This window comes from Talpa europaea, assembly GCF_964194135.1.
Source record: "Talpa europaea genome assembly, chromosome: 7".
In the NCBI taxonomy this organism is placed as follows: domain Eukaryota; kingdom Metazoa; phylum Chordata; class Mammalia; order Eulipotyphla; family Talpidae; genus Talpa; species Talpa europaea.
This window is the reverse complement of record NC_140074.1, coordinates 10,656,282-10,785,766: the sequence shown is the minus strand read 5'-3', so window position 1 is coordinate 10,785,766 and position 129,485 is coordinate 10,656,282. Positions and strand designations below refer to the sequence as shown.

General features: G+C 40.4%; 1 protein-coding gene across 1 annotated transcript; it reads left to right on the top strand.

The window, feature by feature from the left end:
* Window positions 1–21,263: 21,263 nt before the first annotated feature.
* LOC311172832 (protein unc-13 homolog B-like) lies at window positions 21,264–126,419 on the top strand (the record flags this gene model as incomplete). Its single annotated transcript, XM_084236359.1, has 11 exons — window positions 21,264–21,285; window positions 49,682–49,711; window positions 52,720–52,819; window positions 58,066–58,183; window positions 59,362–59,485; window positions 66,794–66,867; window positions 77,144–77,201; window positions 105,328–105,363; window positions 109,709–109,943; window positions 123,297–123,611; window positions 125,894–126,419. The coding sequence occupies 11 exons, from the start codon at window positions 21,264–21,266 to the stop codon at window positions 126,003–126,005; spliced, it is 1,224 nt and encodes a 407-aa protein (XP_084092485.1). The 3' UTR covers window positions 126,006–126,419.
* Between the last annotated feature and the right edge of the window lie 3,066 nt (window positions 126,420–129,485).

Genomic DNA, 129,485 nt, shown 5'->3' with positions numbered 1-129,485 from the left:
GGAAAAAGGGAAGGTATGCACCCAGGGACTGAAAAGCTCTCCTATACCAAGTTCCCATCACTGTACAGCACACTATCCTATTTCACCAAATTCTTGTTAGAACTGGGATCCCTAAGAAAATTCTGGTTTCCTGTGGTGGGTGGGGTGGCTGGAAAGGCCAGCATGCCAGTGGCAGTGCTGTCAGGGTACAACGTGTACTCCTTTCCACCCCTTCTTTCTTCTGCCCAAACCATACAGATTCAGGAAGGGCCTTTTCCATGCAGGTCATCCCAATGGCTTCTTGAACCCTTGCCCTGGGGAGAAGCCAGGTGATGACATGATGCCCTACTTGACCCCAGCGTGCCTGGCATCTGCTCATTATCCCAGAGCCCTCTCAGTCCCGCCCTGTCAACGAAAAGCTCTAAGCTTCACTCCCTGCCACCCAGCCAGTCTGGCTCTAGACCATGGCTTCAAGCTGACTCATGGGGCAGGACTGCAGTGGGGGGGGGCAGGGAGGACAGGCCAAACCTCTCTCTGTATAGGGGTGGGCAGCAGCTGGTGTCAAACAGCTGTGCCAGACTGTGACTGGCAAGGACTACAGCTCCCAACATGCCAAGGGAGCAAGACCAGCAAAAACAACAAGTCCCAGTATACCACGGGGTCTGTACCCTCAGACACCTGCTAGGCCTGGGAGGTGGGTGTTGATATAGGTACAAGCTCCCGGGCTCTGCTTCCCTTCAGTATTAAAGATATCCATTTCTATCCTGATCAAGGAGGGTGGTGGCAAGAAGGAGACTTCCTCTCCATGTGCTTTCCACCCTCATCCTGTTTAGAGAGAACTGCTGCCAGTTGCTGCTGTACATTATATTCCTACACACATCCACACAGGCTGTGCCCATGGACCACCACAGTAAGTAGGAAGGTCAATCTCTGCTCTCTCACCAACTCCTTGGCTGATGGCCCAGATCCTCCACCTTCAGGGGAGAGGGAGCAGATCTCCGCACCACCCCCAAGCTGATCCTGGCAGACTCATCCCAGCTCCCAAACTCGTGTCCTGGGGGATCCCCTCACCCCCTGCTTAGCCACCCAGGTCCTCTCTCATTCCTTCCCTCCCCACAGCCCGGGACAGGCCCCATTCCCTCCTGGAGCTTCCGAGATAGGCTCTTTTCCCCTAGCACACACTCACCCCGCTCCCAAATTGGCTCTGCCGCGGCGGCCGCTGCTCCGGGCCCTTCCGTCCCGTCCCCTTCCCTCGAATTACCAGTCCCCCCTGCCACGGGCCCCCAACCCAGACAAAGGGTGGCTCAGGCTGAGCCCTGCTCTGCTACGCTCTTCTCTGTTCAGCTTCGTGTGCAACACTAGCGGGCCCTGGAGCCCGCAGCCCCCCGGTCGCTGCCGCGCCCCTCCCCGCGACTGTCCCTCCCCGTGGCCGCCCAGGCTCCGCGCTGCCGACTCGGCTGCCCCTCTGACTCACAGGCCATTTCCTACCAGCTGATGGGGCTGCCCGCCCCGCCCAGCGCCCCACTACCCCCACCGCCTCGGCGGCGGCTGCCACGCCCCCCTGAGGCCACGCCCCCGAGGACAACGACCATGCTCATTGGCCCACAAGAGGCCAGCCTCCCCAAGACTTCAAGAGTTGGGCACGCCCTTCCAGGAGACGCACGCCCATTGGTCCGAGGAGGGGCAGGCCTACCCAGGCTCGCCCCGCCCATCTCCTTTAACTCCTCATCTGCCAGAGTCCAAAACAGCCCTCTGCCCTGCCATTTAACCCTTTCAAAAGAGCAAGCCTCCTCCTTCTCACCCCTGCCCTTCCACTTCCGAGGCTGGTTAATAGGACGCCCGAGGGCTTTCATAGACAGGGTTTGACAGCCTTCAAAGTCATCCTGCTTATTCCCACACCAGACCCCAAATATCCCCACTCCTATTCACCTGCCTTGCAAACCACAGCTCCAGAGACCAGAGAACTGTTGGGGTTCAGGAAGCTTCCTTCGTGCTAGAGCAGATGGAAATGTCCTGAAGTGAAATCTTATCTCCTACCACTGAGAGGTGGTATTCTTCTTTTTCTTATTCTGTATTGATATTCTTTTTACTTCACTTAAGGGACCCCAAGGGCTCCTGAGATAGGGATACATTTTAATTCAGGGAACTAAGCATCATTCTTTGTCTCTGAAGTTCCATTCTGAGGTTAGGCTGCTTCATCTCTTCTACCTGTGCTCTTTCTATTCATAGGCCCCTGCTCCAGGAGACAGAGCACCTAGGGCAAGTGGGATAGGAAGGCTTCTGCCTAGAGTGGGGAAAATGTGCCCAACTCTTGTGATAGAGCTCACCCCCATGACTCACAGCTCCCTCGAAACTCCCCACCCACCCCCTGAGTCACCAGGCCCCAGGCCCAGCCCAGACCCAGTCAAATTAAATGGCAGCAGAACCAGCATTCCTAATTCTATTTACCAGGGTGGAAATCTTTGCAAGGATTAGGTATTAAAAGACACTTTTTAGAGGGGCTGTTCTAGGGGCAAACTAAGAAAATAGATAGCTCTGTCTACTTGTCCCTCTGCATTTGTGACATATCAGACAATTTAGAGCGCAGGAGGCATTTCTCCCAGTCTTCCACAGAAACAAGAAGCAAACACCAGAGCTGAAAGAGGGAAGACTCAAACTGAGGTCCTGGATCATATTCCTGGCTGTGCCTCCAGAAGAAGGATGTGTGTGTATGCCCATTCTTCTATGGTTCAGCGACCACAGAAGGCCCACAGTCCCTGTTTTTACCTTGCCTGTGCTGTGGGCCCTGAGGTTGTCATTGGATAGTAAAAAGGAGGCTCCCTTCCCCCTACTTCCTCCTGTGCCCTAGACTTAAGAAGGACAAGCAAGTAACATTTAGTTCCTCTAGGCTACCTTCTCCTTACCTCAGAACAGGGGGGAAACCCTTAGAAAGAACCCATTGTGTGTACTGACTTCCTTGCTGGTTCCCTAAAGCTAAGGGATAGAATTAAAGACATTTTTAACACCCTTAACAAGTAGCAGACATAAGAGCCCACTTGCCTTTAGTAAATACCTACTGGGAAGAAAGGTAGACACATAACACTGTATGAAAAAAACAATCCCTTGTTCTATCTTATTGTCTCTATCTATGCAATCAGAGGGCAATAGTTTAGGGATAAGGATCAAAGATGTTCCAGGCCTTAGTGGGCCCTGAGAAAGCAGCACAATATAATCAAGGGACCTTACCTAGCTCTTACTCTGCTTAATTTTTCATAGCAGTTATCACCAGATTTCTCTCTCTCTCACACACTCACACACACACACACACACACACACACACACACACTTCTCTCTCCCACTATTAGAATGGAAGCTCCATGAGAACAGCAACATTATTTTGTTGATGTTGGTATTCCTAGAATCATCATCATTGCCTGTCACATAATAGGTGCTCAATAAACATTCACTGAAAGAAACAGTGAGCTCTGGACTGAGTGAACAGCAACCAGGAGACCAGGAGAAAAATCAGTCTTTTTGACCATGAATTTGAGTTTGTATAAACGGCAACTGAAGGCCTCTCAACTCTGATTTTATACTGTTGTAATCCCAACGGTTGCTGTTCAAACATATCCATTTTCAGAAGATGAGCCCAAGCATCTGACTGCCCTACTGCTAGTACTGAAGAAGAAAGGATATATACTCCAGCCAAAGCAAGGCAAACTGATGCCCATTCTCTCCAAACCCCACCCACTCACACAAATGCCTCAGTCCAGAGGAAGCTGGAGTGAGTCTGCCCTAGGCCTGCCTCTCAGAGAGTCTGAGAGAGACAGTAAGGGAAGCTATGTTACCATAGCAATCAGCTCCTCCTCAAAAGGCTTCAGGCTGCCCTCCTTTACCCCACCCCACCCCATGGCTTTGTCTGGCCTCACCTCCCCCCAACCCCCCCATCCCCAGCCAGTCTCAGTCTCATCTAGAGGAGGCTGGCTTGGGGGCCCCTTTCAACAACTCTGTCACACTCATTCAACCACAGTGTGCAAGGGAGGCCTTTCCCACCCTCTCCCAGCAGGCCCAGGAGTAAAAAGAACTCTGGCTTTACATTAAATCCCCTCAGGGAACCCAATCCCCCTAAAATAGATAACTAGCCCCGAGTCATAGTTCTGACAATCAGTTTCCAAGTCTGGATGTAGAGTCATTCCCCCTTCCTCCCCTAGTTGAGACTGGAAACACACCCTTTTTGGAGTTTGGCCTATAATAGTGGCCCACCTCTCAAAACATAGATCAAAGATCCTCAATACTTCTCACTATTTCCCCCCTGTCATACAGAAGCTCAGAATATTTGAGGACCCTAGGGTTTCCCTTTCAGAAAAAAGGTGAGGGTAATCATTTTGTGGCAAGAGGTGAAAATGTGGTTACTAGTTGGAAGACCTTGTTAGTAGTATGGGTGGGGTCTGGGCCTTGCTGTGGGTTTCTAGGGTCTCTGGCCATTGAGTACAAAGTCCCAGGCAGGGCACAGCTCCTAGCCGGGCAAGGACCAGGCCAGGCCCCAGGGCGAGGAAGGAAGTGGGAAATGAGCACACCCAGAGCATAAGGGCAGGGCAAAGGGGGGTGGGGGCGGGGGTGGGGGAAGACAGGGACCAAGGCAAGCTCTGGGAGGAACAGGAACTGGGGTGGGGGGGGTTCGGCTAACAGGAACCGAATGGGGGAAGGGTCCTCAGGGACATCAGCTGTGGAAAGAAACCACAGTCTCAGACAGACAGATCCAAAGCAGACACAGTAGAGTCACACGTACCCTGGTGGCCAGCAGGACCTGAGTCCTCTCTAAGAGTACTCAGGCCGGAAGGTGGAGTTAGGAATTGCAGAGCCAGGTGCACTACAGACTGACTTCTTCACCCTATTAATTCCTTCACTCTCACTCCTAGAGCACAGGACACAAACAACTTCCCGCAATCTCCACCAGGCCCCCAGATTATTAGTTTCCCAAAGCACTAAGGGTTATGCCCCTTCAGCTGGGGCTTACAGCCCATTCCCCTATGCAGCACCGAAGCCCCATCCCTTCTTCCTCCACAGCCCCTTCGCTCCCCCACACCGTAGCCTCCCAGGCCCTCTCCATCACACAACACCCCCTTCCCCCAAAGCGCCTTCAGATCCCCTCCCCCTCAAGTATCGCCTCCAACCCTACACGTAGAAACCGACCTCGCCCCCTCACTATTTACCTCCTACTCCCACAAAGCCCTCCCGCCCCTCCCCCACAAGGGCCCCGGGAGAGTGCACCCTCCAGCCCACACAGCGAGCCCCCAACTCCTCCCCCAACTAGGTCTCCCTCTCCCCTCCCCCGCCCCGTCTCCAGATCCTCTCCTCCCCTAACGTGCCCCCACCTCCTCCTGTCTGCTCCAGCGCACCCCTGTCCTTGTCCCTTCTTTCACGCGCACCCTGCCCCACCTGTAGTTCCGCCAGTCCCGTTGCACCTGGGGAGGTAGTGGATTGGGGCAGCGACTCGAGAGGCCCTAACAGCAGCCTCGGCCTGCAAACCTCGCCCCTTTGGCCCGAGCCCCGCCCCCCCCAACGCCCGGGTCCGCCCACTCCCTTGTCCCACCTCCTACTTTGCCCCCGGTTCGTCCCCTTCCCTAGTTTCTGTAATTCTTCGGGCTCCACCCCTATTATCGAGGCCCCGCCCCCTCTGGCTCCCCCCCTCGGCCCCCCCCCAGGAGTCCCCACTAGTCCTTGGCCCCATCCCCGACCCCCTCCCCCTGCTGATGTCCCCGCCTCGCCCTGTCCCACCCCCTCGGCTTCCAGCCTGGCAGAGCCGGTGCCAGGGCCGCTTCCACCACGAGCCCCCTCCCCGCTCGGAGCCTCCCCTGCCCCTTCCCCGGCTCCCCGGCGGCCTCACCCGGCCCGGCGCGCCCGCCCGGCCCCGCTGGCTTTGATTGGCGGCGGCGGCCCCAATGGATGGCGGCGGGGACAAAGTGAGGCTGCAGGTCGCCCGAGGGCCCACCCCGGCCACGTGCGGCTTCTGTGATGACAGGTCCGCAGGGCGGGGCCGAGGCCGGCCTCGGCCCACCGGGACGGACCGGGCCGCGCGCCGCGGGGGAGCCCATGTCTGGCCCAGAGCGCTGGCCCCAGGGCTGCGAACCGGACCTGGCCCTCCCCCGGGCGCCGCGCGCTGCGAGCCTCCCCGGAGGGGCTTCCAGGGCAGCCGCGCGCCGCCCCAGGAGGCAGGTCCAGTGCAAGGAGTGTCCGCGGTCCGCGAAGGGGACGGGGCGGGGGCATCGGGCCGGCAGGAGCGCACGGTTTGGAGGTGGAGCGGGTCCTGCAGCGTCCTGAGCGCGAGACTCGGGTTTTGCAAGACGAGCAGGAGAAGTCAGGTTCGTACCTGTGCAGGTGGGTCCACGAGAAGTCTGCACGTCACGAGACCCGGGGCCGGCGTGGAAGCAGGAGGCCCGGGGCACCGCAGAGGGTCTTCGCCCTGGGCGCGCGTGGAGGGACCTGCGTGGCTGTTTCGCGTGTTAGGAAGTTTCATGATCGCTGGAGTCTCCGCACCAGCCCCGCGAGCTCCCGCACACCCCGCCGCCCCCGGGCCCCGGAGGCTCCCGAGAAACCACCCGGGCAGGCCGCGACTCCCCGCCGCCGGGAGATGGCAGCACAGGACCCTGCAGAACCGGGTGACTGGTTCTGGGCCCGGCCGCTCCCCAGGAGCCGCGAGGGAGCAGGGTGTAAGGTGGGTGAGGACCTGATCAGGGTCCCTGAAGGGCTCAGATTCTTCAGGTCTGTGATTTTTTTTTTTTTTGTGTGTGTGACTATTTAACTAAACCTGGTTTACCGAACACCAGGAATGTGCGCTAGACGAAAAGAAAAAGGAAATTTCCTGCTCTTAAGGAACTTGTCTAGTCACACATTAATACTGGGGAGAGTAAAGTTGGAAGGATGTCTTGTAGTGGAAAAAGCGCAGGACTTGAAGTCGTTTGGGTTGGTCTCGGCACTTTGAGTATTGGTATTTACTAGCTGTACAAATTTGGGTCAATTACTTGACTTTTAAAAATAATCTTTTAATTTTAGAACAACTTTAAACCTATGGAAATTTTTGTGAAGATAGCACAGTTTCCATATAGCCCACACCTAATTTCTCCTATTATTAACATCTATAACAAATTTGTTGTAAGAATGAACCAATATGTTGTCATTAGAGTACACAGATTTATTCAGATTTCCTTAGTTTTTATCTTATGTCCTTCTGTTCTGGGATTCCTTCCAGGGTAGTACACTTGTTGTAGAGCAACCCCGATACAAAACGGGGTGCCTGACTGTGATTTCTCACCCGCACACTTAAAAGGACTTATCAATGCTCTACTGTAGGCACACGCGAAAGGTTAATAAAAGGTTTATTTACAAGGGAAGGGGAAATGAGGAAATGTACAGCTCTGGGAGAAAAGTGGGAGACAAAGTTTTAAATGAGTCCTACCTGATCCGCCGATCAGGAATCCCAAAATGGCGCTCTCAGAGTTGGCCGCCAGCCAGGAGCGGTGAAGCCAGGAGGCGAGCGATCACGAGCCAGAGAGCCCCCAAGGCCCACGTGTTTATACCCAACCTGGCTGCCCAACTCCACCCTCAGGTCCCAGCCACCCTCCCTTGGTGGTGATGGGATTTGTCTTTCCCAATGTCTTGATGGCTTTAGTCTGGAGTGGGGGTGGAGTCCACAAAGCCTGTATGGGATTAACTCAGGACATCATTTCCCCCTAACACACTTAGTTGTCTAGTTACACTTAGTTGTCTTGTCTCCTTAAGCCCCTCTTGGCTCTGACAATTTCTTGGTTTTCTTTATTTTAAATGACCTTGACAGTTTTTTTTTTTAAAGACTTATTTTTTATGCATACAAGAACTGGGGTACAGGCCAGAGGTGTAGGGGATGAGAGGATTCACCAGAGACAGAGTGGGAAACAGAACAGGCAAACTGACCGAAGTACACTGCTGAGGGGAGCAGCAGGTGAGACAGGAGAGGTCTGCTGCGCCTTGGGGTACCTCCCTGGCCGGGGATCGGACTCCTGCTGTGAGTCTGCAGACAGCTTCATAGGTTGCATCTTAACCACTTGCGCCAACAGGGAGGCCCATTAAGCCCTAGTTTTGACAAAGTCTTTGGAACCTTTGGCTTACATGTAAAGAAAAAAAAAAAAAGGCATTTTATATAGTTTCTTTGCAGCTTGTTCCATTTAGGTAAGACATTGTGTAAACTTTTGTCTGCACAGGGCCCACCAAATAGCCTTCCTGCTTTCTACGTAGAACCCCAGAGATAAAACAAGCTATCTGCGTTTCATTAAAAACAGATGTCAGTTGTTGGGCCTCCCCGGTGGCGCAGCGGTTGAGCACTGGGTTGCGAAGCCTCTGCGGCCTCTGCGGCGCCGGTTCGATCCCCGGCTGCTCCCCGGCCACCAGAGGAGGGTCCCACATGGCGCGCAGACCCCCCGCTGCTCCCCTCAGCAGTGTACTTCGGTCCTTCTGCCTGCTCTGCTCCCCGCTCTGGCTCTGGTGAATTTTCTCACCCTCCCGCCCTTCTGACTGTACCCAGTGCATGTATAAACAAACAAATAAATAAATAAATATTCATGCATCTAAAAAAAAAAAAAAAGAAACAGATGTCAGTTGCGGGGGTCAGCTTTCCATTTGAGATTAAATAAAATTTTATCTAGCCCTTTACCCCACATTCAATGGGAAGTTCAGTGCCATCCCAGAGCCTTCTAGGCTTGGGGAGGTGCTTGATTTATCCTGAGTCCCTAGCCTTTGCTGAATTTGCAGTTCACTGGTATTTCACTTCCTTCAACTGTTTTTGTTTTTTTTTTTTCCTAACTTAGACGTGAAATTGTTTATCCTTCCTCAAAACATCTCATAGGAGGCATTTGTTTGCTTTTGTTTTTATCTTATTTTATTCTTTCTTTATTCAGGGGTGGCATTTGAATGGCAGGCTTTATTGAAGCTCTGGGGTTAATGAAAGGGGTAGAAATGAAACTACACAAACAGCTTAAAGTTGAAAATTTGAGCATCCCAGTTCTTTACATATCCTAAAGTCTTCAGCTATCCCATAATCTTTTCTGACCCTCTCTCGTGATTCCCACCCCTATCTCTCTGTTCTCAAAACTTAATGCTGTCAAGCAATTTCTCCACACCCATCTCCCTACGGCAGTTATTTTGCATATCAAAGGCTCATTGTCATAGAAATAGAGGACAAAACCCTTAAAGAAAAGCTTTTTATGGGTCCCTAAATCCTCTGACCCCAGTCCTGAAGGGATGTGTCCTTTTGTGATAAGGAAAATAAATTAGCAGATTATTGGAGTATTATTTATTTTTGAAAACACCTTTAAAATCTGTGTGCATCCTTTCCAAGAAAACTGAATGCATATTGAAATAAGGAAAAAGAACATGTGACAGTTAATTGCTAAAAGTCCTTTGTTTTGAAATAATGCTAACATACTCTATCTTTCTGTTAAAGAATAGCATCTCAAATGCAGTGGGAGAATTATAAAAATGCTTTACAAAGGAACTTCAATTTTTCCTCAGGAGAGGCTGTAAAAGGTCTGTCATCTTTCCTCTTGCTGTCTTTCCCACTTGGAAATTACATGTTACTTGCCTCCAGGGACCAGGCTATAGGCATACTCTTTTATTTATTTATTTTTTAAAATTTGGTTTTACTTATTTATGCATATAAGAACTGGAATGTAGGCCAGAGGTGCAGGGGGTAAGAGGACTCACCAGAGACAGAGTGGGGAAGCAGAACAGGCAGATCTACTGAAATACACTGCTCAGGGGAGCAGCAGGCGAGTCAGGAGAGGTCTGCTGTGCCATGTGGGTAGCTCCCTGGCTGGGGATTGAACTCATGCCACAGTGGCTGGCAATAGCTTGATATTGCTGAGACTTTAACCCCTGTGCCACCAGGGAGGCCCCTAGGCATACTTTTTCAGAGGCCATTTGTCAAAGTGAGAATTAATATACAGAAACATTATTAATATACAGAAATGTTATTTAAATGAGGTTAGGAGGGTAAAAAGTTTATTATAGGGCAGCCCCTATAATATTATAGGGCACCCAGGCAGCCCCTGGATGAAGTGGGGGTACCTGGGTGTGAGTCCTCACTCATATGCTTAAGAGTTCAAGTCAAGACCCAAAAGCAGACACTCAGAATTTTTTTGAAAAAGGTTTATTTACCAGGGGAATTAGAAAAAGGTGGGGCGGGGACAGGGAGTGGAGCAGAGAGAGAGTGATTGGCTCATCCTACCAGTAATACCCTCTAAACTTAGACACCTGAATTCTGCTCAGTGAAATAAGCCAGAAGGAAAAAGAAAAATATCGGATGGTTTCACTTATAGCAGGAATATAGGGGAACCAAATAAGACATCAGTGTAAAAAAATAGTAACAGTACAAAACACAACAAAGCAAAAATGGACAATTATAAATCAGAGACATCCTGCAGGGGAGGAGGAGGGAGAGGGATCAGAGGGAGGGAGGGAGGAGCACAGGGGACTGAGGTGATGGTGCACGGGCGTATTGGGGAAGGAAATTCTATGGGGACTATACCTGAGGGGGGATGCAAATATTGTTTAAGAATAAACAGTGATGTAAAAAAATATAAAAAAATTAATATAAAATAAATAAACTAATTAATTAAACTAAACTAAACTGAGACACCAGGCTGCAAGTGAAAAGCCAAAAGCCAGAGAGCCCAGAGTCCACATGTATTCAATTATAAACCCAAGCATCGCTGCTTAACTCCACCCCTAGTTCCCAGTAATCCCCCATTTAGGAAGTCAGATTCATGGCACGCTGGGATTTATAATCTTCTATGCCTGAGATATCTCCAGCATGAAGGTGGTGGTGGAGTCCATGTCAGGGGTGGAGTTTATTGAGAATGTCATTTATGGGTTCAGAATTGGCTCCTTATTCCAACAAGTTATCACTGGTGTGTACAATCAGCAAGTTACAGGACCCAATGTGTCTTTCTTCAAGAAAGTGTTACTTCTTCACCTCAGTGGAAGGTAGAAGTTGGTTCCTCTTTGCCCAGCAATAGCTCAGTCAGTGGGAGAATACCGTAAAACAATGAATGAAAAACCACTAGCCATTAAACTCCCAGTTTCTTTCAACAGCTCTTTGGTTACAATAATCCCTCTAAAATCTATACAAGTTGGTCTAGGCTTTTGTTCTAGGAAGGTGTGTGTATCTCTCCTATGAGATTGTACTTTCCAAATTGTTTTTTGTTTTGTTGTTGTTTCTGACTTAACCCATCCTGTTGGTGAAATAATTGGTTGCTTTTTGTTTGAGGTCAGCAAAGGTCTAGCGGTCTCCAAATGCAAGGAAACATTTGTGTAGGGCCCAGAATGGTTGGGGTAATTAAAGAACCCTTAGTGTTTCTTAGTACTCCTGGGTGTACCATGTAAAGGAATTTTGATTGTAGCATTTGAAGAAACGTGTCCAAAGGGGAAAAAAAAATTGTATAAGACTATTTGCCTTGGCCCTCCCTGGTGGCGCAGGGATTAAAGACTGCACTATCAAGCTTTTGCCAGTCATTGCTGCACGAGTTTAACCCCGGGCAGGCCGGGGAGCAACCCACATGGCGCAGCAGACCTCTCCTGGCTCACCCGCTGCTCCCCTCAGCAGTGTATTTCAATCAGTCTGCCTGTTCTGCTCCCTACTCTCCCTGGTAAATCCTCTCACCCCCTGCATCTCTGGCTTGCACCCCAGTTCTTGCATGTAAAAATAAATCTTTTTTTTAAATGTATGGGAGATTGTCAAGAGATACAGCCCTCTGTCTCTTGAGGAGATAATGCTTTTCCTTCTGCATTTCTGTATAAATTATGTGAGATTTTGTCCTAACTCTGCAGTCATTTTCAGTTTAACTTATATGCATATAATTTATTGGTGCTTGCTCAATAATAAATTATGTTGTCTTATCCTGTACTGCAAGAGAGGGGTCTTTTTAGCTGGTGAGATTGTTTTATTTCCCCAGCAAGAACAATGTGACAGTTAAAAAAATAAAGCAAATTCTTTCTCTTTTAAAATTATATTTATTTATTTTTACATTGTATTTATTTTTGTATGTTTCACTTCTCCCCTCAGGTGTAATGCCCATAAAATTCCCACCACTAAATCATCCTTGAGCCATCACCATAGTCTCTTGTGTTCTTTCCTCCCCTTTTGACCCATCCCTGGAGTATTTCTCAGTTCTATAGTTTGCCTGCTAGTTTTGTCTTTTTTTTTCTGACCCTTTGTTCCGATTTCCCATATTCCTCCTATAAGTGAAACCATCCAATATTTGTCTTTTTTCTTCTGATTTATTTCATTGCACTTAATCCCTTCCAGCTCCATCCATGTTACTGTGAATGGCATGAATTTATCTCTTTTGATTGCTGAGTAATATTCCATTGTGTGTATATACCACATCTTCTTGATCCAGTCATCTGTTTGGGGGCATGTAGGTTGTTTCCATATCTTAGCTATTGTAAATAGTGGTGCAATGAACATAGGAGTGCAGGTTTCCTTTCAAATTAATGTTTTTGTGTCCTTTGGGTAGATTCCTAGGAGTGGAATTGCTGGTTCATATATCAATCCATTTTTAGTAATTTGAGAGTTCTCTACACAAAAGCAAATTATTTCAAGCATTGTCCTTGGCTTTTGTTGACTCCATGTTACCAGTACTGTTTATTGGTGTTTATTTGACAAGTCAATGCTGAATTCAAAGTGACTGAAGAACCAGACTTTTTGAATAGTCTGTGTGAAATGATTCCACATAAAAATGTTTTCAAGGAAGTTGAGAAAACACAAATTCAGTACAACGTGAAGTGGAATCTGCTAAGGTGTGTTACAACCAATGGTGGCAAAAATATCTGTGGAGCAGATAAAAGTGTTAGTTTGTAAGTGTTTTACAAGATTTAGGAAAATGTAATGTGTTTAAAGTGTATGGTTATCATTCATTGCAGAAAATACTTTGCAGAAATATTTGAATTTATCATTAAATGGTGGCCCCAAAATTCTGATTACTTACAGATGTCCTAACCATCATATAGTCATAGTGTTTTACACCAGTGGCAGCTTCATACATTTTTTTAAAGATTTATTTATTTATGCATATAAGAACTGGGATACAGGCCAGAGGTGTGGGGGTGTGTGTGAAAGGATTTGCCAGAGACAGAGTGGGGAACAGAACAGGCAGAGTGACTGAAATATACTGCTGAGGAGAGCAGCCGGCAAGACAGGAGAGGTCTGCTGCGCCATGTGTGTAGCTCCCTGGCAGGCCCAGGATCGAACTCGTGCTGCAGAGGCTGCGGATAGCTTCACAGGTTGCCTCTTAACCCATTGCTTATTATATTTTAAAATTAAATCTGTCAGTCATTTACACGGCTATTTAACATTGGGATTACATTTAGAAGCTTGCTATTTTTCCTTGCCTACCACACCAGAAATTTGATGGCTTTGTAGTGATAAAGTTTTATTAGGATTTTTTGAGCAAATATCAAGAGCAGAATCTAAAATAATTTATATAAATGCTTTCCAAGCTATAAATATGCTCTGTTGAATCACATGCTGATGGATTGATCTCAGTATTTGGCAGTGTCCATCTGAGTGAAAGGACAGATGAGACACATACATCTCATCACAGGTCAGCATTAACATATGAACATTTACAATGTATTTGATGATATTCTGAACTCCACCTAAGCAAAATCTATAGTCCCCAAAAGAATGTCCTCCTCATTAGTAGATCTATATTGCCAAAAAATTATCAATTATTATCTTATTTTTAGTGTCACCTATTACAAATTGTAAAAAATTAATTTTCTTTTTTGTTACATAAGTACTTAGATATTAACCTCAATTTTGCTTTTTTCATCACACAGAATCTCACGTCTGTCTGCTGCATCTACCAAGAGGCCTTGCCCCAATTCCAAAGATAATCTATCTTGTTTGAAAAGGGTTTTACCTTTCATGCTTTCACATCTGCTGCCTTTTTTTCACTTACAGTGGCCCTGTGATGGAGGCCACATAACTGAGGTAACTGAAACTTAGATGCTGACTTTTGCAGTTAATCCTTTTCTAGTTACTGTCACTCTCTATTTCCTTTTTAAAAACATTTTTTATTAATGGTTATAAAAATATCCAAAAATGTTCTATTAAGAAATTTCTTTCAATGCATTGTTTTTCTTCACAATGGCCTGGCCTTCAAATCACAGGAGGAAGAGATTCAGTACAATTTCCTCTTCTTTTATTATACGCTGCAGAATATCTGAATCAGATACAACCCTCAGTCCTCTCATTTATAAAACAAATTCATTTCCAATCCATTGTTTAGATGGAGTTTATTTTTTTCTATTCCATAAAGAGGACCTTTTTACCCCTGCCCCAATGCATCATAATATAGTAGAGTCAGTTTCTCCCTTTGTCAGTTTTTCTTAGTGTTGAAGCAGTAACCTGTCCCAGCTTTACTTGGCATTTTCACCAGAATGATTTTTTTTTAAAGATTTATTTATGCATTCAAGAGCTGGGGTATAGGCCAGAGGTGTGGGCGTGGGGGGTGGTGAGAGGATTCACCAGAGACAGAGTGGGGAACAGAGCAGGCAGATTGACTGAAATACACTGCTGAGGGGAGCAGCAGGTGAGCCAGGAGAGGTCTGCTGCGCCATGTGCATTGCTCCCTGGCCGGGATTGAACTTGTGCTGCAATGTCTGCGGTTAGCTTCATAGGTTGCGTCTTAACCCCTTGCACCACCAGGGAGGCCTGATTAGTCTTTTTTAAAATAGATTTATTTTTTTATGCATACAAGACTGGGGTACAGGCCAGTGGTGCAGGGGGTGAGAGGATTCACCAGAGATAGAATGGGGAACAGAAGAGGCAGACTAACTGAAATACACTGCTGAGGGGAAAAGCAGGCGAGACAGGAGAGGTCTGCTGAGCCATGTGGGTTAGTTCCCTGTCCAAGGCTCAAACTTATGCCACAGTGGCTGATAATAACTTGATAGTGCTGAGACTTAATCACTGCACCACCAGGGAGGCCCTGTGTACTAAGTTTTATCACTGTTAGTTCCTTAATACTGTGGAAGTGTTGTCCCTTTCCTTCCCACTCAGTTCCATATTTACAGCCCTAGTTTGGTCCTTCTCATTATCTGTCACTGATTTTTTTTAATGACTTTATAAACTATTTACAGATAGGAACTGTGCTTTGTTTACTTTTATATCCTCTCACTATGCCTTATCTAAAAGATATTTAATAAATATCTGTTGAATTGAGTTCATAGTATTACATTTTTCTGTGGCAACATTGGGAGACAGTCCCCCAAAGATAAGGAACTTGCAAGAAGGGTAAGCTTCTCATGGCCCTAGAGGGTAGCTTAAAGATAGTCATAACATCACTTGAGGGTTTCCTTGCCATGGTGTTAATATTGCATTACCACCTCCTGCCGATGGGTTCCCAGAGTGACAGCAACAGTGCCAACCCTAGGTATTTTGGTCTTATCCTCTTGAAATTTTTTTAATATGTATTTATTTTGCATAGAAGAACTGGGGTGTAGGCCAGAGGTGCCAAGGAGGGAGGGGATTCACCAGAGACAGTGGGGAGCAGAATATGTGGATTCACTGAAATACACTGCTAAGTGGAGCAGGGGGTGAGGCAGGAGAGGTCTGCTGCTCCATGTGGCTTAGCTCCCTGGCTGGGGATTGAACTCAGGCAGTACTGATAGCACTGAGACTTAGCCTCTAGGCCACCAGGGAAGGCCCGCTTGAGATTTTTAACTACTCTTCATCGTCTGCTTTCTTTGATACCTCTCTCTCCTCCTCATTTGCTGAATCTCAGAAAAAGTCCTAGCTCTCAGCTCCTGCCAGCTAGTCTGATGAATATGTTACAGCAAAACTGAGGGAATGCAACTTATTTGATTAGGGTACCAAAGACTGACTTTTACGTAGATAACAGACTCTTTTCTTCTCAATTTGCATTTTTTGTTTTTATTGTAAAATAAAATATTGATGGTAACATAATTTACTCCCAATCAGAGATATTACAAACTTTAGGGCCTCTGAGATATGCAGGATCCTTGATGTAACTGGCATAAACCCCATTATTTGAGCTCTCTTAATTGCTTTTGTGATTTCTTTTTTTTCCTTCCCACTAAGACCTTTTATGCGCCTTCTGTAAATGCATCTGGTAAATGGAGAAATAAACTGGGATAAAAGCTGTAAATATTTATAATCTACACATCTTATACACTTTTTAAAAATAATTTTTTTTTTTTTAGAGGTTCACTTTAAGGATTTTCTGGTGGAATGGGCAGATCATCCTTTCTGGTTACCCGTTGATATGGTAATAACCTCTCCACAGCACTCCTGAGTCCCAGGATCTGTGAGGTAGACTCATCTGTTATGAAGTACATCAACTTTTTCTTCCCTAGACCACAGCAAACAACAAGCATAGAACGATGTATGCTTCCTCATTCCTACTTTTACTTCTCAAGTTGCATGCCTTGATGAAGCAAGTTGCCATGTTGGAAAGGTCCAACATCACAGGAAACTGAGACCTGCCAACAGCCAATGAGTAGCTCAGGGCAACAGCCTAGGAGGAATTGAGCCCTGCCAACAATCACATGAGTGAGCTTAGAAGTGGATCCTTTCACTGTCAAGCTGGCACTTTGAATGCAGTCTGTAAGTAACCTTGAATTAGAGGACTCAATTAAGCCATATCCAGATTCTTGACCCACAGAAACTGAGATAATAAATGCTAAGTTTTGTGATAATTTGTTACATGACAAGAGATTATACACCAGGTGAATCTGTTTGATTCCAAATCTCATGTTCTTCACAGTTTTTTGGGGGGGTAGTTCCCACTACTTTATATTGTTTCCAAGTGCCGGGTAACCTTCTATCTCTCATTATGATCTCTGCATCCCCCAGGACAACCCTGGTATGATAAGAGCTTTATTTTATTTATTTATTTATTTAAGATTTATTTATTTTTATACAAGAGCTGGGGTACAGGCCAGATGCGCGGGAGGGTGAGAGAATCCACCAGAGACAGATAAGGGAACAGAACAGGCAGACTGATGAAATACACTGCTGAGGGGAGCAGTGGGTGCGACAGGAGAGGTCTGCTGCCATGCCATGTGGGAATCTCCCTGGCCGGCTGGGAACTGAACCTGCACTGCAGAGAATGCGGACAGCTTCACAGTGCTGCACTCAACCTGCTGCGCCACCGGGGAGGCCCTTATTATTTTTTTTTTTTAAAGATTTATTTATACAAGAGCCAGGGTACAGGCCAGATGCGCTGGAGGGTGAGAGGATCCACCAGAGACAGAACGGGGACCAATACAGGCAGACTGATGAAATACACTGCTGAGGGGAGCAGCGGGCGAGACAGGAGAGGTCTGCCGCACCATGTGGAACCCTGGCGACTGGCTGGGATTGAACCGGTGCTGCAGAGGCTGTGGACAGCTTCACAGTGCTGTGCTCAACCACCTGCGCCACCAGGGGAGGCCTGATAAGAGCTCTGTTTGTTATTTTGTTTATTTTCAGTCAGTGGCAGAATCCAAAAGCTCAATAACTTTTTAGTCCCTTGTTCTTGTGGTTTAGGACAACTGGGTTAAACAACCAGGGATTCTAGCCTCCCACAGCCCAGAGACTGTCCATTGTCTTTAGGATCATTCATCTCTGTTGACAAGGCTGGCTGAGTGTCCTGCTCAAAATCTTTTTTGGGATATTGCTCCAAATTTGCATAAACACTGGAAAGATCAAGTCTTCCATTTTCCTTCTCCAAGCTCTTGGACATAGCATTTGGAGTGTCACTCTCTCTTAGCACAATTCCAGTGAAAGGAAGTGATCCAGAGCAGCAAGGACACACTGCCCAAATAGTTTACCGGTCACTATCTGACTTTTCACCCACGCACAATTGCAGGACTACTCAGGCTCAGAGAACAACAACAATGGGATTTGTTTAACAAACCAGGGAAAACCAAAGAGTTACGGAGGCCAAAAATGGCCATTTACCTCACCCAAAGCAGTGTTCAGTGTTTTAAAGTCCTAAACAAAAAGCATCTAAGATGGTGTCTTCCCACCACTGAGGACACAGAAGTCCTCTCCCAAACAATAGACCACGCTCCCAAGATGGCGTCTTCCTGCCACTGTGGACCTGGAGCACCTGTAGGCCAGACTGTAGGCCAAGTTTCAACTCACGAAGACAACAGAAGACACAACAGGATGTGCTCCAGGAGCTGCCAAGATGCCCCAACACAGCACCAGACAAGTGACACTCAAGATAGCAATTGCAGCAGCAGTCAAAGGACCTGACAGAAGGCCATACTCACACAGCTCAGTGAGGTGCTTGGCTCCAGGTCTTTGCCTTCTCTGCTAGGTTGTGATCGCAGCAAAACTGTGAACAGTTTCAGTCACTTGGCTACTTGCAAAGCCTCCAACTGAGGTTGCCTGCTGGAGGCTCTCCACATCCTTCAGAGGCTCACACCAGCCTTTTGGAACATTGGTGCTGTGGTGGCCAAAATCGCTGACCCTGGAATTGCTGAAGATATGAAAACTCTGACTCCTCAAAGCTGAATCCCTAATGCTGAATGCTCAAATACTGAATCCCGAACACTGAATCCTGGGGACTGCTTCTGTAGCCCCCTTATATTTCTTATCAGTCTCCATCCCCAAATGCAATACTTATTAGCATTTTCCTTGCGGCTATCTATCCTCACCAGCACCCCCCCTTCAGGGAGCATCACCTGTAACAGTCTTTGGCTTCAGCCATTGCTTACAGAATCCTATGGTAGCTAGGTTTACTATTTTGGAGCAAAGATTCTGTTAGATTGACACACCCTTCCTGGGTCTGGCTGAATTCTATGGGGCCACTAGCTTGCAAACGCTGGAAGTGAGCCTGGCTATTGAAGCCTTAGGAATCACCTGTTGGTGTTTGACTCTGGCATCACATTAGAATCATCTGGGCAGCTGTTAAAAAAAGATGTGTGACTCCACCAAAATTTTTGGGCAGAGAACTCTTTAATTTGTACATCATACTATGTGTCTTCCTGATTTCTGCTCAGGTCTTTTTCAGTTCCTCACAAGTGCAGACATCATTATGCCAGAAGCTCTCTGTTTAAAATGCTTGTCTCCTCTCTATCCTTCAGTCAGTAAATACTGACTCGCTACTACAAATGAGGTACTATTTCTGACATTGAAGATATAAAAGGTCTAGATAAGAACTGAGATTTCCAGACATTTTACTTTATGCTAACTCAGTCTCCCCCCTCTTTGCTAGTTGAAAATTACTTGATGATAAAAAATTACTTGATGATGTAAAATTATTACAGGTAAGTACACTGTCAGCTAGAAGGCTAGACTGTTTAAAGAATTCCAGAGGAAATTGTTCGATGAAAATAATCTTTCTTGAAATAAAAATGGAAATACCATATGAACTAGGAATACCATTTCTAGGTATTTGCCCAAAGAATATGAAAACACTGATACAAAAAGACTAATGGGTCCCTGGGTTCACAATAGTATTATTCTAAGATATGTGTCAGGTAAGGTAAAAAGTATCAGGCTTTTCTGCCCTCCTGCCATTAGGATAGGTGATGGAACCCTGCAGTCCTGAATGTGTGCCTGATGGTGGGCACCTGGAATAGGGTGTGGGCATAGGTAGATGGATTCACCTGGGCTAAGACTGGGCTTTTAAGGGCGGTGTCACGGGGACACCAGCAGAAGCAGAAGCGGAAAGAAAGAAGCAGAATGAAAGAAGCAGAGAAGTAGGAGAGCAGCAGAGTTCACCAGAGAACCCAGACAGAGTGAAGATTTGCTGGGGGCTGGGAGGACTGCTAGCCTCTCCGCCCCCCAGCACCCCTGCCTGCCGTATGCCTGGTAAATCCCAATAAAAGTCTGCAAAAGCCACTGAGGGCTCCAGACTCCTCCTTTACCCGGTCTGCTGAATCACAAAACCTGCACTGTGTCCTTCCTGTCCTTACAATATGGAATTACCTAAAAGTCCATTGACAGATGACTGGATAAAAAAAGATACTGTGGGCCTCCCTGGTGGCACAATGGGTTAAGCACCAGGCTATTAAGCAATTCGCAGCCTCTGCAGCAGGAATTCGATCCCCAGCCGGCCAGGGAGCAACCCACATGGCGCAGCAGACCTCTCATCTCTCACCTGCTGCTCCCCTCATCAGTGTATTTCAGTCAATCCGCCTGTTCTGTTCCCTACTTTGTCTCTGGTGAATCCTCTCACCCCCCACACCTTTGGCCTGTACCCCAGCTCTTTCATGCATAAATAAATAAATAAATCATTTTTTAAAAAAGATACTGTGCTCTATATACTCGATGGAATGCTATTCAGCTATTTTTAAAAGATGAAATAGTGCCTTTTGGGAGAAAATAGATGGATCTTGAGGTGATTTTGCTAACAAAAATATGCCAGAAAGTGAAAGACAATCACCAGATGGTTTCACTCATTCGTGGAATCGAAATAACCAAAGAAAACGATCTGGCAAGGCCCAACAACATCCACCTCAGGCTCTTGAAAACATAGCGGCTACCAGCGCAGGTGAGGACTGTCGGAGGGGACAGTAACCGCCTATGGCACTGGAGCTTTGATGCCGGGTGAGTGAAGCAGGGCGCATGCTGAGGTGTGAGTTTTACTCCTTAATTTATATAGTTTTATAAACGAATGGCCAATCAGTATCTGATTAAAAAAAAAAACCTGCTCTCGAGGGGGGGCGTCGCCCGCGTGAGCGAAGCAGAGGGCGTCTACGCCGGCCTCGCACAGGTGAGGCGAAGCCCCGCCCCTCTCCGCCTCAAGCCCTGCTAGTGGGCGGCGCGGCCTTCATTCTAGCACGTAGGGAAAACGAGGGCACCGCCCCCCGCGCGCCGGCGGGGGCGGGGCCGGGGACTGGGCGTGAGCTGATTGGCCGGAGGGCGGGGCCGGGGGGACTGGGCGTGAGCTGATTGGCCGGGGGGCGGGGCGGCGGGCTCGGGCCGGCGCCGGCAGGAGTCCGGGGCGGGGTGACGGAGGGAGTCCTCTCAGCTCCTGCCTCCCCGCGATGGCGCCGCGGGGCCGCGCCCAGTCCCTCAGCCGCCGGCCGGCGCTCCCGACTCCCCGGGGCCCGTCCGCACGGTGAGCGCTGAGGCAGGTCCGAGGGAGCGGCGGGCCGCTGCCGGCGACGGGGGCCATGAGGAGCGGCCAGCCCCGCGGGGCCGAGCGCAGGAGCGGCCGCGGCACCTGCTGAGGGGCGCGGGCGCGGGAGCGGCCGGGCGCGCGGCGCGGCGCGGCGGGGCGCGGCGGAGGCTCGCGGGCGGCTCGGCCATGTCGCTGCTCTGCGTGCGCGGTGAGTCCCAGGGCCGGGATAAGGAGCCGGGGGTGGGGTGGGGGGCGAGGGCGCCCCCCTCGCGGGCGGCGGGGTACCACCTGCGCCAAACTTCGCTGCCCGCGCGTGCGTCGGCGCCCGAGAAACTCTCCTCTGGCCTCGGTTGTCATCGTTGGAAGAGTTCTTTGCACTCTCCTTTCCCCCGCTCGCCCCTGGTGGGGACTGTTACCTCTCCATTCCGGTGGCCATGTGACTGGCTGGCTGGCAGGCCCGGATCCTATTGAAGTGTGGCCGGCGCTGTCCTCCAGGGGCGGGGACGGACTGGGAGACCCAGCACGGTTGGAGACTCGCACTGAGCAGCCTCCCATTCTTTCCTTTCTTCTCCCTGCACCGTGAAACTAGCTCAGTAGCAGGTGGTTTTTATCATTCTTGGAACCCGTGTTGGTCCAGCTAGCCTAGCTTTTCTTGCAGTGTATTTCTTGACCTGCACCCCGGTATTGCCCGGCTGGTCCTCTGCCCCTTTTTTTGTAGTTTAGGCTAAGATTATTTTCTTACTAGATTTGGAAAAGTGTGTTGGCATTTTTTTCTTTTAGAAGCAGAGCATAAGTATGATTGATTCATTTGGCTTCAGTCGTGTAGCTACAGGTGAATGGCCTTTATTGCTTTTCCACTGAGGACACTTGACCCATTTGAGAAGATATGTGAAGGCAAAGAGCTTTGGGATTTCACATGAGGCAGGTGTGTGCACTGAGCTGCATGAGGTTAGATACTGTTTCTTGCTGGTTTTTGTATTCCCAGGGCCGATATAGGAGAAGCTCAATTCTGGTTTTGAATGAATGTAAGGACTGTGATTTTAGAGATTATCTGTTCAGCAAAAGCAGGGTTTGGATTACCCATTGAATTTGGTCTTGGGAAATTCAAGTTACAGGCCATCTTATCTGTGTTGAACAAGATGGAATAAGGTGACTTCTTTGTGAACAGGGGAGAGAATTTATCCATAATAGCCTTTTCCTGGCACCTTTTGCTGGATACTTAGAGTTCAAGTTTCCTTTGGCTCTAAGGATTAGAAGCCTTGTTTGTGATCTCTTTGATAACAGTATTTCCCCCACTGCTGGCAAACTGAACTGCTTTGCTCTGTTCTCTTCCACTATTTCGTTAAATCTGCATTAACCCAAAATGGATTTGGCTATTTCTGGGATTATGAGACAGAGAATTTTTCTTCTCACAGGGTTGGTCTCCCATTAATGAAAGATTAAAATTCATCAAGAATTTTCCTTTGCCTTTAGTAGGACATTTTGTCTCAGCAGCTGGGAATCTTATTTCTTTAGATCCCTGCTGTTGAGTAGCAGGATTTGGGGAGAGGTTGGGTTTTGCAATGTCTCTTGGATAGTTTGTATCTCTGTTACAGAGGTAGCCCTTATGAAAGTGAAAGAGTGTGTGTGTGTGTGTGTGTGTGTTTTAAGGCAGGCACACTTTTAAACCAGAAATTCCTATTTAATTGAATTTAAATAACTTCAGAGATGGACCTGCCGCTGTTAGCATTTGTTCTATTTCATTGTGTAGAAATTGTGCCTTTTAGCTGACTTCTTACCCTTTCAATGCTACAGTAATCATATTTCTCTTATGTTGAAACTCAGGGCTTGGAGATCAGCAGGTGATTGTCTTTTGATAGGAGATCTTGAAAATTACTAATTACTGAAACAAGCAGCTATATAGTATAGCAGTAGTCATATTAAATGGCAAAATATTCAACCTGGGGGCTCTTCCAGAAATGGATCAAAATAAATCTTTCTTAAATGACATTCCTGAGCCTCTGGGTGGTGCAAGGGGTTAAGACGCAGCACTATGAAGCTATCCACAGCCACTGTATCACGAGTTTGATCCCCAGACAGGGAACTGACCCACATGGTACAGCAGACCTCTCCTGTCTCACCTGCTGCTCCCCTCAGCAGTGTATTTCAGTCAATCCGCCTGTTCTGCTCCCACTCTGTTTCTGGTGAATCCTCTCACCCCCTACCCCACCTCTGGCCTTTACCCCAGTTCTTGTATATATAAACAAACAAACAAACAAACAAACAAATAAATCTTAAAAAAATAAAAGACATTCCTTACATTATAATTTGGCAGTAAGAAATGTTATTTAAATTCTGAAAGAAGTCTATGTAATGATATTGTATGACAACTCAGTTTCAGTTAATCTTGGAGTAGAATTAAACTATAAACTTTCCCCAAGTGTTAGTCAAGGTTCAAATGCTAGTTAACATGGTGTAGAAATTGGCTGTCTAGTATTGACTTAATCATCTCCAAACACCTCTATCAAGAAGTCAGATTCGGGGCCTCCCTGGTGGCGCAAGGGGTTAAGCACAGCACTATGAAGCTATCCACAGCCTCTACAGCATTAGTTCGATCCCCAGCGCCATGGCCAGGGTGCCACCCACAAGGTGCAGCAGACCTCTCCTGACTCACCCGCTGCTCCCCTCAGCAGTGTATTTCAGTCTGCTTATTCTGTTCCCCACTCTGTCTTTGGTGAATCCTCTCACCCCCCACACCTCTGGCTTGCACTCCAGTTCTGATATGCATAAATAAATAAATCTTAAAAAAAGAAGGCAGTTTCTAGATCTAACCATTCAATTATGACTTACTGCCTGTAGGTTAAGGGCTTTCAATATTTTGACTCCCGCCCTCCTTTTTGGCCCAATATTCTTGCCTGTCTTTATTCAGGTAATTTAGCACTAATTTTGTTCATTCTGATTCTATACAGTTTTGCATTTGTGCCCCCTGAAATATTATGTACCTGTGCTCCCTGAAATAGTCTTTCTATATTTTTTGCTTATCAAAAATGTTTTCTTTTTTTTATAAATAAATAAATTTTTTAAATAAATCTTTTTTTTTAAGTGATTATTTTTTAAATTTTTTTTTTTTAAAGATTTATTTATTTATACAAGCACTGGGTACAGTCAGAAGTGCGGGAGGGTGAGAGAATTCACCAGAGCCAGAGCGGGGAGCAGAGCAGGCAGAAGGACCGAGGTACACTGCTGAGGGGAGCAGCGGGCGGCAGGAGAGGTCTGTCGCGCCATGTGGGACCCTCCTCTGATGGCTGGGAGTGGCCGGGGATCGAACCGGCATCGCAGAGGCTGCGGGCAGCTTTGCAACCCAGCGCTCAACCGCTGTGCCACCGGGGAGGCCCTAAATAAATAAATCTTAAAAAAAAAAAGCAAAAAACAAACTCCCAGACATTAAAAAAAAAAATGTTTTCTTACCTGCCAGCTTACAGTATGTTCTTTTTTGTCAAAAACTTCAATTCCTCATTCCACAGTGATTTTTCTCCTTTAAACTCTTTTTTTTTTTTTTTAAAGATTTCTTTATTTATACAAACACTGGGTACAGTCAGAGGCGCGGGAGGGTGAGAGAATTCACCAGAACCAGAACAGGGAACAGAATAGGCAGACTGACAAAATACACTGCTGAGGGGAGCAGCGGGCGCGGCAGGAGAGGTCTGCATGCCATGTGGGACCCTCGCCAGTGGCCAGGGATCGAACCCGTGCTGCAGAGGCTGCAGGCAACTTTGCAGCCCAGTGCCCAACCGCTGCGCCACCAGGGGAGGCCCCCCTCCTTTGAACTCTTAAACTCATTTAAACATAAATTATTTATGGCTTGAAGAGTGGCACTAATTTGGCAATGACTTGTGTACTTCCTGGCAATTAGCCTGTATTTTTCTCATGGTGACCAGACAAGGAGGTAATAGCAGTGGTCAGGTCAGAGCTGGGATTTTGTGTTCATTTGAGGTGTTTCAAGCTAAGAAGGCACATTGAAAAACTAGAATATTTTCAGAGGAGAATGATTGGAGTAATGAAGAGTAGAAAACATTTGAAGAACATGAGCAGTTTAATGAGAACTTTGAGAAGATTTAAGAGGAAGAGAATCATAGTAGTAGATGAAAATTGTTTAAAAACTGTTGTTCCAGAGGACAGAACTGGGACACTTTTACCGATGATTGGAAATTAGATTGTAGCTTCATGTAAGGTAGAATTTTAACATTCGAGTTGTTCTTTGAGAAATGAAATGGACTACTAATGAGGTGGTTTCTTTTTTTGGATATAGGACACTAAGCAGAGATTGAAGAGTAATAAAGGTATTCTAAAATGGATGTTGAAGTTGAGTGGTAATTTAGCACTAATTTTGTTCATTCTGATCGAACCGGCGCTGCAGGGGCTGGGAGTTAGCTTTGGGACATCCTTTTCCCCCTAACGGGAGCAGCCTCCGGCTCCGGGGAGGCCCAGAATATTCAGTTTCAACTTAATGAAATATTTTCCTATCAGCATAATAATGGGCATTCAGTTTTTTCTTTTCAGCTGTTACAAACAACGCTACATAATAATGGGCATTCAGTTTTTTCTTTTCAGCTGTTACAAACAACGCTACAGTGAAGATCCTTGCATATGGTTTTTGTTATGTGTTTGGAGATCTCTAGTCAGCTTCCCATTTAGACTTTTGTGTAGCTCATTGCTGTTTTCTGGCTTAGTAAATACACTCAGCTGGATCCATTAGCAAAATCAAATGCCTCAAACATCTCTGAGATCAGAGTTCTCTATTAAAGACAGGTAATATTCTATGCTTATCAAAAAGACCAAAGATGTCTGTTCTGTTAAGTTTGACCTATTATTTCTATGTATTTTTCTTTTTTATCTTGTTTTGTATTATTGAAAAACTTTTCCATATGAATGTGTACAAACCACAAAATCCTGTATTTTACATGTACAAACCAGAATCACCTGTATTTTAAAACTAGGACAAAAGTGTCACTAGGAATGAGAACTGGGCCAAGTTGATTTATAATATGATGTGACTTGCCCTTAGAAAAGCTTATAATTTGTCATCACTTATCATTCATATCATTCACTAAAAGGACAGCTGGGAAACCCTTCAAAGGTGAACTCTGATGGACACACAGGACATATGTTGTGTGCGCTCTAGCTTGGGGAGACACCCGTATTGGTGTTGAATATTGGTTTTCAGCCATGTGTAAAGTAGGAACAATAATGATTTTAGAGTTTTCAGGCAAAGAACAGGCAAACATCTTATTTTTTCCTCAGTGTTATTGCCTCAGCTAATTCCTTACTAGTAGGCTTCCGTCATGTCATGTTTGGAATAGCCCCTGCCCTGACAAGCAGAGTTGCTGCTGGGTTCCTTTTGCTTAGCAATGGCATCAGGAAGTTGATTGTGACTTGTCTGAGCCAGGCAGCAGCGAAGGGGAAAAGGACCAATTTCCCCTGCCATAGATAATTCTTGGCATAAACAGCTCTCTTCCTTATAAGCAGCACGTTCTGTAACTTGGTTTCTGGAAGTTGTGCTCGTTAGGAAAAAAATACAGCCTACTGGCCCATTTTACTTATGCTGTGTATTTCAGTCTTTGCTGTATGAGCCTGTTTGAAGTTTGGGCTGTGTCATTAGTAATATTTGCTGAGTATCTTCTCTGTGCCTCTTTATGATTCAAATCTATGCAATAGGTAGGAGCCTAAGGATCTAGGTAGATTTTATTTTTTCAAAAATTTATGTATTTATGCATACAAGAACTGGGGTGCAGGCCAGAGATGCAGGGGGTGAGAGGACTCACCAGAGCGGGAGACAGAGACAGAGCGGGAACAGAACAGGCGGATTGACTGAAATACACCGCTGAGAGGAGCAGCGGGTGAGTCAGGAGAGGTCTGCTGCATCACGTGTGTTGCTCCCTGGCCGGGGATCGAACTCGTGCTGCAGTGGCTGTGGACAGCTTCCTAGGTTGTGTCTTAACCCCTTGCGCCACCAGGGAGGCCCCTATACAATATTTCTTTTGGGCTAACATCTTGGGCTTAACATGCTTGTCAGATGCTTCCACTCGATGAATATAGCAGTAATTCATTGCTATGTAATATCTCATGACTATATCACAATTTGTTTGCCTTTGCCGAACCTTTTATTTTCCATGTAACTTTTATAATATCACTCCAAGTGTTGTATTTGTTTTTGCATCTTTTTGTTCTATCTTGTATTTCTTTCTGATGGGTATGCATATAGCTGGGATTACAATTTCTCAGTCATTGGTGATGTATATATTTCAATTAAAGTTGATAATGCAAAAAACAGTTTCTCAAATTCTACCAATTTACTCTTAGTAACTGTATTCTTAATACTCACTTTTAGAAAGGATATTGAATATCTGTTATTTTTCAGCATGTCATAAGCATTAATATATATTTTTTATCTGTAAATATTTCAGTATGTATCTTCAAAGACAAGGATTAAAAAAAACTCACAAAGGGCCTCCCTGGTGGCGCAGGTGGTTGACCGCAGCCTCTGCAGCACACTTTCGATCCCAGCCGGCCGGGGAGATACCCACATGGTGCAGCAGACCATTCCTGTCTCACCCACTGCTCCCCTCAGCAGTGTATTTCTGTTCCCCACTCTGTCTCTGGTGAATCCTCTCACCCTCTGGCACATCTGGCCTGTACCCTGGTTCTTTTATGCATGAATAAATAAATCTTTTTAAAAAAACTCACAAAATAATATCACATTTTAGAAAATTCTTAATTCCATTAAATATCCAGTTTTGAATTTCTGATTCAGTCTTTTTTTTTTTTTTAATATTTATTTATTTATTTATACAAGCACTGGGCATAGTCAGAGGGAGGGTGAGAGAATTCACCAGAGCCAGAGCAGGAAGCAGAGCAGGCAGAAGGACCGAAGTACACTGCTGAGGGGAGCAGCGGGCGGCAGGAGAGGTCTGCGTGCCATGTGGGACCCTCCTCTGGTGGCTGGGGAGCAGCCGGGTATCGAACTGGCGCTGCAGAGGCTGCGGGCAGCTTCGCAACCCAGTGCTCAACCGCTGTGCCACCGGGGAGGCCCTGATTCAGTCTTAAATGGTAGTTTGTTTTTACTTTAAATAGTAAATCCTGCAGTCTTGATAAAGTCCTGTTATCTTAAAAGACCTGAAAAGATCTGTTGTGTTCAAAAATGATTTTTTACATTTAAGAATAAAATTTATGGCCATCATTTTATTCAAAGAAATACTGAGTTTGTGTGTACGATGTTGAACTAAGATAATAGCCTGAACCTAGTGTCATTACATTCTTTTAAAAAGGAATACCATTTTCCTAAAAAAAAAAAAAAAAAAAAGGCTATCAATTCATTTAATGTTTACCAACTTTATATGTCAGGCACCTGACATATGTGAGGCACACTGAGAATATAGAGGTGAACAAGACAGATGTGGTCTCTGTCTTCACAGTTTATAGTCAGCGGTACAAACCTTATGAAGACAACTTGAATTATGGGAAGTTGCTAAGGTAAAACGAAGGACAAAACCCAAGAACCACTAAAAATATCATCTCTCAATACTACTGTTAATATTTTGTGTTTTAAACTTTTTTATTATGGAGAATTAAAACAAATGTATGTGAACCTACTGTTTCCTGTCACCCAGCTTCAACATTTATCAGCTCTTTTTTCCTTATTAACCCCATGTAGTGTCCCCTCTTTCTGTCTCAGAGCAAATCCACACACCAGAGTACTTCATCTGTAAATCCTTCGGTATGTATCTTCAAAAGATAAGGCTTAAAAAAAAAAAACAAAACCCACAAAACCAGCATCAGGACCAAAATAAGATCCACATATTGCTGCTGGATGATAGTATTTTATGTCTTTTTTAAAAATCTGTTTCCACTCTAGCTCACTCACTTTTTTTTTGGTAATTTATTTGTTGAAGAGACTGGATCATTTGTTTTCTAGTCTGGATTTTGCTAACTGTGGCATAGTTTAACATGTCCTTGAGTCATATAGTTCCTGTAAAGTTGATTTTTCAGACTTAGAGACTTGGTTAGTCTTTCTCTCCTTTTGTTCGTTCGTTCATTCCTTAGCTCATACCTTATTTCGGTTCATTCATACCTTATTCTAGCCATTTCATTTCTTTCACTGAAGGCTATTTATAGGCTGGGTTCTTCATCAGGAGGCTTGGGATATCTGGTTGTTTCTCTCATTATTTTATTGTTATATTAGCGCTTGTTGATGCTTAATGTCTAGTCTACCAATTCATTAGGGACCACAGAATGATTTGTTTCACCCCTTCATTTAATTTAATCATCCCTTTCATTAATTAGCTGAATTAGTTCAATAAACAAATTCAGTTTCCTATATTTACTGTTCAGCTACTAAGTGGGTTTCTATAGGAAAGTCAGGATAAATGTTTTAGTGTTTTTATCACCAGTTTTCAAAATAGTGATGTAAAAACACTACTTTAGTGTACTTGTTAATCTGGTAATAAGCGCTGTGTAGATTGGATTAAGAGGGAGAGAAATTAAAGACACTCTTTTCAATAGCAAGGGTAATTTAGATTGAACATACATTAATATTTCTTTTTTTTTAAAATTTTTTTTTATAGAGGCATGTTTTTATTTATTTATTTATTTGTTTGTTTGTTTGCTTGTTTATACATGCACTGGGTACAGTCAGAAGCGCGGGAGGGTGAGAGAATTCACCAGAGCCAGAGCGAGGAGCAGAGCAGGCAGAAGCGAAGTACACTGCTGAGGGGAGCAGCGGGCGGCAGGAGAGGTCTGCGCACCATGCGGGACCCTCCTCTGTTGGCCAGGGAGCAACCGGGGATTGAACCGGCGCTGCAGAGGCCGCGGGCAGCTTCACAACCCAGCGCTCAACCGCTGCGCCACCGGGGAGGCCCACATTAATATTTCTTGATAAGGTTTGACCCAGCACAGAAAAGCAGTGAAATCCATTTCCTAGGTCTCTTTAAAAACAAACACAATTTCCTTTTGTGTGGAATATTTAGTGTTGTTGCTCTGAATGAGGAATGTTAGATAACCAGCTTTTCACTTCCTGCTTTGTTGTGATCCTGTCTGTGATTACCAAGAAATGTAAACATGATAGAATTTTCTGTTCGACTTCATAAAGGAATCTATTTCATTCTTTGTTGTTTTCAATAAAAATGATATATTCATTCTCAAGTGTAATCTCCAAAAGCAACTACTCCCTGAATATGTGAGAGAGCCCCAGAACATCCAAGGAAATAGTCAGGAGGGCTGTTTTTTTGTGCTAGTAAACCCCAGTGATATAATACGTGGTACAGATATGACAGAACAATTGTGCTAGGTTTTTATGTATACAAACTGTTTTCTCCTTAACAATCACTTAATAGGGAAAAGCAATTCTTAGTCATAGGAAATAGAAATTTCTGAAAACTTCCCCACCATTGCTGTTTCTGCTTCTATTTCTAGTTTACAACAGATTTGTAGTCTTTATCTGTGAAAGGATAAAGTAAATCTACCTGCTATGGAGAGGGAGATAACTGATACAGATCTAAACTTTTTACCTAATTTCTGTCATTCATACTCATCACCTTGTCACAGAATATATCATTCCTGGGAATGGTGTTCTGCTTCTGTAATCTTAACCTTCATCTAATCATACTCCAGTCCATCTTACTAGTTTTTACTCTCATTGTGCTTTTATTACTATATTATAGGATGACTGTTAAAAGCTTTGGTTTTAGACAGATCTGAATTAGTGAAAATATCAGCTCCCCCATTTAGGAGTTGTGTACTCTTACACATATGTTACTTTACCTCATTGAACCTTAATTTCCACATCTTCAACATGCATATATCCGTTTAAAAGTATTTATGAAGCTCCTATTCTTTTTTTCTTTTTTAGAGATTATTTATGCGTAGAAGAACTGGGGTGCAGGCCAGAGGTGTGAGGGGTGAGAGAATTCACCAGAGACAGAGTGGGGAACAGAACAGGCAGACTGACTGAACCACACTGCTGAGGGGAGCAGCGGGTGAGACAGGAGAAGTCTGCTGTGCCATGTGGGTTGCTCCCTGCTTCACAGTGCTGTGCTTAACTCCCTGTGCCACCAGGGAGGCTGGAAGCTCCTATTCTTAATGGAGTTTGCTTCTATGAAAGGAAGATACAGAAATCAGTTAAACAATATAATTTCAGACAAGTACAGGATTGAGATAATCTGAGTCAATTTAAAATATTAAAAACATCTGAGAAGACCTCACTGAGGTGACATTTGAACTGAGACCTAAATGATGAGAAAGAGGTATCAATCAGAAATGTGAGGGAAGTTTTCCAGGCAAGTGAATTGGAAGCAAATCTTTAGAGAGGAAAGAAAAATAGAAGGGGTTTTTGCAAGGAAGTGTGGTATACAGAGAAGTAGGCAGATCGAAACGTGTAAGTTCTATATTAAAGAGTTTGGATGTTATTTTAAAAAGTATTGGAAGACATTAAGTGGTTCACAGAAAGAGTGATGATTTGATTTATGGTCAGTTTGTGGTGAATGGACTGGATGGGAAGCCATGACCAGCAATGTTGTATTTACAACACCACACCGACAAATGGGAGTCGTGGAGCTGGGGTTAAGAGACCCACACAGCAACAGTGGAAATAGGGGCCCATTTAGTAGGCTAATGGAGTAGTCCAGGTGAGAAATGTATAATGGCTTGGACTAAGGAGTAGCAGCAGAGATGGTGAAAATGTTATAACAAAGTGTTTCTGAGAGAATTGTTAAGAAAATGATTAGTATTATCCCAGTCATAGAGTGCTTATTTTAACATGAAAACAATTAACGGTCCTCATCCAGCTTTATGACATCCATTCATCAAAGTTGGGAAACTGGAAGTCATCCTTGACTTCTCCATTGCGGAAGAAGATACACAGAGACAAAGGAAATTTTTCTTAGAGTCAGTTAAACTTAAGGTATTTGTTAGGTAAGTTCCTGAGAAGGTATATTGAGTTAAAAGTGTCAGTAATCCTACTGCATGCACATAACTCTTCACATGGCACCTGAAAATATAGATCTCTAGCTTAGTGAAAATCTGTGTTAGACAGCACTGTGAAGTTATCCTCAGCCTCTGCAGCACAAGTTCAATCCCCAGCTGGCCAGGGAGTTACCCACATGGTGCAGCAGATCTCTCCTGCCTCACCCGCTGCTCCCCTCAGCAGTGTGGTTCAGTCATTCTGCCTGTTCTGTTCCCCACTCTGTCTCTGGTGAATCCCTCACCCCTCGCACCTCTGGCCTGTACCCCAGCTCTTGTAAAATCTTAAAATTAAAATCTGTGTTAGAGATAAGTATTTGGGAGTTGTAGGTATTTGGAAGTAAAGCCATTAGCTTGAATAAAATTGCTTATAGAGGATAAGAGAGGAGAAAACGAATTAATATTGTAGCTAAGGGAATGTGCAGGAGAGTTGATGAGTGTGGCCAAGACTACAGGAAAGTGGAGAGTGTGATATAAGTATCTGAAGCTTAAAGTAGAGGGAGTTTCAAGAAGGAATGATCAAATGATAGAGGTGAATCATACTGGTTGAGGATTTGAAAAAATAATAATAGAGCAGCTTCATTAGGGTAGTGTGATGCCAGGCATCATATTTCAGTGATTGAGGGCTACTTGGGAATGAAGAAGTGGAATGGGCAAGTTCTAGCTACTCTTTCACAAATTTTGCAATAAAGAAAAGGGATAAGTGGGCATCCGTTTGAGTGGGCCTCCCTGGTGGTGCAAGGGATTAAGCACTGCATATGAAGCAGTCCTCAGCTTTTGCAGCACAACTTCAATCCCTGGCTGGCCAGGGAGCAACCCACATGGCACAGCAGACCTCTCCTGTCTTGCTTGCTGCTCCCCTCAGCAGTGTACTTCGGTTGGTCTGCCTGTTCTATTCCCTGCTGTGTCTCTGGTGAATCCTCTCACCCCTCCTCTGCATCTCTGGCATGTACCCCAGTTCTTGTATGCATAAATAAATTAATCTTTTAAAAAAAAGTGATCTTGAGAAGAAATTTGAATGTTTGGAGCTTGAAAGAAGGAAGCTATAAGAAGGGGATAGTCAAGATCATATGGCGGTGGGGAGAGAGAACTGATTTGTCTGTAAAGTAGGATGCAGATTATCAGTGAAGGGTGGGGTTGATTTAGTGCGTTTGGGAGTGCTAGAAGTTTCACTCAATCATTTTTTTTTTAAGATTTATTTATGCATACAAGAACTGGGGTACAGGCCACAGGTATGGGGTGGGTGAAAGGATTCACCAGAGACAGAATGGGGAGCAGAACAGGCAGACTGTTAAGGGGAGCAGTGGGTGAGACAGGAGAGGTCTACTGTGCCAAATGGGGGATCGAACTCGTGCTGCAGTGGCTGCGAATACCTTCATAGGTTGCTTCTTAACCCCTTGTGCCACCACGGAGGCCCTTGATCTTTAACTTTTTAAATCACCTTCATGCTGTTTTCATAGTGTCTGCACCAATTTACATTTCCACCAACAGAACACAAGGGTTCCTTTTTCTCTATACCCTTGCCAATAGTTACTGTTTCTTGACTTTTGATAATAGCTATTCTGACAGTGTGGGGTAAAATCTCATTGTAACACTGAATGCTTTTGGCAAGTGTCTTGACTATTAAGCCACAGTTTAAAAATGAAGTGTTCCAAGTACCTCATAGAGTTGAGAATTAAGCTCCAAGTGAGATCATGTGTGTGAAATTCTTTTTTAAGTTATAGAAATTTTTGTTTGCATAGTTCCTTTTTTCCCTCTGTTTAGGAGTTTTAAGTATTTTGAAACTTAAAAACAAAGAGGATATGATCAGTTCCATAAACATTTTTGAGCACTTAAATATGGGTGAGGCATTGAAGTAGCCACTCTGTGTGTATAAAAAGAGTAAGTGGACCTCCTTGATGGTGCAAGGGGTTAAGCACCTCCTTGGTGGTGCAAGGGATAACTATGAAGCTATCCCCAGCCTCTGCAGCATGAGTTCGATCCCTGGCCTGCCAGGGAACTACCCACATGGCACAGCAGACCTCTCCTGTCTCACCCGCTACAGTCCTCAGCAGTGTATTTCAGTGCATCCACCTGTTCTGTTCTCCACTCTGTCTCTGGTGAATCCTCCCGCTCCCCTGCCTCTGGACTGTACCCCAGTTCTTTTTTTTTTTTTTTTTAAGATTTATTTATACAACACTGGGCACAGTCAGAAGCGCGGGAGTATGAGAGAATTCACCAGAACCAGAGCGGGGAACAGAACAGGCAGATTGACAAAACACACTGCTGAGGGGAGCAGCGGGCGCGCCAGGAGAGGTCTCTGTGCCGTGTGGGACCCTCGCCAGTGACCGGGGATGGAACTGGCGCTGCAGAGGCTGCAGGCAGCTTTGCAGCCCAGCACTCAACCGCTGTGCCACCAGGGGAGGCCCTGTACCCAGTTCTTGTGCATAAATAAATAAATCTTTAAAAAAAAAAAGAGTAAGAAATGGGTCTTGCCTTCAAGAAACTAAAAACCAAGAGGGAGTGACTGCTTTGTATTCAACTAAATATATTCTAGGATACAGTTTGGTAATATCTGAAATGGAGGTACAAAATAAAATGGGGTGCAGAAATGGATTGTTTGATTGCATTTGAGAGACAGGAAAGGCCCCAGTGGGAGAGCAAGAGGTAGGAGGTATAGGTGGAGTCAGATTTTTTTTTTTTTTTTATAGAGGCATGCTTTATTTATTTGTTTGCTGGTTTGTTTGTTTTGTTTTTTTGTTTATACAAGCACTGAGTACAGTCAGAAGCGCGGGAGGGTGAGAGAATTCACCAGAGCCAGAGCGGGGAGCAGAGCAGGCAGAAGGACCGAAGTACACTGCTGAGGGGAGCAGCGGGCGGCAGGAGAGGTCTGCGCGCCATGTGGGACCCTCCTCCCGTGGCCGGGGAGCAGCCGGGGATCGAACCGGCGTCGCAGAGGCCGCGGGCAGCTTCGCAACCCAGCGCTCAACCGCTGCGCCACCGGGGAGGCCCGGAGTCAGATTTTTTTGTGTGTGTGTTATAGTGTCATTCGTTGGGATAGGAAACAGAAAGAAGGAATAACAGCTTCTAGGGAGATGATGATTTTGGCTTTAGACATGTTAAATTTGAGGTTCTGACATGTGTTATAGTTGGAAACATGACTTGGGAGAGCAGGTGTAGATTTGGTGTATTCTTTGTGGATCTGTTGGGTGGAGGAATGGTGGTAAGGTAGGTAAACATTTACTCAGCTTCATCATAATATACTGCATTTCCATTTAATTGACTATAAGATGTCAGATATTTTAATATGCATAATTATGTGCCACTAGAAAAAATAGTATTCATTGAGCTATAACACATCACTGATTATAAGATGCGTTTGGATTTTAGAATTGTGAAAATATAAGAAAATATCACAACATCTTAGAGTCAGTGAAATACTGAAGCTAACATTTAATCAACCTTTGCTCTTTGCCTTGCTCTCTGCTAATAACAGGTAAAGATTAAAATTTAGTTCTCATAATTACCTTGTTAGTTTAGTTATCTTTATTATTGTTATTTTACTGGGCCCATGGAAGTTAATTTCAGGACTGTAAATCTGAATTTAGATATTTCTGTGTTATAAATTATAAAATAGAAAATTTGTAATAAAGGATAGTGCTTTGGAACATGAAGAAAACATATTTTATAAATAATGTTAGGGGAAATATGGCTTTGTGCACTGTTGGATGTGAAAGCAGAGTCTCACTCCAGCTGTGGTTTGTTTGCTTAGAATATATTCAGGTACAGCATTATATCAGGTGCTTTATAGGATAGAGAATTTACTAGTTACATAGTGTCTACAACTTAAATTCCTTTTTTTTTTTTTTTTGCAGGGGGTTGGAGTGGACATATAGTATAGTGCATTTGAGATTCAGGAGAACTCTTCTTGAGTCTCACTAAAAAACAAAAAAAAATTGAGTCTTTTGCCTTTGCTCAGAATCATCTTCTGTCCATGTGAAAGACAATGACTGTGCCATTCTCATTTGGAGCAGTGATTCACTTGAGATTGTGATAGCAGTTTATAAGCTATTTGAAAATGCATGTGAAGAACCAAACAAAATAGAGAAGGGAATGTATTGCTGCCTCAGTAATGAAGTGAAATAAATAAGGCAGCCGATATTTGATATTTGAGGATTGGTTGCAAACAATGTGTTTGTGGTGTCAGTATCTGTTGCTTGCTAGCAGAACTTAAATTTGGAGTACTTATGACTTTTCTCCTTTCAGGGTGGTAATAGGTATTTCTTGCTGTGATATATAAATGCTGTTTCTGTAAACCCTAGACATTTTGGGTTTTCTTTCTTGAGATCAGCTTCTATACTTTGTTTTACTGGAGATGGGAGGCATGCTATTCAAAACAACCCATATATGCACACTACACTTTAATGACTTGAATTCTAGTTTATCACATGAGGTATCTTAAACAGGACCACAGTCTCTTTCACATAGTAATATCTAGTAAGCATTTGTTTTGACTTCATGTTGATGGATCAGCTGTGTATCAGCAGTTAATATCCTGTGGGCTTCCTTATGGGATATTGAATGGATTTTAATAGATACCAAAAAATAGTTATGATTTATGTCCAAGGTAAGAGATTTTACTATGATGGCTTTGGGTTTTTGTTTTTTTAATTAAAGATTTTATTTATTTTTGTGTAGAAGAACTGGGGTGTAGGCCTGAGGTACAGGGGAGGAGAGTATGAGAGGAGAGCATGAGAGGAAACAGAATGGGGAGCAGAGCAGGTGGATTTACTGAAATACACTGCTGAGGGGAGCAGTGGGTAAGACAGGAGAGGTGTGGTTAGCTCCCTGACTGGGCATGGAACTCGGGCTGTATTGGTGATAGTGCTGAGACTTAACCCATAGGCCACCAGGGAGGCTCTGATGGCTTTAGGTATTGAAGTTGAAACATTAAACTGGGTGAAACAAATTTTTCTTTACATTTAGCTATACCTGTAAGAGTTAGTTGGCTAATTAAGGTATTAGGTGAATAGACGGGTAGGCTGAACCTATAATAGACAACTGTCTTTGTATAACCAAGCTTGTATTATTTGGGGTAAATAGTAACCATAGAAATCTGATTGTGTATTAATGTAAACTCTACCAACTGAGATATTTTTATTTAGAAAATATTTTAAAAGACATATTTGAGTACTTGTACATAGTTATAACCTGGACTGTGTTTACTTTAGAATTAGTCATTGACTTTGTTAGTTGAAGTTTGACGTAAGTACTTGTTTGCCTATTGGTTTGAGAAGGAGCCTACAGGTAGTAATTTTTGTTGATTCTTTGAGAAATTAAGGTTTTTTTTTTCAAGGATAGGTAACACATTTGGGTATATTTCATCAATATGCTCTTTATTTTTTTAACTTTCAGTTATTTCCTAGTCTTTTTTTTTTTTTTTTTTTTACAGCGAGCCCTTCTTGGCATTCTCTATGAATTTTTTTTCTTTTATATATATATATATTTTTAAGATTTTATTTATTCATACAAGAGCTGGGGTGTAGGCCAGAGGTTCAGGGGATGAAAGGATTCACCAGAGATAGAGTAGGGAGCAGGACAAGTGGATCCAGTGAAGTACACTGCTGAGGGGAGCAGCAAGTGAGACAGGAGAGGTCTGCTGTACCATGTTGGTCACCTCCCTGGCCAGGGATCGAACTCATGCTGCATAGGCTGGGGATAGCTTCATAGTGCAGTGCTTAACCCCTTACACCACCAGGGAGGCCCTCTTACTCATTTTTATATACACAGAGTGACTACTTCAATGCCTCACCCATAGTTAAGTGCTCATAAATGTTTATGGAACTGATCATATTTTCTTGTTTTTAAGTTTCAAAATACTTAAGCTCCTAAACAGGGAAAAAAGGAACTATGCAGTGGCTGAGGACAGCTTCATAGTGCTGAGTCTCAACCCCTTGTGCCACCAAGGAGGCCCTTAATATGTTCTTTAAGTCATAACAAATAGCTGTGGAGTAAAGTGTAAGCTTAGAAGTGATATTTAAGACCTTTTTAGAAATGTAGATGAATGAATGAAATCATAGATATGTTGATTTGCAACACTGGTTTTGTTTATTACTCTAATCACACTGCCATATTTTTACAGAATTTATTATATTTTCCTTTGCCTTGCTTCATGTGGACATAAATTGAAGCATTTAGCTGTTTCATTTGGTGTGGACTTAATATAAATATTGCAGGGGAAAAGCACAGACTATAAAAAATGTGGGTTTGGAATCTGCATTTGAATTTTTGATTTCACTGTTTATTTAGATCTGAGACTTTGGGCAAGTTACTTAACCTCTCTCTCTGTTAGTTGATTTGTAAAGTGGAAAATGTATACACAGCAGTGTTTTTTCAAACCAGACGCATGATTCATTATTCCTGAAATCAGTTAAGTTGGTGACCAGCATCAGGGAAAAAGGGAAAGTATTGTTTTAGAAGTTTTTGTTTCATAGTATACATACTAACATATACAGACACAATTCACACTATGTAAATGCATAGGAACTTTGTTGCAGTGTAATATCTATTATCATAGAGTAAGTTAAAAGAAAGTTTGGAAAACATTTTTCTACAGTGTCCTTAGGCCTAGCTTATATTTCCTTTGTCACAAATAGGCACTGAAGGAAAGATGACTGATGATAAATTTGTTTGGAACCTCTGTCATTGTTGGATTTGGTTGTGTTTATAGAGATTTGGTTTACAATTTTAAGAGTTATAAAATAAAAGGTGGTTTGTTACTTTGAATTTTTTTTTAAAGATTTATTTATGCATAGAAGAACTGGGGTATAGGCCAGAGGTGTTGGGGGAGAGATGATTCATCAGAGACAGAGTAGGGAACAGAACAGGTGGAATGACTGAAATACACTGCTGAGGGGAGCAGCGGGCTAGTCAGGAGAGGTCTGCTGTGCCAAGTGGGTAGCTCTCTGCCCAGGGATCGAACTCATGCTGCAGTGGCTGTGGTTAGCTTCATAGATTGTGTCTTAACCCCTTGCGCCACCAGGAGGCCCTATTACTTAGAATTGTTGTTGAATTATTATTTAGAAAATTATTTGACACATTTTTTGGGAAGTATTATTTTGGGAACTCAATGGGATGGGTGTAAAAATTTATATTACCTTGGAGTGTAATTTGGCAATACCTAGTAAAGTCAAAAGCATGTATGCTCTGCAGCCCAGTGATTCCAGTCCTAACACTGTGTCAAAGAAAACATGCAGGAGGATACTCATGACAGCACTGTTTGTAATGGTAAGAATTTGGTAAAAGGCCCTCCTCAGTGGCACAGCGGGTTGAGCACAGCGCTGTGAAGCTGTCCATAGCCTCAGCAGCACTGGTTCGATTCCCAGCCGGCCAGGGAGAGTCCCACATGGCGCAGCAGAGCTCTCCTGTCTCGCCCGCTGCTCCACTCAGCAGTGCTTTCGGTCCTTCTGTCTGTTCTGCTCCCCGCTCTGTCTCTGGTGAATCCTCTCACCCTCCCACGCCTCTGGCTTGTACCATAGCTATTGTATAAATAAATAAATCTTAATAAAAAAAAAGAATTTGGAATCAAAAGTCCTGTGTAGAAGTTTGGGTAAGTATATTGTGGCATATTTATCAAATAGAATGCAAGCAAAACTAAGTTGAATGAATAAACTAAATTTCATTTATCAATATTGATAAATCTCAAAACCAAAATGGGCAGAAAAGCAAGTTGCAGACAGATACAATATGATAGCATAAATTTAACATTTAGAAACATGCAAAAAACATTACTGTGTGTTATTTATTGGTATACACATATATATTAAAAGTATAAATTTGGGCTGGGCTGATACATATCAATATCAGCATAGTGAATATGTCAAGGGAGGGAGGGAGAGAATGGAAGTAAGTGGGGATTTTAGGTGTATTTGGGTTGATCGGCCTGTTCTACTGCCCACTCTCTCTCTGGTGAATCCTCTCACCCTCCCGCGTCTCTGGCCTGTACCCCAGCTCTTGTATGCATAAATAAATACAAATTAAAAAAATAAATATTTAATACATTTCTCTAAAATGTTTAATGCCCAATTCATGGCACAGATTACATACTCAATGGTAGTTATTAAAAATAGCACATTGTTTTGGGGTCCAGAGTGCAATGAAGTGTCTAAGAACTAGGTTTACTCTACTTAAGAGATATTTCCAGCCTGGATAAGAAGAAAATTCAGTATAGACATAGGTTAGAATACATATTGTAGAATTATTGCTTGGTTGGTTCTATAATATAGAATCATAGGTTCACCCTAGACATGTCTCTCTGTAAATGTGTATCTACTTCTTACTATGCATGTTATTACATTGCTTTTCCAGGATGATTCATAGTATTTGTGATTACCCTTAAGAGCACCCTGTGGTTTCTCAGATGGATTTTTATAGTTGTGTACAGCTTCAGTGTATCTTAGGTTGTTTCTTGCCTTCGCTGTGTTGCAAATGTCCTCTGCTGATCACTATAAGCAATTTTTTGAGGATCCTGGTTAACAGTGTTTTGGTACTTATTCAAAGATCTGTTGTACCATACATTGTAAGGCTGCAATCTATATCCTCAGTATGTTACAACACTGTATGTCCAGCCCTGTTGGATAGAAATCTCTGATGATTAAAATGTTTCATGTCAGTGTTCTTCAGGGGTGACCACACTGACATGTAACTATTGAACTTTTGAAATGAGGCTAGTATGACCTGGAACTGAATCTTCAATTTTATTTAACTTTGATTAACATGTGGACAGTGCATATGTGGACATAGCTCTATTTATTGAGAAGATTGCTAGGTATGATTGTCTAGCACATTACTGAATTTACTGAGTCTGTTTTCAGCTATGCAAAAGGAGACTAATAACCCCTTTCTTGCCTTAACCACCTCTGAGGATCCTAGGGACAAGTTAAAGAATATATGAAAGTCTGTTGAGAAAAGACCAGTCATGTGGGGTATTATGTATTGAGATGTTATGTTTTAAAACTATGCTGCTTATTTGACTGTAATTTTACTTTCTTAATTAAAAATTTTTTTTGCATAGAAGAACTAGGGTACAGGCCAGAGGTGTGGGGATGAAAGGATTCACCAGAGACAGAGTGGGGAGCTGAACTGGCAGATCTACTGAAATACACTGCTGAGGGGAGCAGTGGGTGAGGCAGGAGAGGTCTGCTGCCCTATGTGGGTCACCTCCCTGGTGGGCCTGGGAATAGAACTCTCAGTAGCTGGAGATAGCTGATAGCGCTGTCTTTAACCCCTGCATTACCAGAGAGGCCCCCTAAAGGTTATTTTTAGTTGTACTAGTTTCCTAGGATTGCTGTAACTAGGTACCACAAACTGGGTGGCTTAAACAATGAAAATATATTCGTCTCACAGTTTTGGATACTCAAAGTCCAAGATGATATCGTCAGGGTTAGTTCCTTCTGAGGGTTGTAAGAGAGAATCTGTTCATGCCTCTCTTCTTACTCCTGTTAACTTGGCAATATTTAGTATTTCTTGACTTGTAGAAGCATCTCTGCTGTCATCTTTAAATGGTATTCTCTGTGTGCATGTCCCAAATTTCCCCTTTTTATAAGAATTCCATTCATAATGGATTAGAAACCACCCTAATGGCCTCATCTTAACTTACTACATCTGCAAATAGTTGCTGGGTGCTTACTTCACCATATAAATTTTTGTCACCAGCCCTTGGCTGATTGGCTGATTCTTTCCTTACTCAGAATTGTTCCTTCCAATGAAATACAAAATCAAGTTTAGCACAGCAAGTGGAGACTTTATTCATTGATCAAGGAATGGAGGAGGGTGAACTTATTCTTTAAGTATATATTCCCCCAGAGCAAGGGCATGCAGGGTCCTTTATACGGGAAGAGTTAAACTTCATAGGCCTACGATGGGGTTCTAGTGGTCATGCCCAGAAGACTTTTTTGCACTTGGTGCTGTTGCACATGTCTCTTTTTGCATTCACCACTCCAGTTCCATATTGGGGATGGCTGATGTGATTTGTCCTGTGGTTATTAGCATCTTTTCTTGGGTCCTGTAAGCAAACATAGGAGGGGCATGGTAAATGGAGTAGTTGGGCCTTCTTGCCTGGTGACATTTTAGGGGGACATAATTCAACCTATAACAATATTATCTTTATATAATTTTAATTTATTTTTTAATTGTGATAACATTAGGAGTCCCCTGTCAGATCTCACCATTGTAGGTCACCCTCCACCAAATCACCCAGAGTGCACCACCGTAGTCCTCCATGCTTCCTTCCCTCTTTTTTCCTACTCCTCCCCCAGTGATGTTATTTGATCAATTCAAAGAAAAATGAAAGTCTTGTTTAATAAATATTTAGCTATATTAATTAGCTTGGACTGCTACAACAAAATGCCATAGACTGGGTGATTTAAATATTGGGCATGTTTCAAAATTCTGGGGACTGGGACTTCCAAGATTAGGGTTCCAGCATGGTTGAAGGTTGGTGGAGGTTCTGTTCTTGACTTGCAGATGACTGCCCTTTCACTGTATCCTCACACAAGAGAGAGGAGGGATAAGGGGGAAAGGGAGAGAGAGAGAGCGTACTTGCTAGCTTTCGGCATTCTTCTCATGACACTAATTCTGTCATGAGGACCCCACTTTCATGATCTCATCTAAACCTACTACCCCAAAAGAAACTTGAGGACAGAGAGAAGCCTTTTCTCTCTCTTTGTGTTATGTGTCACAGTGACTGACAGTATGCACTTGATAAATATTGAAGAGATAATATAGCATGTAAAAACATGTAAGCACGTACCATGTAAAAATTAACTTGTAAAAACATCTGTGCATCAGAGACTACTATGCTTAGTTGCTGTCTTGGCTCCAGAAACTCGTTCCCAATTCTTTATATGCTTTACTTTGTCTAGATCTTTTTGATCATCCATCTCTACCTTCATTACATTAATGCAAGCCATTATCATCTCTTGTCTGGACCACTAATAGCGTCTCAACTTATCTTCTTCCTTCCATTTGTGTTCCCCTGAGATACATTCTCCAAACAGCAAAATACACAGCTTGCTTCTCCTCTAACACTTATCTCACCCTAGTTTTTTTTTTTTTTTTGGAGGAGGGGAGGCATGGTGAGGGAGGAGAGGCTTGGAGTCAGAATACCATTGGGATGTCTAGCCCAACTGTGTACATGGAAAAATTGCAGTCTCTGTACCCTCACCTAAGCAGAAGGAGGAATTTTTATTCCTACAATGACTTTTGGTTTTCTTCATTCTCTTTGTATCTTCCAGAACACCTGTTAAACTGCTCTGTAGCTTACTGATTGACTGTTCTTAGGCCTGATGATCATCCTTGATTTGATCAAAGGAGCAGGATGGTGAGGTCATGTAAATATGGTGTTGAATACATGTAGAATTACATGGGTGGATTTTCTTAGCTCAGGACCAATGGTAAGGTTTTGTTTTTGTTTGTTTTTTAAAGCAGGGCACCAAGAGCCCAATAAATTAGTTTTATGTAAGTGTGCGGTGTTTGGGTTTAGAGTTCCTGGATGACAATCTTTTGTTAACAGGATGTAGATAGATGATACTTTTCATTAGAATATATAGTCTTAGATTGATCCCTTCTTTTTAAAATTAATCTTATCTGATAACTAACCTTTTTTGGTGACAAATTCAAAGGCACTTCTTGCTAGTCAGTGTGCTGAATCAACTCCTACGGTCAGTTGGCTGACAGATATCACAGTTAATGTATCTTTAGGTCAAATATTTGACAAATATAAAAATATAATACAACAAAATATACAAATTAATGGTTACAACTACATATATTAAAATATGTATTATGCCAGATTGAAAACAGCACAGTGGGATTATATGATTCCTGTCTTTTCAAATTATTTTAAATAATAAGGAAATGGCAGTTATTGCATTTGAGAAGTATATTCTTTAATGCTAGATTCTGAAACAGGAGGGCTGCATACAAGGAAAATAGTACTGAAAGGCTTTGGGGAAGTTGTTTCATGAGAGGACAGGGGAAGTCAACCATCCCTTGTGTCTGAGGAACTAGGTCACTAGATACAGACTGTGAAGAGGATTATTTCCCGTAATTTCAGAGTGCCAGTTGTAGAATGGATTCTTCAGCAGGGTCAGAGCAATTCAGAAGCTGAGGTTACAGGGTTTTTAAGGATCAACCAGTATAGCCTATCTTCTCTTATTTCTCCTTTTTATTTGTAAGGAGCCTGGGACCAAATATTTTGCTTGTGGTTTCTCCCATTAGCCCTGATTGCGAGGTTTTCCTGTTGGCTGGTGTTTGAAGAAATCTGTTCAGTCATGACTATTTTTTTTCCTCTTCTTTTAAAAATGGAGATGTAATTGACAAATAAACAATATATTAGTTATGACTATTTCTTTTCTATACATCTTGCTTTTCTCCTTGTTTTTATATAGAATAGTGTGGTATTAGATGATAAGGAAGAATTGTGTGCTGTAGCTAGAGCTCCTCCCAGTTTTGACTATGAAATACTATTGTACTTTTAGCATTTTTAAAGATTATTTATGCATTCAAGAACTGGGGTTCAGGCCAGAGGTGTGGGAGGTGAGAGGATTCACCAAAGGCAGGGGGGAATAGAACAGGCGGATTGACTGAAATACACTGCTGAGGGGAGCAGCAGGCAAGACAAGGGAGGTCAGCTCCCTGACCAGGCCAGGCATCAAACTCACACTGCAGTTGTTGGGAAAGCTTCACAGTGCTGTGTCTTAACCCCTTGCGCCACCAGGGAGGCCCCCCTTTCATGACTTTTATTTTAAAATGTATATGTATTTTCCATCCATCCACCCACCCATCCATCCACCCACCCATCCATCCATCATGCAAACATAATTTATTCCCTTATTTTCTTTTGAAAATTCTAAAGCTTTGCTTCATGTAATTAGATAATTTAACATTTAATCAATTTTCTAACATCTTGCTGTTGTAAACATTGCTTCCATTTATTAGCTAATATATACTTCCCCCCCCTGCATCTGTGAAAATCTGTAGACTAAATTCCCAAATGTGGGGTTGCTGGGAGGAGTTTTTTTCTCTCCAACTTTAGTGAGATGTCAATTTTTTCTCCAACTATAATTTCCACATTGAAACATCGATCAGTTATAAGTATTTGAATTTTGACCAATATATAGTCTTGTAACTGTTACAGGGCAGGAGGAGGGGTACCCTGGTATCCCCAAACCTGCCCACTCTAAATGGGTTCTGCCTTCTGTCACATCAAGAGAAAACATATTGTAGTGTGTAAGATCGCTAATGGAAAAGCACTTTCATATAATTAGTGTGTAGTAAAGAGAAGGGAAAGAATAAAATAGTTATCACATGAAACACCCAAAGTTACCTGTCCCCTTGTGGGTAAAGTCCCAGCCAAACAGGGGTGGCCCACAGCAGGACCTCTGAGGCCCAAAAGCTTGCCACAAATCTACAGAACCTTCTGGTGGGGATCCATAGGAAAGGGGCAGAAGCAGCCAGACAAGTCTGAAAGGAAAAGAGCAAAATCAAAATCAAGGTTTTCCTCTTCACCAGTCCCCACGTCTGTTTCAAATGTCTCCTTCCATGTCCAGGTCCCTGCTGCTGATAAAAGGCTGAGAAGCAAATGCAGCTTCTCCCCTCTCTCTGCAACATGTGCCTCCTGCACGTCTCCTTTTTCCTCCTGCTCGCTTTCAGTCTTGTCTAGCTTCTCTCTGTTCAGCCCCACTGTCCCTTGGGTGGGGCCAGGAACCTGGAACCACCACTTTCCCTGGGGCCCACCCTGTTACTTAACTACTACCAAGGTGAGGATATGGAATAGTTCCAGCAACCCCCAAAATTTCCTTATGTACTGCTGTACTTTCTCTTACAATTTTGTTTTTTCTAGCATGTCATGTAAACGGAATCGTACTACAGCATACAACGTTTTGTGTTTGGCTTCTTTTAGTGAGCAAAATTTGCTTCTCAGATTCAACTGTATTGTTGCACATTGTCAGTTTTTCCTTTTTAAATTGCTGATTAGTGGCCTTTGCGTAGATATGCCACACTTTGTTTATCCATTTGCCAGTTTATCAGGACATTTGGGCTCTTTGTAGTTTTAGGCTATTAGGAGTAAGGTTGCTAAGAACTTTCATGCCCAAGTATTTGTATGGGCATAAGTTTTCTGGGGTAAATTCTAAGAAGGATAGTTGCAGGATGTTTTGTGCCACTTTCAGTCTATCAAAACCAGTGTTATGGCTGGACTGGTCCTTGTTCTTACTAGGATTGCAAGATGCCCTTCAACAATAACCATAAGGAATTATTAAAAAAAAAAAAGGTAGGAAAGAGTGAGTTTGTGTTCATGGATGAATGCACTTGGGGATTCTGCTTTTATTGGGATGAAGGGTGGAGGTTTAGTATTTTTGAGCTCACTATTGGTGAATTTTAAACAAAAAGTCGGAATTTAAAGCATGGGAAGCGAAAGAAAGAAAAAGAAAAACCAAATAACCAGTTATTTAAGTCAATGAAGATCTGTAAAACAAAGGAGCCACTGAGGGGAGGCAATCTGACTCTCTATCTAGTCACATGGCTGGCAATGGTTTACTGAAGCTGGTTCTCTTTGAAGTAGATGCCACAGCATCAAAGCTTAAGTCAGGCACTTGAATTACAAAAAGAAAAGCCAACTGTCAGGGTTTACAATATGATAAGTGTATGTTTAACTGTAAGAAATTGTTAAGCTGTTTCTCCAAGTGATTACACCATTTTGTATTCTTACCAGGACAAAGTGAAAACATAATTGTTTGTATTTGCTTTTCCTAATTAACATCCTTAAAGAGGGAGTGTGTTGGTCTCAGCTTTTGGCTAGCCTGTGTTTTGGATACTCTCAGGTGGCATCTATCCTTGGTTTGGGTCTGCTGTGGTAGGATGGTGGGGGTGGGGAGGTGTAGTACAAAATCTCTACTTGTTCATGCCCTTCGTGGTGACAGAATTGTGGAGGGAGTGGTGTGGTGGCGGTGCTGGTGCGTAAACTCCCAAGTTGTGGCAGCAACAGTAGCGTCAGAGCATTGTATGGGGCTGTATTGAAACCAGCAGTGACAGCCATTTTTTGTTTTAAACGTCAGGATTTTTAAAATCTAGTTTAACCCAAGTTCACTAAGATTTTCTGCTATGTTTTCTCCTGGATGTTACACTGTTTTAACTCTTGCATTTAGTTTGATTCATGATTCATAACATGTTTTGCTTGCATATGGTATGAGGTAATTTCAGAAAATACGTATTACTATAGTTGTTATAGGGCAGCCCCGATATTGAACGGGTTGCCTGGCTGTGGGTCCTCACCCGTGCGCTTAAACGGGACTTATTAATACTCTACTACAGGCACACACAAAAGGTTAATAAAAGGTTTATTTACAAGGGAAAAGGAAATAAGGAAAATGTACAACTCAGGGAGAAAATAGGGAAATAAAGTCTTTAATGCGTCCTACCCAATCCGACAACCTGGAAACCCAAAAAGCACTCTCAGAGCTGGCCATACGCTGAGAGCTGGCGGAGAGCCAAAATGGGGGAACCCCTCCAAAGCCCAAGAGTCTGAATTTATACCAAGCTGGCTGCTTAATCCCACCCTTAGGTCCCAGCCACCTTCCCTTTGGTGGTGATGGGATTTGGAGTTCCCAGTGTCTTTGGCTTTGGCCTGGGGTGGGGGTGGAGTCCACAAAGCCTGTATGGAATTAGCTTTAGGACATCCTTCCCCCCCCCAACATAGTTATATAATTGTATATTTTATATATCTGTTTTTGTTCCATTGATTTGTCTGTTTTTATGTCTTTGCCAGTACCACACTATCTTATTACTGAAGCTGTATAGTAAGCCTTGAAATAAATGAGGAATAATTGGAAAGTCATTGGCTTGTGCTTACAGAGGGCACTTAAGTGGGAGATGCATTTTGATTCAATGAAGAGAAATGTATTTCAGTACTAAGTACTGTTTGGAATGAAGAGACTCACGAAAGGTTATTAATGATCCATCTCTTGGAAGTGTTAAACTGAGTTTGGATGTCAGAGAAGCTGCAGCTTTCAGTTTAATGCGGGACAAGAAGCAAGCAGATCTGTCACCTCCAGTGTCCTTCTCAGGGAGTTCCTTTTATTTTTTTTTTTCCCCATGACACTTAACCCTATCCTCATTGATATTTTTGGTGTTTTCTGGAGTTTTGCAGTTTTCCTGACTTTGCATATAGTCTTTGACTTTTCCTAGGAGCTGACATGCTACATGGGATTCTTTCTTGTGCAGTTCTCCACTGGTGTTTGGAAACAGAATTCTTGGTGACCATTTGAATAGGAACTCCTCTTGATATCTGCTTATTTCCTCCCCCCCCAAAAAAAAGTTACTTTTCACTTTTGTTTATAACTTGTTTTCTAGATCTGGTCTGTTATCCTCTTCTTTTGTTGTAAACGGAGTGGAGTGTCTGTGATAGGTTTTAAATAAGGGACATATGTAACTTACACCTTAAAAAGATTATCTAACATGAAACTGGTTGCCTGCTGTAAGAGTAATTAGCTCCCTCTACCTCCTTGAAGAAGTGTCTTCATTAAGTAAGATTAGATTGTATAACTTGTAAGGGCCCATCTTCTCTGCCTTTCAGGTTTTTTTTTTTTTTCCCCAAAGATTTATTTACTTATGCATACAAGAGTCGTGGTTCAGGCCAGAGATGGGGGGGGGGGGTGAGAGGATTCACCAGAGACAGAGTGGGGAACAGAACAGGCAGACTGAGTGAAATACACTGCTGAGGGGAGCAGCGGGCGAGACAGGAGAGGTCTGCTGTGCCATGTGGGTTTCCCTCTGGCTGGCAGGGGATCAAACTTGTGCTGCGGAGGCTGTGGGTTGCTTCATAGTGTGGTACTTAACCCCTTGTGCCACCAGGGAAGCCTGCCTTTCAGTTTTGATCAGAAGTCCTGTTAGGGAGAAATGATGTCCTGAGCTAATCCCATACAGGCTTTGTGGACTCCACTCCCAGTCCAGACTAAAGCCATCAAGACATTGGGAAAGACAAATCCCATCACCACCAAAGAGAAGGTGGCTGGGACCTGAGGGTGGAGTTAAGCAGCCAGGTTGGGTATAAAAACCAAACACGTGGGCCTTGGGGGGCTCGCTGTTGCTTGCCTCCTGGCTTCGCGGCTCCTGGCCTGCGGCCAGCTCTCAGAGCGCCATTTGGGATTCCTGATCGGCGGATCGGGTAGGACTCATTTAAAACTATGTCTCCCACTTTTCTCCCAGAGCTGTACATTTCCTCATTTCCCTTTCCCTTGTAAATAAACCTTTTATGAACCTTTTGCGTGTGCCTGCAGTAGAGCATTAATAAGTCCTTTTAAGTGTGTGGGTGAGGACCCACAGTCAGGCACCCCGTTTTGTATCGGGGTTGCTCTACAACAGTTTGGCGCCCACGCGTGGGTGAGGACCCACAGTCAGGCACCCCGTTTTGTATTGGGGTTGCTCTACAACAGTCCCAGCTTGTTTTCTCTTCCTAGGACTTAGATTTAAAAATATAGTCCTAAGTCTATCCTTGGCACATAGCATGTCCTCAAGAAATGCTGGTTAAATAAATGTACAAAAATTCTTCATGGTGTCCTTTTTTTCTCTTACAGTTAAAAGAGCCAAATTCCAGGGTTCACCAGGTAAGGCTAGCCTTTAATTATTTTATTATGTCCTTTATCCCCCATACATGATACGATTTAAAAGCAGTCTTTCAAAACATCATTAATTTTACTTAATTCATTACTTAAACTCAACTGAATTTATTAAATTATTACAAAAGTAATATAAGGAGATGTTGGTGGAGGGGTGTACAAAGTTTTAATTATGAAAAATGAGTCATTTCTAGAGATCTAATGCACAAGAATTTATACTTCTCACTATATATTTGAAATTTACTAAGAATAGATCTTAAGTGTTCTCAATACACACTCATTCTTTTTTACATTTTTTATTTTATATATTTTTTACATCATTTTTCATTTTTGCACAATGTATGCATTTTCTTTTTTTTCATTTATTTATACAAGCACTGGGTACAGTCAGAAGCTCGGGAGGGTGAAAGGATTCACCAGAGCCAGAGCTGGGAACAGAACAGGCAAAGTAACGAAACACACTACTGAGGGGAGCAGCGGGTGCAGCAGGAGAGGTCTGTGTGCCATGTAGGAACCCTCACTGGTGGCCGGGGATGGAACCGGCACTGCAGAGGCTGTGGGCAGCTTTGCAGCCCAGCGCTCTACCACTGTGCCACCAGGGGAGGCCCAAAGATATGCATTTTCATCTTGGTTATAGTCCCCATACAATTCCCACCACCCTTGTTTTGATCCTACTCTCTTCTCCCGCTCCCCCCACCATGCCCTAGTGTGTCTCTGGTTTATTAGTCTTTTTCCTGGTCCCTTATTTAGGTTTTCTAAATTCCTGCTATGAGTGAGACCATCCTTTTCTTTCTGGCTTATTTCACTGAGCATGATCCCTTCCAGCTCCATCCCTCTTGCTGCAAATGGCATGGGTTTATCTTTTTTGATTGTTGAGTCATATTCCATTGTGTATATGTACCACATCTTCTTGATCCAGTCATCTATTTTGGGGCATTTGGGTTGTTTCCAAAGCTTAGCTATTGTAAACAGTGCTGCTATAAACATAGGGGTGCAGGTGCTCTTTGGAATTGATGTTTCTGTGTCCTTTGGGTAAATACCTAGGAGTGGAATTGCTGCATCATGTGGAAGCTCCATCTTTAGCAGTCAGTACACACTCATTCTCCCCACAGATCCCCCCCAGAAAATGGTAACTATGTGGTGGTACTGAATATGTTAATTTTCTTGATTGTGGTGATATTTTTTCATCTGTACACACATTAAGTCAAGTTTTATAACTTAAATATATATAAATTTTATTTGTCCATTATACTTTTCAGCAAGCTGGGGCAAAAAATTAATACTGTTGTAAAACATTAAAGAAATCTCTCTCTCATACCTTTGTCTCTCTTCCTCTCTTTCCCTCCTTCCCTCTCAGATCCCTTTTTATCTAGTAAATAATTAGTCCGTGTATCTCTTGACCAACTCAATTCAAGTTCATGACTTAGAAGTAATTATTTAGAGGTTTTTAATATGCTTTTGCAAATCTTTTTTCTATGTGTATGCATGTATACAAAAATGGTTCAGCTAAACATATCTCTGCAACACATAGGAATACCTTCTCTCTGTGTGTATATACATATACATATACACACATACACATATACATATGTCTGTATAGAATTTTAAAACATACAGAATTTTGTTGTAGATTTGTACCTTTGATACCAAATGCCGGCCTCAGTTTCCCTCAGCCAATGAAAGGAAACAGAGTTTGAGGAAAAGGAAAATGGTTTAATTTGTTGATAAATGAGGAGGGCAGCCGACTCATGTCTGAAAGAAAACCGTCCTGCTCTTGGGCAGAGTGCAGGGGTATTTATACAAAGGGAAAAAAGGAGGGAGATGGGCAAGGGTCTGCAAAGGGGAGGGGAAAAGGGTAAGCACGAGAGGGGTGGGCTCCAGCTTGCTTTTTTAACTGCTGTATTCCTTGGAATGCAAGAAGACGAACCAGTCATACACGGGGGGGAATTGCAAGAAATATGGGAGAGACAAACTTGCTAATGCTTATCTGAGAGATGGGTCATAAAGAAGGCAAACTTGTCAAATAAGGGGGGAATTGCAAGAAAAATGGGAAAGACAAACTTGTTAATTCTTATCTGAGAGACCAGTCATATGTAACTGCATCACCTTTAAGTCCATGATTGAATATTTAGGTTGTTTCCAGCTTTTGTCTATTATAAAGAGCAAATGTTCTTATGGATTTATCATTGCTTGCAAAATGTATCCTTATGCTAGAATCAGAAGTATAATTGCTGGGCCAAAGGTGTATATATATTTTTTTTTCCCAAAGGTATATTTTTAAAAATACTGGTAGTTGCTGCCAAACTTCTCTTATGAAAATTTTTGCTAGATTGTACTCTGACCAAAGTGTGTTTATTTTTCCAAGTCCTAATCAACATTAGATAATATGAAACTTTTTAATCTTTGTCATTTTGTGGGTAAAAAATGGTTTCTCCTTAATTGTTTATAGCAGGTTACGAAGATATAGTGTAGTTACTGCTGGAGAAAAAATGAGTAGCTTGAAAACTCAGAAAGATCTGAAAAACTGAGTCTTGCATATATCTCAGTAAAGTCTCGCATATATCTCCTGCATATGTCATCTGTAAAGACACATACCCCAGTGCAAAGAAAATGAAGGAAAAGATGAACAGCTGGTTGCATTATGATTAACATTTTAATATGGATAAGCTAGAATAGGAAATATCAATGTATCATCTTGTGTCTCATGAAGCTTTTGTTTTAGTTTATATGTAGTAATGTATGGCTAGTGAGGGAAATATAAAGGATAATAAACTTTAAAACACTGTTTACGGATTATGCTTTTAAAGATAGTATATATTTTACAATTTTTTGCAACTCTGCTATGCTTAGAATGATACTATATTGTACAGTGTTACTTCATTTTTTTCCTCTATATGTAATACATTAATTTGGATAGTCCTTAATTGCAAGGGCTATGCGATATTGGATAACAATCTGAGTACTAATTATATCTTCATTTTGTATTTTTTTAAAAGATAAATTTAACACATATGTCACCCTGAAAGTGCAGAATGTGAAGAGCACAACTGTAGCAGTTCGTGGGGATCAACCTTCCTGGGAACAAGATTTTATGTTGTAAGTACTTTGTAGCAGCGGGCTTACAATATTTGATAATTTTGTAAGGTAATCACATTGTATTAAACAAACAGAGCATGTATCTAAGATTTATAAAATGTGTTAACTATTTAAACCATATTTATGTTAATATATATTAAATATCCTTTCTGAAAACTAGAGTTCTAGGGACAAATGAGATTGTGTGGTAGGTGATGTACATCTGCAGTACTGTTCTCTTCTTGGATTTGTAATCCATTCTTAAGATGAATTATGAATGTGAATAAATTCCCAATTTATATTGGTGAAAATACTACTTAGATGTATTTCCCCAGTGGTCAGAATTAGTATAGTACAAATACTTAGCATCATACTAAATGTAATCTTTCTTTGATTCTCAGAACACTCCTTGAAGGAATGTGGGTGTGCATGTGAGAGACTGTGTGCTCATATGTACCCAAGTCATCTGCTTTAGAGGATGAAGATTTCTGTGTTCAAAATCCTTTTTGCTTTAGTAAAACTCCTACACTCAGATAACTGATAGACATCTTGTTTTCATCTAATTAATAAAAATGAGTAAACATTGGTAGAATTTCTTACATGTGACACAAATTTAATATATTGTAAGCTCTGGCTTTAAAAGCTTGATTTTCCTTTTTCTTTTCCCTTTAAGTTTCAGGAAAACCTTTTCTTTTCTTTTTTTTTAAAGATTTATTTATATAAGCACTGGGTATAGTCAGAAGCGTGGAAGGGTGAGAGAATTCACCAGAGCCAGAGGGGAGAGCAGAGCAGGCAGACTGATGAAGTACACTGCTGAGGGGACCAGTGGGTGTCAGGAGAGGTCTGTGTGCCATGTGGGATCCTTGCCTGGTGGCTGGAGATGGAACCGGTGCTGCAGAGGCTGCAGGCAGCTTCACAACCCAGTGCTCAATCGCTGCGCCATCGGGGAGGCCCTGAAAACCTTTTCTTGCTATAGAAAAGGGGTGAGAAGTATAGAATATCTTTTTTTTTTTTTTTAATAGAGGCATGTTTTATTTATTTGTTTGTTTGTTTGTTTTGTTTATACATGCACTGGGTACAGTCAGAAGCGCGGGAGGGTGAGAGAATTCACCAGAGCCAGAGCGGGGAGCAGAGCAGGCAGAAGGACCGAAGTACACTGCTGAGGGGAGCAGCGGGCGGCAGGAGAGGTCTGCGCGCCATGTGGGACCCTCCTCCAGTGTCCGGGGAGCAGCCGGGGATCAAACCGGCGCCGCAGAGGCCGCGGGCAGCTTCGCAACCCAGCGCTCAACCGCTGCGCCACCGGGGAGGCCCTAGAATATCATTTTGAAGTACTGGGGAAATCACTTTTCTGGATGCCAATTTCCTTATCTGTAAACGTCTACCTTTGTTACAAGGCTTGTTTGGGGGGAAGGCATGTGCACAGGGGTCAACCAAGAAAATGTGTTAAAATTGCTATGAAATTTGAAATTGAAACAAATTTCTTTACAAGTTTTATAAGTGGCAGAGATATAGGAATGATGATTTTTTAAATGGGGAAATAAACATTCCTTGGGTTTGTTGTATATTTCTTTTTCTATTACCTTTTGCAAAACTTTATTATAATAAAGGGGTGAGATTGTTATAGGACAGCCCCAATATTGAACGGGTTGCCTGGCTGTCGGTCCTCACCCGCGCGCTTAAGAGGGACTTATTAATACTCCACTACAGGCATACACAAAAGGTTAATAAAAGGTTTATTTACAAGGAAAAGGAAATAAGGAAAATGTACAACTCAGGGAGAAAATAGGGAAGTAAAGTCTTTAATGCGTCCTACCTGATCCACCGACCTGGAAACCCAAAGTCACTCTCAGAGCTGGCCGGACGCTGCTAGCTGGCGGAGAGCCAAAATGGGGGACCCCTCCAAAGCCCAAGTGTCTGGCTTTATACCAACCTGACTGCTTAACCCCACCCTCAGGTCCCAGCCACCTTCCCTTTGGTGGTGATGGGATTTGGAGTTCCCAGTGTCTTTGGCTTTGGCCTGGGATGGGGGTGGAGTCCACAAAGCCTGTATGGAATTAGCTTTAACCTTTCCCCCTAACAAGATTATGATGGCTTGGGTTAAGAAAATAGCAAAGGGGGCCTCCCCTGGTGGCGCAGGTGGTTGAGTGCAGTGCTGTGAAGCTGTTGGCAGCCTCTGCAGTGCCGATTCCATCCCCGTCGGCCTCGGAGCAACCCAAATGGCGAGCAGACCTCTCCTGTCTTGCCCGCTGCTCCCCTTAGCAGTGTATTTCGTCAGTCTGCCTGTTCTGTTCCCCGCTCTGTCTCTGGTGAATCCTCTCACCCTCCCACGCATCTGGCCTGTACCCTGGTTCTTGTATAAATAAATAAATCTTTAAAAAAAATAGCAGAAAGGATGGACCATGTTAAGGAAGTAGAACCAAATTTGTTTGATGGTTGGATGGGTGGTGTTCCACTCATTAGGAGAGGGGATAAGGTAAAATCAGTTATGCACAAGCTTGTATTTGAGGTTCTTGCAGGACAGGTAGGAGCAGAGTTATAGAAAATAGTTAGAAACTTGTACCTCACACTTAAGGATGAAGTCTGGGTTGGAGAACTATTTCAGTAGATGAGAGAGAGTACCGGGAGAGTGTAGGGTGAGAGAGAGATCTAGGATAGAGCCTGGAGAGCACCAGCATTTGAAGAGGGGACAAAAGGGACTGAGAAAGCGTGAACTAAGTGATAGGAGGAACAGGAGATAATGATGTCCTGTAAGCTGTGGAGACTTGGGGCTTCACAAAGAAAGAGGCAATAGTGTCAGATTTCTCACTCATTTCCTCTCTCTCAAGATGAAAAGACCCATTCATTTCCTCTGTTACAGTGAGGTCAGAGAAAGGTGTGTTATTTTCTTTTCACACATAATGTGCACAGTCAGCTCTGAACACTTCTTTCAAGTCTCTTCCTGTAGCATTGCTAGCCACACTGCAGCTGCTGCTGAGGTCTATAACCCTAGCAGTCCATGCTTCTGACTTCCAGTGGGCTTTAATAATCACTTTCTGTTGTAACTATTGTCAGCATGTGCAACATGGTGATCTTTTACAGCCTTTAATCAGCATAACTCATTTTCTTCTTACGTGTTTATTTTCCAATTTTCCATAGCACTTTCCCTTTCAACCCTGCTTTGATGTGTGAATTTTCTTTCCTGTTTCCCACCTTGAGATGTGTGAATTTTTCCCTTTCCCCTTTTACACATTATTTTTATTAGTTAAGTTACTTCTCTACCTTTTTACTCCTACTCTTGTTCCTCCTACCGCGTCCTTTTGTCACTGGCAATTCCATTGCTGATTTCTATCCCCTCTCCTTTCTCCTTCTCTTTTATGTATTATAGCAGTATCTCATGTATTAAATATGTATTATATGGCAATATCAGTTGGTATTTCTTATTTATCTTTAATATTTGTGTGTTATTTCTAGGACTAGATCATTTTTTTTTTGGAAAGATTTATTTATTTATGCACGCAAGAGCTGGGGTGTATGCCAGAGGTGCCAAGAGGTGAGAGGATTCACCAGAGACAGAGTGGGGAGTAGAACAGGCAGATCTACTGAAATACACTGCTGAAGGGGGCAGCGGGCGAGACAGGAGAGGTCTGCTGAGCCATGTCGGTCACCTCCTTGGCCCAGCTGCAGTCACTGGTAACAGCTTGATAGCGCTGTCTTTAACTCCTGCAATACCAGGGAGGCCCCACCATCATTTCTTAAGAGCAAAGATAGTATCTTCACTTACTGTGAATTTGCCTAGAATCTTATGTATACATATATGCACATATACTATTGATTGAGGTAATTGATAAAGAAAAGGAACTTCCTCAGAGTCCTGGGGATAAGGCATAAACAGAACTCTCAGAGCCTGGACCTGCTGAACAAATGTGAATGTAAACGAAATCAGAGTCTTGTTTTAAGATATCCTCATTGTTTGGGCTTCTATGTCTGTCTAAGTCAAACTATTAAAGACCTCTGGCTATTTCTTTTATCTATGACTGGGGATATTATTTAGGGGTTGCTTGGGAATATTACTTATATGTACCCGAGCAATTTTTTTTTCCAAATTCAAATGAAGTATGCTTCAGATTTAAGGGATTAATCTGAATTAAGATTAATTGATTAATAAGGCTGAATGAAACTGTGACAAAAAGCTTAATTTCCCATTCCTAACTGAATGGCTGGGTTAAGTCACCTACTTTGTGGCTTTGAACAGCTCTCCAGACATCTTGTAAGTTTATAGAGAAAATAAATTGGTCCTATAGTGTGTGTCTTCTTGAATGTACTAAGCAGTGTGCAGTATAAGCAGTATTATAGGTGCTCAAGAAACAAATGAACTCATTAGTACATTCATATTCTATTATATTTATGTAAAAGGGGAACACCTTTTTTGCTTCATTTGTCTTCAACATACGTAGTATGAATTACTTGGCCATAATACTGCATAAATCTAAGAACATTTACCTTATAGTTTAATAGGGAAGCTAAACATAAACTTGAAACTTCTATATATGCTGAGTAGCTGTTGTTTTCCTGAGATTATTTTACTGCTGGAATTCACCTTGTCTCATCTTCTTTGCATTTCCCCCCAAATAACTTTGTTTCTTTTCTTTTTATCCCCCCTCCTCTGGAAGCTGAGTGGTACCAACTGGTGTACTATAGTGTCACTTCCCTCTGACCACCTGTTCCCATTTAACATACATGTTCTCAGAGGCCCTTTTACTTCTGCTTGGACTCTCTATCATGAATCTTTTAAAGAAGACTTGTCTTTTTGTAAGTTTCCTGTATACCGTCCATAGGCGTAAGTTGGAGAGGGAGGGCAGTGTTGTTATTAACAGTAAAACACATCAACTTGTGTATGGGTAGAGATTGCCCTCATTTTTTTTGTGAAACATTAACCATGATTGTATCTCCAAAAGGGAGGCACAGACTAACAAAGACATTTTTCTATGGATACCTTTTTGTTTATTTTGTGGGACCCTTGCCGGTGGCCAGGGATCGAACTGGCGCTGCAGAGGCTGTGGGCAGCCTCGCAACCCAGCGCTCAACCGCTGCACCACCAGGGGAGGCCCTCTATGGATACCTTTTATACATTTCTAGTAGTCTAAAGAATGGCTGTAGAATTCTGAGACATTTTGTTTTTCCCTTATAGGATCCTGGTGAGAAAGTAATCAAGGTTTATCAAAATAGGAGAATTAGTTATTTCTTCCATGTTACTGGTTTCCTTTAAAGGATTTTCTTCTTCCCTTTAGTGAGATTAGTCGACTGGACTTGGGTCTAAGTGTGGAGGTATGGAACAAAGGACTCATCTGGGACACCATGGTGGGGACCGTGTGGATTGCACTGAAGACGATTCGTCAGTCGGATGAGGTCAGTCAGTGCATTGCCCATTTGGAAGTGTGGTTCTACCTTTTCTTCTCCCCATCCTAGTTCCACTTTAGCTAATATTCATCCATGCGTATCAGTTTGTTCTGCGTCCTTTCTAGTTAGACGGTATGTAACCAGTCTATTCTTAGCCTCCTTCAGAGGTTCAGGAGACATTATTTAAGTGTTGTTTTCTCTTATCAGGTAGGTAGCCTTCTCTGAATTGTGAGTATGTGGGAGAGAAAGTGAGAGAGTTCGAATATGGATATGAATATGAGTGAGAGAGTTCGAATATGGATATGAATATGAGTGAGAGAGATCTAGATAGATGCCTAGATAGAGAGCTAGGATACTTATGGTTTCTACATTTTCCCTCTAAGACACTATCCTGGGAGGAATCCTGTCAAACTTCCTGAACCAGCTGGCTGATCCTCTTCTCCGTTTTGTTTCGAGTCACCAGTCCACAGAGAATTGATTTCATTCCTTCCACATGTAATCCTAACAGGGTTTTAGGGATCACCAGTCTTGGTGATTGCTGTTCATGCTGTTTCTGCATATTATTTTCAAAACTGAACTCCCAGTCCATTTTCCTGATTAGACTGTAATTCAGAGAGCATCATTTCCCCTTAGATACTCACTTTGAACCTGGACAGAAGCTATTTATTATATTCCTACTGGCTTTAACATGGGCTGTGACTTTTCTTTGGGAGTAGGAATGGTGATGGTGTTCCTCTCTTTTCTAAATTTCTCTTAGCTCTGGCTAAGTCTTTATTGCTCCAAGCAAATGGGCTGTTCACTTTCAGTGTAGCCCTAAGCTAATGTTAGTAGTTCTTTACTGATTAGAAGTAGTGACACATATCATTAAGTGACACCGTTGTTAAGAGTTGGGCAAATTAAATATTGATCCATGGAGATGCTAGGTTTTTGAGTTTGGTAATCTGGAAAAGCTATTTTCAGAGACCCTGCAGTGACCGAATACAATAAAATCTGCTCTCCATTAAAGAGGGAAGACAGAAGCTACATGCAATAGTGGCAGTGAGTGACAGTGACGTGTTTGTCTTATCAGGACATGAGTGGCCCTCAGCAGCTCTCTAAGAAGGAACTTTAGAGAAGAACATGTGATTCCTAAGCCAAAAGTGGTGCTATGAAAGAGTCAAGTTTAATCTTAGATCTCTGTTTTCTAGGAAGGGCCCGGGGAGTGGTCCACCTTGGAGGCAGAGACATTAATGAAAGATGATGAGATCTATGGAACTAAAAACCCAACTCCCCATAAAATTTTGCTTGATACAAGATTTGAGTTGCCTTTTGGTGAGTCTATTTGATTAGATTTTAAAAACTAATACTTTTTACCATATTGTTTAAAATTTGTTTGCTGGTTGTTTCATTAATGTATTGTTTTTCTTCTCAGCTACCTTCTTTGAGGACATTGTCTTCTACTCTGTTCCCTATAAAACCTAGCCAGGGGTGGTACAGAGTAGACTCTAGAATACTGCTCATTAAAATATCCATACTCGAAGTATTGTCTCCAAGTCATTTAGTTTTTATTTTTTTAAATTTAAAAAATTTTTTTTTTATAATAAATTTTATTTTTATATTCCCCATACAATTGCAACCCCCCCATTCTGACCCCAATCCCTCCCCTCCCACCCCCCACCCCCCAAAAAGTGTCTCTGGTTTATATTTTTTTGTTGATTTTGATTTTCACTTTCTTATTCATTTTCCTGGTCCCTTATTTTCCTGGTCCCTTATTTAAGTTTTCTAGATTCCTGCTATGAGTGAGACCATCCAGTATTTTTCTTTTTCTTTTTGGCTTATTTCGCTGAGCATGATCCCTTCCAGCGCCATCCATGTTGCTGCAAATTGCATGTGTTTATCTTTTTTGAATGCTGAGTAATATTCCATGGTATATATGTACCACATCTTCTTGATCCAGTCATCTGTTTTTGGGCATTTGGGCTGTTTCCAAAGCTTAGCTATTGTAAATAGTGCTGCTATAAACATAGGGGTGCAGGTGTTCTTTGGAACTGATGTTTCTGTGTCCTTTGGGTAAATACCTAGGAGTGGAATTGCTGGATCATATGGAAGCTCTATGTTTAGTAGGTCCAGAAATCTCCACACGGATCTCCATAGTCAAGTCATTTAGTTTTTTTAAGGTTATTTATTATGACTTAGGAAATATCTGCTTACTAGAGACCATCAATGATTCTTTTGAAAATATTTTAACTTATTTTATGAAGTGAGTATATACTTGTGATTAGTGATTTTAACATTGAAGTAGCACTAATAAATAGAAAAATAATTTAAAAGTTAACTTTTAAAAATCATACAAAAATACACGCTCAGGCCTCCCTGGTGGCGTAAGGGGTTAAGCATCACCCTATGAAGCAATCCACAGCCTCTGCAGCACGAGTTCCATCCCCGGCAGGCCGGGGAGAAATCCACATGGCAAGGCAGTCCTCTCCTGTTTCGCCTGCTGCTCCCCTCAGCAGTGTGTTTCAGTCAGTCTGCCTGTTCTGTTCTCTACTCTGTCTCTGATGGATCCTCTCAGCCCCTGCATCTCTGGCCTATACCCCAGCTCTTGTATGCATAAAAATAAATAAATCTTAAAAAAATACATACTCATAATAAAATTTCAAATAATATGGAAAAATATATGGATTAAAAGTTAAAAGTTTCTCTAACTGTTCTTTAGTCTCCTTTGCATTGCTCAGAAGTAGAGCACTGTCAGCTTACTTGTGTCTTGGTTTAGAAATTCATTTTTTAGATAATAACAGTACAAAACACAACAAATGAAAACAGACAATTATAAATCAGAGACATACTACAGGGGAGGAGGTGGGAGAGGGATCAGAGGGAGGGAGGGAGGAGCACAGGGGACTGAGGTGATGGTGCACCGGTGCATGATGAAGGAAACTCTATGGGGACTACACCTGAGGGGGTGGGGGTAAGCAAATATTGTTTAAAAATGAACAATGATGTAAAAAAAAAATAATAAAAAAAGATTTATTTTTTAGAAATTTATTTTGACACAATTTGGAGCATACTACTTTAAGCATATTGTTGTGGATATCATTCCCTGTTATACTTTAAGGTTTATCTTGCTAACCTGAACAACTGCTTATGCCATAAAATAAGCAGTCCATTAACTTGTAGTTTCTAGTTTTGTTTTGATATTAAATACTGCTGAACGAACAGCTTTGTATATCTGTGCTGATTTATGAATCTAGGATGAATTTCTTAAGGTAGAATTTAAGAAGTGGGTTAAGGGCATGCACATCATAATTTTTTGTTGTACCACCAAGTTATTTGTAAAAGTGCTTGTACTGAGGGTGATGGGTGCTTTGGTGGTGGGAGAATGATGATGGCCGCACCTCGGGGAAAATCCTATATTGTGAAAAAATTAACAAGGATGTAAAATAGTGGTACTTCATTAATGAATAAATTTTCTTTAAAAAAAAAAAAACAAACAAAATGATTGTACCAATTCATACTCTTACCAACTAAGTCTGAGGTTTCTTTTCTGTATATCTTTGTCAACATTCTTTATTTCCCAACTGTTACCCTTTTTCTGTTGAATTTGTTTAAATGGTATCTTGTTTCAGTTTAATTTAGTTTTGAATGTTAACAGTATTAATATTCACAATATACTATTTTTATTGTTGTGTTATGATTTCAGTCTGTTTATATCTTGGACCTTATGGTGATTAAAACAAAAATGGCATGATTTCCATTTAGCACAGAAATAACAACTCAGCACAACTGTTCCTTCAGAGAAATAGAAAGGAAGAGTTCTTATATGTCGATAGACCAAATTTCAGGTGAAGAGAAAGGCAATTGGAGTTCTTTCTTTTTTTTATTTATTTATACAAGAACTGGGGTACAGGCCAGATGTGCAGGAGGGTGAGAGGATTCACCAGAGACAGTGCAGGGAGCAGAACAGGCAGACTGACTGAAATACACTGCTGAGGGGAGCAGCGGGCGAGCCAGGAGTGGTCTGCTTCACCATGTGGGATTCTCGCTGGCTGGCCGGGATCAAACCTGCGCTGCAGAGGTTGTGGACAGCTTCACAGTGCAGCGCTTAACCGCCTGCACCACCAGCGAGGCCCTGGAATTCTTGCTTATAACTTAGTTCCTTGTATGTTTAGTGTATTTTTAGTTCATAGCTCTATTAGTGTGGAGTGGTTTTCATCTTGTCAAATTGGGAGGAGAAAGAGTAGGAATGGGTCTTGGATTAAAAACCACAGAAATTGGCTGTTTTTAAAGTTTTAGTACATTTTCTTGAGTAAATGTTTCTTCATTTATTATCTGCTTTTAGGGCCATTTTCAGAGAGGTGGGTTTGTAGGGGATGGGGTTGAGTGGGCAAAATGGTTGAAGGCAGTCAAATGTCCAGTTGTAATTAAGTCCTAGGGATGTAGTGATAGCGTTATGAGTAATTAGTAATAATGTAATATATATTTGAATGTTGCTAAGAGAATAGATAAATCTTAAAAGGTTTTTGTATAGTGATAGTTGTTAACTAGGCTTATTATGGTGATCATTTGCAGTATATACAGATATCAAATCAGGTTATTCTCCTGAGATTAATATTAAGGTCAAGTATCGCAAAACAAATTATATGCCATCATTTAAAAAAAAGTTTTAATAACTTTTAAGATTTATTTATTCATGCATACAAGAACTAGGGTACAGGCCAGAGATGCAGGGGGCATGGGAGGATTCACCAGAGACAGAGCAGGGGACAGAACAGGCAGACCGACTGAAATACACTGCTGAGGGGAGCAGTGGGCGAGACAGGAGAGGTCTGCTGCACCATGTGGTTTCTCCCTGGCCAGCCGGGGATCAAACTCATGCTGCAGAGGCTGTGGATTGCTTCATAGTGCGGTGTTTAACCCCTTGCGCCACCAGGGAGGCCCCTAAAAAATAGTTTATAATTTTTTTATTTTATTGAAATTATAAAATACAGGTATACAAAAAGGAAATAAAATTTCTTTTTTTTTCTGGTTACAGAAACCTTTATTTTTATTTTAAAAATATATTTATTTATATATATGTGTGTGCATTTTATATTGTTATTCATTTTTGTGCAATGTTTGATTTCTCCTCTCAGGTGTAGTCCCTGTAAAATTCCCACCACCAGATCATCCGTGAACTGTTGCCATAGTCTCTTGTGTTCTTCCTTCCTCTGTTTTGATTCCCCTTTCTTCCCCTCCACTGCTGTATGTCTCCAATTTATAGTTTGCCTGCTAGTTTTGTCTTCTTTTTTTAGGAAATAAAAATTCCTTAACAATACCAACTGGAGATAATTGTTTTTTTTTACATGTTGACATGTTTCTTTTTTTCCTACATAAATGTAGTTTTGCCTTAAAATGACACTATATTTTACTTTTGGATCCTGTTTTATCCATTAATTTTAGTTATAGTATAAATTTCATATAAAATATTTATACTATTTATATAAAATATTTCTCTATACTATTTTTAGTAACTGATTTCATATTATTGTATGAATGTAAAATAATTAAAATAAATTTGTTGACCAATTACTATGTGCCAGTGGGTATATCAGCTAAGCATTTCTATATGCTATTTAATCCTCACTTCAGTCATAGGAGGTAGACCTACCTATTTCCATTCTAGAGATAAGGGAATTGAGGCATAGAGTATTTAAATCTTTTGCCCCAAAGTCACATAGCTAGTAAGTGGTAAAGCCAGGATTTAAACTTTGATGATATATTTAAACTGTAATATGTTTACCATACCTCTAGTTGGGTATTTTTATTTTTTAAAGATTTATTTATTTATTTATACAAGCACTGGGTACAGTCAGAATCACGGGAGGGTGAGAGAATTCACCAGAGTGAGAGCAGAGAGCAGAGCAGGCAGACTGACGAAGTACACTGCTGAGGGGAGCAGCAGGCACGGCAGAAGAGGTCTGAGCGCCATGTGGGACCCTCACCCAGTGGCCAGGGATTGAACCAGCACTGCAGAGGCTGCGGGCAGCTTCGCAACCCAGCGCTAACCGCTGTGCCACCCAGGAGGCCCTCTAGTTGGGTATTTTCACTGTTCACAGCTTGAACTATTATAAATAGTATTGCATTTAGAAATTATATGGAACCATAAAAGGCCTTGAATATCAAAAATAAATAATCCTGAGAAAAGAGAAACAGTTATCACATGACCTGACTTTAACCTATACAATACAACAACAGTATTTATAACAATATAGTATTGGAATAAAAATAGACACACAGATCAATGGAACAGAATGGAAGGCCCAGAAATAAATCTATGTATATGTCAATACTTAAGCCATAACCATACAATGGGATTTTCTCTGACAAAGGAGATTTTCTCTAACAGATGGTGCTGAGAAAATTGGACGGCCATATGTGAAAGAATGAAGTTGGAGCACTCTCATGTAAAAAAAAAATTATAAATGAAGTAAAGACTACAACAATAAGTTATATAGAAGAGAATATTAATGATGTATTTTTCATGACATCAGTGGTAAAGATGTTTTTGGAGACTCAATCCTCATGGTTGTGGAAATAAAAGCAAAAATTAAAAAATGGGATTACTTCATATTAAAAAGCTTTTATTTTTTTAATGTGGTGCTAGCATTACTTTTATTTTTAAAGATTTATTTATTTATGCATGCAAGAACTGGGGTACCAGCCAGGTGTGGGGGGTGAGAGGATTCACCAGAGACAGAGTGGGGAGCAGAACAGGCGGGTCTGTTGAAATACACTGCTGAGGGGAGCAGTGGGCAAGTCAGGAGAGGTCTGCTGTACCATGTGGGTAGCTCCCTGGCCAGGAATCAAAGTGCTGCAGTGGCTGTGAATAGCTCTTAGGTTGCTTCTTAACCCCTTGCGCCACCGGGGAGGCCCTAAAAAGCTTTTATACAGCAAAAGAAAATAGAAGTAGTTAAAAAGACATCTTACTGAATGGGAGAAAATATTCACACTTATATAAGTGACAAAATTATATCCAAGATATGAAAAAAGCTTAATTGAACAATTAAAAGAAGACTCAGTGAACAGCAAATCTGAAGAAACAATGCATTCACAAAAGAGGATATCTAGAAGACGAATAGATACATGGAAAAAAATTCATAAGTTTTAATTATGGAAATGCAGGTCAAAACCATGAGATATCATCTTAAAAAGACTTCCAGCAAATGCTGGAGAGGATGTGGAAAAGAGGTATGTTATTACACTGTTGGTGGGAATGTAAGCTGCTGTAGCCATTTTGGAAAGTGATATGGATTTATCTTAAAAAACTAAAAATGGGGCTTCCCTGGTGGTGCAAGGGGTTAAGCACTGCACTATGAAGCAATTTACAGACAGCACGAGTTTGATCCCTGGCCAGTCAGGGAGCAACCCACATGGCAAAGCTGACCTCTCCTGTTTCGCTCGCTGTTCCCCTCAGCAGTGTATTTCAGTCAGTCTGCCTGTTCTGTTCCCCACTGTCTTTGGTGAATCCTCTCACCGCACCCCCCCACCCCTGCATCTCTGGCCTTTACCTCAGCTCTTATATGCATAAATAAATCTTAAAAAAAAAATCCTGAAAATGGAAATACCACAGGACCCAGCAATCTCATTCTTGGGCATCTAGATGAAGAACATGAAACCATCAACTCAAAACATATGTTTATTGCAGCATTATTTACAATGGCTAGGAAATGGAAATAACCAAAGTGCCCCCTGATAGAGGATTGTATTAAGACGTGATATAGTCACACAATGAAATACATGTAAACTACAGTAGTTGTAAAGAATGAGGTAGTTTTATTTTGGTAGGGATAAAACTATGCAAAGGAATGTGTATTTATTTAATGCAAGCTATCTAGGGGCCCTCCCTGGTGGCGCAGGTGGTTGAGTACAGCGCTGTGAAGCTGTCCGCAGCCTCTGCAGCGCGGGTTTGATCTTGGCCAGTCTGGGAGATTCCCACATGGCACGGCAGACCTCTCCTGTCTCGCCCTCTGCTCCCCCTCAGCAGTGTATTTCGATCAGTCTGCCTTTTCTGTTCCCCACTGTCTCTGGTGAATCCTCTCACCCTCCCGCATATCTGGCCTGTACCCCGTTTCTTGTATGCATGAATAAATAAATCTGAAAACAAATTCCAATAGTAAAAATATTTACAGTGAGTTATCTATAGATAGACTTCTTCCTGTAAAACTATTTTACCAAAAAAAAAAAAAGTCATTTGCTACTAGAGAAGGAAATTTGTGTTAAAAGACTTACTTTTGTATCATATGCATATATTACCTATTTGAGTTTGGGTATTGGGGGTCCTTTGAGGATTCTATATGAATTTTAGGATGGGGTTTTCTGTTCCTGCAAAAAATGTCACTGAAATTTTGGTAGGGATTATATTGAATCTGTAGAGCATTTTGGGTTGTGTTGCTAATCTTAATATTCAATCTTCCAATCCAATTGGGGAATAATAGTACCTTATTTTGGTTTTTGTGAAGATTCAAGATATTGTTCATGGCAAGAACCAAGCCACCAGTAAAATCAATACTATCCTTCTAACTTTGATCATTTGATTGAAAAAGTATTACTGACCCATAGTTAAATTATTACCCCTATAATGTGGTTTCTTTTTTATGGTAGATATACCAGAGGAGGAAGCCAGATACTGGACCTACAAATTGGAGCAAATCAATGCCTTGGAAACTGACAATGAGGTAGGAACTGTCTTATTTGTAACATAGAAAGACAGGGAATCTCTTAATAGTTTGTCATGGAAGGAAACCTGGAGCATGGTGAAGAATGACAGAACTTAAAGTACATTAAAGAAAATGAGCATCTGAAAGATTTTCTGAAATTCATAGGAAGGCTCTTAATCCCATTTTTCTTAAGTAGAGAAAGGGAGGGAGGATGGATCAGAAAAAAGGTTCATAAAACAAAGAAAAGAGTTATGTTGAAGAAATTCTCAATACTGTCAAATGTTATGGGTAATGAGATAGAGCTATTGGATTTGTCACTTAATCAGCATCCAGGAAAACGAAAAGCCTAGTTTCATTAGTAGATTAGTTTCCTAAGGCTGCCTAGCAAAGTACCATAGAAGAGGTGACTTAGCACAACAGGGATTTATTCTCTCAGTGCTGGACACTAGAATGAATTCTGAAATCAACGTCAGAACTGGCAGGGTCAGTTCTTTCTGGAGGCTCTGAGGAAGAAACTGTCCCATGCCTCTCTTCTGCTACTGATGATTCCCAGCAGTCCGTGCCATTCTTGGCCTTGCAGACAAGGCATTCTTATCTCTGCCTCTGTTAACACATGCCTTTGTGTGTGTGTCTTCACAGTGTATTCTCTTTGTGTGTTTGTGTCTAAATTTTCATTCACCTTTTAAGGACACCAGTTGTTGGGTTAACTCTATAGAAACCTCTGTACAGCCCTTATTTCCAAGTAAGGTCACATTTCACAGGTACTGGGGACTTCAACATATTTTTTTGAGGGACACAATTCTGCTCACAATGAGTTAAATCAAAAATGAAGAAATTGAATATTGGGCAAGAACAGTGTACACTTGTTAGGGTTTTCCATTATCTGAATCTTTAGCAGGTTTTCTGTTACTACACTGCATAATTCTTCTCATGCCCAAGATAGTACACTAACTTTTCTTTGTTGAAAGCTCCAATCTTTCTTTTCTTGATAACTGCCCAAAACCTACTTTTTCCTTGCATCTACTTTGTGTTTTTTGTTTTCCTGAAGCCTGGATACAGAGTAATATATAGTCTTTCAAACTCCTGTTTTCTAAGTAAAGAAACATATTGTACTTTTCATTTTATTAGCTTTACTGGGTATTACTATGCAGAATCAGATGAAGGGATTAAAACAATAAAAACCAAATGTAACTTTTTAAAACTCTGAGCTATCTGTGTAAGTCCTAAAATTGTGGTTCTTTGCTATGAGATTTTTGCTTTCTATTCTAGGATATGGAGCTAAGTTTATTTCTTTCATCCCCCACTTTTTAGGAACAACTTTATTGAAATATAGTTCATTTACCATACTGTTCACACATTTAAAATGTACAGTTTAGCGATTTTTAATATTTTCACAATTATACATCCATGACCACAGTTAATTTTAGAACATTTTCAATATCCCATTAAAAAAGCCCTGCAACTGGGCATCCCTTGGTGGTGCAGGCAGTTGAGCTCAGCGCTGTGAAGCTGTCCGCAGCCTCTGCAGCATCAATTCGATGCCAGCCGGCTGGCGAGGGTCCCACATGGCGCAGCAGACCTCTCCTGTCTCGCCCTCTGCTCCCCTCAGCAGTGTATTTTGTCAGTCTGCCTGTTCTGTTCCCCGCTCTGTCTCTGGTGAGTCCTCACACCCTCTCGCGCATCTGGCCAGTATCCTGGTTCTTGTATGCATGAATAATTAAATCTTTAAAAAAACCCCAAAACCCTGCAACTTAGCCATCACACTCGAATCTCTTCAGCCCTAGGCAACCACTAAACTACTTTTTATCCCCACACATTTGCTTACTACATTTTATGTAAATGAAATTATAGAATCCATGGTCCTTTATAACTATTTTCTTTCATTTAACGTAATAGTTTCAGAGTTTTTTCTCATGTGATAATATGTATCAGTACTTCATTTTTTTTATTGATGAATAATAATCCATTGTATGGTTATATTACATTTTATTTATCCATCAATGGATGGATAGTTGGGTTGTTTTCATTTTTCAGCTCTTCTAAATAATGGTGTATGAACATACATGTATAAATTTTTGTTTGGACCTATATTTTCAGTTTTCTCAGACACATTCCTGGGACTAGAACTGCTGGATCAGATGGTAGCTCTATTTAGTGGTTTGAGAAACAGCCAGACTCTTTTCCAAAGTGGCTGTGCCATTTTACATTCTTACCAGCAATGTATAAAACTTCCAATTTCCCCACATCCTTGCCATTTCTTGTTATCTTTTTGATTATAGCTTTCCTAGTGAGTATGAAGTGAAATGTTATTGTGACTGCTGCTTCACATTTTTTTATTATCAAAATTTTTGAACATGCAAAATATATACATACAATTATTTTCTTTCTTTTGGGGGGAGTAATTTAAAATCAATCCCAGATACTGTCTTGTCTTACCCATAAGTACATCAGTGTACATATTTAACAGGTAATACTTAAAAAATTTAACAATGCTGTTAACACAGTGAACTTACCAGATAATTTACTAAGCACTGTTGTAGGTGCTTGGTACACTTAGGTGAAGATCCCTGTCCTCATGGTTCAGAGAAGAGATAGACAATAAGCAGGGCCTCTCTGGTGGTGCAAGGAAGGGGTTAGGCACCACACTGTGAAGCAATCTGCAGCCTCTGTAGCACGAGTTCGATCCCCAGCCGGCCAGGGAGAAACCCACATGATGCAGCAGACCTCTCCTGACTCTCCTGCCATTCCACTCAGCCGTGTATTTCAGACAGCCTGCCTGTTCTGTTCCCCACTCTGTCTCTGGTTGATCCTCTCACCCCCCGCATCTCTGGACTGTACCCCAGTTCTTGTATGCATAAATAAATCTTTAAAAAAAAGATAGACAATAAGCAGAAAACACAACAAATATAGTATTAGAACATGAAAAGTGTTGTCTGGGGGAAAACTACTTTCTCATGCAGGTTTTATACTCTTCTTAGATTTATTTCCAACTCTTATGAATGGTATATATAAAAATTACATTTTCCAATAGGTCATGGCTGTCATAAGGCAGTGCTTTGCTGCTCATTTTTAAACTTTGATCTTATGCAGAAACTCTCAATAGTTCTAATTTAGAGATTCTTAGATATTTCCATGTAACCTAGTTTTGCATCTTTGAATGATAGTTTTTTTAATCTCTTTCCATCCTTATGTTTTTTTAAGTGTTTGAATTTTTTATACATATATTTTTATTAACAGACTACTTTTAGAGTAGCTATGGTTTTGCAGAAATATTGAGGAGATAGTAGATAGCAGGGAGTTTCTATTGATATATAACTGCTTTCCTGTCTCCTGATAGTTTCTCCTGTTATTAACACCTTAAATATATGGTACATAAATAATGTTAAATTGGCTTTTAACATTACTAAATTATATTTAATATTTATTAAGTGTAAGGTACATTCGTTACAAGTAATGAACCAATATTGATGTCTTACTAACTTTGAGGTTAATGTTTTTTATTATAATAATTTCATTACTTTATCAACGAAAAAGTAGAAGTCCATAGTTTTCCAGATTTTCTTAGTTTTCGTTTTTACCTTATGCCTTTTTTTCTGTTTCAGGATTTCATCCAGAAGTGTGTTAAATTTAGTTGTCATGTGTTCTTAGGCTTCTCGGGCTTGAAATTTTCTTAGACTTTGCTTGTTTTATTTTTTCCAAAAATTTTTTTTTTAAGATTTACTTATTGATGCATACAAGAACTGGGGTACAGGCCAGAGGTGTCGGGGGGGGGGTTGGTGAGAGGATTCACCAGAGACAGAGTGGGGAACAGAACAGGCAGATTGACTGAAATACACTGCTGAGGGGAGTAGCTGCGAGTCAGGAGAGGTCTGCTGCGCTGTGTGGGTAGCTCCCTGGCTGGGCATCAAACTCGTGCTACAGTGGCTGCCAGTAGCTTCATAGGTTGTGTCTTAACCCCTTGCGCCATCAAGGAGGCCCTTTTTTCCAAATTTATTGAGGTAGATACCTAGGAGTAGAATTGGTGGGTCATATGGTAGCTCTATTTTTAATATTTTGAGGACCCTTCATGCTAATTTCCAAAGAGGCTGAATTAGTCTACATTCCTATCAACAGCATGCAAAGGTTCCTTCCGCCCCCACATCCTCACCAACACTTGTTTTGGTCTTTTTGATGTGGGCCATGCTCAAGGGTGTATGATGTTGTCTCATTATGGTTTTGGTTTGCATTTCCCTGATTATGAGTGATAAGTGATGACGAGCAGTTTTTCATGTGGCTGTTGACCATCTGTATGTCTAACCCCCTGCTGAAAAGTCTGTGTGTGTGGGGGGGCCTCCCCAGTGGTACAGCGGGTTGAGCGCAGCCCTGTGAAGCTGTCCTCAGCCTCAGTAGCACTGGTTCGATTCCCGGCCCGCCAGGGAGAATCCCACATGGCCTGGCAGACGTCTCCTGTCTGGCTCGCTGCTCCCCTCAGCAGTGTATTTCAGTCAGTCTGCCTGTTCTGTTCCCTGCTCTGTCTCTGGTGAATTCTCTCTGGTGAATTCTCCCGTGCCTCTGGCCTGTACCCAAGAGCTTGTATAAATAAATAAAAAAACAGAAAAAGTCTACGTGTATGATGTAATTGTTAGTGTTGAATTTTCCTTTAAAATGGTGCTAGACAGGTGCCTATGCTTGCAGCTTCTTTGTGAGCACAGGCCAGAGGTTGCACACAGACAAGAGAGGGAGTGGCGGGCATTCCCCCCTAATTCTGCTAAGCCAGCAGTTTAGAAGCTTCCTGCTGAAAAGTCTGTATACCATGCCCCATGGCAGCCCTGAACAAGCCACTAAGTAGACAAAGTTCACTGTGGTCTCCTGAGGGCTCCCTGAAAGTGTAGGCTGGAGGTTGTGTTTTCCTTGGCTCGCCAGGGTACAGACACTCCGGAGAGCTCAGAGACCACACAGGGGTTTACCATATCTGTCTGTTGCTGAACCTAGTGTCTGGTCATCTGGGTACCTTTTGTTGAACTGTTGAACAGGCTATGATTTCATAATGAATTACACGTTCTTACACTTTCTTCTTCCCAGGCTAGTGGAAAACTTGAGGGATTGCTGGGAAAGTGCCAATAACCCTCCTAGTGAACTGGCACTTTTCCTAACTTACTGTTCTCAATCTTCCCTTCCCTTTCTGCTGGTTTCTGGCTCTCTCCTTGCTGAGACATTGGTTCTCACTTCTCAGCTCTGTTCTAGATAAGGCTGCCCACTCTGGGTGCTTACCCTCAGTGTCCCTGAAGGGAGCGATGACTTCAGGAGCCTGTCTGTCCACCACCTTCTCCTCTGCCTCTACTCTGCTTGTTTTAAGAAAAATTAATTGTGTAAAGCATCCAGTATAGTTTTTAGTAGTTGGAGCAAAGTAGGGAGTTTTTCCTGACTTTGAGGGAAATTATTCCCAAGTTGTAAGATACGGTATTTACTATGTATTTTGATAGGCACCCTTTATCATGTTAAGAAAATTTTATTTTCTTCCAGCTTTAGTCATGAAAACTAAGGGACTTTATGAAGGCACTTTATGCATCTATGAAATCACATAGTTTTTCTCCTTTAGTCTGCTTATTTGTTTTTTCTAAAGATTTATTTATTTATTTATACAAGTACTGGGTACAGTCAGAAGTGCGGGAGGGTGAGAGAATTTACCAGAGCCAGAGTGGGGAACAGAAAAGGCAGGTTGATGAAGTACACTGCTGAGGGGAGCAGCCGGTGCAGCAGGAGAAGTCTGCGCGCCATGTGGGACCCTCGCAGTTGGCCGGGGATTGAACCAGCGCTGCAGAGGCTGTGGGCAGCTTCGCAGCCAGCACTCAACCACTGTGCCACCGGGGAGGCCCCAGTCTGCTTATTGTAGTGAATTACATGAATAGATTTTCATATATTGAACTATCTTTGCATTTGAAGCCTACAAAGTCATGATATATGACCATTTGTATGCCAACATACATACTCATGCACACACATGCTTACATATTCACATAGAAATGTTTATGATGGATATATCATATAAATATGGTATTGACTTGAAAATCTATTTAGGATTTATTGATAAGTAAGATTTATAATTTCATAAGTGAGATTTACCTGTAATTTCCCTTAGACACTTTCTATTTTTTTTAAATACATAGATGTTACAGATTTTTCCTTTAGCTCTCTTAATAGTACTATTTAGGCTATACTTGGACTTTAGCTTTTAGCTTTGGGCCTAGAAGAGATTCATCAAATATGACTTCTTAAAATACCTACTATCATCTCGTAAGCCTAAAACCTAAAGTTTTAGGATTTCTTCACTTTTTTTTTTTTAATTTATTTATTTATGCATACAAGAACTGGGGTATAGGCCAGAGATGCAGGGGGTGAGAGGATTCACCAGAGACAGAGTGGGGAACAGAACAGGCAGACTGACTGAAATACACTGCTGAGGGGAGCAGTGGGCAAGACAGGCGAGGTCTGCTGCACCATGTGGGGATCGAACTTGTGCTGCAGAGGCTGTGGACAACCTCATAGTGCTGCGCTTTACCCCTTGCGCCACCAAGGAGACCCAGGATTTCTTCGCTGTTATGCCTGTGTATTGTCTACATAAGTCATCAATAATTACAATGGTTATTATGTATAACAAAATCCCTTTGTTACTTTGGAGTGGGTTGCTTCATATTCAAGAAGTTCTAATTTTTTTTTTTTTAAGAAATAGGCAATACTTTTTTTTTTTTTTTTAAAGATTTATTTACAAGAACTGGAGTATAGGCCAGATGTGCGGGAGGGGGAGGGTGAGAGGATTCACCAGAGACAGAGCTGGGAATAGAACAGGCAGACTGATGAAATACACTGCTGAGGGGAGCAGCGGGCGAGACAGGAAAGGTTTGCTCACCATGTGGGTTGCTCCGAGGCCGGCAGGGATTGAACTGGCGCTGCAGAGGCTGCGGACAGCCTCACAGCGCTGCGCTCAACTGCCTGCGCCACCAGGGAGGTCCCTAAATGTTTTTTTTATCATTGGCATTTTTGTTAATACTGTTACATTGTTTAAATTGTGCTTGACTTCTGATGAGCCTCTATTGGAAATAGAAATAGCATTATCTACCTCTGATATTTGTATCAGCTTATTGCTTGTAAGGTACTTTACATATTTAACAGTCCTATATAAGCCAAATCAACTTTTGTTGAATTATTGTAACATGAGTCTAGTTACCCTCTTATTCCTTATAGTTCATCTCATATAACAGCTAGAGCAATTTTTTGATGTCTAATTAAGTTATGTTCCTCTTACATTTAAATGCTAAATGATTTCAGGTCTTATGTCTAGTTCTCGTATCCATTTTGGGTTGATTTTTGTGCACGGTGAGAGGGAGTGGTCTAGTTTCATTTTTTTGCATGTGGTGGTCCAGTTTTCCCAGCACCATTTATTGAACAAACTGTCTGTGTTCCATTGCATAGTCTTTGCTCCTTTGTCAAAGATCAGTTGTCCATATAAATGTGGTTTTATTTCTGGGCTCTCTGTTCTGTTCCATTGGTCTGTGTGTCTGTTTTTGTTCCAATACCAAACTGTTTTAATTATTATGGCTTTGTAATATAACTTGAAGTTAGGAAGTGTGATACCTCTTTTTTTCTTTGTTTTCATCAGTAGGGCTTTGGCTATTCATGGTTTTTTGTGGTTCCATATGAATTTCATCAGTATTTGTTCTATTTCTTTGAAGAATGTCATTGAGATTTTTATTGGAATAGCGCTGAATCTGTATATTGCTTTTGGTAGGATGGCCATTTTAATAATATTAATTCTTCCAATCCATGAGCAGGAGATGTCTTCCATTTCTTTGTGTCTTCTTTTATTTCTTTTAACATGTTTTATAATTTTCTTTGTATAGGTCTTTCACTTCTTTTGTTAGGTTTATTCCCACGTATTTGATTTTTTTTGTTTCAATTATAAAAAAGATGGTTTTCTTGATTTCTTCTTCTTAGGATGATTGTGTATAGGAAGGATACTGATTTTTGTGTGTTGATTTTGTATTCTGCTACTTTACTGAACTGGTTGATTAAAATACAGGTAAAACACTATAAGACATACATCGCAATTACATATTTAAAGACTTATCACCCAGAGCAAAGAAAGTAAAGGAAAAGATAAACACCTGGGATTACATCAAACTGAAAAGCTTCTGTGCAGCAAAGGAGACATTAACCAAAACAGAGAGACACCCCACTGACTGGGAAAAAATCTTTGCACACCAGTCAACTGATAAGGGACTGATCACAAAGATATATAAAGAACTCACACGACTCAACAAAAACAAAATAAACAATCCAGTCAAGAAATGGGCAGAAGAACTTAAAAGACATTTTTCCAAAGAGGAAATGCAAATGGCCAACAGGCATATGAAAAAATGTTCAACATCCCTTATAATCAGGGAAATGCAAACTAAAACCACATTGAGATACCACCTTACACCATTAAGAATGGCACATATCAAAAAAAACAAGCAACAACAAATGTTGGTGAGGATGTGGTGAAAAGGAACTCTCCTACATTGCTGGTGGGAGTGCAGACTGGTCCAACCACTATGGAAAGCTGTCTGGAGGTTCCTCAGTCTACTAACAATGGAGCTACCATATTACCCGACAATTCCACTACTAGGGATCTACCCAAAGGGCACAAAAACAATGATTCAAAAGAACTCCTGTACACCTATGTTTTCTGCAGCACTATTTACAATAGGTAAAACCTGGAAACAACCCAAATGCCCAAAAATAGATGACTGGATCTGGATCAAGAAGATGTGGTATATATGCACAATGGAATATTATTCAGCAATCAAAAAAGATAAACTCATGCCATTTGCAGCAACGTGGATGGAACTAGAAGGAATTATGCTCAGTGAAATAAGCCAGAAGGAAAAAGAAAAATATTGGATAGTTTCACTTATAGCAGGAATATAGGGGAACCAAATTAAGACATCAGTGTAAAAAAAATAATAACAGTACAAAACACAACAAAGCAAAAATGGACAATTATAAATCAGAGACATCCTGCAGGGAGGAGGAGGGAGAGGAATCAAAGGGAGGGAGGGAAGAGCACAGGGGATTGTGGTAATGGTGCACAGGTGCATTGGTGAAGGAAACTGTATGGTGACTATACCTGAGGGAGTGGGGGCAAGTAAATATTGTTTAAAAATTAACAATGATGTAAAAAAAATTAATAAAAAAGAAATACCTTAAATACAAAGCACTAACATTTATATGTGAAAAGAAAAAAAAAAAACTCTAAATGACTTCCCAGTACCCTAGAATAAAATCCAAACTCCTTACCATGATTTACAATTTCCATTCCTCCAGAGCCTGGAACAAGGCTTGTACATACTGCATATTCATGAAATATCTGTTGAATGAATGACTTCTTCATTGGCAGTTTCATAAAAGCTCTCATTTGCCTAGGATCACATAGCTTATTAATAAGTGGCACAGTCAGGAAGAGAACAACAAATCTTGTATTTGTAAGTTGCTAGGCCAACTTATATCTTTCCATGGGCTTTGAACCAAATTATTCTGTCTTCTAGACTGTATGTTCCTCTGCTATTTTGTTTAAATGCCTTTCTCTTTTTGTTTTGCCTTTCTAAATCCTGCTCATCCTCAAGACTTGCACTTAGTTCTGTTTTCTTTTATAGACATTTTTAAAATGACTTCAGTACTCTGTGTTTGTTTTTTGGTGGCAATGATGGTGGGTTAGATTTGAGAGGTTAGAGTATAAAGTGGGAAAGGAACTCTGGTAGATACTGCATGTTGTAATACATGTTTAAATAAGCAATTTCTCTTCCCACATGACCTTGTGTGGAAGAAGCACTTTTCCTTTTTTTAAAGAGCAGAAAATTTAATCTCAAAGAGGTTTTCAATTTCACTACCCAACATCGGGAAATTTATACATTATCCCATATATAATCCAAATTCAGTCCTCTGTGTATTCTGTCCTCTAAGGCACCTCAAAGATGGTAAGACTAAGCCTTCTACAGCTTTATGACTGAACTGGAAGGGTGTCCAGGAGCCTTCGGTCAAAACAGCCTCTCTGATATCCTGCTTTAGCGCTAACTGTTGAATTGGGCCAGTCCCATATTTGATAGTCTTACCTGTATTTCAGGATCATAGAGGGTAATCATACAGGATGGTCTGTTCTGTTCAGTAAAAAAATGTGACTCCAGTCAAATGCTAAGCCTTTTCTTACAGGTTGCTGTGACTTTTTCTTCTCTACTTATGCCTCTTATTATATATGTTTTTTTCTCCTTTCTGTTTCTAGTATTCTATTCAAGAAGAAAGCCAGAGGAAACCATTGCCCACTGCTGCCGCCCAGTGTTGTAAGTGAGAAACTTGTCTCTGCATCTTCTCTTAACTACAGCTATGTTTTCTAAATTGTGGCTTATTTTGAGTTGGGGAGGGTGGAGGTGTACTTTGTATAAAAAGAAGATATTCCAGAAGCATAGCTATTCAGGCTCATATTCCCAGTAACTGTTGGCACATTAACTCTGGAAAAGGTCTTTAGGTTTTGTGTGACTGTAGAGGGCAAGGTGCCCATCTTTTCTCTCCATTTGCTAGCTTTTACCCTGGACATATGATTTTTCCTTTTTGTCTCCAATTAACCTATTACTATTCTTTAAAGCTCAGCTTCAATGTCATTACCTCTGGGAGATCTTTCTACTGTTTCTTCCTTTTCCCAAGTTCACCTTTGGTTTCTCTCTTCAGTGCTTTCATACTACTCTGTGCATATAGCCTATCAAATATTATAAGCTATGTTTGTTTCTTTGACAAGAATAGAAAATTTTTAAAAGCATGGGAATTTTCCATTTTGTATTCCTAGCATTTGACTCAATATCTGATGCATACTGAGGCTCAATAAAACTTGAAAAATGATTAACTGAGGGAGAGAATCTAGATCACACAGGTTCCATCTTGAAATGAGCTACATATTGTTGGATACCATCTTCTCAGTTTCTCTGTAGATTGAGAAGACAGTAAAGGATTAATATGGAGTCTGGGCTTTCATTTTTTCGACCCTATGGTATGTCTGTGTGTGTTGTGTTTCTTACCAACTGCAGGATGAAAGTGATGATAGTAATAGTTATTGTGGTAATACTAGTAGTAGTAAGAACCATAGCAACTGATCTATCTTGAGGTCTTACAGTATGCCAGATGTAGCTGTTAGGGCTAAAGTGTACTTATTAAATCTTCACGGAAACATTAAGACATAGATTTTTTTATTGTGGTCTTCGTTTTTCAGATGAGGAAACTGAGGTATAAAGAGATTGAGTAATTTTCTACAAATCACATAGATAGTAAGTGATGAAGGGAATTTTCAAACAGACAACTAATTCCTTCTCTCATTCCTTGCCTGGCTGTGTATACTTTCTTCATGTTTATGAGGGGTAATTCCTCCAGTCATTCATGGTTTGTAAAGCAGTTGGTGGCCTTCCATTCTACAATCTACTTTCCTGACAAAAGTAAGATCAATAGTAGAGGTTGACTTTTAAAAAATTTTTTAAAAAACACCACCTGTTGTCCATATGGTTTATTACTAATTTTTTTTATCAAACTTTTAAGATTATAGGGCACCAGAATCTGAATTGAAGACCAGATTGTGAATTAAAGTCTGTAGGTCTTTTTAGTATTCATTATAATGAGCTAACTTTGTGCTTTTCAATCTTTTATACCTTTTTGAGAAGTAAAATAGAGTGATTGGATTTCATTTCCTATTCCTTTCTGGACTTATTTGAGGAAATGTAGTTAAAGTGATTAAAGAGCAAATGCCAAGTGGGCAGGAAGAAATGAAAGGCCATAAATAATCAACAAGTTTATTATTATACATTTTTCATAGACTTACTGACTAACCTATTTTTCTATGAACAGTCTATTCCTATCTTTTGACAACTTCCACATATCTTTTTATTTTGATAAATTTTAAACTTACAAAAAAATTGAAAGAATAGTGCAGTGAGCACCTGTTTACCCTTTGCTTGATTCAATAATTAACATTTTACCAGATTTGCGCTCCTTCCTCCCCACCTCTCATATGGCTATCTCTATTACTAGATACATATATACAAAAATACACACTGTATTTTCTGAGTCAGACTTCATGACATATCAGCATTCCTAAAGGCTAAGACAGGCTACATAACTAAAATACCATTATCAAGAGATTTAACATTGATACAATAATATGTAATATACCATCCACATTAAGAATTCCCTAGTTTTTCCCTCAACTATTTTGATAGCCATTTCCTCCTACTGTATGATCTAATTAAGAATCACACATTTTATTTGGTTACCCTGATTTTTTAATTTCCTTTAACCCCTTTTCACCACCACTCTCCCCTCAAAATTCCCTTTTTGCTCATTTATGACACTGGTATTTTTCTCCAATTAGAGAAATGCTTTATTTTAATTATAATGTCCAGTACAGATGGGTGTATATATTAGAACAGGTTTGGCAATATGTACCAAGATCCTTTAAAATATCCATAGTCTTTGATTCAGTAGTCATATTTCTGGAAATTTACCCTGTTTAATCAAGAAGCAGACAAAGATATTTGTACAAAGATGGCTTGTAAAACTATTTAAATAGCAAGATTTGAAAATGACTTAGTTAAACCACAGTAAGTTATACATTAGTCATAAGCTCAAATATTATGCATTTATTTAAAATTGTGATTTGAATAATGAAGGAAATTTTCATGAAACTTTAAATTAGAGTAGTATGTAAAACTCTCACTCTAAACTTTGATATGGAGATTTCTCTGGTTCTAGTTATTTGAATTTACTCTTTTTTTAATTGTTTTTTTTTTAAGATTTATTTACTCATGCATGCAAGAACTGGGGTACAGTCCAGATGTGTGGGAGGGTGAGAGGATTCATCAGAGACAGAGCTGGGAACAGAACAGGCAGACTGACTGAAATACACTGCTGAGGGGAGCAACGGGCGATACAGGAGAGGTCTGCTGCGCCATGTGGGTATCTCCACTGCCGGCCGGGATTGAACCCTCACTGCAGAGGCTGCGGACAGCTTCACAGCGCTATGCTCAACTGCCTGCGCCACCAGGGAGGCCTTGAATTTACTCTTAAAAGTGATAGATGCGTTTAAAGTGTTAGGGTGAACTATGTTCTTCCTAATGTTATATTTTGAGTCAGCGCTTTCTGCTGGTGAATTTAATATACAGTTATTAACAGTAATACTATTCTGCATTCACTTGTACCTTAGGATGTTTTAGTCTCCTTTGGTAACCATGGTATGTTGGTATGTTGAAGGGTAATGATTATAGTATGTCTATGTGATTTCTTTCTCCCCCATGTTGTTGCTAGTTAAAGCAATTAGGTGGCTTTGGTTTCCAAAACCTAGGATTTTAGAGGAAGGTGCAAAATGTTTTAGATAATTATTAGGAGAGGAAACAGAGGTTCATCTTAACCCCATATTTCCGAATAAGAAAAGCCTTCTTTGACTTGAATGAAAGGGAAAAAAAATGCAAGGGAACAAAGCGAGAAAGATACTGACCAGAGTAAGAGGAGTGTGTGGGTGTGGGTGTGGGTATGCACTTGTGTGTATGCGTGTGTGGTGGTGGGGAGGGTGTAATACTTTGAAACTGTGTATGTCCTATTTCTCCTACCCTTCCATCCATTAATTTAGAATTTATTATCATTTATTGCCCAAATTGATTATTTTGTTAATGGTTGCAAAGTGGTGAGTTTCTAATTCTGTCATTCCTTTTGCATAGAGTAGCTGTCAATTTTAATTAAAGAAAAACTACCTCCGCTCCTATTCTCCTCTTTGTTACCACTATCAACTTATGAATTCTTTTTTTTAAGATTTCTTTATTTATGCATATAAGACCTGAGGTGTAGGCCAGAGGTTTGGGGTGGAGGGGCTGTGAGAAGATTCACCAGAGACAGAGTGGGGAGCAGAACAGGCAGATTGACTGAAATGCACTGCTGAGGGGAGCAGTGGGCGAGACAGGAGAGGGCTGCTGTGCCATGTGGGTTAGCTCCCTGGTCAGGGATCAAACTTGTGCTGCAGTGGCTTCCAATAATTTCATAGTGCTGAGACTTAACTCCTTGCACCACTGGGAGGCCCCCTTTTTATTTTTTAACTCAATGTATTATTCTTTTTTTTTTTAATTTATTTTCGCTTTTTTTTAAGATTTTATTTATTTATACAAGCACTGGGTACAGTCAGAAGCACGGGAGGGTGAGAGAATTCACCAGAGCCAGAGTGGGGAGCAGAACAGGCAGACTGACTGAAATACACTGCTGAGGGGAGCAGTGGGCACAGCAGGAGAGGTCTGCGCGCCATGTGGGACCCTCACCCGGCTGCCTGGGATCAAACCAGCACTGCAGAGGCTGCTTGCAACCTCGCAGCCCAGCGCTCAACCACTGCACCATGGTGGGAGGCCCTCAATATATTATTCTGTCATTCTCTTTGATGCTCAAATTGACCCAAATTTAGCCTATGGGGAGTCTCTTTAAGCAAGATCCTGTGTCCTTTTGATAAGACCCCATCATTTTTGTGATCACTTCCTTTCTTTCATGGAACAAAGTGTTCCAAGCTCATTTTATCCTTTCCCTGCTCAGTCCCAGAATAAGTCATCTCCAATGGTTCCTTTTACAGGGGAATGGCATTTAGAAATCAAGATCTTGCGAGTAGATACACTCATTGCTATTGAAGTGCTATTGCTTCTAGGCTCTTTGAATGGTTAGAGCTAGAATAACAAACACACATACACAGCTCATGCTCATACTGTATCACCAGGTCATACCCTTACCCTCACAGTTTTTCCTAACCTCTGATTTTACATTTTTATCTATCTTCTCTCTCAGTTAGAACCCTTGCTCCCAAGAACACCAAGTTATTTACCTATCTGCTTTGTCTTCTGATGTGCACAAGCACATTTTAGGATTAATCTATCAGTGCTGTTACAGACAGCAAGCTTACTAACTAAAGTGGATGATTCGTCTAAGTTTTTTATTAACCTTTGTATATAACTCACATAGGATTGCAAAACCACTGTCACAACAGAAAATTTAGCAAAATTTCATATTTTCTGATATTCAGTCTATATATACATTCTCCAATTTCCCCCACAATATTTTTGTCCTTTTTATACCAATTTAGTATCCAATCAAGTTTCATGCTTTATTTTATATTTAGTGTGAGTTAAGGGTCTGAGATCATGTTTTTACCTGTGGATATCCCATTGTTCCATCATCATTTGTTTTGAAGTCTATTTTCCTGCCCTTTCCCTCAATGAATTACCATTTTATCTTTGTTTGAAATCATTTTCTTTCACCAGCATGAAATTCTATTACTTTCCTTCCAGGATTTTGTTTTTTAGATTTGATTTTGTATATACACTATAAAGAATGATTATACCTTCTTTTAGTACATGTTTCTTAGATATGTTCTCAACGGAGTGTTGGTTACGGACATCAAGAGAAGCAGGTTTTTTTTTTTTTTCATGATTGAATATACATTGTGGTTACCTTTGCAGATCTTATCTGCAAGCCAGAATTTTCATATTTGAGTAATTTTTGCTCCTCAATTTTTAGAGATATTCTGAGGCTGTGCAGTCTGGTCAGCATATTTATTACAAATCTCACTTATAAAAAATGGTATATTGTGAACATTTACCTAAGTCGTAGGTGTAAACATAATCACAAGTTGATGTGAGATACTGGTACAGACCAGTTTCTTTTCCAGGTGTATCTAAACTTTCTAAGATGTTGAAACTTTTTTCTTTTATTGAGGATATTTCTATCTATGACTGGTCAAACAATGCAGTGGCACACCATATTGCCATACCAAACAATCTTATGACTATGAAGTCTACAACTTTATGCTATTTTCAGTTTTTTTACATGTCCGCATAGCCCACTCACTGTATTATCAATGACAGCATTACTGGCTGCAGTTGAAAAATGAATTAAAAGTGAGTCAGCATCTGGCAAGGATTTGATGAGATGAACACTCACATATTACTGCTAGCATGTGTATATTATTAGTACAACTTGGAAATTTCATTTCTAGGAAGTATTCAAGGAAATAATTTGAGATGAAAGGAAAGATTTATGATAGGCTTTAATTATAGTGGTGAAAATTATAACAGTAATGGGAGAATGGATAATTGTGGCATGTCTATGTGATGGAATAATATGGTTTTAGATAATTTTTTTGAATATAGCAAATAGTTATGTGACTAAATTTAGAAAAAAGCATCCTGTACTGACTAAGTAGAATCCCAGTTATCTAAAAAATAAATTATATACATATAGACATAGGAAAAAAACCCAAGAAAATAATAGTGCTTTCAGAGGTAGCATTGTAGGTAAGTTTCATTTTATTTTTCCTTTATACTTTCCAAATATTCTCCAATTGCACTTACTTTGTGATCATTTTAAAAACATTCACTATTTATCAAAATGATCCCAAGGCCATCGGCATAGAGACAAGTCATTGGAGATTTGCTTTTTTAGTTTGGATTTAAGACTTTATTGATAGATTGTTGGTTGTTGATGTTGATGCAGTTTAGTTCAATAGTACTAAAGTTCCCTTGATAGACTTCTAAGTAGCTTGAAATTTCACTGTCCCTTTTATTGGTGGTATCTCTAAGGTCTTCCTAATCAATTATTGTATCTAAAATAAAAAAGTTTGGGATCTGTGTTATTTCTATTTGTAATGTGACTTCAAAGATAGCTTGAACTTTTGTTTGAGATGCAACCCACCATTGGTATTTCAGAGATTTCTCTGATTGTTTAGGAAGGCTTTGTTTCACTGGGTTTATTACAATATGGCCTATAAATAGTGACAGATCATAAATTAAAATTTCCTGAGTATGAATCAGTTTTATAAATTAGGAAGATAGGGTATAGCTCAACATATTTTTGAAATTTTTTCATAAGGAATGAATCGGAACAGTTGGAAATGAGTCATATCTGTGACTAACAGTGACCCAACTTCTAGAAGTACTGTCAGTAATACACTGCTTAACTACTGAGTTGTGATAACTTACTTGACCACCACTAACTTCAAAGGATTTCTTTTACCAACATACCCAGAAGAGACATGTTTATATAAAATGACTTACCTTTCTTCCTCTTTAGCTCTTTTTATTTTTCCATCATGCTGGTCTTATTAATTCTTAGCAGAAGGTGTTCAGGGCTTCCTACTGCTATTAAGTCATTAGGCCTGGCATGCCATATCTCTAGTCCCCATTGCATTCAAATACTCCTCTTACATTGTTCTATTATTCTTTCACTCTCTAAAACTGTCCACTACCATTCTATGACTTGTCTTATTTCTAATATTCTATTTATTTGGGGAGGCAGAGAAAAAGGCCATTCTATATCTGTAACCAGGTATTCCTCACCTGAAAGATTAGATTCCTGCCTGCTTACAGATGGTGGTATAATTTCCCCATTAAATTCAACCAAATACAATACTCTGGACAGATACTGCCAGTACTGCTCTTACTCCCATTTTTCCACCTACCCCAAATAAGACTAGCTTTATGCATATAGGGTATTCTTTGCCTTTTAATGGGAATCAGGACTGATTTTCCTAGTCAGGTGCTAATGGACTCTAACAGAATAGGAAATTTTCGTCCATTTGTTTTCTGGGTCCAGAATGCCTTTTTTCCTGTTCTGGAACCACTCCATGCTAGAAGGAGAGGCAAATGGCAAGTACTCACTGTTTTAACATGTGATCATACACCTAGACTATTACTCTAACATTTTATGCCAGATGATACCAATTGGAGAGGACCCTGCACTTTCTGAACAACAGACCTAACTACCTTACATAATGTCACATAAAAAGGGAACTTGGCTGGAACCAGATTCTGTGGCCTGATGTCTAGTAATTTGTTTTCTGTGTTATTTTCCAGAAGACATTAGCCACAATGGTACTCCAGGCCTAATGGAGATCCATCTCTTAAAGAACTTTGTGGCTTCACAGTGTCAACTAGTATTAGCATCCTTTTAAGAGAATGTAGGTAGTGAATCCATGTTTCTAACAGTATCTTGAAGAGATCCCAAATTATTCACCATAACTTTTGAAGGGACAGAATTCAGCCTAATCTCTCTTTCCTTTTTGCAATGTCATGCTTCTATTCCATTGTAGGTCCCCTCAAGACATTAACATGGTCTGTTAGGATTTCTGATAGCCTTCTTAAACAAGACCCTGCACTGAAATTAGGAAGATAGGTACCCAGGAACTGAGAAAGACCTGAGATTATTGAATTCACTTCTGTATCCCAGGTTTCTCTGAGGCAGGGCCATTTTAGATTTAATTGCAAATTTATCCACTTCTTAAATTTATAATATAATACTTACTTTAGGGCCTCGCTGGTGGCCTAGGGGTTAAACCTCAGCTCTATCACCTCTATGGTCTGAGTTGGATTCCTGGCCAGGGAACTAACCCACATATAGCACAGGAGACCTCTCCTATCTCACCCACTGCTCTCCTTAGCAGCATATTTCAGTATAATACTGAACACTCTACACTTCATTTCAGGTGGGCTATTTAGTCCCTATACCAGCTGACCTTTAGCTCCATTTGCTGCAGTGGTACCCATAAAAGAAATGATTTTCACAATCATTTTTTTGTTGTAATGTGAATTCCAAGATACGTCATGGATTTTGAGGGTTCTTTTCAATGCCCTCTAGTTTAAAATTCAAATTATAAGACAGACAATTATAAGCCAGAGATATCCTGCAGGGGAGGAGGAGGGAGAGGGATCAGAGAGAGGGAGGGAGAGAGGAGCACAGGGGACTGTGGTGATGGTACATGGCTGCATGGTGAAGGAAATTATATGGGGACTACACCTTAGGGGTTGGGGGGAAGCAAACATTGTTTAAAAATGAACAATGATAGGGCCTCCCCGGTGGCGCAGCGGTTGAGCGCTGGGTTGCGAAGCTGCCCGCGGCCTCTGCGGCGGCGCCAGTTCGATCCCCGGCTGCTCCCCGGCCACTGGAGGAGGATCCCACATGGTGTGCAGACCTCTCCTGCCGCCCGCTGCTTCCCTCAGCAGTGTACTTCGGTCCTTCTGCCTGCTCTGCTCCCCGCTCTGGCTCTGGTGAATTCTCTCACCCTCCGGCGCTTCTGACTGTACCCAGTGCTTGTATAAATAAATAAATAAATAAATCTTTAAAAAAAAACAAAAAAAAAAAAACAAAAAAAAAAACAAAAATGAACAATGATATAAAAATATATAAATAAAAAGAAAATTTAAAAAATAAAAATAAAATTTGAGTTATAGCATTTATTATTTTCCTTGTTAGTTATTAATTCTTGGTGACCACTTTGCATGGTATTGTGAGTCTTATTTTCTGGTCTTGTAACCATTTATCTTTTTTGTTTCACTTATTGGTAGGAAGTGGGGTTTAACCAAGGTTAAAACCTTTATTTGTTTGACTCTAAGGCCTTTCGTTTGATTTTAAAATTTATTAAATAATATGCATAATGGCACAAAGACTTTTATTTTTTTTTTATTTTTTTTTTTTAAAGATTTATTTATACATACATGAGCTGGGGTACAGGCCAGAGGGGTCAGGAGTGAGAAGATTCACCAGAGACAGAGCGGGGAACAGAACAGGCAGACTGACTGAAGTACACTGCTGAGGGGAGCAGTGGGCGAGTCAGGAGAGGTCTGCTGCGCCATGTGGGTTGCTCCCCGGCCGGCTGGGGATTGAACTCGTGCTGCAGTGCTTGCGTACAGCTTCATAAGTTGTGTCTTAACCAATTGCGCTACCAAGGAGGCCCAAGACTTTTAAATATTAAAGGGATTTTAGTAAAAGTTCTCCTTCCCATTCTTGTACCATCCACTTGAGTACTCTCTCCAGAGGTATTGTTAGCAGTTTCTTATGAATCATTTGAGATGTTTTATACTTGTTCAAACATACATATATACATCAGAGATAGCGTTTGAGTTGGTCATAAAATATGTTAAGAATGTTCATAACTAACTTCTGTTTGAGATTTGAATATGTCTTTATCATGCCCTTTTTAGATTCTTACTATGTTTTAAGAATTTATGGAAGCCACAGGGAATAGGATGTTTATTTCCTAGGTTGCTTTCCATGGCAAAGATCTGTTTCCCTGAAATACTGGCCTTGAATACAATAGGAACATTTCCTCTGTCCTCATTCACCTTCCTAGAATGACTTTCACACATTTTTTACTGGGTTAAGAACTTCCAGCAGTTTATGCCCATGAAATGTGTTAGTTTCCTTACAAATTTTGAATATTTAGTGGTCACTTTGTTGTGAATAATTGCTTCCCCCCATATAGTAAATCCAGTTTCCCCTTTTCACTTAAAACTTTTTAAAAGACCACATGGTTCACTCTTACATCTTAATTTTTCTTTGAAAAAATAAGTTAAAATTTTAATTATGTAGTTTTGGCCTATGTAGTAATGGAACTAATATCCATAAGTTCACCAACATCATTATCTTCTGGTATAGTTTAGTAGTGTACTTTAAACTTTTTCTTGAATTTTCCATTGCTCCTTGAGTGACAGCATCTCCCACCCTTCCCTTGCCGCTGAGAGACTGGTGAATTGCAGAGCCCGGGACATAGTATAGTCTTCTATTTCCTTTGGAATCTGCACAGCTATTCTCACATGCTGATGTGATAATTGTTTGCCCCTGCAGGCCCTCAATTCCTTAGATTTTAGGGAAAGAAATTTGGTCTTTCTGGGGGGAAAAAAAGGAAAATAATTTTTTTATAATTTATTTTTATTTTTATCTTTTACATCATTGGGTATCCCCCGTAAAATTCTCACCACCAGTTCACCCATGAGCCATCACCATATTCCCTTGTGCTCTTCTCTCCCCTGTTTTGATCCCTTTTCCTCCCCCTTCCTCCCAGAATGTCTCTTGTTTATGGTTGCCTGCTAGTTTTGTTTCATTATTATTGTTATTTTTTTCCCTGATCCCTTATTTGGTTCCATAGTATTTCTCCTGTAAGTGAAACCATTATTTTTCTTTTTCCTTTTGGCTTATTTCACTGAGCATGATCCCTTCAGGCTCTGTCCATGTTGCTGCAAATGGCATGAGTTTCTTTTTTGATTGTTGAATAGTATTCCATTGTGTATATGTACCACATCTTCTTGATTCAGTCATCTATTTTTGGGCATTTGGGTTGTTTCCATAGCTTAGCTATTGTAAATAGTGCTGCTGTAAACATAGGGGTGCAGGTATCTTTTTGAATTAATGTTTTTGTGTCCTTTGGGTAGATTCCTGGGTCATATGGAAGCTCCATTTTTAGTAGTTTGAGGAACCTCTACACAGCTTTCCATAATGGTTGAATCAGTTTATATTCCCACCAGCAGTGTAGGAGAGTTCCTTTTTCTCCACATCCTCGTCTGCATTTGTTGTTTCTTGTTTTTTTAATGTGAGCCATTCTCATTGGTGTAAGATTTTGATTTGCGTTTCCCTGACTACAAGTGATATTGAACATTTTTTCATATACCCCTTACCATTTGCATTTCCTCTTTGGAGAAGTGTCTTTTTAGCTCTTCTGCCCATTTTTTGACTGGATTGTTTGCTTTGTTTTTGTTGAGATCTCTTTGTAGATCTTTGTGATCAGTTCCTTATCAGTTGTATTGTGTGCAAAAATTTTCTTCCAATCAGTGGGGTGTCTCTTTGTTTTGATTAATGTCTCTTTTGCTGTACAGAAGCTTTTTTTTTTTTTTAAAGATTTATTTATTTATACAAGAACCAGGGTACAGTCAGAAGCATGGTAGGGTGAGAGAATTCACCAGAGCCAGAGCAGGGAACAGAACAGGCAGACTGACGGAGAAATACACTGCTGAGGGGAACAGCGGGTGCGGCTGGAGAGGTCTGTCGCACCATGTGGGACCCTTGCCAGTGGCCAGGGATTGAGCCAGTGCTGCAGAGGCTGCGGGCAGCTTCACAGCCCAGCGCTCAACCGCTGCGCCACCAGGGGAGGCCCTACAGAAGCTTTTTAGTTTGATGTAATCCCAGCTGTTTATCTTTTCCTTTGCTTTCTTTGCTTTGGGAGATGTGTCTTTAAAGATGTTATTGAGATTGTATGTTGTGCCTATATTTTCATCTCTATATTTTATGGTTTCAGGTCTTACATTCAGGTCTTTTATTTGAAAGAATGTAATCTACAATATTTGCTGGAAGATAGCATCCTTTTTCCTTGGGTAGGAAATTTATTTTCTTCTAGGGTGCTTCTGTAATTAAGACTACTGTACTCCTATTTAGGCATTAATTGAAGCTTTGTGCTATGTTGTTAGATAACTTATAAACTCTAGAATACTCATGTTTATCCTTAATAGAAATGAAAACTTTTTATGCAGATGTCAGAAAGAAAATAGTCATACTTTTCTTCATCTGTGAAGCTTTGAAAATCTAGATTAGTATTACAGAGAAGAAATCCTGAGTACAAGAATATCCATTACATCTTTTTATTTCCTCCTTACCAAAGGCTTCTATATTTTCTTGGGTTATTCTTGTTCCTATACTGAGTAAATACATAAACCAGAAAGTATATTTGTGGATCCAGGAAGAATTCATGGGAGGATGCAAAATGAATCAGAAGACTGGGGTTATAACCTAGAATTTAGATCTGAAGAGGACAAAGATGCAAATGCAGCAAATAGAAAAATGCTGAGGTGGCAGAAGAATAAACAAATGATTAAGAATGGCATTGACTCTGTTCAAGAAAGCTTTCCAGAGAGATTAAGCTTAGAGACAACTTTTAAGAAGCTAATTGAAATGTATCAATTGAAAGGAAATTTCGTGGGCCTCCCCAGTGGCGCAGTGGTTGAGCGCTTGGTTGCGAAGCTGCCAGCAGCCTCTGCAGCGCCGGTTCGATCCCCGGCTGCTCCCCAGCCACTGGAGGAGGGTCCCACATGGCGCGCAGACCTCTCCTGCTGCCCGCTGCTCCCCTCAGCAGTGTACTTCGGTCCTTCTGCCTGCTCTGCTCCCCGCTCTGGCTCTGGTGAATTCTCTCACCCTCCCATGCTTCTGACTGTACCCAGTGCATGTATAAACAAAACAAACAAATGAATAAATAAATAAATAAATAAAACATGCCTCTATTAAAAAAAAAAAAAAAGAAAGGAAATTTCGTTCATAGTAAGGTAAATGAAAGTATTGGGAGAAGGTTAAAAAGATGTCAAATTATATGCAGGGCATATTGTCTTGGAGGGAGTAGATTGATATTAAGACTGTGCTTGATAATCTGCAGAAGGAAGCAAGTCCCTCTGTCATACATAGTTTCCTTCAAAGATTGAAGGTACAAAGAACAGGCCCGGTTTGGTAGATTGACTCCTTCATTTATTTATTTAATTGAGATGACACTGGTTTACAACATTGTATGTGATTCAGAGGTACAGAATCACATCCTTCAGGTAGATGTTGTTATAGCCACACCTACCACCTAGATTCCGGTAGTCCTCCACCATAGTTTATTGTGCCCCCTCCACGCTTTGTTCCTGTTTGGACCTTTCTCTTTTACTTCAGATACCGAGTGTCCTTATCATCTATGACCCTTTCTTTTTAAGTTCATTGTAGGACTGAAACTTTTTTTGTCATTTGAAAGTGACTGAAGACCAGGGCCTCCCTGGTGGCGCAAAGGGTTAAAGCACAGCACTATGAAGCTGCCCACAGCCACTGCAGCACAAGTTCGATCCCCAGCCAGGGAGGTGACCCACATGGTGCAGCAGACCTTTCCTGTCTCATCCGCTGCTCCCCTCAGCAGTGTGTTTCGGTCGGTCTGCCTGTTCTGTTCCCCACTCTGTCTCTGGTGAATCCTCTCACCCTCCCATACCTCTGGCCTGTACCCCAGTTCTTGTATGCATAGATAAATAAATCTTTAAAAGAAAAAGTGACTGAAGACCTATTCTGTGAGCACTGGAAGCAGATGAGCAAGCTATGTCACTGATTACTTTTACTTATTTATCTAGGACCACTTGCTCTGTAGAAATGTAGAATTGCATGGCCAGGTCACCTCTAACCTGAAGATTTCTCCTACCTCATCAATTTCTTCTGTTTTGCCCTTCTCATTTCTAAAATCCCAGAAGGCAAAGGTTCAGAGCTCATATTCTTTCTTTGTCACTGGTTGTTTGCCCCTGAAGGATTCTTCCAGAATATACCACTTACATCTGATTCTCCTATTATGGCTTTTACATTAAATCATCTTTGGTGGTGTTGGTCACCTTATACCTAGCACACCCCCCTATACTTTATTATTATTTTTAAAGGAACCACATGCTTGGGGTTCATTTTAGTACCAAAAGATACAATGTATTCTATGAAAATAAAAATTTTATAATCTACCCTATTTTGTAGCCATGCAGTTTCTATCCAGAGGTAACCACAGTCGCCATTTACTTTGGATTTTGCTAGACAGAATTTATTCTCAGACATTCAAAAATACTTACATGTATGTATGCACATACATACCTTCACAAATGGTAGTGTAATTTGGGCCTCCCCTGGTGGCGCAGCAGTTGAGCGCTGGGCTGCAAGGCTGCCCGCAGCCTCTGCAGCGCTGGTTCGTTCTCCAGCAGCCAGCGAGGGTCCCACAAAAAAAAAAAGGTAGTATAATTTGCACAATATTATAATACCTTTTTCCTTTTAACTATATATGTCTTTATGTAGAGACTCAATCCCAACTAATGGACATTTTAAAACTTGAGATAAGATTCACATTTATATAAAATTAACCATTTTAAAGTGTATAATTCAGCGACACTACAGTCACAGAGCTGTGAATCACCACCTCTATATAATCCCACAACGTTTCATCACCTCTAATGGAGACCCTGCATTCATTAAGCGATGACTTCCCATCCTCTTTCTCCCCACTCCTACATGTGGCAGTCAGTCATCTATTTTTTGTCTCTATGGATTTACCTATTCTGGATATTTTATGTAAATCATATAATATGTGCCCTTTTGTGATGGGCTTTTTCAGTCAGCACAATGTTTTATAAAACATGTTCTTTTTAATGTAGCTGAATAATATTACATTGTATGAATTTTTATTTAGTCATTTATAGTTGATGAAAATTTGGAGCTTATCCAGCTTTTAGCTGTTGTGAATAGTGAACAATGTGTGCATTAAACAATGGTGTACAAGTTTTTTTTTTGAAAACTAGTTTTCATTCTTTTTGGTATATGTATGATTTGAATTTCTACTGATAGACATTTACGTTGCTTCCAATATTTGCTGTTGCAGTGCAATTTTGAAGTTGATCTTATTTTAATACATAATTTCATATATGTATGAATAGCTAGAAATGGGATCACTGGGTCAAAAGTATCTAATGATGCATTTAATATTTTAGAAGATAGTAAAAAGTTGTTCATATATTTTTCACTCCTACTGGTAAAGTGTGGCAATGATTTCCCCTCCTTTGGTGTTTTAATATAGTTTGCCTTCCTATAAATCATACAGCAGAGAACACAATGAAAACAGCTGCAGGTAACAACAGTTCCTGTGCCTGGATTTACTTGGACACTCTCTGCTTAACCTGCCTTTCCCTCCTATATCAACCTGGTCCTGTTATTTTCTTTTCTTTTCTTTTTTTTTTTTTTAATAGAGGCATGTTTTTATTTATTTGTTTGTTTGTTTGTTTTGTTTTATACATGCACTGGGTACAGTCAGAAGCGCGGGAGGGTGAGAGAATTCACCAGAGCCAGAGCGGGGAGCAGAGCAGGCAGAAGGACCGAAGTACACTGCTGAGGGGAGCAGCGGGCGGCAGGAGAGGTCTGCACGCCATGTGGGACCCTCCTCCGGTGGCCGGGGAACAGCCGGGGATCGAACCGGCGCCGCAGAGGCCGCGGGCAGCTTCGTAACCCAGTGCTCAACCGCTGCACCACCGAGGAGGCCCTGGTCCTGTTATTTTCTGAATTTCTGTTTTGGCTTTTGATAACTGCACTCTTCTCTGTTTGGTGTTCTATTTGAGACTTCCTTTTCTGATTTATCAACTTAGCTTTTTGCTCAAATTTAATTTGGACAATTCATTTAATTTCATTTTCAATGTTAATACCTTAGAAATAGAGGAGAAAGTGCTGAGATGGCAGAAGCAGCAACAAATGGTTATGAATGGCATATATAATTTGTTCAGAAAGGCTTTCCAGAAGAGATGAGTTTACAGATGAACTTTTGAATTGGAATGCATTGGTTAAAAAGAAAGATATTATTCATATAGGATAAATGAAAAGTGTAATGTGAGGATTCAAAAAATTGCTCACTGCACTCCCCCAGTCTTGGCCAAGGAACCTTCTCGGAACTGGAACATCCTCCTTCTTGGGTGGGGCAGGGGTAAAGGATCAGTCAGTCTACAGCTTTTGCTACTTCCTGGGACTAGGATTCATGAGACAGGAAAATACATAGTTATGGACTTATTAGAGTGCATAGGGAGTCTTATTTTAGTAGTAGGGCAGTGGAATGGGTCTAGGACTTCTGTCAGTAAGATTGTACATGTGGCATCCTTGATATTGATGTTGATTATAGGTGCTAGCATACTAACAAAGAAAGGGAGAAACTGTAACACAATGGTTTGGCTGATAAAAATGTTAATTGTAGTCTTCTGACTCATTTATTTATTTCAATCTTGCCATCTTCGAGAAAGAATTTGAGGTGGCTAATTGCAGTCATTACATCAACTTATCATTTCTGTTCCGTTACTATGCTATACAATTATGTGTGTTAAAAATGTCAGATTAATGTATCAAAGTTTTATTGGATTATAGCACTTACGTGCTTAAACCTGGGCACAGTGTTTTGGAGTGTGTGTGTATCTCTATGTATATGTAACTTGGGGACAGTGTTTGTAATTATGTATAACCACACACAATCATATGTGTACAAAATAGTCTGTTGTTTCCATAAAAGCATAATCATCTTGTAGTTTTTAGAGGTTTTTTGGAATAAAGTGGTGTGAAACACAAACATGGTAAGAAATGAATTTGATTGATAAAATGTGATTGGCAGAATTATTGTAGATACCAATAATGGATAGAATTGTTCATTGTCCGATTAATACACACCTCTTCTGCTTATCAGGAACTATGCCAGGCACTGGGGGTTTAGAGATGAAAGACCTTGACTTTAGCAAACATAACTCCCATGGAGGAAGAAACAAATGACTTGTACCCTGTAATAAGAGAATTAAGAAGGACTATAGAGGAAGAAAACAAACCAAATAAAAAAAAAATTTTTAAGTTTTTGCATAGAAGATCTGGGGTGTAGGCCAGAGGTGTTGGGGGGCAGTGAGAAGATTCACCAGAGACAGAGTGGGGAGCAGAACAGGTGAATTTACTGAAATATGCTGCTAAGGAGAGCAGCAAGCAAGACAGGAGAGATCTGCTGTACCATATGTGTGTTAACTCCCTGGCCAGGGATCAAACTCTGGCTTAGCAGTGATAGTACTGAGACTTAACCCCTAGGCCACCAGGGAGGTTCCCTTAAACCAAATTTGTGATGGTTAGGAAATACTTTTCTGAGAAAATATCAAAATTAAAAAAATTATTTTTAAAAAGATTTATTTATTTATGCATACAAGAGCTGGGGTACAGGCCAGAGATGCGGGAGGGTGGGGTGGGTGGATGAGAGGATTCACCAGAGAGAGTGTGGAGCAGAAGAGGCAGATTGACAGAAATACACTGCTGAGGGGAGCAGTGGGTGACACAGGAGAGGTCTGCTGCGCCATGTGGGTTGCTCCCTGGCTGGCCAGGGATCAAACTGGCGCTGCCGAGGCTGCGGATAGCTTCACAGTGCTGTGCTTAATCCCTTGCACCACCAGGGAGGCCCCCATTTTATATTCTTTATGTACCTTTCCTTTGTGACACTGTGTTTATTTGGTTAATATTTGTTTTCTCCCATAGGTCATAAATTTCATGAGTAGATGAAACGCTTGTATTTGTATCCCTAGTACCTTTGTTCAATAAATATTACTTGAATAAACACAGTCCCATAAGTGGAGTTACTGGGGTAAGGAATATACGCAATTAAATTTTTGTTATCAAATTATATTCTAGAAAGACTGTGCCTGTTTATTTTCCTGCTGCTAATACTCATTTTCTCACATTCAGTCACTCTGGTCTTCCTGCCCAACACTCCCTCACCCCTTTCCTCCCACTGTCCCTTCCTTCTCCAAACACCAGGTTGTTTTCTAGGTGCTTGGGCTATATCAGGAAGCAAAAACTGTCAAAGATCCTGGATGGGAGGAGACAGAAAATAAGAGGTGAATAGGAGGTTACATGGGATATTAGAGAGTAGGCCATGAAAGATGTTGAAAAGCAGTTGGGAACATTAGAAATGAAATTGTGTTATAATTTTAAATTAAGTGATGAGTGAGTTGGTGACTCTTAGTAAAGATTGAAGGTGAGGGATTTAACAAATGTGACTTTTGAAAGAGTGTGATGAGCAGAGGAAACCGCAGATTCAGAGGCTATTTGAGTGACTGAAAAGGAGTAAGAAGTTTGCTGGGTTGCTGGTAGTACTCTGATTCTTTTTTTTTTTTTTTAAAGATTTATTTATTTATGCATATAAGAACTGGGGTATGTGTAGGCCAGAGGTGCGGGGGTAGGGGTAGGTGAGAGGATTCACCAGAGACAGAGTGGGGAGCAGAACAGGCAGAGCTACTGAAATACACTGCTGAGGGGAGCAGTGGGAGGATGAGACAGGAGAGGTCAGCAGTGCCATGTGGGTCACCTCCCTGGCCTGCCAGGGGAATCAATTAAACTTGTGCTGCAGTGGCTGGTGATAGCTTGATAGCACTGTCTTTAATCCCTGTACCTCCAGGGAGGCCCAGTACTGTCACTCTCTCTCTCTCTCTCTCTCTTTTTTTTTTTTTTTTTTAAGAAAAAGAAAAAGCTTATTGAGGAGAAAAGGAACAGAAATCAGTACCCTGATTCTTGATTTGGGTATTGGCTACATGAGTATGCTCATAGGTTTCATTGTGCAGTATACTTATGATTTGTGCACTTTCCTACACCTTAAGTAGTTTTTAGATTAAAAAAAAGTAGCAGATGTTAAACATTTCAGTATGCTTTTATAGCACTTATTCAATTCATGGTTTTTTTTGTACTTATATTTTTTATTTGACTATATTCTACAGCATGATTACCACCAAACTCTAGTTTCCATCCATTACTGTATAACACCCCCTTTACCTGTTTCATCTACCCTCAAGCCCCTTCCCCACTGGTAGCCATCAGTCTGTTTTCTATACCTGAGTTTGCTTTTGTTCATTGCTTTCTTTCTTTCTATTTTGCGTAGGAGTGAATCATGTGTTTACCTTTCTCTGACTTATTTCACTTACCACAGTACCTTCAAAGTCCAACTGTAATGTTTCAAATGATGAAATATCTTTTATAACTACACTCACACACACACACACACTTATTTTGTATATTCAGTTATGCATCATTTAGCCATGTTTTGTTTGCAAGTTTTGGACGGACCACATATACGAGGGTGGTCCCAACAGGTTATACTGTATAGCCTGTGTGTGTAGTAGTCTATACCATCTAGGTTTGTGTAGTTACACTTTATGATGTTTGCACAGTGATCACATTGTGATGCACCTCATGATGCATTTCTTATAACCTATCCCTGTTGTTAAGTGATGCATTTCTTATACCACTTATATACCACTTCATTCTTTATCTGTTTGCCTGCCAATGGACTCATGGTTGTTTCCATATCATGGCTATTGTAACTAATGTTCAGTGAACATGGGGAGGCATATATCTTTTAAAATTAATATTTTTGTATCCTTTGGGTAAATACCTGGAAGTAGAATTGCCAGGTATATGGTATTTTACTCTTAATTTTTTGAGGAAACTCCATACTGTTTCCCGTAGTGACTGTACCATTTACATCCCCCTCAACAGTGCATGAGGGTTTCCTTTTTCTACTCCTTTGACTTAATAATGTGATGAATGTAGTAATCAGGTTCTATTAATAAATCATCTTTGACTTCCTGTAATATGCCTACTTCATTATGGTAAATTCTTTTAATGTAGTGCTAGACTTGATTTGCTTGCATTGTATTTTAGTTGGATTTTTATATCTATAACAGAAGGAAGTTTGTTTAATAGTTGAAATTATTCCCCTGTGTAAGTTTGAAGTGCTTTTCTTAATTATAGGTTCTTTACTATTTTCCATGGAAAGAGAAGTTCTATGGTACTTATCTAATCTGCCCTGAAAAGGGGACGGGAATAATTTCTCTTGTTTGACTTTATTGTCCTTTGTGAGCTAACAGGTAATTACTACAATTCAGTAATTGATAGGTGAGTCCTGTCATTGCCTGGACAGATGGCTGTTCACTTTGAGGCTGGGCTCAAATATCCTGTCATTTCATTGTCATGGAAAATTTGACCAGTGCTGGGCTGTTAAGTGATGATGTAACTAACATTTGCCTGAGGTGTTTTGTTTGATAATTATAGGTCTTATTTTTTAATGTGATTGTTTCTGATTTCTTAAAATTTCCACTAGAAATAGGAGGGAATAGGCAGAAGAAGAATCCTGTGAGTATGTTGCTGTAGCCTGACCACCAGGGATAAGTGCAGAAGGTTTGCCTTCTAGGAAAGAGGATTCATTTTTAATTGGGTCCTGGACCTGCTAGAATATTCTTGCTTAATTGTATGATCACATTGAACTGGTCTTTGAACTGAGGAGGATAGTGTGTCTGGCTGCCTATGCACAGGAAAACTTACTTCTGGCTAAGAGACTATGGCTTTTTTTTTTTCTCTCATATAGGAAATTCCGTTTTTTTTTTTTTTTTTCAGGACATAATTTAAGAATTATTATTATTGATATAGGAAAGTTCCCAAATTGCTTATTGAAAAGACAGATTCCGGGCCTCCCCGGTGGCGCAGCAGTTGAGCGCTGGGTTACGAAGCTGCCCATAGCTGCCCGTCAGCCTCTGCAGCACTGGTTCAATCCCCGGCTGCTCCCCGGCCACTGGAGGAGGGTCCCACATAGAGCGCAGACCTCTCCTGCTGCCCGCTGCTCCCCTCAGCAGTGTACTTCGGTCCTTCTGCCTGCTCTGCTCCCTGCTCTGGCTCTGGTGAATTCTCTCACCCTCCCGCGCTTCTGACTGTTTGTATAAAATAAATAAATCTTAAAAAAAAAAAGATTAAAAAAGAAAAGATTCCAATAACAAAAACAAATGCAGATTTCTAAGCTACTCTGGACCTTTTGAATTAGAATCTCTGGGATTAGATTAAAAATCTTCATTTCACTTGGTTAAATCACTAGGAGTATAATTACTGGGTTATATGGATAGATGTATGTTTAACTTTTTCAGAAATAGGCAGATGATTTTTATTTTGATTATTCACAGTGACACTGTTCTAGTCACTGAGCATTGTTTCAAGAGAGTTGTTTAAGTGGAACTGAAGAATGGGCACCAACTGTATAAGGGGAGGGAAGGAGCATTTATGAGTAATTACCATTTGTCCAACATTACTGTAGTTCTATGTACATGATTTTCAGCAGGCTATCTTTATAGATGAGGAAAGAGAAGCATAGAAAAGTTAACTAGCCTAAGGTCGTACAACTAGTAAGTGATGACTTTAAACATCGGTTTATCTGATTCCAAAACTCAGGACATTTCCATTACACCAACAAGGAGTGGACCTGAAGGACATAACTTCAGGGAAAATCAGGCTCATTCCCCTTTCTACCTCTTAAGTATGGCAGACATGGAGATTGGGAAAGTATGTGTTTGCCAGTAGCAAAGGCTTTGAACAGTGGGACAGGTGAACAGTGAGTTTTGATATTTATTTGGTATCAAGGCTATTTATTTGAAAACCAGGAAGATAAATAGACTGTTTTGTAAGAGTGAGTTATTGTAAATGATTGAAAGGGTAATGATATGATTAGAAATTGGATTTAAAAAAATTAATTTCGTTGCCATCTACTTAGTAGATTTGATGGGACAGAGATTAGAAAGAAGCTAAGTCCAGCCATAATCTATGGTAATAATTCAGACATGAGGTAATAAGTTCCTTGATAAAGGTAGTGAGACTTACTTATGAGGAGGGAATAATTGGAGAGAGTCTTCATTGGAGTTAACTCTAAACTTGTTGACAGATTGAACATGAAAGATAAAATAGAGAGGATTTTTAGACATAATCTTGTGGTTTCTGGTTTTGAAATGTTCAGTGGTTGTGGAATTTGAGCACACTTGGTATGCTATTATATCTGAAAAGAGTTCATAACATCACGAAAACAATATAATTGCTCGTAGAGGCCCTAGTTTTCTGGACAACCTGACTCTTAGTATCTGCTGCCACTGAGGTAGAGGGTAAATTGATTATTCATTTGTTAAATATGTGAGATGAAGAGGTTTGAGGCTCTAGGTAGGTGGGAAACATTAGCTTGCTCATTAAAAATGCAAGTTTGACGCTCATTTGATAGGTGTGAATACCCAATTTGAGAATGTTGCTAGTTTTCTTACAAGCTCTTAGTATGGTTTTCTGTAACATGTTTGGCCATTATCTTTTCCTTGTTTGCTTCATCTTTGTCATCCTGTGATAAGCGGTTTCCGCTACCTTCTCACATTCAACCATTTAATGTACGAATTGTGGAATCTCTTGATACCTATATGTCCCATTGCATTGTACTTCCATTTGTTTCTGATTCAGTCTGTATTCTAGCTTACACTCATTGAAATGTATTAAAGTTATTAGTAACCTCTTTGTTTCTAAATCTAGTGGGCCTTTTTCAGTTTTATCTTATTTGTCTACTCTGTAGCACCTAACACTTGTTGACCATGCTGGTCTTGAAATGTTGGTTTCCTTGACTTCAGAGATATTATACAGCCATGGTTTTCTTTTCTTTCTTTTTTTTTAAATGAAGAAACATGGCTTTTCCTTTTTTTTTTAAGGTTTATTTATTTATGCATATAGGAGCTGGGGTGTAGGCCAGAGGTGGGGGTGTGGGGGTGTGAGAGTATTCACGAGAGACAGAGTGGGGAACAGAACAGGCAGATTGACTGATATACACTGCTGAGGTGAGCAGCAGGAGAGACAGGAGAGGTCTGCTGCGCCATGTGGGTAGCTCTCTGGCTGGCTGGGGGTCGAACTGCTACTGCAGACAGCCATGGTTTTATTCTAAACTGTGTCTCTGGCTTCTTAGGCTCCATCATGGAAGCTTCCTTTTCCCCCCACCAAAATGAGATTTATTAAGGTATAATTTACATGCGGTAATTTTCCTTTTAGTGTACAGTCCTGTAAGTTTTTTTTTTTTTTTTAAATAGAGACATGTTTTATTTATTTATTTGTTTGTTTGTTTTGTTTATACATGCACTGGGTACAGTCAGAAGCGCGGGAGGGTGAGAGAATTCACCAGAGCCAGAGCGGGGAGCAGAGCAGGCAGAAGGACCAAAGTACACTGCTGAGGGGAGCAGCGGGTGGCAGGAGAGGTCTGCTCACCATGCGGGACCCTCCTCCGGTGGCCGGGGAGCTGCCGGGGATCGAACCGGCGCCACAGAGGCCGCGGGCAGCTCCGCAATCCAGCGCTCAACAGCTGCGCCACCAGGGAGGCCCTGGTCCTGTAAGTTTTGACAAACATATACAGTCATGTAACCACAGCTATAATCAAGATAAAGGGCAGTTCCATCAACTAAAAGTTTCCCAATTCTCAACCACTACTGCCTCACAACCACTAATCTATTTTCTATTCTTATGATATTGCCTTTTCCAGAAAGTCATATAAATGGAACCATAAAGTATATAGTGTCTTGAATCTCTCTTGTTTCACTTATAGTACATCTGGGATTCATCTCTGTTTATCAGTAGTTCTTTTCTTTTTATTCCTAAATAGTATTCTACAGTAGAGATATGCTATCTATAGTTTATCCATCAGTTGAAGGACAGTTATATTTTCAGTTTTTAGTGATTATGAATTTAGCACTTGTACACATTCATGAACAGGATTTTGTGTGAATGTTTTTCTTTCTCTTGGGTAAATATGTATTAGGGGGATTGCTAGGTTGTATGATATGTGTAAATTTTCATTCTTGTCAGCCATGTATGAGAGAGTTCCAGGTGCTGTATAGCCTTACTGACTCGTTGTATTTTCAGTTCCTCCTAAAACTTTTTTCTGCTTTTTAAATGAGGCTGTTCCTCTGTTACCCTCCCTCCCGCCCCTTATATAGTCTTCTTTTTTCTTCTTACCCTGCTTGCTTCATTGTTCTTTTTTTTCTTACATTTTAATCTGTAACCATTCATTTATAAATATTTGCTGAACTTCTACTTTGTGCCAGGCACTATTTAGATATTGAGGGTACATCAAGAAACAGAGCAGAAAAGTCCCTGCTCTCATGGAAGCTGAAAACTTCCAAATATTTTTCAAAGTCTTCAGCTTCATATCCTTTCCTGAACCACACAACCATCTATCCAGCTATCTAGCTACCAGATGTGGTCATTTGAGATGTCTTCTAGATACCTCAAAATCAATATCACTAATCCTGAATTCTTCATTTCCTTTAACCTGCCCTTATTTTCTATTTCTCTTTTTTTATTTTTAATAAATCTTTTTTTTTTTCAAAGATTTATTTATTTATTTATACAAGCACTGGGTACAGTCAGAAGTGCGGGAGGGTGAGAGAATTCACCAGAGCCAGAGTGGGGAGCAGAGCAGGCAGAAGTACCTAAGTACACTGCTGAGGGGAGCAGCAGGTGGCAGGAGAGGTCTGCACGCCATATGGGACCCTCCTCTGGAGGGAGCAGCCGGGGATCGAACCGGCGCTGCAGAGGCTGCGGGCAGCTGTGCAACCCAGCGCTCAACCACTGCGCCACTGGGGAGGCCCTCTATTTCTCTTCTTGATGAATACTGTCATAACCACCCAGTAGCTTAAACTAAAAACCTAGGGAATATTATTTAGTCCTTATTTCTTACATTCAATTATTTATTAAACCCTATTGATTTTACCTCCAAAATAGCTCATAAATGTACACATCTCGCCTGCCATTTCCCTAGTTCAATTCATCATCAGGTCACTGTAGCAGCCCCTTACCAGCCTCTTCGACACCAGTCTTTAGTCCGCCTCACTTATCAGACATTGACTACACTGCATCACTGTCCTCTTTCTAAAATGGCAAACCTGTCCTGTCTCTTCCTTACCCAAAAGCTGTGATAGCTCTGTATTATCCTCCAGATAATTCCAAATTCCTGACATTGTGAAATTTGTAAACATTACTTAACACCTTCTATGATCAAGTTCTTATATAACCCTATAACCTCCTCATTCAGATATGCTACAGCTATTTCAATTCATGAAACATTCCTTTGGATCTGTAATTTCCTTTTCCAGGAACATTCCCTTCCCCTTCTTCTCTTGGTACTTAGGCCAAGCAAAACTATCCTCAGTAATTGTTCCACTGCTAATGAGATGTTTTAGTGCATTTTTGGAGTGGTGAAGGAAACTTGCTTAGTTAAACGTGTTCCCTTCACTACTAAGCTGAAGTGGTGAAAATAGGGGAGAACATAACTTGTTATTCTCATGGATTAGTAATGGATCCAGTAAATAGCATCAGATCATTCATCTGATTTATTCACATAATAGATATTTATGGAGCACTTACTTATGCATAAGAATCTGCTGTTCAGTGCTGTGGGTCATTCAAGGATGAGGCAGTACTCTGCAAGGAGAGGCTTCTGTAGGCTCAGGGTTTCACTGGGAAACAACATTCTCATTTGCCTGGAGCAGTCTAGGTTGATAGACATATTCTGAAGTTCTACGTGATTATTTTTCAGTTTTCCTTTGAAAAGAAACAAGATAATTACCCTGTAGCAGTTGCTATGGCAACTGTGATATATAGCCTGGGAGAATTTTCTTTTAAATCTTCTCTCCCCCATGAATCGTAAGTTAAATAAATTATTAAAACTTTAAAATTTCACACTAAACCAATGTATCCTTTTGGAGGGGTGAGAAGAAGAGATGTAGAGGGTAGGAAGGTAAGTACATAAAAAGAAAACTAATTCTCATTGTATACTTAAGTTAAGCAGCCTATGACTGAATAGTAGCAGTCCACGGTCCCAGGATTGGGGGTTAACTCAGTAATGAAACCAGTCTGCATTGATCGCACATGATGCTTCTAGAAATTTGAGTCTTATGACAGACTTTCAAGGCAGTCACATCTGTAGAACTCTGAGGGCTTTCTAAACCCAGACATTGACCTCCCTTAGCTGACAGACATTAAGACCTTAGAGTGTGCTGATCTTTCTGCCTCTGATTTATTAGCCAAGTGCTGATTCACTAAACATAATACCCTCTATATACACCCATGGTGGTGGAAATGGCAGGATTATTATTTTTTTCTTTTTCTTTTTCTTTTTTTTTTTTTTCATTTATAGTTTTTATTTATTTATTTTTTTTGACTTTTTTTTAATAATAAATTTTATTGTTATATTCCCCATACAATTGCAGCCCCCCCATTCTGACCCCAATCCCTCCCCTCCCGCCCCCGCCCCCCTAAAAGTGTCTCTGGTTCATAGTTTTTTGTTGATTTTGATTTTCACTTTCTTATAGTTATTCATTTTCCTGGTCCCTTATTTAAGTTCTCTAGATTCCTGCTATGAGACCATCCGGTATTTTTCTTTTTCTTTTTGGCTTATTTCGCTGAGCATGATCCCTTCCAGCGCCATCCATGTTGCTGCAAATTGCATGTGTTTATCTTTTTTGAATGCTGAGTAATATTCCATGGTATATATGTACCACATCTTCTTGATCCAGTCATCTATTTTTGGGCATTTGGGTTGTTTCCAAAGCTTAGCTATTGTAAACAGTGCTGCTATAAACATAGGGGTGCAGGTGTTCTTTGGAATTGATGTTTCTGTGTCCTTTGGGTAAATACCTAGGAGTGGAATTGCTGGATCATATGGAAGCTCTATGTTTAGTAGGTCCAGAAATCTCCACACAGCTTTCCACAGTGGTTGGACCAGTTTGCACTCCCACCAACAGTGTAGAAGAGTTCCTTTTTCTCCACACCCTCGCCAGCATTTGTTGTTGCTAGTTTTTTTAATATGTGCCATTCTCACTGGTGTAAGATGGTATCTCATGGTAGTTTTGATTTGCAGGAAATGGCAGGATTATATCTTTTATATGTGTGTGTGTGTATAAAACTAAATAGTATTCACTGTGTATATATACTGCATTTTTTTTTTACCTAGTCATCTGCTGATGGACACTTCAGGTGTTTCCAACCTTTGACTATTGTAAATATTGTTGAGATAAACATGAAGGGTGAGATGAACATTGAAGGCTGGTAAATAACTGGATCATATGAAATTTCTATTTTTAATATTTTGAGCAATCTCCATACTGTTTTCTATAATGACTGAATCAGTTTATATCCCCACCAAAAAGTGCACAAGGATTCACTTCTCTCCACATCCTCTGCAACACTTGTTTCTTGTTTTTTGGGTAATAGCCATTCTCATAGGTGTGAGATGATAACTCATTGTTTTTGTTTAATATTTTCCAAATAATAAGAGACAATGAGCATCTTTTTATGTGCCTATTGGTCACCTATCTGTCTTCTTGGGAGAAGTGTCTGATAAGATCCTCTGCCCATTTTTTAATCAGGCTGTTATAAGTTCTTTATTTTTTGGCTATTGACTCTTTGTCTGATGTATGGTTTGCAAATATCTTCTCCAATTCAGGCATGGGAGGTGCCATGAAAATGCCTTTTCATTTTAATGATAATTTCTTTCATGTGCAGGAGTTTTTTAGTTTAATGCAATCTCATCTTTTTTTGGTTTGTTTTTGCTTTTGTTTCCCTTGCCATTTGAGGAGCAACCACAAAGACATCACCAAGGGTGATGTCTCAATACCCATATTCTTAACTATGAAGCTAAATTACCCCCTGTTTCTCAGTATAAAAGCCTATTTTTAGTGATTGTCTTTCTCACATTAGTTGCCTCAAATTCATTTAGGGTAAGGAAGAGGGTTTAAATTTAATAGTAAATTCTTAATTTTGAAAAATGAGTAGAAAATGCTTTTAGTTTTTTTCCTTTCATTCAAAGATTCTGTATTTTATTGATTTTATTTTATGTGATTTTATATGATATTATAATACTACTATTATAGTTTTATAGGCAGTTCCAAAATATGTGACTGTTTTTGAAGACCCAACAGAGAAGGTACATCAGCTCCGAAATGATGATGTTCTGAGAGAGACTTAGGTCAGAAGAGGTTTAAAAGAATATGGATACAGTTCTTTATTGTGTTTTTGTGGAGTTGTTTTTTTTTTTTTTTTGTAGTTTTGTCTTATGCTTGATAGAAGGCATCTTATGTAAAATTAGTGAAATATAATAGGGTAGACTCAAGTAAGGTAAGGTATATAATAACTGGTCAGGTGGGGAAATGATATTTGAAGTCTTCCTAAAATTGTCTCTTGTTCTTCTTCTTTGCTACCACTTGGCGGTTTTCTTAGGTCCCTGGACCTATTTGGGCTGGGGAGAGCAACAGAGTACGTAAGAATTTAAATACGTTATAATATTCTTCATCGTACCCTTTAACATAGTCCCTCTGAACTGTGAAGCTGGATATTCATGCATACAAGCTTATATAATTTCATTCCACTCTCCTCCCCTAGTTCTCTCAGGAGACAATTACCTCTAATAGAATGTTGTATCTTTTCATACTGGTTTCTTGAACAATTCCTATATGTGTGTATATGATAAATTTTAAGCCAAAATCTCAGTTTTAACCCTGACAGGATCTCCTGATTATTAGTCCCCTGAGACAAGCAGTGCCATCAACTTCCCAGTGTAGGAAATCTCCTTTGGTCACTTGGCTAAGAAATGCAATGACCAGAAGATTCGGTTTGGAAAAGACCATTGGTTTTCTGACGTGAACAAGAGGCTGAAAACGTCATTTGGCTTTCCTTAAAGTAGCCCAGTTAGGCTGGAGGCTAACTTGGTTCTAGAATTGAGAGAGAAGGCAGCCAATCCTTGCCAGGGAGAAACATAGCCCGAGGGGAAACTACTGGCTGTGTTACCCATGTGACTGGGAGTCTGATTAAGACTCTGTGATTCGGTAACCAAATTGTGCTAAGAAAGGCCAAATTTTATCCAGTCACTTGAATTTCTCATGAGCATGTGCTTTCTGTGATTTGAATCCTGAGTATTTCCTCTAGGGAACTACCCAAAGGCAGCCTAAGAGAGCTTAGATAACTTACTTTTTAAGTAGAAAAAAGTGAGCCCTGGAGATGGGGGGTTGGAGGATTGAATTCTCTTCCCTTTTTGCTGCTAAAGTTTTAACTGTACTCTGGGTTTAAAGACAGGGACTCAACAGGGAATCAATCTAGGAACACACTTGTCAGTCTCATTGTTGAGTATTTCACTCAACTTTAAGCCCTTCTTCTGTGTCTGGGGCACAGATTAGATTTTTGACCCAGATTACTTTCCCCACCGTGCTTTTCCAAGTTAATCTTCTCTTCCATGTATCTGCCAAATGAGCAACATGTTTCTCATTATGGAAAGAAAAGAGTCTTTCCCAGTATTGAATCTTTAATCACGCCATTATTTTTATCCAGATTCTAGAAGGTATTTCTCCTCCCTCTGCAGTCTTCATCTATTGAAAACCCACCAGTTTTTCAAAACCATCTTGTTCCTAAAACTCCTTGTTTACCCTACCAGAAAGTGATCTTTTTTTCAATTCATCTAGTATTTAGTTTGTACAGTTCTCATGATAGTTACTTCATTTTTACTTCTGTTCATATCTTCTCTTTCCTAGACTCCTTGTAGGCACTCAAATATGTAAATGAGTAAATTTTCTCAGCCATTTAATGTTCTATCATTCAAATAGACTACCAGAGGCTCTCAACTTTTGCCCTCAGACTAGCTCATAAGTCCCTCCTTGGTCTGAGTAGCCAAATCTGCACTCACTTCTCTTTTGAAGCAGGAATTTTTATTCCAACCAGTTCTGTTTCACTGAGCTAGTAGAGCCTGTAGGGCAGAGAATAGAGCTGGTAAGAAAGATTGTCACTGCCACACTAATAGCAAGTGTTAGTCTCCTTCAGGTTTATTTTGTTTTTTGCTTAATTTACCTTTTCAGGTGCTAAATCATCTTTGGTGGTGCCAGGAAGCTTACTTTCTAAGGAAATTGGGGGTAGGGTAGGAAAAGAAAAGAAAATCTGGCCTTCATCTTCTCCCTACCTTTTTTCCCTGTTTCTTTCCTTTGTCTCTTCCCACTTCCTTGTCTTTCCTGTCCCTTCCTACCTTTCATGTTCTATTCTCAACCTCCTCTCTCTATGGACACTGTGTTTCCTAATATTTGTCCTTTGCTTCTTTAGTATACAAATTTCCCTTTAGGGGAATTTTAGAATATTCCTCCCATTAGCCTAGCAAAGTAAAAAAGTAGAGCATTATGTAGGAGTAGTAGGTCATATGCAGAGAAACTAAGGATCCATCCATGTAGTTTCTCTCTCTGTATCATGGTCTCCTGACTCTGATTAATTACCCTCTTCTGACCCTCATAATCAACAGAATTGTTTGCTCCCTCTTTGGAGACTCCTCTTTGTTCTTTGGGTTATGTAGTAAAACCCACCTGCTGGAGTTGACTTTTGGTTTTGTCTCTTGTTGCCTCTGCTTCCTCATCCATATGTAGGAATAATCCAGCTCTGATATCTTCACAATCCTTTTGTGGAATGAGAAAGAATACTGGGTTTTCTACCCTGATCCTTTCTTTTAGGTCTTTAGAACAACAAATGCATAATGATATAAAACCAGTGCATCCAAAGTCTCTTTTTCTTAATTGTGTTCAAAAGACTTTGTAAGCAGAATGCTGTGCATATCCTATTGTTTGCTTTTATTTTCCATCTTGACTGTGTGTGCCCTTGCTTTATTGGCAAGTGTTACTGATACTGTCCTTAACCATTTGAAGGTTACCCTCTTTCTTATATTGATTTCTACCCTCCTACCCCCTGCCCCCGGAGTTCTGATCACTCCCTTTTTCACATTTTACCATAAACTCAAATGGGAAAAAAATCATTGGATCTTCTTACCCTTACTCCTACCCTAGACATTGTTGTAAATTCAAATGGGTAAGTCTCATAAAATCTTTTATTCCTAATCCCACCTGTACCCACAATTCTTGTCTGGAATCCATATTTATATTTTCTTCCTTGCTTGTAAAATCCACGTTTTGTACCCTCTCTCTCTTTTAGTAGAATTATTATTTATCAGGTTGTCTAACATAGATTCCAGTGGGTCATTTCCCAATTTTACCTTCTACTTGTCCCCAAGAGGGACAATCTGTCTAGATTTTATTTTCTAGTACATTAACTTTTTCTTATTTCTATTACATGTAAAGCTTATGCTTATGCTTTACCTGAGTAATTATATGGTCTTCAGGAGGCTTCTGCTGCCCACATTATTACCAAGGTTATCTTTTAAAACTGCTCCTAATATAAGGAGTCCATCAACTGATAAAGTACCTTTTTTTTTTTTAAAGATACACTTTTTTTTTCCAATTTTTTTTTTAAAGATCTATTTATTTATTTATTTATTTATTCATACAAGCACTGGGTACAGTCAGAAGCGCGGGAGGGCGAGAGAATTCACCAGAGTCAGAGCAGGATGCAGAACAGGCAGAAGGACCGAAGTACACTGCTGAGGGGAGCAGCGGGCGGCAGGAGAGGTCTGCACGCCATGTGGGACCCTCTTCTGGTGGCCGGGGAGCAGCCGGGGATCGAACCAGCACTGCAGAGGCTGCGGGCAGCTTCGCAACCCCGCGCTCAACCGCTGCGCCACCGGGGAAGCCCACCTTTTTTTTTTTTTAAAGGATGGTGAATGTTCTTTTTCATTGTTGTGAGCCCATAGGAACTTGGCAAGTGAGGAGATATGGGACCTTGTTACTAATACACATATGGGGATGGTGTCAGAAATCTCTTCTCTATAAGATAATCTACAAAACACTATTAGGTTGAATACCCTTCTCAAGCACAGTGTTGCACATTTTTAGTTTTGCTTGGAATGGGATTTGTAACTGTGGTCATTTTAGCTAAAATTAAGGACAAAAGTGTAGTCAGTAAGGTGCTGGCCTGAAGAGCAAAAATAATGCTATGAAATGGTAGTACTTGCTATTAGCTAAACTTGACTGCATTGTCAGCAAGATTCCATTGGCAGTGATGTGTTTTCCTGTTCTCCTTTAGCCCATACTTTGAATGGGAGTCCTGGGTCCAGGGTTAGGTCATTGACAGGAATCGTTAAAAAACAAAAATAAAAATCAATGCTGTAGCAAGGCAGTAGGCCTGCTGCTGTTCTCAGCTGCATCAAGAGCTTTTGACTTGACTTCTAAGCCTTGGCTTTGACCATCCAGATTTCCTGGATCAACTTCCCATATTGGCCCTGCTTTTTAGGTTCAACTGTGCATTTTAAAGTCTGAACATACCAAGCTAACTTGAAGCAAAAATTTCTTTTTTCTAAAATATAGAAAACCTTTTTCCCTTCCACCTACTTTTGATAATAGAAGACCAGGATCTGTTTATGAAATCTAAACCCATGTTTTCATTAAGTTTATAGTAGCTAGGGAATCAGAATTCCAAAGAATTATAAATTGGGAAAAGGCATCTTGGAACTCATTTAAGAATTAACACTAAAATTAATTCAAATGCCTTATCACTTTTGAAAAGAGACTTGTATGTGTTAATTGAGGCAGTTTTGCACATGGCTTTGAGGTCACTGGGCTCAAGTGCAATTGGGTTTGCTTTTGTTCTCAAGATCCAGGCTAGTGACTTACCTAATCAGAAGCAGAAAAAAAATTGAAGAACTAAATAAAACTGGAGTGTTTTGACTGTGCTTATTTCACAGCTTTTGAAGATGCTGATAGTGCCGTGGATGACAGAGATAGTGACTATCGCAGTGAGACCAGCAATAGCATTCCACCTCCTTACCATACCACTTCTCAACCTAATGCTTCTGTGCACCAGTTCCCTGTGCCTGTGCGATTGCCACAGCAGCTGCTACTCCAGGGCAGTTCCAGGGACTCTTGCAATGACTCTATGCAAAGTTATGACCTTGATTTTCCAGAGCGGAGGGCACTCAGGTAGGTATTGGGAACAAAGCATTTTTTTCTTCATAGTAAGCAGTACCAGGGTGCAATTGACAAGTTTTGGGGCACTTTAAGTAATGGTGCAAGTATAGCAGTATGATGAACCAAACCGTAGCCATGCTATGTAGATTCTCAGTCTTTTTTTCTCTTCCACATGTTTACCTTTAGACCTTTCTATCAGTAATAGTTTTTGTATGCTGTTCTTAAGTGGTGATCCATGTCCACTTGTAGTGGATGGATGAAAAAAATCTGCTTGTTCCTTTGCCTAGTCCAGTGATATTTTATATACCTTTCACCAAGATTTAAAAAAGAAAATCACAGATTTAAATGTTGGATAATCTTTCCTACCTAAATATTTCTCTGGAAACTTAGAAGAAAACCAATATGATCTCACTATATCAGATTCCGTACTTTTCTTGGACCTTTAAAAATATTTTTATTTTGACATAGCTTCCATAAACATTTTTCCTTTAAAAAATTTTTATTTCTTAAATACGTGAAATATTTACATGGCTAAAAAGAGTTAAGGTACAATACAACACACAGCCAAAATCTCTGACGCACACCCATATCCTCCTCTATCCCACCCACTTCCGGTTTCCTTTCCACTGCTGTTTGTTGATTAAGTTTCCCTCCAGTGGACTTGTCATATTTATGAGTACAGCAGCAAGTACTTACAAATATGCTCCCTTCTCTTCCCCTTTCTTAATTAAAAATTCAAACCTAAAATTTAGAGAAATAATACAATGAGCATCTATATCCATGCCTAGATCACCGGTTGTGGTTTTTGCCATACTTACTTCTTCTCTTCTCTCTACCATATATTCATATGCACATCTTTTGTTTCTGAATCACTTGAAAGTACAGATAACTTGTTATCTCACCAAGAAGTACTTCAACAAATAATTCCTAAGAAAAAAGGACTTTCTCTTACATAACCTCAATACCATGCTCATACTCAAGAAGTTTAATGATGTGATGATATTATTTAATATGTAGATGGTATTTAAATTTTTCCACTTTTCCTAACAATGTCCCATATATCATTTTTTTTCATTTTTGATCCAGGATCCAATGAAAGACCTAGGTGTATTGTACTTTTCTCACACTTCATTATCTGCTTCCAAAAATAAACATGCCAGAAACTCCACTGAAGTTTGTCCCTACTCCTTGTTGGTCTTTAATTGAATGCTTACATAATTTCTTCATTTCATTTTAGTTGTTTATATAGCCCTACTTTAAGAAAAATTATAACAGCAAAATCAAAGCCTTTTCATCTTTCCCTTCCATTTTTACAAGAACTAGATGTGCAGGCCAACAGTAAAAATGGCACATCAACATACATAGCTGTATACTCTTTTCTTCAACAACTGAAGTTTATCTAGTAACTACCTATTATCATTTTATTTCCTGGACTAGTGCTGTAATGACACTGAAGGAACATTAGTGGTATACTTAAAATTGCAAATTATTTCCATACAATTTTTCTTGAATTGATCCTATATAAATTTGACTTGCTGTATTAGTATATGAAATAAGGTGAGAAAGTATCTCAAGAGGAAATGTTAACATGATTTTTAAGTGAATTTTCATTATATATGTTTTTTTACCAGTTTTTGAAATGACTTCTTGAAAAAGTCATGGGAAAATTATATCACTGGCACTGAGTTTTAAATGTTTCTACTACTGTCAATACTCAGTTCTTGGGAATAGTCTTTAAGTTAATACAGTTGTTTTGTTTTTTTTTTTCTTTTCAAGAAGAATTTTTGGAATGTGTTTTCAGTACCTTATAGTAAATTAGAAGTATAAAATAGCTACATTCATTATACTTATGCCAACCTTTTGATTTAAGTGGAACTATAAAAACTTCTATCCCTCCAGTTAGTTTATTTTGAGTTTTTGATGATACAAGAGAGTAAAAAAACTGCAACTAAGAAACATGTGTTAAATTGGATTTCCTTACTTAACCAAGTAAAACAAAAGCTGATTTGCCTGAGTCCAGAATAATAGGAAATTTGTGTGAAACATAATTTGCAGTTTGACAATAGACTTGGACTTTGTTAGATATTATTTAGCTAAGTATCTGTAGCATTGAGAACAGTCAAAAGGATATTAGTCTCATTCTTGGAGATTTTTAGTGACTAAACAAACCTTTTGATTTTGTTTCTGTTTCCTAAATAAATGCTATTGTATTTTAGACCTATAAAAGAATACATTGAACTGACAAATTTCTATTCTGCAGGCTCTCCCTATGCCCCCACCTTAGTGCGCAGGAAGCAGGCAGTCTCTAACCTATCTTCAGCTGTCTTCTGTATTCTTTGACTTAGTTGAACAGGTAGCTTCTGCTGTTCTAATCAGTATAGGGAAAGATTTTCATTTTACTGTAAACCTCAATTTATATAGCCTCTAGATTTCACAAACGATGGGTTATAATGCTTTTAACAATTTGCTGATTTTGGTAGTGCAACAAGGTTTGACTTTTGCTGATTGTCAAAGATTACTATTTTATATATGTATTTTTTCTTTTTTAAAGAAATATGTTTGACCATATTCTTGGCAATACAGCTTCAACTCTGACTTTCAGTAAGTTAATAGGTAGGCTTCTTTTTAGACCAAATTCAACAAATTTAGGATACTTGAAATCCCTTGATAGTGTTTATATTATGTACTTCATAATTTTAAACTTTATCTTTGTAAATAAATTCTAATTATTGATGAAACATGTTCATTTAATTGTTTGACCCTCAGAAAATAGAAAATTCTTATTTTTATCCTTAGAAAATAAAAGTTCACCAATGAGAAATGCTAGCAAGTGAAGTGATTTGAAGTTATTGTTATAGCTGTTCTTTTGCTGAGCTGGAAAAAAATGACTTAACTTTATTAATTTAAGAACATGTGAATTTCTTTATATTTTTTCAGTCTGTGTGTTTTTTTAAATCACGTTGACAATTTTACTATTCTAGTCTGATTCTCATTGAACATGCACTAAATCTTATAACTTGTTTCTTCCTTTTCCCTGTTTCTCCTTTTTTTTTTTTTGCCTTACTATTTCTCCAATTTTGTCCTTTTATATCAGGCAAAACCAACAGGCTAAAAATAACAAAATTAGGATTATTTCTGCTTTCTCTGATGTTAATTTTGAAGAGCAAGACGGTGTTTATGAGGAGATAGAGGAAAAAATATCACAAGAGTTTCTGGAAAACAGGAACATAAACTTAAGAGAAGCAGAGCTAAAAGGAATTCAAAATCTTTCAAAAACTGATAAACACTATAGCCAACAAGAACAATGAAAGTATAAGAACTGGAAAAATATACCATCTCAGATCCAGAAAACAGAATTATCTGCCTTTAATTTCGATCTTACATTTAAAACACCTGTTTTTTCCAGCTATCCTGAGAAATATAATGCAGTAGATAAGAAAAGAAAAAAGAAACCCTTATACACTCATTTTGAGGACAGTGAAAGAAGACAATGTGATGATAGATCAGCAAGTGAGGCTGACTTCAGAAGTAGATATTCTGACACTGAGATTTGTAACCTTTGCCATATTGAAAAGAAGAAACATAATTACCCAGTTTTGTCCCCTTACAAAAATGAATTTGTGGTTAAGAGTGGCATGTTGACCACTAAGTTAGAAAGTCAAGATTGTAATCTTCCTGGTTATTTTGAGTACTATGAAAAATCAAATGGCTTAAACCAGCATATCATTAATTTTACTCCACTGGATATTCTTGAAGATTCTATAAGCAATACTTCTGATGAACTTCTAGGCTCTCCCATTTCTGATAAGCAAAAATGTTTACTTTCACCAACTTGGCAGCCATCCAATGTCTATCATACTGGAGGTATTCCTGAACACTATTATGTAGCAAACCCATCAGTTCCATTACAAAAGATAAATTGTGATACAGACACACTTAGAGATCTCTCTGGGTGCACTGTGAAAGAGATGACTTCTTTCTCTATGGAAGAACCCAAGAAGGACTATATTGACACAATGGATGATCTTCAGTGTTTGGTAGAAGCAGTGTCAGAATATTTAGCTGAGAAGGAAGAGGCAATTAATAGATTTGGTTCCCTTTCAAAAACTGAAAAATACTTAAAAATAGTAGTACTATTGATAATGCAGAACAGAAAATGTCTGGGGGTCAAATTCTACCTTTAACTGTTGTCAAGAATGATAAAGACAAGGCCATCTCTTTCCCTGAGCTGAAATATGCTGTTGGTTCTTTGTTCATTTCACTCCACAGAAAAGGTGGGTTCAGGCACAAGGCATCTAACAGCCTCTGTGCAGAAGCTGGCTTATTCGGTTCCAGAGAAAACAAACTCTTAATCCAATAGAGACAATTAATTCAGTATCTGAACCCAGAGCCAAGTCAGTACTGGAGAAGGATTCTTCCATGCAGTCTCCACTATCCTCTTCTATAGTTGCTAATAAGGATATTAGCAGACATGGCAAAACCTCTGAAAGTGAGCACATAGGTAATAAAGCCAGAAATTTATGCTTTCAGAATGCATCAGAAATCATTGGAGAGGACTCAGCTCCACAGAGTCAGAGTTCAGTGGTAAAGTCTGTTTTCAGTTTGCTAAATCCATCAAAGATCTTTTCAGAAAAGGAGGAAACCAAAAAAGATAACGACCAGAGCAAGCAAACAAACAAGGAAAACTTCACTGAATGTGGTTCAGAGTCAAATAAAAAGAAAAATATCCCTGGCAATGAGAGCATTAGCATTGTCATTTTAGATACTAGTGATAGAGAAACTACAGGCTGGCCCCAAATACCTATGAGTGAGAATATGGTATCTTCCCAAATGACCAATGAACTCTCAAGCCTAGCTAGGTCTACAAGTAATAAGAGAGATGATATTGAGAGTCTGTTGGAAGGAAAATACTGTGCAAATCTGTCTCTGTTACTAGATCAACCAAAAATATGTACCAAAGGTATTCAGGACATCCTGTGTAACTGGCAGTGGAAGTGTAAATAAAGAGACTTCTTCAAAGCTACTAGATGGGGGCAGAGTTGTTCCTGGTGGTGATTTCCTTGAACTACTCAGAGAATCCTTTAATCAGTTTCTGATCACTTCCCCTGAGGCCTGTTCAAAGCAAAGTTTATCAGAATCTCTGAAAACTCATCAGTTGGAGGAAGGTAGATGGGGAAGGTGCCCTAAGAAAGGTGGACATTCCTTTTCCTTTAGTAGAAAACTGCATATTCCATTTTTAAGAGTGCCTACTCATTTTGAAAAGCAGCAGGATTTAAGAACGAGTAGAAGCATTTTTCCTTTGTTTAAATTTCCGTTCACTGACAGTCACAGCACTGTCAATGAGCAGAATTTTCATGACACAGCAGTAACCACTGATGAAGAGCTCCAAAGAAACTGCAATGAAAATGCCAAACTTAGTTCAATAAATTCTAGTTCAGTTCCAAACAGTGACAACAATTTAGGGAAATTTGGCAATTCAGAGAAATTGCGTAAGAATGATCAAAAAAATTGTCCTGAAGATGCCCAACTTAATATAATAATGTCTGATTCAGTTCCAAATATTAATAATCATCTTGAGAAATTTGGAAGTGTAGAGAGATTAAATCCAGGTGACCATACAACATTAGAAAATTGTGACAGAGATACCTTAGACATCGCTGGAGTTTTGCACAGAGAACATATACCTTCAGATTCTTCAGGAGAAGATAAGACTTTTACACAAGTGACATCTTTAATAGTGTTGGGCTCTTCATTAGCATATGTTTCTACCATTTCAGAATCTGCCTTTGTTAATGAAATTAGTGAAGACCAAGTTGTGGATAAAGCTTCTCAGAAAAGAACCCAAGGAGGCTTCCTTTCTGGCCTGTTAATAGATTTTCTTCTGAAAACATGTTAAGTCAACAAGAATTAAACTTGAAAAATGATGACTTCCATCACAAGAGTATTACCCCAGGTTTACTCTCTGGAATATTTAATTTGATATCAAATAGCAGGATGACTGATTGTAAACTGGATAAAGCAGCATCCTTGTCTTTAAGTGACATAAAGAGTTTAAATGAAAATAAACATTTATCCTTGGATGAGATCCCTGATACTTCCTGTGTGACTTCTGAGAACCAGAGAAACCATGTTGAAAAACAGGAAAGTTCTGCCTTCATAAATAGCCCTTTATCTTTACCTAGAGAAAATATACAAGTATCAGATGCTTGGGTTGATAATAATCACTACCCTTCTACATGGAAAAATAAGCAAAATGAAAAGCTTTGCTTCTCTTCTGAGAACAGCATACTTCATTGTGCTCCAAGAGCTCACCAGGACCTCTCAGAGAAACTTTTGACTATGAGGTCAATACCACACCATGTTCTTAAAGCAACACTTAATGAAAATTCGAACAAGTTAAATCCACCTGTATTAAATACTAACATTCTTAATAAATCAAGCCACCATCAGGTATTTGAAGAGATAAACAATCTGTTCTGTTATGAATGGGACTCTGATATGAAAGATTGCTCTAAAAATTCCAGAAAGCTTCGACCAGTTGATTATATGTTGAATCACAATATATATCCATCAGCTCATGTTTTCTTGTGGCCTGACTCAGAAAACCCAGCAATAATTTTTGCCAAAAAGATCAAAATGCAAATATCTTGGAGTGGAGAATAAATTCAAGCAGTGTCATTTGGTGTGACTTGCCATATGAATCATTCGACCAGTTAGCATTTAATGAAGATTACTTATTAAAAGGTGATACGTGGGCAACTAACTCATTATATGGAAATTCTCATCTTCTAATTAATGAGACTAAAAATGTACTAGAAGAATTGCCTATTGACTTAAGTTCTTCAAATTATGAAACTACATGCCCCATAGTTGATCAGGCATCAAGAATGGAGGAAAACCTTGTCTTTTCAAGTGTTTGTTATGAATACCAGGAATGGTTGGCATGTCTTGGAGATGGAGTGTGGTGGCCATCAGAGGATGGAGAATATGGATATTATATGTTCCACGATGGTCACTATATCTATTTTTTCTTCACTGATTCTACTGGGCAGTATGCATATATATTTATACCTGATTATTCTTATCAAGAGTATTTGAATTGTGATTTACAGGCAAATGATCTTTCAAGAATTATCTTGGATAACAGCATTATTCCTGCCTATAGTTTTAAAGTACTTAACAAGGAAGATGAGTTATTGTGGTACTTTGAAGAGGAATCAATTGATGGTCCTCTTGATTTATCTGGAGTTTGGCCAAGAAGTGAGGGACCAATGTATCTAGATTTGGAAACTTGTTCACAAGTTCTTGGAGAGTCAAGTTATGGCCAAAGGGATCAACTGTTAGATTTTTCAAGCTATAATCCTCAAAAATTTAAAGGAGATTTTGGCTCTTTCAAGGAAAACCTGTGTGGTCCTGAAGACTTTGAATGTATATTGGATCTCAGGAATCTGCCTGAAACTATTGGTAATCATGTCTTAAATAGAGAGAAAATGATAGAGGGACATAAGAACCAACCTCTAGCTAAGGATTTATCAGTTCACCTTTCCAGTTTCCAGTGGCTTCAGGCTTCATCTGAAGAAGCTGCCTCTTTGGTACATCTTGAAAATATGACTAATAGGTCACAGCAAGTAGATGAAATATCATCATTGAACAAAGTAACTTCTGCTTTGGGTGCCTTGATTGGAAGTACTTTAAATTTTGATAAGAATGAATCCTTAGAATCTTTGGCCATGCAGAAAATAGATCAACAGTCCAAATTAGTAGAGCTCACAAATGATAGTCTTCAGTCATTAAGCTTGCGTAAGCAATTCTCATCCCAAAATGAGAAAGAAAGTTTTTTCCAGAAGGATTCAGAGAGACCGATGTTATCCAATGTTCAGCAAGCTGAATTTACTAAAACTTTGAAACAAGAATTCCCTTTAGATAAAAGCATTCATGTGAAAAAACAAAGTTTGTTAAAATCTGTCTTCCAGGTAAGCAAAACAACTCCTCAGACTAAATCAGGTATAGAAGATGATGAAATTATTGTAGCTGATTCTGTTTCAGTTCTTCTTTCACCACAATTTAGTAGGGATGAACACAAGAATTGTGAGCTTTCCCAGGACCAATCTTGCAAAGAGTCTGAGAGGACATTATTTAAAAGTGCATTGAAACTCATTGGTCTGGGAGAAGACTCTTCACTGGGTAAGATAGCAAATGATAAGCAAGCATCTGGATTTTTGAGCCTCTTTAAAACCCAGGTCAATCAAAAAGAATCACCGAACTTAGAAAAGGATGGTGACAGAAATAGAAAGGCTTCTCAGGAAAAGAAGGAATCTCCTGTTTCAAACTTCTTTGGTACCTTGGGGGATTTCTTTAAAACCCCCAATATACAGACAGCTGAAAATACATCTATTTCTTCAGTGACTAATGAGGATGAAGTCAAATCAAATCCTAATCTAGTACAGTTAACTAGCCAGGATGTTGGGAACTCTCCTGCTGCACCAGTTTCCTATAAAGGGAAGGTTAGATTTAGAAGTCTGAACAAGCAGACTACTATTGATAAAAGTGGGGTCAAAGAACCATTGACTAGGAAGCTCCTGGGAAATAATTTTACTGAAAAAGAGGTACCCTCCAGATACCATCTAATCCAGCAGTCATCAAATCCATCTACAAGTTGTCTCAAAGTGTCTTCCAAGGATTCCTCAAAGGAAGCTAGTGTTGTGTCCACAGTGATAGAAGTATCAAGAAGTAATAAAATACCTTTTGATAACCTGAGCAGAAGAAATTCAAATGAACAAAATCACTTTTCTGACAGAGACTGGGTTTTTTCAACTGCCACAACATCTCCTTCCCAAAAAGAGTTACCAGTCAAAAAGAGTATATTTTCTTTCCTGACTGGATCTGAAAAATCTGAGAACAGAGCCTCTGTTACTCTACCAAGAATCAAATCTGAAGCAGAAGGGCTATTCAGATTTCCTTCCCTTTTCCCCTCTACTAGCTCAAACAGCAAGAAGGATGCCTCTCATAGTATCTCTCCTTCTAGTTTCTTCACCTTGTCCTTTTTAGATGAAAAGCAGGAGACTTCTGGGGAAAAACATAGTCTGTCAACTGTTCCAGTAACTTCCCAACTTTGTAAGAAATCAAATGCTCTTGATGACACAATGACTGGAGAGGTTTGCAATGACACTGGAGGGTGCATTGTTCAGGAGATAGCTCATGAACAGCAAATGGCTCCTTTTGTTTCCATCAGCAACACCATTGAGGTTACTGCCTCCTTTGCAGATGAGCTCACTGTAGAGAAGGACTATCAGGGAAAACTGAGCTCCATAAATAATGGGGTAGGGACATCTTTAGCAGAATTCCAGATGAATCAGTTACAAAAAGACTTTGTTCTTCATTCACCAGGATTTCAGGCACAGGCTGAAACACTCCTCATTGGCCTAGAAACCCTTGGGGTAGCTAGCTGTGGAGAAGAGACTTTCAGCCAGGAAGCCAAATCATTTCCACATAATAGCCATTTGATTGAAAAGCTCAACAACTTAGAAACTTGTCCTAACAGCCACCAAAATGGAAGAGTTGCTAGTAAACCTCTGAACTTGCCATTTGAAAAGGCCCCTGATGAGGTCTTAGCACAGATCCTAGTGAGAAACACCTCCTCTGCAGAGCCAGGGTGTGCAGAGCACCACCAGAACCGAGATGCAGATAAAGAGGAAGACAAATCAGTTATGAGCTCTTCAGCAGAAATGCTTTCGGGGTTTGTCACCAAAGTGAAGTCTTTCTCTGGGTGCTTAATTGAATCTCCAAAAACTTTCTCTGGACTTTTCTCCTCTCTTAAATCTCCAAAGAAAAACTTGTTTTTCTCTCTTTCTTCTGGTGCACCATCTCAGCCCCTTAATAATGAGTTTTTTTGAGTTTTCAAAAGTCCCAAACTAGAGACAGACAAGCAAGAATCATCTATCCCTGCTACTGCATGGCCTTAAAATGGTAGTTCCAGAGATTCTATAGGATCAGCACCTCCAGAAAGTTTGTGCATAGTAGCTGCCTCTGCAGCACTCACTTCAGAATCTACACTCAGTGACTGTAGAATGACTGTGGTTAGTTCAGAGTTAGACTTGAAGACCTTGACAGATGATCCTAAACTAACAATCAAAAGGGAAAACAGTAACATTCCTGACAGTATTTCAGAACCCCAAGGTTCTGTCTCAGGTAATGATATTGGGCAAGGAGTATTATCTCTGAGTGAGGAAGGAGACATGGGGACATTGCAGGCCACAGACATGGAGGCATCAATGGAAGCAGAGCATACCTCATTGCCAGCACAGTTGCTTGCAGATCCTACTTGGATTGCCAAAGAGCTTCCTCCTCCTGTTCAGCCACTTCTTGAGCCAATCTCAGCTATGCAGTCGGCCTTCACAAACCAAGGCATTTTGGAGCTACAGGTAACCAGTTCACAAGAAACCAATACTACGCTGTTCACTGAGGCAAGTGTCAGCCAGAGCACCACACTAGAAGCCCATGACATACTTGATTCACAGAAAGATCCACCTATAATCTCTCAGGAAAGAGAGCAGTCAAGACCTTAATATGACATCGCAAACATGTACAATTGGCCAAAGCTCCATTTTCCACCTTCTGCTACTGAAAGTGGGAAACCACTTAATTCTTTCTTCCCCCCATCTTCTTCCTCTGGCAACAGAGCAGCAGAAGTTGGTTTAATGTCCAGCTTTAAGAAGTCAACTCTGTTTGAGGGAGTTAGAGAGGGGAGAGGGAGTATAATGACAAGTGATCCAAAACTGAGGTATGAAAAGAAACTGGGTCTTTCATTCCTAAGGCTAAAAGAGAACCAAGGGCACCCTGAACAAATACATGCTGAATCCTCCTCTCCAGTTTTGGTTATCATCAGTGATCAGGACCTTGACTTTAGTAAGACTGACAAAGCTTTGGAGTCTTCTCATATGTCTGGAGCCAGTGTGCAGCCAGCTGAGGTTTGTACTCAGCTTTCTGGAGCCTCTGAGCACCTAGAGGCCAGGCCAAGTGTATGTCTTCATGGGTTCTCAGGGCCTGGAGAAGTCGAAAACCAGCCAGAAACCCCAGCATCTGAGGAACACTGGGGTACCAAAAGCAATCTTTCTGACTGCACTCGTCCTTCTGGGAGTCATGAGGAAGAACCTTGCACTGCCTTCAAGTTACTTCACCAGCCAGAACAAGAAGAGGCGGTGGTACCTGCTAGCACAGACTGTATTTCAAACGTACACCAGCCAGTTAATCTGCATGACATCAAGGAACCAGAGACCATCAAAAGGCCTGTTCTCAACTAAAGCATCATAAATGATTTTAAGGAATTGGCCATTTATGATGCAGATGACTTAGTGGTAGATCAATCTTAACCAGCTTTTTATCCTTCCTGTGCTGTTCTAGCACCTGAGCCTCATGCTATATAAGAGTTAATTAAGAAATAATGTGTGGGTTTTATTGTCCCCTCTCTTCTCTATAGAGTCAAATGCAATTCATTTAAGGAGCTTCCTGTGTAAAGGAAAGGCAGGAGGTGCTAAGATTTACTCACTCTGGTTTGCTCTCTGTCTTGTATAATGGAGAATTGAGAGCAGGAAGAGGCAGAATGTAGTGGCATATATTAATTACAGCCACATGATAGGCTAGGATGATTCGTTAGGCACTTATGTCTATCTCAATGGGGAGAGACCTACTTTGCTTTGCTTTGCTTTTTCAAGTCTTCTAACGTGCTTTCTCCAGTGGCAATGAGGGTATTAAGTATAGTACAAAGTATAGAGGATTGTTGGCTATAATCTATATTTTATAGCCTATTTTACATGGATTTGTATAGCTTCTTAGATATCAGTTTTTCTCTTTTACTACCCTTGAGATTGGTATCTGATCTGTGCTTTAAGTCTTGCAGGAGTTTAGTGCTATTGTTGGGTGTAATTCTTCAGTTGAAAACAATGTTCAGAGTCCATCTGCAAAGGGTGCTAATATTCTCCTTAAAAAATAGCACTGTATGGTACAACTTAAGAATGCTGCCATGACTTTTGGCCCAAAATGTGTCCAAAGGACTGGTTAGGAGCTCTAGGGATTTTGTGTGTGTGTGTGTGTGTGTGTGTGTGTGTGTGTGTGTGTATGTATATGTGCGTACTCAGAACATGACCTGCGTTGCTGCTATGGGATGAAGTCTCAACAATCAACTTGAAAATACCAGGTAATTGGGAGGAATCATAGCGAAAATCTCACCACAAGCCCTTTAGTTCGAGACCCAACTGTGGTGAGGACATGCATTGTCCTTTTGCCTGGAGGCTTTCCAGTGGGATATCAGAAATAAAATGAGGGCTTCTGATTTGGGTCAGATGGGCTGGGATATCCAAATGAGCTGGGATAGGTCATGGTAGCTCATCACCACTTTGCATCTTGAATAGGGCTGAATCCCTTAGATTCAATTTATGACTCAATAACCTTTGGATATTGTTCTTTTTTTCAGACCATTGTTTACTCCCATTTTCTCTGCTAGGTTGCTGTCTTAGAGCAGGATAACAAATTTCCCTCCTGGACATGGGAATTCTGGGGGTTGAAAGAGGGTTTGATTGGCCTGACTTCAGGTAGAGATGCTTTAATATGACTCTAACCTGGATCTTGGAATTGGACTTTGCCCTACTTTATCCAAAACTGAACCATGGTGTGAGACCGACAGGTGGGCAAGTTCATCCTTAAGACACTCGCCTATGCTGCCAGGAATATCATTATAACATTATTGTCCAGGACACCATTTTTTTTTTTTTGAAGAATTTTTTGGTTCTAGCCTCCATCTCCCAATGGCTTCCACTACCTCGTCCCACAGATGGCTGAGAAATAATTGAAGGAGCATGTCCACTCTTCTTTGCTCATCCTAAGGAATTCATATTTATACTTGTGGAGGAAAAAAGGGGGATATAAATGTAATAAAGAATAAGAAAAGGGAATAGAGTTCATTCATCCATTTCATTAGTGGAATTAGGAAGTTTAATAAATCACAGCCACTGGACAAATTTTTAGAAGACCAAGCAAAGGATTTTGGGTATAAGCAAGAGACTGTTTTAATAATTCTTAATTCCACTTATAAATATCACATTAAGATACTCTTTAAAATCACTTGCAGTGTTGAGGTCAAGTGCTGTTGAAGAACCTAGCATGTTGTGTTTTTTGTTTGTTTTTCTGGTTGTGTTTCTGCTGAATAGATTAGTTTCTCTAGACTGTGAAGTTTGGTCCTCTCTTCCTGGGAACCTCTTGTTTTTGATTCTTGCCACTTATATAAGCATTCTTTCCTGGATTTACCCATGCTTTCTCCCTGGTCCCTAGTTTGCATCTATTTACTCATCTGTCTTCCTTTCATCCTTACAGCCCCACCAGCAGTAGTAGGTATGGCTCCTCCTGCAATGTGAGTCAAGGAAGCTCTCAACTCAGTGAGCTAGACCAGTGCCATGAACAAAACGATGACCATCAGGAGAGGGACTCAATTCATTCCTGCAACAGCTCAGGCAGCATCTCCAGAGATGGCCATGTAGGTTTTGGAGAACAAGAGAAGGCCCTAGAACTAACAGGTGAAGCAGAGAAGGGGAGAGTATGTGAACCCAAGGAGATGAAAGAAGTTGCCACAACTCATCATCTCCCAGATCTGGTGCTACACAACGATCACATCTTGAATCCCAAAGAGAGGTAGGTGATGACTGACTGAGGAGCTCACATGATTTCCTCAGCACCTGTCCCGTGGTATTGCTGAGTATGAGTCTTTTTTAATTTGTCCCTGTGTGACTGAATATGGTGGTGATCAGGATACCTAGGTTCAGCTCTGTACTGCTTCTTTTGATTTTTGTTGTAATTCCCAAGATATTTTGAAAATCTCTAAAGACAACAAATGGGTTCTTTGTAGTTAGCTGCCGTGCACCAAAACTTCTTTAGTCTGCATTTATTGACTTAACTTGTTGACCCCACATATGGCAGTTTCTGAGTCATTAAAACTGGAACTGACTTGAGCCTTGCAAGTTATTTCATTCAGAGGAGCTGGTTTGAGCCGGCTTCCTAGCCTGTTAATATTTTAACTTTTCTTATGAACATTGTTTTGCCTTTTTTCCCCTATCTGTGAAAACTAGTACAGTTAAGAAGTTTTGGTCTAGAAGCCATATCTAACCTAACCTCTGGCAGTGTGCCTGGCAATTATTACCCATAAGAAGAAAAAAATATAAACTTGTTCTTGTGACTGTCTTATAATGGTGTTTATTTTTTTTTAATTTTTTTTTAATATTTATTTATACAAGCACTGGGTACAGTCAGAAGCATGGGAGCATGAGAGAATTCACCAGAGTGGGGAACAGAACAGGCAGACTAATGATATACACTGATGAGGGGAGCAGTGGGCGGCAGGAGAGATCTGTGACCATGTGGGACCCTCACTGGTGGCCAGGATCGAACTGGTGCTGCAGAGGCTGTGGGCAGCCTTGCAACCCAGTGCTCAACTGCTGTGCCCCTGGGAAGGCCCTTATAATGGTGTTTAATATAGAGCTTGAGTGTTGTTATTATTGAGCTAAATTAGTCAGTACAGTAACTGATATGTTTGGACATATCAGGGTTTCTCAGACTTGGCACTCTTGACATTTGGGGTCACATAACAATTTGTTATGGGAAACTATTGAGTATAGTGAGGGATGTTTAGTAGTATCCCTGGCCTCTACGTACTAGATGTCAATAGCAGTCCCCAGCTGTGACAGCCAAAGATGTCTCCAGATGTTGTCAGATTTCTCTGGTGAGAAAGGGGGGCAAAAAGGTTTAGTTGTTGATGTAGCTCCCCAAATTTCAAAGTCTAATAGTAAAGCCTCTCACTGGAATATTAGAACAGTGAATGCTGATTACATGGTGAAAGTAAGAGAATGGTTAGTGTCTCTACTTCCCATGAACATGCAGACTTACTTTCCCCTTCATTTTTCCTGACTTTAAGTCATCTCTGATGGCTCATCTAATAGACATTCAGGATACTGTGCTCTGAACCAGCTATTTAACTGGATTAATGATCCACTAAAGCTCTTAGAATTGGCAGATACTGTTGTCAGGGTAGGGTTCTTGGTAGAGCAGCACAAGTGCCCAGGGTGAGTATTTGTTCTTCTCTACTGACTGTATCCTCTTAGATCTTAGCTGTGTGGGTCAAATCCAGCTCTACCTTGGCTAGAAGTATCCACCAATGTTGTAGAACAGTTGACCCAATTAGATGGCGTCAGAGCCTAACATACATTTTACATGTTTAGATGGCAGCCACTTGTCTACTGCCTTGGCAATAGAGGGAGACAACAGTGGGAGGGAGAAGAAGCATTATCACTAATAACTAGCCTCCTTTCCACAGTTAAGAACTTTGCTGATGACTTATTTTAATATAGGGTGGTGTTTTTGTTTCAAAGATACTTTGTTAAATTTATTGTTCATTTCACTGAGGTATTGCTAAGGCAGCCCAAGGAACAAGATTATAGCAGGTATTATATTTTTCTTAGTCTTTTGCTGTAGTCTAGGAACTGGTAAATCTTCCAAGTTATTTAATGGGTCAGCATGGGTTTACAGGGACCCTCAAAGGAGTCCCTTGAAGGGAGACTGGTGGTCTTGAGAGGGAGGGTGAGCGTGCCAGTCCCTACTTCTCTGCATAGTTTCAACCCGAGCCCTTGACTCAGGGCCCTTACTATTGCTTTTGGTGTCTTGATCCCTGACTGTCCTAGTGCCCCATTGGGTGAGTAAAAAAGGGTGAAAGTACAGATGAAAAACTAAAAAGAGCTGTTATTTTAGGGAGGAATTGTTTTTACATTGGATATTCAGAACTATGTTGTTTCAGTGGCCTGAATCACTAAATAAGAATAGGCATGAATATAAACCATTTTATTTTAGATATTTGGCAGTCTTGCCTTGAACACTGTCACATTGTGGCCTTGACTCTTGTTAAGAGTTCTTTTCTTTGTTACAAGTTTTCCTGAGGAGAATGCATCTTCACCATCTACCCATGCCAGAGCACACTGGATCCGAGCAGTTACCAAGGTTCGACTCCAGCTGCAGGAGGTAGGAAATCTGTTGTTCTAGAACTAGTTGGGACAGTTTTTCCTTTGAAACTGAGAGACATATGGTGCTGGGGCAGCAGTCAGTGATTAGTCATCTTCTTACAGTGTACTTCTGGTAATGCATGACAAGTAAAGTAGAGCCTTAAAAGAGGAGCGGCGGCTGATGGCTCCCTTTTATGCTGATGGATGGAGAGCAGATAGTCCTAGTGGGTGAGGGCCTGAAGGTAAAATTAAATGCTTCTTTTTTAGTGTTATCAACTTGAGACCATTTCATTTTGGGTTTAGTATTTCAAGAGCTCTTATTAGTCAGTTGTTGTCTTCCATGTCTAGCCAGTTCAAGTGCCACTGTCAGGAATACAGGGGCTGAAATTTTAGTATATGTGCTGCTGAAGCAAACATAGGGGCCGAAATTTTAGTGTTCATTAATGCCTGTGAGCTTCCCTGAACCAATGTGAAAGAGTTAAAAAGTAAAGAGAAATATTTTTCATTTTCGGTGTTGTAAGTTTGAAATGTCCTTATCTGTATGTCAGTAAGTCATCAGGCCTCAAGTAGAAAGGACATATTTAAATGGCAAGTGGTTATCATTGCCCTTCATGCATTATGAGTAATCTTTTTCTGAACCCTTTAAGAGAAAGTTGGAGAGATGATAGTCTGTCTCTTCTATATATTCCTGTTTGTATTTCCCTCCCTCACAAAAAAACAAAACAAAACAAAAAACTAACAAAAAACAAGGCTATGTAACTACAGTATAACCGTCCAAACGAGGAAATCAATAATGACATTTTTAACACCCTATGCAGATTTTGCCAGCCTTTCCAAAAGTGTCTGTTTCTTTTCTGGTCTAGGATAAAATCAAGGCTAAGATGTTGACTTTACTAGTAATGTCTCTTTAGTATTTTTTAACTCAGAATAGTTCCTCAGTCTTTCTCATCTTCAGGAGATTTTACAGGCCTTTCATTTTGTACCATGTTCTGCAGTTTGGATCCATCCATCCAGTGTTTCCTGATGTCCAGATTCATGCCATGCTTTCTGGGCAGGAACTGCAACACAGTGATGCTGGACTCTTTTTAGTGAATTGCATCAAAGTATTTGGTGTCATTCTGTCCTACCCCTTATAACATTGATAATACCTTTAATCACTTGATTAAGATTTTATCATCCAGGTTTCTCCCTCAAGGCACCATTTTCCCCCTTGTGTTTGATAAGGGTATGGTGATACATTACTCTGAGGCTATGCCAATATCTTTTTCTTCTTCAAGTCTCCACCTATTGATGAAATATCTATTAATGACTCCTGTCAGAAACTAGCACCACTAATGGTGGTTGCCAAATGTTAGCTTTCTATTTGCATTATCCTTTTTATATTAATTAGTTGGCATGCTACTATAAGGAAGAGAATTCCCTTTTTTCCCATCAGTTATATCCATTACTATTACAATGAGTTATATCCATTACTGTCATTTATTTATTTATTTATTTTTAAGATTTATTTTATTTTTATACAAGAGCTGGGGTACAGGCCAGAGGCATGGGAGGGTGAGAGGATTCACCAGAGACAGCAGGGAGCAGAACAGGCAGACGACAGAAATACACTGCTGAGGGGAGCAGCGGGCGTGACAGGAGAGGTCTGCCGCACCATGTGGGATTCTCGCCCGGCAGGCCAGGATCGAACCCGCACTGTAGAGGCTGCAGACAGCTTCACAGCATGGCGCTCAACTCGCTGCACCAACAGGGAGGCCCCTACTGTCATTTATTTTGATGCTTAAACTAGACTAACTTATACAAGCACTCTTAATTTTATCTTTCAGAGAGAAAATGTTTTAATAATGATTGAAAAGGTAGCTGCTTGAAGAATGCACTTTGAATGCAGATATTGGAAAATGTTTCAGAGAGAGACCCCTTATCAGAAATAATGAGTTTTACCTATGAAAACTTATAATTATATATTCTAAAATCTTGGAGACTATAACATATTCAAACTTTTCCTAATGAAATCTTTCAGCGAGGTTTGAATTTACTTGTTAAGTATTTTAAGATGTTGCTGACTTGTAAGATATCAGAGTAGATGAAAACTTATTTGCCAAATTTCAACAAAATCTTGGAATAATTAGTATGTCGAAACCAATAATATATCTTTTATTTGACTCATATAGCTGTATTTTTTTCCAGCTGTGCCAGTTATGAAAACTAAGCATTGAAATAAATGATATAGAAATAGTCTTTCAAATAATTCTATAACAAAATATTAAATCAATATTTAAAATATGAGGCCTATTGTATCACATTGCTTCCACTAAAAATACCACTAATATTTTTAGTGACAGTAAAACATTTTTGTATCATTAATAAATTAAAATTTTTTGCTTTATGTGTTTTACATTTTAATATTTATAGTGTAATATAGTTGTACATGTATATAATTTTTATATGAAAAAGTATACATATTTTGAGAGATGTTTGCTAGAAAAATTTCTATGGATATGGCTAATTGGGAGCCAGTTAATGTAGACTGACATGAGATAAGCTAATATTTAAAGTGGACATTTATGAAGTCAGTGTTGTAGTACTTGTTCATTTATTCTTTCTTATTTTGCAGAAGTAAAGGTCTCAAAGCCCTTATTATAAAATAACTTCCATGTAAAAGAAAAAATCTGAAAGAAAAAAAAGAATTTATCAGAGCAGACGCAATCTAAGTTATGATTTTTTTTCCTTTAAGAGGCGATTCAGTCTCAAAAAAGCTAACAGTTGCCAAATCTTGGAATTATTTAGAGAAAAACATCATTTATTTAAGAGTAACTAAGAACCATTGAAAAGTAATTGAATAAGAAAACAATAGCAAGGATATTCTTAAGTCTGGTAATGTAATTGGAAGCCAATCAGATGTGGTAAAGAGGAGAAATAGAAACCAGAGTTTAAAAAAGGATCTGATAACAGTTTAATATAGAGCACAAGGGTTTATGATAAAAGTACATCATTTAACCTTAAAAAGGGATTTGCTGACAGATTGAGTTTGTGAGATAGTAAGAAGTATAGCACCAAGCATTTCTTTTTCCTGGGTAATTCAGAGTTCCATCCAGTCACCCCTTAATGTTCATCCCCAAGATAAAAACTTTATCTTTCTAGTTTTTCTGTGAAAGTACAAGCCCAAATGTATATTGGTTCGAATCTACTCCCCACCTTATTCCCAAATGGTGGTATGTTATGTACACTGAGTATATTTTGCTCTTTTACTTGGAGTTCTATATTAGTTGTAAGAAAAATTTTCTTTTTAACCATTATATAATATTCTAATGTATTAATATACTGCAAGTATTAAACTGTTGACATTTTGGGGTTTTTTTTTCCTAGTCATTTGCTATAACAAACCATATTGCAAATGGATACTTTTACATAAGTCATGTGTACAAGTATTTCTGAGGGGGATATGCATTTGTAATTTTGGTAAAAATTGCCAATTTGCTCTCCAAAGATTTATTTTGCTCATGCTGTTTGTCATTTACAT